The sequence below is a fragment of the Peromyscus maniculatus genome, chromosome 7 (genome assembly GCF_049852395.1).
Source record: "Peromyscus maniculatus bairdii isolate BWxNUB_F1_BW_parent chromosome 7, HU_Pman_BW_mat_3.1, whole genome shotgun sequence".
Classification (NCBI taxonomy): Eukaryota; Metazoa; Chordata; class Mammalia; order Rodentia; family Cricetidae; genus Peromyscus; species Peromyscus maniculatus.
Window position 1 is genome coordinate 103,957,407 of NC_134858.1, and position 144,179 is coordinate 104,101,585.

The 144,179-nt window shown below is 45.3% G+C and overlaps 1 protein-coding gene and 2 long non-coding RNA genes across 3 annotated transcripts; 2 read left to right on the forward strand and 1 right to left on the reverse strand.

Annotated features, from left to right (window-relative positions):
• Positions 1-8,239: 8,239 nt before the first annotated feature.
• On the reverse strand, positions 8,240-113,376 carry LOC102910629 (collagen alpha-4(VI) chain-like). The gene is made up of 37 exons (XM_042281553.2): positions 113,292-113,376; positions 108,698-109,300; positions 105,756-106,343; positions 103,757-104,362; positions 101,112-101,744; positions 98,487-99,032; positions 97,246-97,800; positions 91,259-91,593; positions 90,094-90,172; positions 85,684-85,829; positions 85,432-85,524; positions 82,536-82,589; positions 77,773-77,844; positions 75,505-75,531; positions 74,156-74,200; positions 70,593-70,646; positions 68,292-68,354; positions 67,760-67,825; positions 55,940-55,993; positions 55,776-55,811; positions 52,105-52,167; positions 50,339-50,401; positions 48,347-48,409; positions 47,582-47,644; positions 44,298-44,348; positions 40,689-40,724; positions 40,528-40,590; positions 38,993-39,055; positions 36,925-36,960; positions 35,962-35,998; positions 33,299-33,310; positions 32,720-33,213; positions 22,749-22,839; positions 18,960-19,643; positions 15,366-15,462; positions 14,170-14,381; positions 8,240-8,797 (listed from the first exon to the last, which is right to left on the reverse strand). The coding sequence occupies exons 1-37, from the start codon at positions 113,365-113,367 to the stop codon at positions 8,730-8,732; spliced, it is 6,927 nt and encodes a 2,308-aa protein (XP_042137487.2). The 5' UTR covers positions 113,368-113,376; the 3' UTR covers positions 8,240-8,729.
• On the forward strand, positions 32,878-37,958 carry LOC121830976 (uncharacterized). Its single transcript, XR_006074344.2, has 3 exons — positions 32,878-33,019; positions 33,600-33,701; positions 36,775-37,958. It is a non-coding gene; the product is annotated as an uncharacterized LOC121830976 (long non-coding RNA).
• Positions 98,413-104,094, forward strand: LOC143274323 (uncharacterized). Its single transcript, XR_013052921.1, has 3 exons — positions 98,413-99,083; positions 103,144-103,249; positions 103,962-104,094. It is a non-coding gene; the product is annotated as an uncharacterized LOC143274323 (long non-coding RNA).
• Positions 113,377-144,179: the final 30,803 nt, after the last annotated feature.

The following is a 144,179-nucleotide window of genomic DNA, read 5'->3' on the forward strand; positions in this document are numbered from 1 at the left end:
CCACCTAGCTCTTTCTTACAGCTCATGGAGGTTGATCACAGCCTGGGGTTTTAAAAAACAAGGCTGACATGGATAGGGTGCTGGGGTGTGCTCAGAGGTGTGCTCGTGTCGTGGTGAGTTTCCAGGTTATATGCTTGGGAATGAAATTGCTGGGTGCCCACTAAAGAAACTTGAATTTTCAATTCCACTAAAAAACACCCTAATGCTTTCTGGATTTTGTAGTCCTGTTTGGGAGTCCCTGTGGTTCCCTGTGGGCATCATTGGGGAAAGGTCTGGAAATAGTGTGGTGACAATCCCCTCATCTCAGTGACTCTTGATTTTCTCCTCAGCCCATTGGAGAGCTTGCCAACCATCACAGCCAGCTGCAGCATAATTACCACAGTTCAGGAACCATGGAGCCGACTGTCATCTGCTCCTAAATGCTTTTTCTAACCTCCTCACCTGGATGATTTCTATCCTCATACCCTATTTTCTTTTCAGTTTCTAGAAAGTGACTCTAGACCAAGCAAGTGACCAAACAAACTGCCAGGGGACTGTGAGCACATGAGCGTGCCTAGTCACGACTTTCCTCAAATCGAAGTCACTCCCAACCCGTAGTCACTTTAAAGCCGGTGCTTATTTTGTGCATTATACTGTGATTTGGCAATCTGAGGTTGAGTTCAGTTGGCTGATTCTCCAGATCTCTGGCTTCTTATCTGTCTAAGAGAGGAGCATAAGAAAGACCAATGTCATCTGCAAGCAGAACTTAGAGGATATAAACGGACCGCAACTGGTTCCCTCTGCAGTCTGTTCAGCCAGGAAAATCTAGCCCAGAGAAGTCGCTAGATGCTTATTTCATGTATCTAGTCTCAGTATATCTCATAACTTCATAAAACAATGGCTGCATTTAAAACATACATCTGAACCTGGTGTGGTGGCACACACCTTTAGTCCCAGCACCTGGGAGGCAAAGGCAGACAGATGTCTGTAAGTTCCAGGCCAACCTGGTCTATGTAGTGAGTTCTAAGCCATCAGTGCTATATAAAGAGACCCTGTCTCAGAGAGAGAGAGAGAGAGAGAGAGAGAGAGAGAGAGAGAGAGAGAGAGAGAGAGAGGGGGAGGGAGGGAGGGAGGGAGGGAGGGAGGGAGGGAGGGAGGGAGGGAGGGAGGGAGGGAGGGAGGGAGAGAGACTAAGGCTATTTTAAAAGCAAAGGAATGACCCATTACAGGAGATGACAAAACTCATGCTAAAAGCAGTATCCAAATTATACCAAGGCAATATGGCCTCTACTTAGAAAATGTTAGTATTGATTTTATTTTGAGACAAAGTGTCCTCTAGCCCAGGCTGGCCTTGAACTTACTTTGTAGCTGAGGATGACCTTGAGCTCCTGATCCTTTTGGCTCACAGATATGTGTCACCACAACTCATTTTGTTTTATAGGACAAGATATTACTATGTAGCCAGTCACAGACCTTGAACTCTCTGATCTTCCTGCTTTAACCTAACGTGTGTGCGCAGGCGCTGTGTGCGCACGAGCTTGGGGATCAAACTTAAAAGCACTCCATCCCTGAACTACTTTCTTAGCCTTTTCTGTTTGTTTCATTTTGCTTTTTTGTTGGGGGGGGGGGCGGTGTTTGGTTGGTTGGTTGGTTGGTTGGTTGGTTGGTTGGTTGGTTGGTTGTTGGGTCTCACATAGCCTAAACTGGTCTCACTCACTGTGTTTCAGAGGATGACCTGGGATTATGTTGGGCACCATCACACCTAGATCTCATATTGATTTCTGCACTTTTAAACACAGCTGGGAACCCATTTCTGAACCCTGCAGTCCTAAAGCCTCCAATTTCACTGAATCAATGAAATGTACTATATGTTTAAAAGCACCATGCAATCGATTCACCTAATGACTAAAATGCTTAAGTTTTGCAAAGTGAACCAAACAAATGCCAAGGTAGTTCAAAACTCATTTCATTCTAATTTTAGACCAACTGATTTAGTGCATGAGGTTTGATGTCACTTGACCTTTCTTCAACTTAATTTCATCGTAAGAATTAATGTTCCCAAAGCAATATAAGGTGATAATTAATGAGACGACAAATCCAAAAGAGAACTTCAAAACGCATGAAGCTTTTCCACGGGGCAATAGGGCACACAGAGCCTTGATGTTCAAAGTAAACACAGAATAAAAATAAAGGCAGAGGGACTGAGGAGATGACTCACTGGTTTTGAACAATGGAGGCTCTGACGGAGGACCTAAGTTAGATTCCTATCACCCATGTTGTGACTCACAATCTCCCATAATTCCAGTTCCAGGGCTTCTGATGCCCTCTCCTGACCTCTGCAGGTACAAGACAAGCATGTGGTGCACACACAGACAGACAGACAAAACACTCGTGTGTGTATAAATCTATCTAAAGACAAGCATTCAATAATGCAGAATCTGTATTTTTGGCTGTGAGCCTAGCCTTTTAGTGGCTGTGCCCTCTCTCCAGCCCAATGCAGAATCTATAAAGTGCTCTTTCTAGAGCAAGAGCTACAGAAAGGAAACAAGTGTTGAGGGATCTGGGGACATCCCTAACAGCTTTGAAAGCTGCTAAGCGACTGAACTAAATCAACTTGTAGGAAGAAAAGCTGACTGAGGTGGACTCATGATTTTGAGCTTTCAGTCTGTGGTCCCTCAACCCATTTGTTGTGAGCCTGCAGCCAGGAGGGACGCAGCAGGAACATGAGGCAGAGGAAGGCTGCTCACCCCAGAGCAGCCAGAGAGCAAAGGAGCACAAACCAGACACAAAGGGCCATTCACAGGCCACGCCCCAACGACCTAGCTTCCTTTCGCAGGGTCCCACCCCTTAAAGGTTCCACCACACTCCTGATAGCACCACAGTCCGGCAGCCAAGCCTTGGCCACAGGGGCCACTAGCGGAACACTCCTAGAGAGTTAAATCCTAACTAAAATGAGATGGTGGCTCTGGGCTCGGCAAAGGGTTCTTGGGTACAAGGCTCACGGTGCAGTTAGGATTCTCTAGAGCAGTGGTTCTCAAGCTGTGGGTCACAACCCTCTGGGGGTTGCCTATCTGATATTTACATTGCAATTCATAACAATAGCAAAATTACAGTTATGAAGTAGCAATGAAAATGAGTCTATGGTTTGGCATCACCACAGTATGAGGACCTGTATTAAAGGGTTGTGGCATTAGGAAGGTTGAGAACCACTGTTCTGGAGGAATGGAGCCAATGGGATGAATACACGCTTCATATACAAGTGTGTGTGTGAGAGAGACAGAGACAGAGAAAGAGAATTTATTAAGTGACACCTGAGAAGCTGAGAACCCAGAGTTTGCTCAGTCCTGGAAGCTGATGTCTCAACAGTTCCAATCTGATTCTGGAAACCCGAAAGTTTCCTTGAGAGCCACTGGTCCTCAGGCCATGGTGGAAACCCAGAAATGCTTGTCCTGATAGCAACAAAGGAACCAGCAGCAGGGCAAATCAACCCAGAACGTCAACACCAGAGGTCTTCCTCTATAGCTCTCCACCCACATGTTCTGAGACAGGGTCTCTCACTGCCCATGGAGCTCAGTGATTGGCTAGGCTGGCTGGCCATCGGGAGCCCAGGAGCCTCCTGACTCTGCCTCCCAGTGCTGCTAGTGTAGGCATGTGCCACCATGCCAAGCTTTTAGAGTGGGCACTAGGGATCCAAAGTCAGATGCCCATGCTTGTGTAGAGTCCTTCACCCATTGTGCCACCTCACCAGCCCCTAAGTACTTTTGAAACAAATGAAATTAAGACATTTCCTATGGAAATATCAAGAGCCCAGATGGGATGGAACACGACATTTCCAAGAAACTGCAAAGTTCTCTTTGGTTCTGCTCAAGGGAAGAGTGGGAGGCGCCATTGGTGAGGCTCAGAGATGGACACAAAGACCATATCCTCATGCCTTATGGGATGTACAAACACTGAATGTGCCCTGCTGTATTCAGAAAGGTAGAGGGACCTGAAAACGGAAAGAAAAAAGACATTCCAAGTAGAGAGGTTGACAGAAATAATGTGTCTCCCAGATACCCCCACAAGAAGGACCCCTGACGCCAGCTGTTGGGGGGGGGCCTCAGGGCAGAAAGCCTTCAGCGGGGCCCCTTTCAGTGTCTGCCATGGCTGCAGAGGCGTCTGGACCACAGACATGGTTCCTCAGCTGCCAACACCAGTGGCTGTGGAGGCAGGGGATACTGACCCTGCCTTCTGAGTCTGCCCTGGGCAACACTGAGAAGCCCTCTTTTGTTCCAGAGCTCTTTGGGGGTTGACAAAGCTGCCATCAGGACTGGCTGGCATCACAGTTCAACCACTGTCCATATGATCCCTGTTTCTCTCCAAGCCCAGAACTACAAGGGCAAGCAAGGTCCGAAAGCCAAACCTGTCATCCCCCCCCCCCACCCCATCCCACCCTTATGTCTTCTCTCATGAGAGATAATAAGGAATTCAAAGCCAATGTCTTGTGTTTAGGTCAAACCATTTCCCTGCCCTGAGCTGGTTTCCTCATCCGGGAAATGACATTCAGTACCATCTGAGGGTTAGTGGCGGGAGTGAGTAAACACGTAAGAGAAGGCAGAAAGCCTGTGCATTGGCTCTGTATTCAAGCCGTGTGCACTAAGCGGGACAGCGAGGGTTTGGGACAGCAGATGACTGTTTCTGCTCCTCTGCAGGGTCTGCAGGCACCAGAGAAGCGGAGCGGAAGGGTTCTACTGCCATCTAGGAAGCCCAAGGAGAACTGCAGCTAGACCTCAACTGTCCCGAGGAAGGAAACCAACCTGGCTTTCCCATACCCCTGAATCTTTGTCCCCAGTTCCCGGACTCAAGAAGGGCAGAGTAGGAGTCAGAAGTACGAATGTATCATCACTCAAATACCATCCCCTGGATAGAGAAGCATGCCCCTCTGCCCAGGCAGCTGGGCCTGCGTCTAAAACAGACACCTGCACCATCAGCAGCATTGCCAATGAGCTGGAACATCTGCCGTTTCGTTCCCTTCATTAAAACACCGGATCCCAAATCGGAACGTGATATGTTACCGCAGAAAATAGAAAAAGATAGGGCCTTCGGGTGTTAGGTAAACCTAGAGTATGCACAAATGGTTGGGAGAAAAGATTACATAGGTCTACTGTCACGACTTACGTGTCTTTCTGTCCTGGGCCGGTTTGTTGCAGCAAACACATCGTCATCCCTCTGTGATAAAATAAAAGTGATCATTGTAAAAATAGAATAAAATTTTGTCTCTTTGAGCACTCTCCGTAGAGCTGGTTCCCGGGGCTGGGGAGATGGTTTAGCGGTTAAGAGCACTGGCTGCTCTTCCAGAGGACTTAAATTCGGTCACCAACACCCACACAACAGCTCCCAACATCTGTAACTCCAGTTTCAGGGGACCCGATGCCCTCTTTTGGCCTCCACAGACACCAGCCATACACGTAGTGCACAGACATACACGCAGGCAAAACACCCGTACACATGGGAAACATAGAAGCCAGTTTCAAGGTGTTTTATTTGTAAGCTGATTCCCATTTCCTCCGAAATGTCTTGAGTGTCACCAGACTGCGGAGGAACCAAAACAAATCTAAAAGCCCAGTTTCTGGGGCTGGAGGGATGACTCGGCCATAGAGATCACTTCTTGCTCTTGAGGCAGACCCAACTTGAATCTCGGCACCCACATGGCAACTACAACAGTCTGCAACTCCAGTTCCAGGGCACCTGGCATCCCCTTCTGACCTCTGTGGGCACCAGGCGTGAACGCGATACACAGACATGTATGCAGGCAAAACATATAAAATAAAAACCTTAAAAACGATTAAAATTTTAAACAAAACAGTTTTGTGCCTGAAAGCAAACTCCACTGTCTCTTTGTGGAGGTGGGGGGAGAGTCATGGAACCATCAGCTATTTGTCTGGCAGGTTTGTGTCTCCCCAAATTCATATGACCGTGCTAATCCCAGATCTGACTGCATTGGCATTTAGAGCCTTTTGGTTAAATATTCAGAAGGGTGAGGCTCTAATAAAATATGATTAGTGCTTAGAAGATACCAAAGGGTCTCTTTGCCACCTCATTCCCTCCCTGTCTCCCTCCCTCCCTCCCTCCCTCCCTCCCTCCCTCCCTCCCTCCCTCCCTCCATGAGCACGTGAAAGAAAAGGCCCAAGGAGGCCATGTGAGGACACGAGAAAGTAACCATCTGCACGCCAGGAAGACGGCCCTCACCAAGGAAACCGAGCAGGCTGGCACACCGAGCTTAGCACAGATCTCTGAGAAGTAAACTCCTGTTGCTTAGGGTACCCAGTCTGTGATGTTCCCTTAGGGAAACCCAAGATGAATAATGCATGATTTCACAGAGACCCCAAGGCAGACTCCCTAAGTTTCCCAGAGTTCCCCTCCTTCCCAGTGCGTGATGGATTCTGGGAATGAGCTCAGAGGCCAAGAAAAAAAAAAGCCGTGTGTGTGTGTGTGTGTGTGTGTGTGTGTGTGTGTGTGTGTGTGTGTATCTGTGTGTGTGTATCTGTGTGTGTGTATCTGTGTGTGTGTCTGTGTCTGTCTGTCTGTCTCTTTGTCATCTGTGTGTCTGTGTGTCTCTATGTGTGTCTGTATGTGTCTCTGTGTGTCTGTGTCTGTATGTCTGTCTATCTGTGTGTGTCTGTCTGTGTGTGTGCAGTCACAGGTGGCTGTATGCCGAGGGACATAGGTATGGGGAACTGAACTCCAGTCCTCTGTAAGGGCAGCAAGCGCTGTTAACAGCTGAGCCATCTCACCTACCACCATCCTGCAAAATGTTTCATCCCCTGGGGTTAGGGCATGGGCATGAAGTGTCCCACAGCACGCTCATGGGTGGCATGCTCACTCTCTAGATGGATAGCACCGGAAACTTTAAGGGGGGACCTCAATGGAGGAAGTCATTAGCAGTGTGACTTTACAGGTCTGACCGGGTCCCCAGCCCCAGCTCACCCACTCCCGGTTAGAAGGTAAGCAGCCTCCTGCTCAGCCTCCTACAGCATGCTGCTCTGCCTCGCCCTGGGCCTGCCATCAACAGAGACAAAGGCTCTTGACTAAAACCTCTGAGGCCTGAGTCAGAACAAACCTTCCCCTTCATTTGTCCCCTCGGAGAGTTTTCTCACGGCAAATGCGACAAACACTCACAGGAGCCCAAGCCTGGCATTTCATCTCCTCAGTGACAGCATCGATTTAACTATGCAGTCAGTACCTTCTCAAGAACAGAAGTCTATGATGGGTGCCATCAGTGGCAAAGGGCCGGTGCCATAGAAGTTATTTCTGTCTCTTCTCACAACTGCCATGTCAGAGTGTAGGAGTCATCTGCAATCTTACACCAAAGACTTAATGAAGAATACTTTATTTGTTCATCATTTACATTAGGTAGTAAAGATGAACTTGACATTCCACGTTCCTCTTCTGGGCTCCATCTTTGACTTATATTTCCTTGATCTCTAATAGATAAAAATCTATTTCCAACACATTTCTCAAGTTCTGCTTACTCCTTTTACTGATTTTCCTTATACTTTTTAGCTCCCAACATTTTTAAAACAACGTGATAGATTAAATTCAAGTTGTTTTTCTACTCACTTCCAATCCATTTAATGTTCAGAAAAGGTTTGGTTACTGTTGTTAAAAATCAGAATTTGTTCCTTCCTAAGGACCTCTCCACATTAACTCATCATTCAGCCCTCCTCAGAGAAACACAGAGATCCACAGCTGCTCAAGGTGCAGAGAATGACAGCCTGCAGAATGCTCAGCCCCCGCTGAAGCATGTCCCATGGCCCCTCCTCCCAAGGCTCAGAGATCATGGTGGAAGGGGGTTGGGAAGAGTGGAAGAGCCGGAGGTGATGGGTGACCACAAGGAACAATGTTTTCAGGACACAGCAGGGCAGGTGCACACTGAGCTCACACTTGTTGTGACAACATACACAAGGCTCGTGAAAGATCAAGCCCAATAAAATCCCAGCATGGAGGGAAGGCAGGCACCCAGTCACACGCCAGGCTAAGGAGCTGTTGGTTCCTGATGCCTTCTGGGAGGAACAGAGTCAGTTTTCTTTACATGTAGCTCCTGCTATGATCATGCTTCCATGGAAGGCCACACATATGGACAGCATAAACTGGACTTGGCAAGTTGTTTTGTTGTTTTTTTTATTTAAACTTTTTTCATTTTACATACCAACCACAGTTCCCCCTCCCATCCCTCTTCCTGTCCCCTCCCCTAGCCTCCCACCCACTCATCCACCTCCCATCCACTCCTCCAAAAGGGTAAGGCCTCCCATGGGGAGTCAACAAATTGGCGAGTTTTTTAAAAGAGAGATGGCTCAAAGTTGGATTGGCAGGAGAAGGGGAGTGGATCTTGGAGGAGCTGGAGAATGGGTGAATATGATCAAAACCATTTGTATAAAATTCTCTAAGAAGTGATTTTAAAATGAGGGAAAAATTAGAATTTACAAATTAGCTAGTCTAAGGCTTCACAGGCAGGAAACAATGGAGGGAGTTATAATAAAATATAATATAATATCCAGGGCTGTGGAGTGGACTTTGTCAGTCATGAGCTGAGTAGACTGCTTTAGCAAGAGTAAGGCCGGTCTCGTGGTCTAACTGTTAAAAGAAGGGTACCAGTTACAAGGCTCAGCCTAGCTAGGAGCACACCATGTCTCCCTTTCTTCTCTGGCTTCAAACTGGTTGGCACTGCCCCACAGTTTCCAAACCAGAAGAGTTGGCAAGCTTGCTCTTCCTTATTGTAGTACCATTTTAGGACGATAATCCCGGCACTCGCCTTCCTCAGGAGCCATGGAACAAGGACCTGCAAGCAAACAGATAGGGCGAGAGCTGAGCTCAAATGTGATGGGTCTGATGTCTCAGACACTGAAACCCCACCTCACCAGCAACTGACTATGTGACCACAGCAAGATAATGATCCTGTCTGAGCCTCAACTTCCTCAATCATAGTGACAATATTTTTAAGCCTAATATCACAAGTGTGGTGTAATAAGCCATATGTTACAACATATGCAATGTGCATTATCATTGTGCATATCCATGAGATAAAGATACATTATACACAACATATACATGAGTGACAGAATAAATGAAGTCGTATGAGACTGAGATGCTTGCTTCTTTTCCTTTTGCAAAACATCTCAGTCCTTTGCTCGATTCCAAACTTGCCCAGCCTCCTGATAACCTACACAAATCCAGCTTATCTATCATTTGTAGCATCCTGGTTTTCGATCTACAACTTAAAAACGGAACAACTGAAAAAAGGAACATGGCATGCCTCCAAGATTTTAACAAAGGCAGCAGCAGATGACAGCCAGACAAGGGTTGGGACCTCCTGAATTTTCAGGCAGGGGCTGGTTTCCCAAATGTGTAACACCCCATCCCTCCACATGTTTTTGGAGATACTTTATATCATAGAGCAGTGTGTTTTTCCTGGGCCAGCCCTGAAGCACAGAATGCTGGCTGGCGTCTCTTCATTAGTTCGCTCTGGGACTTCAGAGGACTGCAGATAAAGACATCATACAGAGAGGGGGAGGAGAAGGAGGAGGCAGCGGCGACACAATGCACAGGAGCTGCAGACCAACTGCTCATTAGCACAATCAACACCTGCTGGTTTTCTAGGAGACACACAACACCCAGGGGGGTGGGAACACACTTGGTCCTTGAGGACCTGCTCCTAGGAGTGTGCTGTGCCTGGGGCAGACACATTTGGGTTTGTCATAGTATCACCCTCTTCTGGGGTGATGTCAGGAAAAGGAAGAACAAACCTCCAAAGCCTTGTGGGAGTCAACAGAGAAACACTGCAAAAGGTAAACAGCCAGCTGTTCTGTCTTGACCTGACCAAGAGACTTGGGGCTCAGCAACCAGCTGTCCCTGCCTCTGCCAAAGCCAATCTACTTGGAACCCACAAACCTAGGACTTGTCACATCAGTGCAGGCCCTTTCCAAGGGTCCCTCATCTTTGGAAGCCCCACTTTGCCTGGTCTGAGAGACTAGCAGACGCTGCTTTTCCTAGGTGATGTGTCTAGAGTGGTATCCTCCAGCAGAACTTTCCATAATGACACAAACATCAGAATCAAATGGGAAATCTAGTTGACCAGCACACCCCCGCCCATATGGCTGCTGAACCTTTGAAGTGTGTCAGGGTCAACCAAGAAACTCAAACTTCAATTTTATTGAATTTCAAAATATCTCGACTTAAACAGCCAATGTGGCCGTTGGTTACCATATTGGTCAGAACTATGGGTGAGTCCTCAGAGCTTTCAGCTAATCAGCCCTACGCTACTGCTTGCAGCCTAACACCCAGTGTTCCTCGCAGTCTTGAACCTCCTGTGTTAGAACGATACAACATTGGAGAATAATTAGCTTTTACTCAAGCAATTATTGGAACCCCTAATTTTGTATTAGCCATTGTTTTCCCATAATTATTAACTTTTGCCTTCTTGGCAGACACGGCAGCTGTCTAGGGCTTTACTCAAGTCCGTGGACTCTAGTGATAAAGGGAAATGGGGGGGGTGCTTGGGGGTGTAAGAGCAGCTACAATGAAATCACAATTCCACTGAATTCTAGGCTTGTTCTAGTGCCCAGTATAGATGTTTTACTCAGGGGTGAAGAAAGGAAAAAAAAACCTCTGCATGCTTGGGAGATAACACCAAAACTGGGAATATGTCAAGATCATCTTGGCTTGTGGGAAAGGAGGTAACACTTGTCTAAGTTCTTCACAAGCAGGTGCAATAGCAGGTTGCAGGTGTTATGGCCGAGCCCAGCTACACTATGGGGGCACAGAGGAGGCTATGAAAACTTCATAATGGCACAGAGAGGACCCTGAGGAGGGGTAAACTTGAGCCCAGAAGTAATGGATGAGCAGATATGGTAGATAGAGATAGGCAGGTGAGAATGAGGGGGGACCAGAGAAGCTGAGAACAAATAGCAGGACCCAAGGGCCAAGTGTGACTCATGTAAACATAATATATAGGAACATGGCAGCCACCAAGGCTCCAGAACCTCAGGGCGTGGGTCAACTCTAAGGGCCTATGTTCCTTACCCAGGCCCCTGTTATAAGAAATGACGTGATCCGATCCACATTTTTGACAGGTGTTCAGAATGGAGTTGTACAGATGAAAGCATAAGAAAAAAGGAAGCAGAGAGCAGATGAGGGAGGGATAATAGGAAGATGGGGGTGTGACTTTCCAGGCCTGGCCCCATAATGGTTGTCTACTCCAATGCAAATTGCTGTCCCCAAAGCCAAGGGAAGGGGGAGGTTTGAAAAGGAAAGTGACAGTCAACGATGGCCAAGTCCCCAAGGGACTCAAGGCACTGAGGTCTGAAAATAGCGCTTTGGTCTTCCTCCGCAGTTCAGGACAAGCCGGGGGCCAGCCAGCACCTTTCTCCCATGGGAGAGCACGGGGTGGGTGGGCAAGGTAAAAGAAATTGCAGGCTTGACTCGTTTACCTTTATTTCTTTTGAAAAATGAAAAAAGAGCAACTGTGAAAGGAGAAACAGGAGGAAGGAATTTGAGGTTGCCGTGAAGGCTAAGGATGGCCTCGGAGAGCAGGGTAGAGTGCCAGGCGGAGCCACGTAGCAGGTGGCCAAGGAATAGTTGGAGGCCCATTTTATGGATGGCACTGGGCTAGACAGCCAGTCATCAATCCTCCATCTCCTTGATCTTGGTAAAGGATGCCTCAGAGCAGTGGTTGTCATTGTTGATTGCCCTGGAGAATCACCTGTAAGGACCCCCTCCCCTGCTGTGGGATGGTCTGTATGTCAAATTACTCTGATTGGTCAATAAATAAAACACTGATTGGCCAGTGGCCAGGCAGGAAGTATAGGCGGGACTAACAGAGAGGAGAAAAGAAAGAATAGGAAGGCAGAAGGAGTCAGTGCCAGCCCGCCGCCATGACAAGAAGCATGTGAGGACGCCAGTAAGCCACGAGCCACATGGGAAGGTATAGATTTATGAAAATGGATTAATTTAAGCTATATGAACAGTTAGCAAGAAGCCTGCTATGGCCATACAGTTTGTAAGCAATATAAGTCTCTGTGTTTACTTGGTTGGGTCTGAGCGGCTGTGGGACTGACGGGTGACAAAGATTTGTCCAGACTGTGGGCAAGGCAGGAAAACTCTAGTTACACTCCCCCAAAAGACTGATTGAACTGATCTGGGGAGAATTTTCCAAGATTCCCAGGTGGCAAGTGGTGGCTGAATGCTCAGTCCTAAATAAGATATTTACACCACCTCTTCTAAGGCTCAGGGAACATCCCAGAAAGGGTGGAAAGGGTGTAAGGTCCGAAGATAGAGAGGAGGGCTTCGAATGCCATCTTCTGGATCCAACACAGCCATTGCGATCATGAATGGTGGTACCCACACTGAGTCTTCCCAACACTAACCCTGTCAACAGTCGTTCATAGATGGGGAAGGGGCTCATGAGGGCCTGCCCCTCCTTGCTGAGCTTTTGGCAGCTGAAGGAGTCATCGCACTCCGTTGCATACCCACTGCTGAGCCCACCAGGTTCAAATGGGTAGCTCCAAACCCATAATTCACACGGGTGGCCATGTTCAAGTCGGTGGGTCATAGAATATAAAAAGGGATTTATGGGATGGGTAGGAGGGAATAACAGAGGGTGGGGGTTGAGAATAAACAGAATGCATTATATACATGTATAAAATTGTCCCAGAACAAGTTTGATTAGTAAGAAAGGATTCCAAAGTGTATCCAGGACTACAAATCATCACCTCAGTAAGGATGGCTGAGGATATTCTGTACTGAAAATATAATCTCCGTGCAAGTTCTTCCGGTGTTCATTTTAACCAAAGGAGGGGAAGGAGGGGAGCTGCTATTCCTGTGTTTCCTGGTTCTGTTACTTCTCTTGGATGTGTGTTGCTTTGGAATCTACCAGGTTCTAACTACCCACACACAGCATCCACATCTCAACAGCTAACGGAGCTGTGTGCTTAGTAGGTCCTGAACACAAAAATACAAGCTTTATCCTCAAAACAACCCTAAGAGAAGAGCACTCATCTAATTCCTACTTTATAGATCAGAACAGTGAGCCACAGAAACACCACATCGCTCCCGTGGCCACCTAGCCAGTAGCCCTAAGTGTATGAGCCATGCAGGGACATTCAGCAACTCTCCCTTTATCTAAATAGGACTAACCACTCATTAGAAACTCTTTCCACTTTCTCGGATGACTTTTGTCAGTGTTGAGGTCGGGGTCTGGAGATGTGGTTAAGAGCACTGGCTGTTCTTCTAGAGGACCTGTGTTCAATTTCCACCACCCACATAGTGGGCCACAATTGTCTATAACCCTAATACTAAAGATCTAATGCCTCTTCTGGCCTTCAAGGCCACTGGACCCATGTAGTACACAGGCATACATTCAGGCAAGACACCCATGCACAGAAAATAAAAATAAATAGCTCTTTAGAAAACATTACAGTAAAGTCTCCCCATGTCCCTCAATAACATGTTTATTGTTCAGCTAAGTCTATCAATCACAGATAAGACATAACATTTCTCCTTGTTGTGATCTAAAACCAAGCTATAGTTATTTTAAAATGCTCAGTAAATATGATGAGACTACCACAGTGGACATTCATAGACCAAGAAGTCTGTCTACCAGGGAGTTCAATTCAAGGTTAAAAGAAGTTCACCACATCTGCAAGAGCTGTCCGTTTGGTTGGTGGGTTGTTTGTACTAATTCTCAACCTGTGGGTCGCAATCCCTTTGGGGGTCGAACCATCCTTTCCCAGGGGTCACATATCAGATATCCTGCATATCAGATATTTAAATTATGATTCATAACAGTGTCAAAATTACAGTTATGAAGTAGCAATGAAAATTATTCTATGGTTGGGGGTTATCACAACGTGAGGAGCTATATTACAGGGTTTCAGCAGGAGGAAGGTTGAGAACCACTGTAACAGACCCTTGATTCTTTGTGATCTGGGATCACTTCCTGGAGAGATGGTGGCACACTCTACCCTGAAATGTTTTCTACAGAAGTGAAAGCTCTTTTGATGTCTTCACTTCCACAGCGGTGTGAATAACTTTGTGAGTAAAGGTGTGTTTAAAATGCACATGTTAACACGGTACACAAAAAGTTGTTTTAAAGATAAAGATTTTAAAAAGTGAATCCAACTTAGAGAGCAAGGAAGCCAAGGTTTGGCGTCTCACCGTAGGCAGTGCCCAAACGTCTTTCTTTTGCTGGTGTTTCTTGACCATTTTCTTCAGTGTCCGACTTGTGCATTTCATAATTTCCCACTGCTTCCTGCTGAGCTATAGATGTCATCTTGATTTCTCTCTCTTCTTCTAGAAAACTGCCTGGTGACTTGAGAACCTCCGAGTCATAACCAAAGGCAGATGTGCCAAGCTGGCGCTTGGACAACCTGTAGGAAAGCAATTCTTGTCACATTGTGTGACTTGAGCTGGGGATGTAGTTCAGCGGTGGAACACTTGCCTACGTGGGCAAGGCTCTAGGTTCAACCTCCAGCATCACAGAAGACTCCCCCAAGACCCTGTCACATGACCAAAGTGGTGGATATCGCCACTGCGGCTGTGAGCTGGGGTTTCACACTACTCTCTGGTTGGGCCAGGGGCAGCAATGGGCACTTGACAGCATCAACTTTGACTCTGAAACTTGAGGGTGGAGGATGGGTGCTACAGTGGGGTGGGGTTTTTCAATTGGGGCTTTTATGCAGCCATGTGCTATTTCATTTTTTTTAATATTGGCCCTATATTGCTTTTATTATCTTTATCTTATGTATAAACTATTTGCCTTCTGTGTACTTATGTGTACCATGTACATGCCTGGTGCCCATGGAAGACAAAAGAGGGCATTGGGGACCCCCCGGAACTGGAGTTACAGATGGTGGAAAGCTGATGTGGATGCTGAGAACAAGCATAGCAAATACTCTTAACTGAGCCATCTCTCCCACTCAAGGTCCAGTCTTCTAATATTAAAAAGCATTAGAAGCCGGGCGGTGGTGGCGCACGCCTTTAATCCCAGCACTCGGGAGGCAGAGCCAGGCGGATCTCTGTGAGTTCAGGCCAGCCTAGTCTATAGAGCGAGATCCAGGACAGGCACCAAAACTACACAGAGAAACCCTGAGAAACCCTGTCTTAAAAAAAAAAAAAAAATGAAGAAAAGAGAGCCATGTATGGTACCACACCTGTAATCCCAGCACTCAGGGAACATGGTCAAAGCCGCCTGAGCTACACAGAGACCCTTTCTTTAAAAATTACAAAAGAAACACTAAACATCATCAGAGTTGTCAAATCCAGGAGTTTCCTGAAAGGTCTGGGTCAAGCTGAGGACTGGAACCGCCTGTAGGAAGACAGCACCTCCCTGGTCCACCTCACCACAAGCTCACCTCTTGGTAGGAGCATCTAACTGCAGCAGGGTATCCCCACGGTTCGGGCCTCCACACTCCTCAGTGAGCTCTGGGGGTGGATACCGGTTCATTCCACCTGAATGTGAAACATTTTGTAATCAAATCAAACATAAAACCATATAAAATGTAAAAATAATCTAAGTGAAAAGAATACATGTCCGTGGAGAACTCGGCACCCACGGGACATCCAATCACTGCCACAACTCTGTACCCTGTAAGGCACAGGGACCTTCAAGGAAGAGGAGGAACAAAGATCATAAAAGCCAGAGGTCGGGGATCACCAGGGCAAAACAGAGTCATCTGGACGTGATAGTACTGCTGCTCTCATAAACCCACAGCAGGCATGACTGCTTGTCCCCAGTCTGTCCCCAGTCTGTCTCCAGTCTGTCCCCAGTCTGTCCCCAGTCTGCAGACAATGAGCCAGTCAACATTTTAGCATGGGGGGAGAAGAAGGTCACAAGCCCCCACATCTATCTGAGGAGATACTGACAGCTGATGGCTTCTAGGAGAGGCAAAATCAGTTTTCTTTAAGAGTATGACCCCTGCCAGCCATGTTCCAGTAGACAGCCTCACAGCTATGAATATATAGGCAGCACATAATGGATCAGTGAGCTACTTGAAGTATAAAGAGACTGTGATGTTGAGAAGGGGTCCGGAGGTCAGAGTGGATGTGGGAGGAGTTAGTGGGAGAAGGGGGTGTGACTATGATCATTGTATGAATACATTGTATGAAATTCTCAAAGAGTATATTCTATTTAAAGCCAGGTGGTGATAGTGTACCCCTTTAATCCCAGCACTTGGGAGACAGAGGTAGGCGGATCAGTAAGTTCAAGAAACCAACCTGGTCTACAGAGTTTCCAGGACAACCCAGGCTATGCAGAGAAACCCTGTCTCAGAAAATATATGTACATATATTTAAAAATAATAAAAAATAGAACATAAAAATAAAACAAAATACTGCTAAAATCACCACCAAAATACTACATCAAATTCAAAAGTCATAAAATCAAAACAAAATCTAAAATGAAACAAGATAAAAATAAATGGAAAAATAAAGGCCAAATTGAACAATAAGAACAAAAGAGTCCATGTCTAAAATCAAAGAACCATAAAAGGGATTCAAACAAAGCAGAAAACAAATATAAAAATAAGTGCAAATAAAACAATAAAAAATCAAATCAAAAGCAAGCAAAACAAAAGCATAAAGTGCATTCTGTTAGATAAATAACATCCCAGCATAAAAGAATATAACAAAATACGAGGTGCAATCTAATAAAACCTCAAAAATAAAGCAAAATTACATTAAACAGATGAGAAAAGCGATTGTTTTCGGCCTGCTTCTGCCTCAGAGAATCACTGAGCTATAAGCCATCTCCACTACTGCCTGCAAAGACCAGGATCTAAGGCTCGGGGGAAGCCCTGGGCTTTTCCAACTGTCGCACAGTTCACGAGTAACAGAGCTACAACTAGGAGTAACTCATCCATGCTTCTATCCGACACATGGCAGGGCACAAATACCATGTCGGTACTTCAGATGTCCACCAGAATCCCTTCATCTCCTGAGTGATGAAGGAGCAGATGTCCCTCAAGACCCCCAGTGGGATGTCACACCCACTGAGAAACTCACATGTCCCGGCATTGAGGCTAAGGAGCATCACCCATAGCTCACAGCACACCCTGAGTATGTTGGGTTTTTATTAATTACTCACTGCAAGACAAACACCTGGAGTTGGCCAGGATAATACTCCCCACACCCCATGCTAAGTTCCACTATTATGTCAGGGTACATACACTTCGGTCCTGGCTGCTCACGAACTAGGTTCATCTGGGTGTGATGAGAAGTGAGGCTGCTAGGGCAGGGATGTGGGGGAGAATTCCAGCCAGAATACACTGACACAGCCTCCATCCTTGAATCTTCACTGGCTTTATCTCCCCAGCCTGAAGAGGGAGACCTCAGGCTCTTGACCAGTCACCCTTCCTTTCTGGAAAGACTCTAAGGACTTCTGGCCTCACTCTGCCAATTCAACCTGTACTTCAAAATAATAATACAAAACACTGCCTGCTTTCTCTAATGTACAGAACTTATATCTAAAATTGGGGGGGTGTACGCATGTATAGATCATGTAACTAGAAAGAGGATTGTAAGAGGGGATGGAAGAGAGGGTAATGGAATATGTGTGGCATGGAAACAGAAGGGCTAGCTGGGGGGGAGCCAGCCAGAGGGAGCAGAGATTCCCTAAGAGGGGACAATAGGAAAGGGGGTGATTGAGAACAAAGTGTAATGGCGCATATATATGGAAATGCTATAATTAAACCCTTTGCTCTGAATGCTAACTTAATAAGAAAATAGAAGAAAAATAAAGTTCTCTACCCTTGTTACTTCACATGTGGTCCATGGAGGCTGAGATGGTGGCCTGTCTGTAATCACTTGAGAGGGTGAGGCAGGGGGATTGCGGCCAGTTCGAGGCCATCTTGGGCTGAATAACAAGACTCTGTGTCCAAAAACAAACAAAACCTATGGTCCATGGGCCAACAGCATCATTCTCAAGCTGATGAGAAACCCAGAATCTCAGACCCCAGCCCAGACCTACAGAACTAGATCCACACCTGACTGAGATCCCTGGGGTGAGAGGCAGGGGGTCTGGGGGCTGGAAAGATGGCTCAGTGGTTAAGAGGACCTGGGTTCAATTCCTAGCATCCACATGGCAGCTCACAACTATAACTCAGCCCAGTTCTAGGACTTCTGACACCCTCACACAGGCATACATCCAGGCAAAGCACCAACGCACATAAAATAATAATAATTAAATTATTTTCTTAAAGAAGGATCCTCAGGGGATGGGTGTGTGAGTTAAAGTCTGAGAAGCATGGCCATCTACCACTGGGAAGTAGCAGTAGTGGTGACGGCAAACACACCCACGTATTTGCACAGCAGAGATACTTCTGAGTCCCTCCATGGGCATCCGGCTCCCTGATCAGGGAAGAGACAGATCAAAATGCTCACTTTGGTAACTGAGAAAACTGAGAAGCTACATGGAAGCCTGGGGCCTCGAAGCCACCAGGAGAGGAGAGAGGGGCAAGGTACTTGCAGTGCCTTGCTGGGGATTCAGTCTTAGAAAACAGCCATACAGGTGATGGCTGCGGGGGGAGGGGTGGTCGGCTGTCTTCAGTGGTGTGCCCCACAGTAGGTTGCCCATGTTCCTAAACAGTCCGGAACCAATCGCCAATTTCCACTCGGTGGAAAAGAGGAGTATGAGGAGGGGGCAGAAAGGAGGAGGAGGAGGAGGAGGAAGGTTCAGGAAGAGCTGAAGTGGGAGGAGCAATGTGATCTAAATACATTATTTTCCCATATGAAATTACCAACTGATTTAAATTTTAAAAAAAAAAAAACAAAAAAAAACTTTCAACTATCAAATAAAATAACATTGGGGCGGGGGAAAAAGAAGCCGTTTAAAAAAACATCCAAACATCTGTAAGTTCTTGTGGCCAACACTGCCTAGGGTAATCCAGTCCCTACCCACTCCACCCACCTGCACCCCACCCCCACCCATGCCCACCCCTGTCGCCACTCACTTTTGAGAAGGCTCAGGAAGGCCTGTGTGAATCTGCTGGCATAGGCTACCTCCGCCTCTGAGACGCCCTCCAGGCGTAACAAGTGCTGCTCCAAGGGTGCGCTGGCCACTCCAGCCAGTTCAGCAAGCTCCTGGGCTCCCACTCCCGGGCCCACAGCCAGCACGAACAGTGTGATGCCCTTGCACTTGGCCTCCTGGGACAGGGTCCTTAGCTTCTCTCTGTCCCAGCTGCTTGTCTCACTGGCCACGATGGCGAAGAGGACCTGTGCCCTCCGTGGCAGCACGGCTGCCAGAAGCACTTTCTCCAGCGTCCACTCCAGGGCGTGGCCCAGGGCAGGGGCTCCCTGCAGCGGGCGCCCGGCAGCCTCCCGGACCTGACTTTGCATCTGTGTCCAGTGGCCGTAGGAGGTCAGGTGGAAGTACTCAAGCACAGGGGTGTGACCCGTGCCAGGCCAAAAGCCTGGGGTCGTGTGTGTCACCAGGGCTGCACGTGCCCCTTGCCAGGATGTGCCAGGCTGTGCGGCCACCTCCAGGTCCTTCAGCACCGAATCCACTAGGCGCAAAGCCCCAAGGTATACGTCAGTGCTGACTCCCTGGGAGCTGTCCACCAGGAACACCAAGTCCATGTCCAACTCCCGGGGCCTGGGAGCATCCGGCCCGCATTCTTGGGCTGGTCGGCACTGGTCTAGCAAGGAAATAGAAGAACGGCCAGAATTAAGCCAGGCATCCTTCCTTTCCTTGCAGAACACACTTCCAGCCTCATGGGGGGCACCTGCCCTGAGAGCTGCCCCGGAGGAACTGGGATGACTCGGTGATCTGACAGCCAGTTTCAATATGGGTGCCCATTTCCCAGAAGACAACATTGAAGCTGACTGCGCATTGAATGTTCTCCAGTGCTGCCAGGGGTGTCAAGACTATTGGCATTGCCAAAGCATATCGGGTCTACAAGTGTGTTAGGTCACATCCATAGCTACCCTGGCATGCATGGTGCCCACCGCGCCCAGGTTGGACATGCGTGTTAGGCCTTCTGGCTTCCTAATCTCTGGTTTATTTGTGTCTGTTCCTCTCCATAAAAAAGAACTAGCAAGTACATGAACATCATGCTGATGTTTGAGAAACCACACACACACACACACACACACACACACACATCAATTGCTAGAGCTAACAGCAAACTTAGCAACCAGGTAAGACTGACATTTTATGCTTATTTTCCTATATAAAAGCAAATGTTGGTGGTTTTAAAATGACAGTCTGATCATCAGCTCCTAGTTCTCAAGCTGGTTCAGCCTTACAGACAGATGGAATTTTTTTTCTTTTTTAATGTACTTTTTTTTTAAGATGGGGATTCTAGTTTAATAGAGCTAACACAGAGCTCAGGGTTTTGACATGGATGTGCACTCAGGTGTTCTGCCTATGTTTTAGGAACCCACCCATTAGACAAACTCTTTCATTAAGAGCTGGTGGTCAGCTGGTGTTCTTAACCTCGGGCCATAGTCTTCCAAGGGATCTATAGAGTATGGAAGGGGATGACATCTTTATTTCCACTACCTCTATTGAAATGAAATTTTACATTTCCTTCCATTATGCATAAAGGCAACAAATCGTGTATTATAGTTGAGGCACAAGTTCAGTATTACATGAACTCATCATTGCTGCAGTAATTACACATCATTACACATAGAGCTTAGGCCTTCTGCTAGAGCTTGTTGATACACTCATTTTTTTAAAGCACATGATGAATTGTGATTAGACTAACAAGTGTATTGTATAGACGCAATAGGATAACATTAAACTATCAAAAAGTAGGATGTTCTGTCATTTGTGATGTGAGTCAATCAAGAGTACGCTATGTTAAGGGAAATAAGGGAAGCACAGAGAAGGAAACGCCGTATGACCTCACCGACCTCACCGACCTCACCATTGTAGAGCACAATCCTCTGAGCAGACCACTCAGCATCCCCATCAGAGTGCTTGTGGCTACTTGTAAGAGCCCCTCAGGTTAGGCCTGTTGACTACTGACACTCCCTCCTAGAAGGAAGAGCTGGGGAGGGGCGGCAGACCCTCCCTGAGATCCCAGCCACTCCTTCCTGCTCCTCTCATCTAGGCTATGGGATTCTGTAACTGCACGTGGCCTCCTGGTCTCAGGAAGTGCTATTGTATGTAAGAGGTGGAAGGTCAGCTGAAGCAGGGACTCCATCTGTGCAGCTGTGTGGATGCCGTCCTCCATGCTAGTATGAGACTTTTGATGGTGCAACCGCTTTGGGGTCACTCACTGGAAGTAACCCCTCACCCATGCTTTGCAAGAAAGCCCAATAAACTCACTGGTTCCCCAACTTGGACTTTCATGGAAGTATGCTTTGGTTTGTCATTGGTGCCCTATTTGGGGGAGCAGGCATGTGATTATATCTTCCCAGAGAAAGGTCTGGCAACACTCATTTCTGTATGAGATCTAAAATGAACCCGATTGCTTAGTTTGATCCAGGTTCATTTCTTACTCAGCATGTGACCTTGGGAAAATGAACTTGTCTCCTCCAACCTCCATCTGCCAGAGATAATGAAAATAATAATAGCACCCGCCTTATGGGTTTGTTTTCAGGGGCTGGAGAAATAGCCCAGTGGTTAGGAGCCCACACCACCTTTACACCCAAGTTCTATTCCCAGTGCCTACATGGAGTGACTCAAGCTCTAGGAGAATCTGACACCTCTGGCCTCTAGGACACACCACACACATTTAATTTAAAAATGATGATGCTGTTGTTTTTTATGTTTACTTTTTTTTTTTTTTTTGGTTTTTCAAGACAGAGTTTCTCCGTGTAGTTTTGGTGCGTCCTAGATCTCGCTCTGTAAGCCAGGCTGGCCTCGAACTCACAGAGATCGCCTGGCTCTGCCTCTCGAGTGCTGGGATTAAAGGCATGCACCACTGCCACCCGGCCTTGTGTTTACATTTTTAAAAATGAGTTCATATATGCAGGTGCTCAGAACAAAACCTAATAGACAGTAAGATCTCAAGGAACGCCCATGAGGTTAGGTTTCCACAGAAGACAAACGGGCTGAAAGGGAGACCGTGTGTCACATGAGCTGATGTGTATGAATGCAGCTTCTCAGCCATGGCATGGTCCACACATGCCGTTCCTCAGTCTGCCTTCTCTCTCAGGCATTGCATAATGACATCCTCTTGAGAGTTCAGCCACGCTGGCCTGGGTGAAGTGGGTACAGCTGGGAATGCCTTACAGGTAGGCACGCTTGCGCTTCTGCAGAGAGTTCCCTCAGGCACAAGCTAGTGAGTAGTGTGGGATACAGTGGTGGAGGCTGGAGACCAAAAGAGGGTGGATCTCACTACTGACCAGAAATAGACCCATTATCTAGAACCCAAGACTCTTGACTCTTAGTCCAGTGGTCTGCCCATCACACAGAGGTGCCACTAAAGGGTGACTCTCACCCCCAAACACATATGGGAACCTTGAAGGGGATAAGTGAAACAGAATGTATCAGGGATATGCCAAAGTGGGGAAGGAGGAACTGTGGGACACAGTGGTCACTCGACCCATCAGGAGCCAGGCATCTTCTTGGGTGTGGTTACCCAGGAATGCAGTGTTTGTGCCTCTCAGGATAACTCTGACTTCCTAAGAAAAACTGAAACTCCAGATGCAATAAAATTCCCAGATTCTAAAGCCCTGCACATGCCCAGCAAATGCACATCTGCAGAGCAGACCTAGCCCGTGGCCAGCAGTTTATCCATCCACTCTCAAGCCATCAGTCCTATCAGAAGCAATGTCCTAGCTCTTACCATAGCAGAGAGTGCAGCTGGCCAGGCGTTCCACATCCTGCTGGCGCTCTGTCTCCCATGTAAACAAGTGAAATCCCTTGAGTCCGTCCACCTAATTCAAACATACACACACAAATTCACAATCAGCTGGGTTAAATCCCAGGTCATGGTCTTTGTGGCTTTTTTTTTTCTCCTGAGTCAGTTGAAAAAGACATTAATGTTGTTCTTCAGAAATATATAACTACATAAATAAATACTTACAAATAATTCAACATTACATAACACAATTATAATCACACAGAGCCCTAGCTCTAACAGGACACATACTATATACTAAGGAGGCAGTCCTGTAACATTCAAAGGGATTGAGGTCGATACTATGAAGGAAGCACCTGTAGAGTATCCCTTGTGTTCAGGGCTGGGGCATAGTACAACTAGAAGGTAAGAATGGAGAGGGATGAGGAAAACCTTGGAGAGATGGGAAAATCTGTTTATCTCTTTCATGTACCTCTCTGATCATGATTAATTTAACAACCAACAACAAGGATTAAAAATAAAATGTACCAGGACAGCCAGGGCTGTTACACAGAGAAACCCTGTCTCAAAAAAAAAAACAATAATAAATAAATAAAATGTGAATAATAACAATAAACCCAACAAGGTCCCTGGAACACCTTGAAAGCAGATCAACAATCCCATGCCTTCTTCCTAGAGGCACAGCCAGACTACATTTCCCAGCCTCCTTTGCAATGAGTTCCTAAATATGACTGGGGTTTGGCTAAAGGGATACAGGTAAAAGTAATTCGTGTCAGTCTGGTTCATGCACTGTGGTTTCCTTGCTCCCTCTCCTTCATTGGCCAGCCAGATTTAAAGGATGGAGAAGAAACAGGTTTGATGGCCTACAGTATAATGAGGGCACTGATAGAAAACGCAGAGGTTCTGAAGTGGCTACGGGCAGCAGAGCATGCCCTGCCCCAGGAAGGGCTGCAGTCACTCCACAGAAAGCATCATGGCGTTTGGGTCGGGGGTGAATGGTCCCACAGTTAGCCAGCCCTGACGAATACTGTTCCCGAGACTTCCACCTCATGATGGAAGCTAGAAATGTCCCCCAGTCCTTCCTCCCAGGAGCTGAGGTGAGGGCTGCAAAGCTGCAGGTGTCCAAGCTCAGCCACCTCCATCTTTCTATCCCCTCTCTGTCAAAGCATGTAAAATGGAACCCCACTGAGGGTCTGCTCCTCTCACTTGGTGCACATGGCCAGCAACTCTGAGCCCTCCTCTGGTTGTAGGGGGCCCAGGCCACGAAGACACCATGCTAGCTCTCGGGAAGACAGAAGACAGTCAAGGGTTACTCTGGAAAAGAACTTTCTGTGCCACAGACTCTTCACAGAGCTCTTTCATCTTTCTACTTGATGCTCTAGCAGGCCTGTAACAGCACTGCCTTTCAAAACAAGCTCACTTGAAGGAAACATCTTAACAAGGAAAGAAATGTGGAGAATTTACATATTAATGTAATACACACACCAAAACAAAAGCGGACAAAAGCCTGAGAAGAAAGGAAAAACAAAATCCTCTCTCATTCTTTATGGGGCAAAGCAACAATTAAGTTGTACCCAGGCTGATCAGTAGCTGCTACCAGAAGTCCTTCCTCACAAGCCATGCAGAGGACAAAAAGGTGACATGGCCATGCCTTCATTTGTGGAAAGAGAGACAAAGGATCTTCCAGAAAGAAAGGGCTCCAGTGATGAGCATTAGGAATGTGGGAAGAGGAGAGTCATTTCAAGGGAAGGGGTTGATAAAGACAATGCCATTTGACGTTTTTAGGAGAGTAAGGAAAGAGATTTAACAGGCGAAGCAGTAGTGGTGGCCTTCTAGTGTGAAGGATGACATGCACAAAGGCCCGAAGCTGGACAGTGGTTACTCATCTGAACTCTGCCCCATTTCCTATATATTAACTAATGCCACCTCCAGTGTGCAGCTGCTGAGCACATCTGAGCCGCGAGGCTCCCTGACACGTGGAAGACACTATCACAGGGTCTTCTTGAGTAGAGCATCATGCAGCTCTCCTCCAAATGGCCATCAGATCTGAGCATGGACTAACCAAATGGACCCAATTAATCACTCCAGATGAAACAACGTAGACAGGAATGTGACATGTCATCATTTTACTGGAAATCACAGAAGGAAATTGGGAGGCTTCTGGAACCAGGATCCATGGCAATGAGCCAAGAGAAATAAAAAGCTAGGATAACCCAAGAGCTTTACCCAAGCCTTGAAGGGAGATGCTAAGTTGGTATACAACCATTTTAAATCACAGGAAGTATGGCTGAAGCTATAAGATGCAAACTTTAAATCAAGTTTCAAGGTAATGAAATACTTCAGACAAATGTAGACATTCATCTTACAGCTGTACAAATGCATGTCCTTCTATCTTTAGAGATGGCTCAAGGGGAAAGTTCTAGGCCAAGAGATTAGATGTTGGGAATTTGGGTTGCAGTGCTTGATCTGCCAGATGTGGCTGTGTGGCCAGAGAGAGGCATCTGCCTTCGGTTTCCTTGGGAACAGAGTTTTAAGGAGGAAGTTTCTGCTGCTGGGTTCTCCTGTGCCAGCGCAGCCTGGTCCTAGGCTGCTGTCATTTGTGTCTACTTCTGTTCAGAACAATACGCGAGCTCTTCTGCTCTGGGCGTCTCGGAGCCCATAACTCTTGCATGTTTTATTCGGCTCGTTGGAAAGTTGCCAAATTCAATTGAATTTGTGACTAGAGACACAACTTTAACTTTTAACTTTTCCTAGAAACAGTAATTTTAAGATTCCATTTAACATCTGTACTGTTCTTGCCAAATAATTGTGATAACCAAGACCAAAAACACAGTGGACGTTCACAGGGAAGCTATGACTGAGTACAGATGCATCTGTACAGGGCCTTATTAACAATATTCCATGCTTTTGACTTTGGATTTGTCAGCAGGGTCATTGTGAAGGATAAGGTTGGAGAAAGGTTTCCTGAGCAAACTCAAGCAGAGACAAAGGGGGACGGGCATTGGTGTGGGGAGAGAATACTGGCCCGTTGATTCCTACTAAGGACTGCATCCACATCAAAGTAGGGAATCAAATCTAGAAGACCTCAAACACAAAGTAAAATGCAGCTTTCATTAGAATCTGCACCTCTGACATCTTCCAACCAACTTTATTTTTAAATGTCTGGTCGTGTCTGCAGCAAAGGAAGTCACCACACAACAGAGTCAACAGTAGCCTCCGGAGAGCGAGCCGCCTCAGGGATCTCCACTCAGGTAAAGTAGGATTCTTGACTATGTCACAGAAAAGAATTTCAGGACAAGCTAGAAAGAGGCAAAGTTAGTGACTGGTTAAGTATTTAGACAGAATCTTCCAATGAAAGGGATAGATAGAGTCCCAAGGCATGGATGTGGGCTTCTTAAGAGAGAGAAGAGCTTTGGTGTCTTCACCCTGTAGAGAACTGTCTACATTCCTCTGAGGATATAATCTACAACAAGAATTAAAGATTAAACCAAATGATCCTTTCTCAGACTTCTGGCTAAGACGAAGTGTAAACATTAAGCAAAGCTTAAAATTTAAGTAAGATTTAAAATCTATTTAAGCTGGTGCACTTCTTTTTCTTATCTTGGAGACTTTCCTTTTGTGGTCTGGGAGATAGCTCAGTCACCAAGTGTTTGCCCTGTAAGCATGAAACCTGAGCCTACTCCCCAGAACCCAAAGGAAAAAGAAAAACAAGCTGTGCAGAGTGACACATGCTTATGAGCCCAGCACTGGGGTAGCAGGGACAAGCAGATCCCTGGGCCTCAGTGGCCAGCTGGGCTAGCCTACTCGGCAAGTCCCAAGCCGATGAGAGACCCTGTCTCCTAGGGAAAGGTGAATGACACCCAAGGAAGAGCCAAGGTTGTCATCCTCATACACAGCTCATCCTCATACACGTGAACCTGTGCACACACACACATACACACACACACACACACACACACACACACACACACACACACACACACACACTTAAAAAGATTTAGGGATAAGAGAGAAATGCTGGTAGCGTGAACTCAAGGTTGCAAGCATTCTGGCCCCAAGTAGGCATAGTTTATTTGTTCGTTTTGGTGTTCTTGTTTAAGACACCTTGTTATAGGAAAACACACCGCATTTCTGCAGGCACTTGCAGTGGTGTTGGAGTTTCCTGATGCTCACTCTGCAGGAAAGGCAAACTAGATCCCAGGGTGGGAGGCTTCTCTCCCTTCTCATGTCACCTCCACTGTTTCCTGTCTTTCTATCCTGCCTCGGTGGTACAGTAAAGACTGGGAGAGAATACATACACCGTGGGATCACACAGACATCCTTTTCTGGTTCATAGGCAGAATGACGCAACAGCAATGCTCAAACCTCACCGCATCCTTCCTCCATACTAAAGAACTTCCCATGAATCTTGTCCCAGAGAGGCTCCCAGGCTTTAGCTTGAGGCTTCAGCTGTGGTACTCAGCTGCCAGAGGTCAAGAGAGAATGTCCATTCCTGGGACTGAGCTGGGAAGGCTCTTGGCTAGGAAAAACAAAAGCAGAGAAGGAGGGAGGAGGAATGTACTAGGGAGGAAGGTTTACCTTGGACAGGGTGAGAGCTGACGAGACCCTAGGGAGTTTACAAAGTACCTGGCACTAAGTTGGGGTAATGGCTCAGAAAACAAGGAGAGGAAACCATGTGGGGGTGGGGGGTTAGGAGGACAGAGGAAGGAAGAAAGGACAAAGTCACCACATGACCTGTGCCTGGCCCAGAGAGCTTGATTAGAGTTTTGGCTCCTCTAAACTATCATAGTGCACTAAAGTCATCCAAGCAACCCACTCTCCCTGTATGCCCCAGAAACAATGGGAGTCAGAACCAGGTTAAGAGTGTACCGTGAGAAAGAGGGACTTGGGAACATGCCATATCTGGACACAAATTCCTGGACTATGTGGCTTCGAATGAATCACTTCTCCCTCTTACATTTGCTCACTTCATCTGGGAAGTGAAGGCTATCGTTATTGATGGGTAGGATAGTCATGAGGTTTAGACACTCCTTGCGATGGTTAGGTTTAATTGCCAGCCTTACACAGCCGATAATCACCTGGGGAGACAGTCTCAATGCAGAACTGTCTGCTTTGGGTCAGTCTGCAGGCAAGTCTGTGGAGGAGTATCTTAGGTTAACTGATGTGGTAAGATCCAGCCCACTGGGGGCATGAGTGGCACCATTCCCTACTCAGTGAGCCCTGAAGCGTATTAAAGTAGAGAAGTGGAGCTGAGCATAAGCAAGCAGGCAAGCAGGCAAGCATGTGGTTCTGCTCTTGACTGTGGGATGATGTGACTAGCTGTTCAAGGTTCCTGTCTCGACCTCCTCACAGTGATGGACGATAACCTGGAATTACAAGCTGCAGTCAGCCCCTCTCGGCCTTCAGCTGCTTCTTGTCAGGTGCTTTGGCACAGTAGCAGAAAGGAAATGAGAACACTCCTCAGACCTTGACATCCACACACAGCGTCCAAGGATCTTGACGTATAAATGCAAGTTCAGATGGATCAGCTCAATCCAGGCTTGAAGTTTAGCATTCTGTTCTCCCTGGTGATGTCTTTGTTGCTGGTCCCCAGACTACAATTTGAGTCCTAAGAGGTAAGGATAATGAAGTGTGGCCAGTGTGCAGTGTGGTTGGCCAGTGTGTAGTGTGGTTGGCCAGTGTGTAGTGTGGTTGGCCAGTGTGTAGTGTGGTTGGCCAGTGTGCAGTGTGGTGCCCAGTGTGCAGTGTGGTGGCTAGTGTGTGGTGGCCAGTGTGCAGTGTGGTGGCCAGTGGTGTGCAGTGTGGTGGCTAGAACTGTGTAGATGCTTGTCGAATGGCAGCTATTGGGCCACTCAAGGTGTAACGTATCCAAGCTGATTATCACACAGAGGGTATCAGATGTCCTTATAAGTGATATATATTATAATTTTCACAATAATCCTATGAGCCAAAAATACACTCTAGTTATTTTGAACTGCTCAAAGTGACTCCATTTTATTCTAGTTTTAGCTAACTTCTTGCTCCATCCAACTGCTCCCAGCCCCGACTCCACCCCAACTAACCACGTCTTGCAGAGCAGAACATTCTCTCCTGCAATGTAAGGAGAGCCATTGTTTTACAACATAAAACACGTTGTTTTAATCCACTGAACTGAAACTTTGGAAACTCCTGTTATCTGGCCTGCCCCTGGTGTGATGTGATTGTGGGGTTTGGCTTTAAAAACTCTTCCCTGCCTCACCTCAGGGTTGACTGTCCTTTTAGGCATGAGCTTGCTCTCAATCACCAGCAAATAAGACTTAATCCAACCTTCATTGCATAGCAATCTTCTGTTTCTCAAGTGGATACAATAATTTAAGGGACAAAGTCATGGTTTGAAGTCTAATTTCCTCCCTAAGTTGCTGCTCCTGGCCATAGTACATTACAGAGCCAATGGAGAACAAAGCAGCTCAGGTGTCAGCAGCAGGCCACTCTTTCTTTAAAAAAGTAATACCTTGAGCTAGGGACATCACCCAGTTGATAAAGTACTTGCCACACAAGCTTGAGGATATTTGACCCCAGCCCCCAAAGGCTGGGTATGGTGGTGTTAGTGTGAATGTGAGTCTTGGGGATAGAAAGAACAAGACATGTGAATGCCTCCGGCTCCAGAGCCAGCCAGCCTAGTCTAATAAAGAGCAATAGTTCCCAGCGAGAGAACATGTCTGGGAAAACAAGGTCGACAATTCCCAAGGAACTACAACCAAGATCAACAGCTAGCCTCCAGGTGCATGCACACCCACACACATAAACACACCCACACACACACACAGAGAGAGAGAGAGAAAGAGAGAGAGAGAGAGAGAGAGAGAGAGAGACAGAGAGACAGAGAGACAGAGAGACAGAGAGACAGAGAGAGAGAGAGAATATTGCTCTATGCAGCTTTTATAAATTCCAAAATTATATCAAAACTTAAAAGTCACACACACACACACACACACACACACACACACACACACACACACAGAACCCAATTTCTTTTTCTTCTAAAGCTGATGTTGCATGAAGTGGGGGGTCGTCTGTGACAGACAGCCCTCCATTCCTTGGATTTGCTAAGGAGTGAAAGTGGGACCAGTTTGCAGACATATCTCCTAAGACAAAATATATGAAAAGAGAGGAAAGACGTAGACCTTGGTTTACTGTTTTTGACTTTGGAATTCAAAGCCTCAGAGCTCGTGAGAGCTCCAGACCTTGAACACTCACTTAACTGCTCTGTGTCTCGGTATCATTGTCTGACGAATAGGCTCATCATGCTGCCTATCTCATTGGGTTCTGAGGATTAAGTGAATCAATAAAAGCTTAGAATGGTGGCTGGATCAATAAACATGAGCTATTTTCCTAGGCATTGTTTCAAGGGAATCTGTGTGAGGCTTTTTAGAAAGAAAAATGAAATCCGAAGCCTGGCATGCAAGCTTCATTTTCCCTCCAATGCTTTGCTTCTTTGCTTTAAAAAAATGACCTAATGAAGGCTTATGTTTGTCAGACGTAAGGCAATTCTTAATGATGGGATTAGGCACCAGGAGCCCAAATGTGATAATGCTGTTTTTTTGAGGGCTGCAACAATTCCATATGTGGTGTAAAAAAGCTTCCCGATAGGTGTGGCAGGCTCCAAGATTGTTTAAATGAACCGAGAAGTTAGGGTATCTGTTTGTATAATCCGTTCAATTGGAGCTACCATCATTTGCCCAGAAGAAGTACGTGAGGGCTGTTCTGAAAATTATAGTAAGATAGAAGTGCAAGGCAAAAGCCCCACACAGAGTCAGAGAGTCTTTGGGCAGTGAGTTCAGAAGAGAAAACACACGGTAAACACACTGTCTTCAACGGACGGCCCTCTCGTAGTGAGCAGGGGAGATTAGCAGAAGGCTGCAGTGTGCCCACTGGAGAAGAACAGGGTTTGCTGAGCGGCCCTGAAGATGGGGCTGTCGTGTCGACAGCTTCTCTCCTTGCCAGTGTCACCAGCAGCGAGGTCATTCGTTACATCTGAGCTGACAAGCATCATTTAACATCTTTTCTAAACTGTTAAATTTTCAAAATGCCGAGCTGTCTCCCAGAACCCTGGGGCAAGAACATGCCCACACAATGGAGAGGAGAGCAGCTAAAAATGATAGCATGGAGTGTCAAGTGTATTACAGCCGGCAGCGTCTCCTCCCATAGCATTTCATCCTTTCCCTCTGAACCCCGAGACGAGGAGGGCAAGCAGGCTCTGACTAAGGATGTATCCACAAATCAGAAGCGAACACTGACTGCCCAGCAACCCATCAGGCTGGGGTGCATTCAAGGAGATGCGATTGCACCATGGTGTCACCTTCTAAATGTCAGGGCAGACCTCCACCACCAGCCCACCCTGTCCGGGTGTCCTGCTAGGCAAGAGGGATGCAGTGAGGACAGCAAAGAACTCCCTCTCATCGTTTTCTCTTTGTTTCTCTACCTAAGATGGCTGCCCATCTTCCCAGTGGTTTGCAAACTGTCACAAGCTTATCCGTTGATTCTCAGCCACATGCACTGTGTGTCAACCAAATTTCTCACCTAGCACTTCCAATGCACAACTCACTCTCCAGAGAAAATGAAGTGGTCTAGCACAGCTGAATCCATTAGTTATTGAGTGGAACCACATGACATTTTCATTTTTTCCAGGTCAGAAATGGTCAAATGTTGGTAATGTCGTACGGCTTAATCTAGCATTCACGGGCAGTGGGAGAAAAACGACCTTGATTTTGATAAATCGTCTCAGAAATTCTGTGAGCATGTACTGCATAGGTTTTAGTTAGAAGAGTAAACTTTAGAGACTAGACATGTGAATAACTCCTAGTTTCTACACACATTGAAACCCCACACTGAAATAAAAAGGAACAACTTGCCCATACACACAGCATGGATAAGCAAGACCAGACATGTTGATTGGAATAAGTCAGATACAAAAGACTAGATGGTGAATGATTCCATTTATATCGAGACTCAGAATAAGCTTGTAATCAAAGTTAGAGGAGTAGTTATGCTGGGCTATATGGCTTGGTAAGGAACAGGGAGAGAATTTATAAATGCCAAAGGTGTTCTGATCCTTAATCACAACCTGGTCACAGAGGAGTAAAGTACACAAGAATCCATCTGGAGCTGACGAGCAGGCTCCATCAACGAAGCTACACAAGCATGAGCCCTGGGTTCAGATCCGCAGCAACTAGGTAAAAAGCCTGATATGGTGGCACAAACCTGTAATCCTAGCACTGGAGAGGTGGAGACAGGGGAGTACCCAGGCTTGCCAGCCAGCCAGCCTAGCCTACTTAGCAGGTCCAGGACAGGGAGAGACCCTGTCTCAAAAACACAAGGTAAACAGCCCCTGAGGAATGACAGCCAAGGTTGAGTGAGATCTGGCCTCCACATGCATGCCTCTGTGCACATGCATTTTTGCACATGCGTGCACACGCACGCACACTCCATTCATGTGTGTGCTTTAAAAGCACTGCATTTTTCCATGTTGTTAAATGGGTACACAAGGTTATACGCCAATAAAAGGAAGGAGGAAGAAAGTCACCGTCTCTAATCTCTGCTTTAGAACAGTGCTATGAACATGTGTGACAGCCGATTGCATCTGCCACTGACTCGTTAATTGACCCTCAAGAATATGCTTCCCTTCTCTAAGTCTGTTTTTCTCACCCTCCCGAAGCCTAACTAATAGAGCTTTGGGGATATTACATAAGATAACGTCTGTGAGGCCCTTAGCACCGAACGTGTGCTCCCAAAGAAGCAGTTACTCTCCAGTAACTCTGTCAACTTTGCCCATAATGAGACACCTCACCTCTCCCACATTCAGCAACGTCTGGAGAATTCTTCCCCTAGAGCACACTTAATCGCTCATGCCCTCCCTGGTGGAGGGTGAGAACAAGACCAGCGCCAGTACCTCTTCCCATCCGCCCTTCCTCACGTACCAGCAAGGCATCCGGGAGGTTGTGCTCCTCCGTGAAGGTTACAACTGCTGTGACGATGTCTGCTGCGTGGAGCTCCAGCAAGGCTGTGCCGACAGAGGTCGCGTTGTAGTTCCTGCCGGCCTGGAAGAACACAGCCACCTTCCTTAACAGGAGGCCCGAGCGCACACGTTTGAACACGTGCCTTGCCACAAACCTCATGGTGGCCCCAAGGTTCCGGGACCCGGATGAGCGTTCAAGGGGGATTTTCCTGGCAGCCTGTAGCAGGGCAGCTTTCCGCTGATGGTCCGGGAAGCGCACTAGGTAATCTGTCCTCGTGTTATAGGAAACAATGGCCACTCGGGCACCAGCGGGGCAGTTGCTCTCACTGATGTCCAGCTTCATCAACAGAGACAGTAGAATGCTTCTCATCCTCTCAAAGTCCAACTGGGAGACATCGTTGGACATGTCCAAGGCAAAGACCACTTCTGAAGGGAATGCTGGGCATCTAGAAATCCCTTGACACAGGGACACACAGAGCTTGAGATGTCTATGCTGCCTCTAGGTGGGGGAGGGCTTACCTGAGCAAAGAGCGTTACCTACCTTTTGAACACGCTGGAAGGGAAAAGAAGACACTGTTAGTGTACATGGGCCGTTTGCACTTCAGTGTAAAATACACTCTTTCGATCTGACAGTTTTTCTGTGGCACTCAAGCTAACCTTGGACTTAAAAATCCTCCTGCCTCAGTCTCCCAAGTGCTGGGATTTTTCAAGCCATGTCTGTTTTTAAAAACCCTCTCTACTGAGAAATCCAAATGGCCTTCTAGACACCACCACCCCCAGTTTGGCAAGGGTTGCTGCTATTTGCCCAGCATCCACTCTCTTATTTTTTTCCATTATAATAGGGCATCAGTTTCCACCTGAGTACATGGCTGCCTGAAACACAGGACACACTTTCCCGGAGCTAGCTGGCTTACTACATTCTGGATAATAGAATAAGGAAAACGGTAAGACTTTGCAAATGCATCTTTATACCCTAATGGAGCCCATTACTTGATGGGCTAAAAGACAAGCCAGAGCACCCTTTGTTTGTCCTTTGCCCTTTGCCCTTTGCCCCTGCTCTCCCCCCTCCTTCCAGGCTGGCTGAAATGCAGATAACAATGACTGAAGCTTGATTAACTGCTCAGACATGAGATAATTTGGGAAAAACAGCATCTATACCTACCTACCTACACACACACACACACACACACACACACACACACACACACACACACACACACTGACAGAGAAGCAGATACAAGGAAATTCCATCCTGGAACCCCTGGAACAGGTCCCACCCCCCAGGACTCCATATCATGCCCAAGCTTTGACTCGAGAGACACATTTCCCCACTGTTATGAGGACTTTGGTTACCTTCAACTAAAATTAAATCCAACTAAAACACTAAGCTATTCTGAAGCTGTATTTTACATGTATCTCATATATACATAGTCATAAAATATAAATCATATACAATGTATATGTATATCTTATATAAAAGTATATATGTGCATATATATGAGCAACATATGCTCATAAAAATTAAGATTGTCCTTAGTACACCATCTGTGTATCCATACATAAAAACCTTTTCATCTTATTTGATAAAACTTGGAGCTTAAAGTGTGTTTAACTCTGAATCACGTTCCACTTGGTATGACATTTTTTATCAGTAAGTGCCAAGTGCTGTCATATACTCCACTATGTTTATGTCCCTTGATTTTTTCAGCCAATGTCTCTCAGGAAAAGCATACACGTACAAGTATCTGTGACTATTTGTCCAATTACAGTCTGTGTCTATCACTTTATGCATTTTTATATGGCTGGTCCAATTGCTCTTTAGAAAGCATTTTAGTAGTTCCACAAGTAATGTGTGCTTTCACACATTCTCCAAATTAGGGGTCTGGATTATTTTGATTTTTTTTAAATATTTCCAATTTGAAGCCTAGGCCTGGTGGTACAAGCCTATATTCCTAGCTCTTGGGAGGGGGATTACAAGTTAGTGCATGAGGATTACAAGTTTGGATTAATAATCTGCATTATACATAAGGAGTTCTAGGCCAGATAGGGCTAGTTAGCAAGAACCCACCTCTGAAGAGCAAAACTATATAAATAAATATGCTTTTATATATGTATGAATATATAGCAATTATGTATATGCTTCCAGTTTGAGAACAAAAACGAGCATTATCATTGTTTTAACTGATGGTCTTTAATTTCCACTGAGGGTCACTATCCCCACAGGTGCCTTGTTAAGTTTTTCTTCTCTGACTCCCCCTTTCATGTCCTTTGCCTAGTTACAACTCAAAAGTTTCTTGTTAAATATTTAGATTTAGCTTTCCAAACATGTCTGTGTTTATAGATAAAGATGATTTGCAGCAGCAATTTTTATCTTGACACGACCTAGCACACTGGGCCCTCTCCTGGAGTCTTGCTTCTATCTCAAATGTTTTTCCTTGCTTTTCTATTTGCTTTTGACCCTGTGGAAGTCCTCAATGAAAAGGGGTTTTAACTTTCTGTACAGCTGTTCTTCCTTTCTGTCCAAGGTGATAGTATTACTCTGTGTGACTTCCATGGAAACAGATCCTGCAATCTCCCTGAACAGCAGCAGGGAGTAGGCAGAAGCCAGGAGGCTGAGCAAGAAGGCAGTTGTAGATAAAACCCAAACTTCTAAGTGCTCTCCCTATCACAGTAAGGGAAGGAGCGTGCTCTCTGTAGCTATAAGTACCCACAATGTTTTGTAAAGAGAGTGCATCAATGTCAACTAGTTACGGGACAAAGCAGGACCTGAGACCTAGTGGTTTCTATTTCTGCAAAGGAAGTCCCAATCAAATGGGGCATATTCCTCTCCCAAAACACCATCATGGATCCTGCTTGTTGAAATAAAAAGAACAGCACTTCCCATGCTCTGTTTCACGCACCAGGATTCAGGCACACGGGTGTGTGAGTGTGGTTATATTTTGGGGGACCCAGCCTTATAGGGTGGAGTTTTTCTTCATTATTGAGAGAGTATGCCTTTCAAATACTTCATTGTAGAGCCCATTGAGGAAAAGATGACTTATTCAATTGGAGATTGGGCCCAATCTGTCCATTTAGAAGATCTTTTTATGATGGACAAGTGACTTCTCAAGCCTCAGTCAAATCCTTAGTGGCTCATGCCCTTAGTCCTTGATCCCCGCCCATCCACACCACCTGCTCCATCTGAGTGTCTCCCAAACAACTTACGGCAGCTTTCCCGAATGAAATCAACAATTTCACAAGGCTGTAGAGAGATGGGGAAAGACAGAAAGGAAATAAGCATTTAATGTGAAGCAGACTTCACTGGCGTGACTTGAAATGCCATGTGCACGTTATCAGGACCTATCTGAAGCATTTACATATGTAACAGAAAACCACAAAATTGTTAGAGCTGATGACACCACCTAGCGATTCTATTTCGAGATCCGGTAGCTAATTTAAAACATTTAAAGAATTTTGAATAGTGTGTTGAGGTTGGCCAGGGATAATTCTTTACTTTGTAACCTGCCTCACAAATCGATGGGACCAAACCTGATTTTGAAGTTGAAATCCAGGGACCTCAGCAGAGAATTCTGGGACTGCTGCCCGTGTATGCATTCTTATAGCAGCATTTGCTAGAACACTTCTTTAGAAGGACTGCCAAGACAGGTGTCCCCTACATGCCCCACCCCCATAATTCTACCTCTTTCCTCTTATCCCTTCCTCTCCTCTTCTCTCAACCTCAGACCCCATCACTTCCTGTTCTTCAGATGTTTCCACATCCTCCAATGCCTACCTAGCATAACAGTCTGTGTGTACTTAGAAGAGAAGCACTCGTCATAATTTCTGGGGTTGTTTTTAAGGGGTCCCACAAGTCGCAAAAGCCTATAACTATTCTGTGAACTAGGTTATTGAAAATGTATAGCTTTATAAGCACTATTTTTAACATTATAAAAGAACACACTGCAGGAAGGTGATAGCTTCCAAATGTTTTCTTTTGTGTCACTTAATGTTTAAAATATTATTCTACTATTTTTACAGTGGCATTTCTGGGAAAATTCTGTAAACTTATAGTATCAGCAGAATTCATTAAAAGAAAGAAGCTTCAAGATTAACAAACCTCCCTCTGTGGCTATAGAAAGATTGATGTTGTGAAATGAGTGGATTTCCAAATCAAGAATCTTCACCTACCGTCCTATCTGCCAAACCTTTTGAACCCTTGATGCCCTGGAAAGAACAGAAACAAGGTTCAAAATGCAATAGTCTAATTCCCAGCACTTTCTTCTCCACGACCAACTGGAGACTCTGAGTGTTCAGCACGGCGCATACACTGCCCTTCTCTCCTGGCCCTGGAGTTCTGCCCAGCCCAGTAGGGAGGACAGAGTGCCTGAGCAGTACATCCCAGACCTCAGAGTCCAGGTAGATGGGACACAGACTCTTAGAAGACCAGGTAGTTTTGAGACCAATCCATAGTTCAAGTTCAAAAACTGGTCATTCAAGATCCTACCACAAGCTATTCCAAAGCACATCCTGGTATCTCCCCTATTCCTGCTCTTCAGGCCTCTCATCTCTACCCTGAATCTGCCCTCATAGTAAAGGAACCCTCCCTGAAGCCTTCCAACTCCAGCTGTCTGGCTCCAGCCCCTCTGCGAGTCTAGAAAGTCTTTGTTTAGACTCTACAAGGCAGTAACTTGTAGCCTTAGACAAGTCACTGTACTGAAACCGACTCAATCTGCATTGCACCATCAAATGGCCATGAACTACCTCTGAGATGTTTGGTTTTCTGACTTAATTGTTCTCCAGTAAAAATCCTGAGCTCCGGTGAGCCCAGCATGTCCTTCTCCCACCCCTGACTGATGAATACACTATCCCTCACAGAATGACAGCCCTGTGCACTGGTTACTTTCCATCAACTTGATACAAACCTAGACATACCTTGGAAGAATTAATCTCAACTGAAGAATTGTCTCAGCCTGGCCTACGGACATGCCTATGAGGCATTTTCTTGATTGCCAGCTGATATAAAAGGTCCCAGCTAACTGTGGGTAGTACCACCCCTAAATAGATGGACCACTATCCCAGGTAGGGGACAAACCTGTAAGCAGCTGTCCTCTGTAGTCTGCTTCAGTCCCAGCCATCAAGCTCCTTCCTGCCTTGAGTCCTTGCTTTGACTTACCTCAATGATAGACTGTAACCTGTAAGCTGAATAAACTCATTCCTCCTCAGCTTGCTTTTTGTCAATGTTTTCTCACAGCAACAGAGAAGCAAACTATATTAACCCAGTCTCTAAAACAGGGCTTAGGCCAGAGCCTCAGTGTCTTTCCATGTCCCAGAGAATTCTAAAAATTCTTCTAGTCCTGCAACATTATCAGTTCAGTTAGCGTTGTATGGTTGGGTTGGCAGTGGTGGCACACGCCTGCTGGGGATGCTGTGAATGTGTTGCTCTGACTGATTAATAAATAAAATGCTGATTGGCCAGTAGCTAGGCAGGAAGTATAGTATAGGTGGGATAAGGAGAAAGGAGAATTCTGGGAGGTGGAAGGCTGAGTCAGAAGACACTGCCAGCTACCACAGCCATGAGAAGCAAGATGTAAGGTACCAGTAAGTCACAAGCCATGTGGCAACTTATAGATTAATAGAAATGGATTAATATAAGATATAAGAACTAGATAGCAAGAAGCCTGAGCCATTAGGCCAAACAGTTTAAATAATATAAGCGTCTGTGTGTTTATTTGGGTCTGAGTGGCTGCGGGTCTAAGCAGGACTGGAGAAAACTCCAGCTACATATGCCTTTAATCCCAGTACTCGGGAGGCAGAGGCAGGAGGATCTCTGTGAGTTCAAGGCCAGCATGATCTACAGAGTGAGTTCCAGGACATCCAGGGCTACACAGAGAAGCCCTGTCTAAATAAGGATTGCCGGGCTGGAATATTTCATTAAGATTTCCTTCTGGTTTCTCATGTCGGTCATTGTGTTTGCATTCGTAAGCACATTCTCCCTAAGCTTTACATCTTGGCTCATGTGTTTAAGAAGATCCATAAAGCTCTAGCTACTGAGATCGCCTCTAGATTCAAAGAAAAAAATCTACATATGGAACACTCTGTGTAGGGTTTGAAGTTAGTATTCTCTGAGCCGTTTGCCTGTGCCCTTGACCCTGTTCAACGTCTAAGGTGCTTGTTTCTTCTTCAGTGAGGCTGCTTATCAAACTCTTACTCATCTTGGCACAAGGTTGAAAATTAAAAAAGAAAGGGTACTTGTTACCATTTTTCCTGGTGGGCCTTGGTCACCTGGAGTTCCAGCAAACCCAGGAAAGCCAGAATTACCCTAAAAGTGAAAAATCAAAAAGGAATAAGGTTCCCTGTTGGCTACAAGAACTGACCCTCCTGAAACATCAAACTGCTTCATATCTAAGACCAATCAGACTGTTGTTGACCTCTGTTAATGATGTATTCATGGAGAGAAACAGGGGACCAGACAACTCCCTTCTAGCCCCTATCTTACCCCAGCTTGCCCATGGGCGATAGACACACAAATACATTTCCACGCAGAGCCTTAAAAGATGACTTAACCCTCAGCCAAGTCTAAGGGCGTGTGATAAACATACTCATGAGGTCTGCATTGAGGGTCTGACTCTGGGGAAAGGAAAAATTCCTACAGCACTTTCTGAGCCTCGGTGTCTCAGGAAAGATTTTGGGTGACCAGGAGCTCACTGCTTGTATTCTAGGTATTTGAAGTAACACAGCACACTTATTATCTGGATTTAATCAATGCCTTATCTTTTTTATTTGAAAGTAGAAAGATAAGTTAACAATCAGAGCAACCATAAGCAGCAGCAAGCTGAGCAAGCATGGCTCTGACTATCATCATGACCTTGCCCGTAGACGAAAACACCAGTCACTGAGTCCGAGGAAGACACACGCTCTCTGGCTTTTCCTCCCTTCTGCTCTGAATGCAGGCTCATGTCCCGGTCCCAGAAGGCTTTACTGTAAATATTTTTAAATACATTTATTTATTCATGAGTGGGTGTGTGTGTATGCCATGGTGTACCTGCGGAGACTAAATGACAGCTTATAGGAGCCGTCTCTCTGCTTTCACCACGTGGGTTCTGGGGCTCAAACTCGGGCTGCTGGGCTTGGTGGCCAGTGCCTTTACCCGATGTGCTAGTTAGTTCTTTGTCAACCAGGCACAAGCTCAAGTCACTGGGAAGAGAGATCCTCAACCGAGAAAATGTCCCTAGTAGGTTGGCTCACATCTGTGAGACATTTCCTTTATTAACGACTGGAGTGGGTGTGCCATCCCTGGCTGGGCAGGTGGTCCTGCCTTGTATTCGAAAGCAAACTGAGCACACCGTGAAGGGCAAGCCCCTAAGAGCATTCCTCTACGACTTCTGCTTCAGTCCCTGCCTGACTTCCCTCAATAACGGACTGTGACATGGAAGCGTAAGCCACATAAACCCTCTCCTCCGCAAGCTGCTTTTGGTCGTGGTGTTTATCACAGCAGCAGAAACTGGAACATTCCCTGAGCCACTTCACCAGCCCAAGGCTTGCTTCCTAATGTCTATCAGCTAAACACTATCCAGATCTTAATATCCACGGAGTCACTCTCTTTCAAAATGAGTTGCCATTGACTGTGGCTCTGCAAGATCTAATCTTCATAGCTGGACATGATGGCATGGTTGGGAAGTGCAGGAAGAAATATCAGGGATCTAAGGAAGGTCTTATTTATGTAGCAAATTCAAGGCCAGTATGGGCTATATCCGTGCCTGTGGTGACAACGGGTGACCCTTTGGTTCTTACCCTCTTCCCTTGGACTCCCTTGGCCCCCTTCACTCCTCTGCGGCCTGGGTCGCCATCTTCTCCCTTGTCAAAGACAAAAGCCGAGTTCTGAATGTAAAGAAAGATGTGCAAGCATGTGACAGTGCACAGCAGTTGCCAGGCCCACAGAGAACTCTTCTTACCTGTGCACCAGGAGAGCCAGGGAATCCGGGTTCACCCTACAGTCAGAAATGAGACAAGATAATGATCAGGGCCAGATGACTAAGCTTTTCCTCAACATTCCTGCTTGAAAGAAGAAACTCATCACATGGCCACATTTCACTCCTGCAGGTCAACAATGGGAAATAGTTTTTACAATTTCCCCCCTCTCTGATGCAGGGTCTAGTGAAACTTCGTTCTTGGGCATTTTATTTCAATTTAAAGCCCTTGAGATTTGCACCAGCAGAAAGCAAGGGAGGACATTGACCTGAGTTTGGGGAAGAAGGAGCACGGGCATGCTTCAAAGAGATCATCCATCCCACAGGCATTTCTTCAGCTCTTACTGTTCACCAGGTGGTCCTTTAAGCACTGGGGACTTGGCAGTGAACAAGAGACCCCCCCCCATAAAACTTACATTCTGGAAGAGGCAAGTGAGCAAGAAATAAATAGCGTCTCAGAGCTGAATAGTATTCCAGAGAGAGAATTAAGAAATTAAAGAAATGGGCTAGTGAAATGGTCCAGTAGGGAGAAACACTTGCCACCAAGCCTGAACCTGAGTTCAACCCTTGAGACTCAAGATGATAAAGAGAACCAGCTCTACCAAGCTGTCCTTTGACCTATGCACACAGGTCATGGCACATGTGCTCTTACACACACGGACATACATACATACATACATACATACATACATACATGATAGATAGATAGATAGATAGATGATAGATAGATAGATAGATAGATAGATAGATAGATAGATAGATAGATAGATAGATAGATAGATAGATAGACAGATAGACAGATAGTACAACATGGGATGGGAAGGGACACGAGTCCCCATGCCTAGCTGAGGAGTTATTCACAGTTGATGGCCACTAGAAGGAAAGTTGGGTTTTTTTTAGGTATACAGCCCCTGGTAAGTTGACCATTCTCTAGTAGATGGTCCCATTCCCATGTACATATGGGCAGGAATAATTATACTTAGTAAGTTTAAAAGACTTGAAAGAAAAAGTAGTTAACATTGTCAGGAGATCTGGGAAGAGCTGGAGGGGGGCATGGAGGGGAGTGAATACAATCAGAATATAGTGCATACATATATGGAATTATGAAAGAAAAAAATAAAAACATTATATATTTTTTAAAAGAATTAGAGTTGCCCCTCAATATTTCCAGAAGGTTGATTCCAGTATCCTCCAGAGATGCCGAAATCTGAGTACAGCCAACTCCCTGGTGTGATATGGTGCCTCCCAGTATATACTTATGCACACTTCCCAAAGACTTCAGTCCCTAGATGACACGTGGTGCCTAATACAACACAGACGCTGTGAAATAAACATTACCCTTTATTATTTCAGGGGAATAACAAGAGTCTGTGCAGGTTTAGTACAAACGCAAATTTTTTTCTCAAATGTCTGTCTTCAGTTTGTTGAATAGGAGCCCGTGGGTGTGGAGGGTGTGTATGAGGGGGTAGGGTGGGAGGTCTTCCATGGACAGTGGCCAGACAAAGTCTTTTTACAAAACCATCATTTAAGCAAAGAGCAGCCTGAACCGAAGAAGTGAGTTTAGCAGGGATCTGGGCAAAAAGCATCCAGGCAGATGGGAAAGGTCCTGAAGAGACCTTAACACAAGACGATGACGAGGCAGAACTGGGGGAAGAGGAGGGTAGGAGAAGAAGCCTAGGAGTTCACACACAGGCCGAGAGTGGCAAATCTCACAGGCCATGGATACAAAGGATTTTCTTCTCGGTGCCATGGGGAGCCATGGCAGGCTTTGGGTAGAGCAAGGACATGCTCTCACTAAGCTTTTCAAAGATGGCTCTGGTTGCCTCATGAAGGCCTAACTGTAGGAGGCAGAGGCAGAGCATTTAGGCGGCTTCTGAAGGAATCAAGCAGAAAGCCATGTCGAATCTAGATGAGCCTCGATGACAGCAACAACAAAGAGAAGCGGTGAAATGCTTGGCTGGAGGTGTGACTCAGTGGTAGAGACAGGTGTGGTGGCACACACGTGTGACCCCAGCACAGGGGAGGAGGGGCATAGGCAGACAACTAAGGCCTTCTGGCCAGCCAGCTGAGCCTAACTGATGAGCTCTGAGACAAATAAACAAGGAAGATGGCTCCTAAGGAACAACAGCCAAGGTCGACTGACCTATGGCCTCCATGGTCATGTGCACGCATATGCACATGCACTCAGACAGACACACACACACACACACACACACACACCACAAATAAATCAGCAAACCCTTCAGAGAAACGACAAAATGCTAAATATACTTTACTGGTAGACTTGCATTTCTTTGTTGGATTAAATCTAGAGTGTGATGGAAAGAAGCCTCACAAAGATGGCTCTAAATTCTTGTCCTAAGCAACCAGAGGATGAGATCGGAAGGATGGGCTCTCTGTCCCTGAGCAGGAAAGCCTGGAGGAGGAGACAACTTTGTCCAGGTTATCAGTTCTGACTGATGGGATGTTGGAAGATGTTAAAGGATAATCATTAATTCTTAGGTGTGAAAATGGTATCTGATTAAACTTATAAAGAATATTTTAATGTGCATGTAATATATGGTTTCTGGGATGTTCTTAAAAATAATTTCCATGAGGGGAGAAAAGTGAGTGAGACTTTGGGTAAGATAAAACCTAATTGGTCCTAAGGTTTCCATTGATGAGTCAAGGGGATGGGTACATATGTCAATATTCCAACCTGTACACTCACTCGTATGTTTTCTAAGATAAGAACTTGGGGTCAACAAGATGGCTCAGTGGTTAAATGCACTTGCTGCCAAGCCTAACTACCTGAGTTTGATTCCCAGAAATGAAATAATGGAGGGAGAAAAGGTACTCTCAAAAGTAGTTGTCCTCTGACCTTCATATCATGTGTGTTATGCATATATATATACACACACATACACACATACACACATACACCACACACACACACACACACACACACACACACACACACACACATGAGGGTAGGGGCAACAGAGATAGATGAATTAAAATGTAAAAATAAATAAATAAAATGTTGAAAAATAAAAGAAGAAAGTTATTGTTGGAGGATGTGCTGATCTTAAGCTGTCTGATGGATGATAAGGAAACATCTGTGGAGTCTGGGTATCAGTCTAAACTAGAAGAATAAACTGGAGCTCACAGGGTAGAGGGGGCCTGATGCTTTAAAGGCACTGAGCACAGGACAGCAAACTCTGCCTGGAGAATCCAAAGCTTCTCCAAGAATGAGCTGATGTGTGAGTTCATCTTAGGAAATGAGTTACAGTTGTCCAAGGGAGGGAGAATGAAAAGAACATTCTATATCATTTGCAGAGACCAGGAGTTGAGAAAGGGCTCATGTTTCCAGATCAGAATGGAGTATGAATACCTAGGGAGGCTGGAAGACAAGGCTAGGGGGGTGGTTTCTAAATAAGTAAGGAACTAAATCAGACTTTTACTTCTCCGGGATGGAATGCTGTCAAGCTATGACATGTCGGGGGCGGGGGAGAGAGGGAGAACCACTCCTGAAACACATCTTGAAAAATCACTATATTCTAGTAAAATAAAAACTGCGATTTGATATCCAAATATTCTTTCCATGAGCCTCACCTTCTTGCCTTTTCTTCCTGGATGACCATAACCATCTTGACCATGAAGACCCTAAGAAAAGGACACAGATGAATTAACTGTAGAGCCACCCAGACCAACTCATGGCTGTCAAGAGCCAAACCTTTGCACAAGCCAAGAATGTAAGAAAGTGAGGAAGAGGGTGGGGCTTGGTGGGAGAACACCTTCACAGGATAAACACTCACATCCAAGGAAATGATAGACCATGATAATGTCATCTACATGGTTGTTGGGAAGAGTACGGCAACTTTGCATAGATGTGCTCTGTAGGCAGATTTTTCTTTCCCACCGGCCAGGTCCCAAATAACCACATGGAGACTTCTTATTAATTATGAAAGCTCGGCCAATAGCTTAGGCTTGTTTTTAGCTAGCCAATTCCAGTGACATATCTTCACACTGTGCAAAGGATTATTCCATAACATGCTCACTGTCTGGTGAACATGTTGACATTATGTCCAGTTCTCAGGAGCTGAAGTAAGAGGACTGAGAGTATGAGCCAGCCTGTGCTACACAGTGAGACCCTGTCTCAATGCACACATGCATACACATATGCACACACACACACATGCATGCTCAGGTACATTATTGCTCTGAATACCTGCATGGACAGATAAGAAGTAGCTATCAAAAGGAGTGAACTCAGAAACTTGCATTGGCTTTGGGGTTGGAGGTGAACAGAAACTGTTTCTAGATCAAGTAAATCAACAGAGAGGGTAAATGACGAAGCTGAAGGCCTGAAAACCGTTCCTGGGGCCTAATTAGGAAAAATTCAAAGTACAAAAGAAAGCAAAGTCAGGGAAGGGGGGGAGGACCTGAATTCTCTGTGGGGAGGAGGAAAATGCCCTCGGTTGGTTGTTACTGTCTTCTTCCTCCTAAAGACTCACAGGGCGCCAGGCGGTGGTGGCGCTCACCCTTAATCCCAGCCCTCGGGAGGCAGAGCCAGGTGGATCTCTGTGAGTCTAAGGCCAGCCTGGGCTACAGAGCAAGTTCCAGGACAGACTCCAAAGATACACAGAGAAACCCTGTCTCAAAAAAAAAAAAAAAAAAAAAAAACCTCACAGGGCATCATCGCCTGAAGCTACAGGGAAAGACCAAGGCCTGTGTTTAGAAGCTGTCCACTGTGGGAGTGCTGGAGTTAAAGATGTGTGCTACCACATCTGTCTTCACCTCATTTCTAGGGACTCAAATTTAGGTCCTCAGGCTTACGTGGTCCTGAAATGTCACCCCCAATAATGATATCCTTTCCTAGCTTTCAGAGAGAGAGACATAGAGACAGAGACAGACAGACTGAGAAATAGAGATGGGGGCAGGGGGCATACACTCTGTGCTAATTTCAACCAAGAGAGTTGAACAAAATCAAACAAAATATTAATTTCACTGTCTACCTTTTCAGAGTATAGACATGGGCACTGTTGGCCTCACAGTGCACAGAAGCCCCATTCTGCTCCTTCCCCTTGCACATTTTGATTTAATCTTTCTGGGTCTCCTCAGTTTTCTCTCCTTCCCAACAAACGGGATTTCAGTGCTGAAGTGGTTGGGGGGTACTCTTATAGGCCCTTCCTAACTGGAAGAAATCTCTGGAAGACAGCATTGCTCTTATGGTAAAATAAACTGCAGGAAAGTGGTGAGCTGAAAATAGTTACATAAAATAACTAATTTGCTCCTGTGTTCAGATCCATGGGGAAGGTAAAAACACAGATCCCTGCCTTTGAAAGTGCCATCTGTAGGAGGAAATCGCTCATGGTTGTTGGCCTGCAATGGTATCCCTATACTCTGGATAATTAAACCCATACTCTGAAAAATTAACAATGCTAACTGGGTGTCTTTTTGTGCTATCTAGAAAGGTGTGTCTCGATGCTGGAGGAGACAGCTCTGTGGGTAAAGTACCTGCTGAGCAAGCGTGAGGATCTGAGTTTGAGTCCCTAGAACTCATGTAAAGCTAGATGTGGTAGGACACATCTTCAATCCCGGTGCTCACAGAGGGAAGTGGAACTCAGTGGCTACCTGGGCTGCCTCACACAGGCGTAAAAATCAAAGTGATCCTGCCTCAAACAAGGCTGGGAGTTGGAGAGATGGCTCAGAGGTTAAGAGAGAGCACTAGCTGCTCTTGCAGAGAGGACCTGGATTCAATCTCCAGCTTCACATGGTAGTATGGTGATATTGTGTTCCCCAAAATATTGTGCACCCTAATAAACTTATCTGGGGTCAGAGAACAGAAGAGCCACTAGATATAGAGGCTAGAAAATGGTGGCACACACGCCTTTAGTCCTAGCATTCCAGAGGCAGAGATCTGTCTGGATCTCTGTGAGTTCAAAGCCACACTGGAAACAGCTAGGCGTGGTAACAAGAGCCTTTAATCCCAGGAAGTGATGGCAGAAAGCAGAAAGGTATATAAGACATGAAAACCAGAAACTAGAGCTGGTTAAGCTTTTAGGCTTTTGAGCAGCACAGTTCAGCTGAGAGGAATCCAGTCTGAGGAAACAGAATCAGCTGAGGAATTGGCAAGGTGAGGTGGCTGTGGTTTGTTCTGCTTCTCTGATCTTCCAGCATTCACTCCAATACCTGGCTCCAGATTTGTTTTTATTAATAAGACCTTTTAAGATTCGTGCTACATGGTAGCTCACAGTCATCTGTAATTCCAGTTCCAGCGGATCCAACACTCTTTTCTGGCCTCCTCAGGCAATGGGCAAACATGTGGTACACAGACAAAACACACATACATGTAAAATAAATCTTTTTATAAAGGCCAAAAGTAAAGAACACTACCTAAGGTTAACTCCACACACATGCCATGGAATGAGCATGCTTACACACACATACACCCACATGTACATGTTCTCTCTCTCTCTCTCTCTCTCTCTCTCTCTCTCTCTCTCTCTCTCTCTCTCTCTCTCTCTCTCTCTCTCTCTCTTACTTGCGCGCATGCACACACACAGCTTTTTCAAGTTTCTCTGAGTATCTCATTAGTCCCCAAAGACTCAGATATTTGAGAAACTTCCTTATCGTATAGAAGAGGCTCACAGACATGTCCCTTTTCAACAACAAAAGGGCAAAAGAAATCCCAATATATTTTTGGATTCTTTATTTATGTGGAACTTATGAACCTTTGGCTAAATTGTGAACAGCTCAAGCCATTATGTCATATTGGTAACCCCAAGTTTAAATCATCAAGGTATTTTTTTTATGTGAAAAATAGCAGGAACATATAGCAACCAAGAAAAATACAAGGAATTCAATCAAGAGTTCAAAACAGAAACTAGACTTACAGGCTGCCCTCTTGGTCCTCGCTGACCTGGTGGGCCTCTCTCTCCTGCATGGCCAAGCTCCCCCTTTTAATAGAGAGGAAAGATGAAATTAATTTTCTTCCATGAGTCTATGCATCTTTGTGCCTCTTTCCTTAGATATTGTTTGGTTAGACTTTTCAAGTCCTGTTATCATCACCTCCCAGTTGACAGGCTTGTTAAGGCTTGTCTGGAAATGGGATACAAATGCACAGTGGAAATGGATACAGCTGTAAAGAAAAATCACAATAGCTGCAGGAAAAATGGATGCAGTGTAACTCATTATGTTAAGGGAAATAAGCCACACTTACAAATCCTGCATGATTCCTCTCCAATGCAGAAGCTAGATTTAAAATTATGTGTGTTTCTACGTGTGTGTTAAATAAAGGTAATTATAAATATACCAGTGGTCTTTGTACTGACGATGAGATTAGATGCACATCATAAATTAGAGAGATTTTATTACCATGGCCTTCCCAGGTGTGGGTGTGAAAACATATGCTTGCAGTGAGTCTATGTGTCTCTCTCTGTCAGTGTGCATTTGCCTACTGATAAATATGTGAGCCACTTCTCCATGGATCGGTTTATATAATTTCCTTCTTTTATGCATCTATCCAGCTATAAGGCAGTCAATAGCATCATCAACATCAGAAACATGCTGGAAATGATTACACAGCAAGGAAAGATCTGCCAAAGAAAGCCCGAAGAGCTCCTAAAGTCAGACCCAAGAGTGTGCTCCCTCACACTCACCTTCATTCCTCTGGGTCCAGCTTGTCCTTTTGAGCCATTCGGCCCTGGACCCCCAGGGGTCCCCTGCAATGACACCATGGCCAGAATCATGACTCTCTTACTACAGATGGCCCCTGGCGACAGTCACTTGACTAATAGTTTTTCTTTTTTAATTTATAGTGGAGGAAAATCACATGCATTTAGTCAGACCCATACTTCAAATGTTGAAATTTTGACCTTTTCCTGGGCTAATCATACTTGATACAAGACTGTCTTGTGAGCTGCCACCACGAAGCCACAGGAGTCACAACTGATTCTCTCCGGTGCTGTATTGCTAAACTACAATGTTGGTTGGCCAAGTCCATCAAGTGAGCTTTTACTCCATGACATTCTCGGTTCTGGATGGCTTCATTGGGACATCATCCCACTATGAGTCAAGAGCATGTGGGTCTGGAATTATTGATGTGCTCATGAAGCACCCCCTCAAGACCCAAGACAGAGGCCAATCTGACCACTTTCTGACTGGGTGGCAAGTCATTTAATCTCCCTGAACCTCTGTGACGTTATTTACAGGAACAGAACATTTGCATATATCGTCACAAGGAACAAGGGAATTGGCATGAAGACATAAGCTGTGTTATCTTCCAACATGAAAAATGCATAGCAGACACAGTTCAACTTGAGGCTGGGGAAGTCTGGGAAGAAACACCAAGTCTACTGTGTGAGAATCGAATCTACAAAACACTGAGAACTGGGGGAATTATCTATATACTATCTGGGAAAAGTAACTTGATCAAAAGATCAGGAAAACTAAAGCCTGGGCTTTTACCTACTCCAAACTGGAAATGTGTTCAAATGACACTTGAGATATGAAAATGAGATTTTTTTTAATTTAAATTTATTTTACGTGCATTGGTGTGTAGGTGTCAGATCCTCTGGAACTGGAGCCACAGACAGCTGTGAGCTGCCATGTGGGTACTGGGAATCGAACCTGGGTCCTCTGGAAGAGCAGCCAGTGCTCTTAATTACTGAGCCATTCCTCCACCCCAAAAAATGAGATTTTTTTAAATAACAGTTTAGCCAGGATTTGTGACATGCACCTTTAATGCAGCGCTAAAAAGCAGAGGCAGATAGATCTCTGTGGGTTCCAGACCAGTTAGAACTACATAGTGAGAGACCCTGCCTCAATACATATAGGTAGATGATAGATGCAGATGAGAGAGAGAGAGAGAGAGAGAGAGAGAGAGAGAGAGAGAGAGAGAGAGAGATGATAGATAGATAGATAGATAGATAGATAGATAGATAGATAGATAGATAGATAGATAGATAGACAGACAGATAGACGTGCTTTAAAAGCTTTAAAAACAACAAACTAGACTTGTTTACCCAGGGAGAGGCTGAGGACAGAACTATGGCTTTGACCATCCTAGGGCAGCCATTTTGAGTGGACGGAGACCACAGACCTGACTCAAATCCTGCTGCTCAAGTGTCTAAGGCTGTGGCAATGCTCCTGCCCTCAGGAAGCCACCCTGACCATATGGCTCAGTCTCTCTGACCTTTCCACTAGCCACAGACATTGCAAGGACAGTGGAACAGACCCCATAAAGAGCCGAGCTGCAGGCCTATTTGACCACTTATCAGCTGAACAAGTCACTGGCTTTCCTTCAGGCTCTGTGACCTTGTCTTCAAGATCAAGGATGCCCTTTTATACTCATGATGAATGGACAATTAGAGCATGCCTCCTGTATGGCACTATCATTTGGTCTTGCATTAGGAATAAATATGAGCTGTGATGTATATCCCTGAGATTCAAACCCAGAACTTGTTGGTCACTGTGTGCCCAGAATGAAGGGGATACAGAGTTGATACCAATGCCAACTTCATCAGACTAGATGTCCTGGAAGTCTTTGGTACTCACATATCCCAAGTGGTTTACCCTGTGAATCCTCAGAGGCAAGAATCAGCCACTGCCAACCAGCAGCTATACTGTAGCTATTTGTTTTGCAAACCTACCTGGGCACCCAGACTCCCTTTTTGGCCAAAAAGTCCCGGTGGTCCTTGCCTTCCTCTGGGTCCCTGTTCCAAAAGAGATATTAAAAGTCAACCAATTTTTACAGAGCCATTTATATCCCATGTAAGTTTAGCAAAGTCATCTCAGATGTCTGCTGAACGAAAGTGCCTGGCAGACCCATGACTGTCATCTCTACCAAGCTGAGTCAGGTTGTTTCTACCTGCTGAAGCGCTCATGGACACCTACTCTACACTCGCTCCATCTAGGATGTGGGGCATAGGTCCCTGGCACCTGTGCTCTTAGCCATCTTTCCAGATGGGTCTGCCATGCACTGAAGTTCAAAAGTGTTTTCATCTCTCCATCCACCCAGCTAACTCGAAATCAACAGAGCGGGCTGAGAGTAGCAGCCATGGGCCCCTCTCACTTGGAAATGAACCTTTTATTTGCACAGACCAGGTCACAGCCGTTACTCTCTCAAGAACCAGAGGTACACTGAAGGGAGTCCATCTTTGTTGTTAGGGGCAAGAGGTGCTTATTTCCCCCTGGGTCTATTTTGCTTTACTGATTTCGACACTTTAATTTTTCTCCGGATTTTCTGAGAAATGCTTCCCTAATAGAAGCATTGATCTCGGTTTCTACTCTCCCAGGTGAGGTATCGACAATCGTCTATGCAAACAGACCATCAGCCCACACCCCAGTGGGAAGGTGAGAATGGAGGACAGGCTCCATCGATTATCTCGCTTACGGCTCTCAGCACGATGGGCAGCCCTTTCAAAAGGCAGAATCCTGTGACTAAAGAAGAGAAAGCAAGGACATGGCAGTAGCAGGGGTCCTAATTTGAAATAAGCCAGTGATCAAAGAGCAAATGGGAAAAAATGGGCTTCTTATTATTTCCTCCTGGTGCCATTTTCCCATCCTAAAGCCGACACACTCTAATTACACTGGGATTACTCTTTTCTCCTGAGAGTGTCATCGTCACCTGAATCAGCAGCCAGCCTCCCAAGTGATCATCTGACACTCACGGGATCTTTAATGATGGAGAGAGGAGTCAACACGAGTCAAGTGTGTTGTCAGTTTAAAGTTCTACCATGGCAGGGAACTTGGAAATGACTTGCTTTATGAAAGAAAGAGTTTGAAGGACTAGCAAATGGTAGGTTTGGTTTTGTGCTTTGAGGATCCCGAAAGAGCTGCTTGGAAATTCAAGCTTCCACTTGTCACTCGTAGTTTCCAGTCCCTCACGGTCTGAAGTCCTCAAGGGTAAGACTCTAGTCTTGCTGGTCTAAAGCACCTCAAGGACTATCAGGAGGGAGCCCCCATGATGGCAGACACCCAGTAAGCACTTTGCTGATGGAATACAATTTTAATGAATTAAATTCCACTTTGGAACAACTTGATTCACAGCTCCAGAGGCATTCATTAAGTGCACTGACTTTAAGTATGAATTCCAATTCTGTCACTCACTAGCAGTGTGACTTTGGCCACTGTGCCTACCTTCTTCATCCCCATGAAACGGACTAATAAACCCACTTACCCCCCCCTCCAACGATGGATGGAGTGAACGAGTGTCAAGACCTAGTGTAGTAGCAAAAACGTGGAGTCTGGTCCAGGCCAGCTGTTGCGGTTTGGCTTCCCCGTAAGAGGGGCGATGCAGTCTGCTTTGCTAAGGCCCAGGAAGCTTCCTTAGGGTCATTCTGACTCAAATTTCTATCACACAAACAAAAGATTCCAAACACATATCCTTAAATTAAAACCCAGTTCCCAATACAACCTGTGGGCCTGGATACCCGGGCTCTCCTTGGGAACCCGGCTCACCAGCATATCCACGCACACCCTGCGGAAATGGAAAAAAAAAATAAAAATAGCTCAGCAAGCTCCCAGGCACAGCAGATGTTCTATTGAAGATAGCCTTGCAACACGTCCCTTAAAAGCCCTGAGGATGAGTCACAGAAAATAGATTGGACTGGTTGTGCTCAATCCCCACCCCCCAGAGATGGATCCACGCTGGAGAAGAAATCTGAGGGGCTTCCCTTTTGACTGGGAAAAGGCAGGGGCTGATTGTTACTGTCTTTCCTCCCCAGTCTTCATTCATCTCTTTCCAGAAGCTCGGCCAGTGATGGGACAGAAATCCTTTATTTAAATAACCCAGATTCCTATTTTGCATAAGAACTATCGTGTGTGTGTGTGTGTGTGTGTGTGTGTGTGTGTGTGTGTGTGTGTGTGTGTGTGTAAACCAGAGGTCAATCTTGAGTAATCTGCCTCAAGGGCTGTCAACTGTCAACCTTTTTTTTTTTTTTTTTTTTTTTTTTTTTTTTTTTTGAGCCAGGGTCACTTACTGGGACCTGAGTCTCACCAATTAGGAAAGCCAGCTGACCAGGGAGCCCCCAAAATCTCCCCGTCTCTAGCTCTCTGGTAGTGAGATTACATCACCACCACGACTGGCCTTTTCCCACGGGTTCTAGGGCTGGAACTCAGGCCCCTGCATTTGTGCAGCGAGCCTGTTAGCAACCGCACCATCTCTCCAGCCCCTCTGCCCTCTCTCTAAGGTATAGAGACTCAGGTCTCATGTGCTGGCTAGTTTTATGTCAACTTGACACAAGCTGGAGTCACTTGGGAAGAGGAACCTCAGTTCAGGAAGTGCCCCCACCAGACTGGCCCATGGGGGCATTTTTACAGTTAGTGACTGCTATGGGAGGGCCCAGACCATGGTGGGCAGTGCCAACCCTGGGCAGGTAGTTCTAGGATATATAAGGAAGCAGACTGAACAAGCTAGGGAAAGCAAGCCAGTAAGCGTCATTCTTACCTGGTCTCCACTTCAGTCCCTGCCCCGACTTCCTTCGGTGATGGACTGTTATGTGGAACTATCAGCCAAAGTAAACCTTTTCCTTACGGCTTGCTTTTGGTTGTGGTGTTTATCGCAGCAATAGACACCCTAAGACATCTCTCTAGTATCAAGGGCCTCTATCTTACACACAGAAACTGAATGTTGACCACACACGGCAGTCAGGAACACGGCCTCACTGGAGGTTGGGGAATGTGGTCCTGCTATGCTGGCCAAGCTGTTCTCGAACTTCTAGGCCCAGGTGACACTTTCACCTCACCCCACCCCCATTTTCTTGTTCTCCTTTCTACATGTTATACTGTACCTGTAAGTAGACACAGATGATATGTATGCTAGGATCCACACATTAAGGAAAATTCTCTGATTTCTTTCTTTCTGAGATTATGTGACCTCACTTAATATTATACATTCTAAGTCCCTCCATTATTCTACAAATTTTGTGATTTTGTTTTTCTCTAGAGCTAAATTGCATTCTGTTTATGTACCAAATTTTCATTATCCGTTCATCTATTGAGGAAAAACTGATTGATTAAAAACTTGAATAGAAATACAAGCAAGCCACTATAAGGGTCTATCATGATTATAATCTATGAAAAGAAGAAGCATCAATTACACCCCATAGTTTTCATAAGTGCATCCTACTACAAAATCTGTCCCAACAAAACATTGTGGAAGCCTATAAGGTAAAAAGCCTGGGCTGGAGTAAGAAGATGGAGGGATGAGGAGGAATGAGTGACAGGAAAGTAGTCCTCACATGACTGACTATAGTGAGGGTCCATTGCTTCTATTAGGAAGCTGTGTGGTTAGTTAACAATGGGCTCATATGGCCAGGCGGTGGTGGCGCATGCCTTTAATCCCAGCACTCGGGAGGCAGAGCCAGGTGTATCTCTGTGAGTTCGAGGCCAGCCTGGGCTACCAAGTGAGTTCCAGGAAAGGCGCAAAGCTACACAGAGAAACCCTGGGCTCATAGAACATAGAACAAATAGGAAAAGGGGGGTTCACAGAAAACAAAATCATAAAGCTGTGGATGCTCAATTAATTTGACCAAGAATGGACAAATAAATGCATAACAAGGATGTGGCAGGGAGTAGATGGAGAAGGAGGTAGATGGGCAAGAAATCAATAGCAAACTGAGCCAAGCTGGCCTTATGTCTCTAAAACGTGAGCAGCGTGTGGCCAGACTGCATCTGAGAGAAGCCTACAGGCATTAAGCTGACTTTGTACCACATCTTCAAAGAGCATCGCAGTCTTTGATTCCAGCATTAGATTTGAATCTCAGCTGCGGGGTCTCTGGCAAGTTCCTTCCGTTTACCAAGATGGCCTGCTACACACGAGCTCTAAGGCAGGGCTACACCCCAGGCCAGTTTCTACTTTTCATTTTGAAACACAGTCTCACTAAATTGCCCAGGCCGGCCTTGACCTCACTCTGTAAGAGCTCAGACAAGCCTTAAAGTGACCAGCCTCTGGGGAATGAGGGACTGTAATGTACATTCCATTGGTAAACTGGTATGTTTGAACTCTCTGAGAAGCTGACTCTGAAAGTGGGGCTGGCCCGTTCTCCCATTTCAGACCTAAGCATGTCTGTCTGAAGGTGTCCTCTAAGGCCCCCTTGTCTGAGGATGGGCTGCCAACTCCCACCTCTGTGAGGAGGAAAGAGAAAAGCAAAACAGCCCAAGAGCAAAACCTTTTATCTTGGGAACGGTTAGATGGCAAACCTTCCAACAGAGGTTACTGCTATTTATCCCATGATTAAAAAAAAAAAAAGTAAAAAAATAAATGCCTGCAGTGGGGAAGGGGCAACCAAAAGTCCAGCTATGAGGAAGCTTATCCACGGAGAGAAAGCTTAATTGGGAACTCCACTTCCTCTGTCGGCTTCCGCTGGATGCTGGGAATGCCGGATTTGACGATATCATCCCTATCTGTTGCTATTTGTTCTTTATCTGGACATCTCTCCTGGCAGGGACACTCAGGTTTGGCTAGAACTCTTTCTATCAGGAATTCCAGCTGCCTCCTGAAGGGGCTTCCCTAGTTGATTTCTGCTGGAAGTTCTAAGCACCCGATTTGATGACGGCTTGCTCTCTATGAATCTCCTACTATTTATTCTTTTGCTTTGACTTACTATGTACTTCATAACTCGCTCATTCTAAGCATGGCTATTGTAGATCATTCTCCTGACCCTAAGGAACAGGAGCTATGGGAAGATTTCCACGAGATGATATGAACAAGCATCTAATGCACCATCTGGGTAATAGTCCTCCCAGGAATAGTCCCCAGCCCACTGTCACACTGCACCGACATGGACTCAGACCTTTGACTTCATCTCCACAGTGTGCACTTGCTTGTGCACACAGAGGAAGGCCTCGGCCTTCACCCAGAAATGTCTTTTTATCAGAAATGAGAGCTCTTCTCTACAGTGCTACTTTAAATCCTAATGAAATCTAGTGGGGGGAGGGGTATTTTGAACTTGCCCTTCTTCCTCAGTAACTTCCCAGCGATCCCCATGTCACCTCAACAGCCAACCAGCACTCCCCTTGACCTCAGAGAGAACCATGGAAATAGCCTTACTTGTGAAACAAAGGGAACTTTTCAAAAATACTGACCTTCAACCCTGGCAGGCCATGTCTTTCACGTGACCCCTAAAAGTACAAAGGAAGACAAGATCTCAGAAAAGGAAACAAGCCAATCAGGCGGCAGCCTAGCCCCCTCTTCCACAGCCCAGTTCTCCTGCAAAGGAGTCCCCTTCCCCTCCAGCTTCTCCACCTACCTGAGGTCCTGCAGAGCCTGCTTCCCCCTGAGGTCCATGGAAACCAGAACTTCCCTGAAAAGTAAGAGACAAAGGAAAGATCTGTTTAAATGCCACAGAGTGTTGCGGGATATTCGATCACACTGTGAACGCTGAGTTTGCTTTTTCTAGATGAGAGAGAGCTGCACAGGAAGTAGCAGGAAGGGCCTTTGTGTGGCATGGAGCTGTTTTGGCAGAGTGGAAGGGCACTCTTTTTCTGAGACATTGGCAAGAAGGTCAGCTAGTTGCTACTCAACCTCTCTGAGCTAGCAGGTTTTCACCCCAGCCTTTGAATCCAAGTCTTATTGATAAATAGAATGATAAAGATTTTATTAAAAGCTGTATTTGGCAGCTGCAACATAGCCGGTGCCTACAGGAACAGAATTCCACTGCCCAAGTGCCAGGCCACTGCCAGAGAAGCAGGCCCATCACTGCAGGGCCACAGTTGCTGGCTGAACCAGTAGGAGATCAAAGCACAGCCTTTGTGCTGATGGAAAACAACAACAGAGTCCTGGAAAAACCATAACAGAGTCCTAGTTTCACTTTGTAGACTTGTGTTATCCAATGCCAAAGCTGCTGGCAATATGTGATGATTCAGCTTAACTAAAATGAAATAAAATTAAAAGTTAGCACTGGCTACAAGTGTTCAAAAAGTGCATCAGGCTACTAGCTATCATACCGGGAAGTATGGAGACAGAGTGTCTGTTAGTCAGCGCTGATCAAGAACCAAACTCCAGCTCAGTGGGCAAAGTGCTTACTGTGCAAGCATGAGGAACTAAGTTCAGATCCACAGCACCCACATAAAAGCTGAGCACAGCCCAGCTGGATCAGGCCCTCTGAATAGGTGAGACAGTTGATTGGCTTGATCAGTTTGGGAGGCATTTAGGCAGTGGGACCAAGTCCTGTGCTCATTCCATGAGTTGGCTGTTTGAAACCAGGAACTTATGCAGGGACACTTGGCTCAGTCTGGGAGGAAGGGACTGGACCTCCCTGGACTGAGTCTACCAAGTCGATCACAGTCCTCGGGGGAGGACTTGTCCTGGAGGAGATGGGAATGGAGGGTGGGCTGGGGGTAAGGGGAGGGCGTGGGAGGGGGGAGAATAGGGGAACCCATGGCTGATATGTAGAACTGAATGGTATTGTAAAATAAAAAATATATATCAAAAAAAAAAAAAAAAAAAAAAAAGAAAGTAAAAAAAAAAAAAAAAGGAAAAAAAAATAAAAAAAAAAAAAAAATAAAAAAAAAAAAAAAAAAAAAAAAAAAAAGCTGAGCACAGAATTGTGTATGTGCCTGAAAGCCCAGGACTGGTGGGTAAGAGACAGTGGGTGGCCAGATAGTTTAGCAGAAACAGTGAGTCTTGAGAGACCCTGTTCCAAAAAATAAGGTAGAGAGAACAATTGAGGAAGACACCAACACAGACTTCTGGACACAGACACAGGCACACGGACATACACACATGAGCATGCACATATGTGTGTGCACACATGCACGCACGCGCGTGTGCACACACACACACAAAGAAGTAAATGGCATTCAATTCTCATGTTTCTGAATACTGATATAGTCGCCATCTTTCCCTTTGATAACAGCACAAAGTTGACTATGCTGTGACAGCAAATCAAATATTCTACAACAAGCCATGCTTGGCATCTAAACATATTGGCATTTCCTTTCACACAGGTGCCATGCAGGGTCCTGAGTGGCAGGTAGGAGGAGGAGGTAGGGAGTCGTGTCTCTGAACACGGAGGGACCAAAACACAGTGTATGTATAGGTGGTGACAGAAAGAAAGGGTTCTCAGCTTCACAAGAAGGCACTGGATTTGTCACCTCTGTGGAGTCAGAAGTGGGGAACTGAGTAGAGTCCAATGAATGAGTCATCTTTCAGGACAAATGAAAACACCATAGGATCCCAAGCAGGAATCCCATGGATAATCATTCAGTGAAGTTGCCTGTTACCTCAGTGGGAATGGTGAGGAAGTGAGTGTAATGGAGCAAAAAAAACATCTCTTGTTACTCTTTTATCAAAGACTAAATTCCGGAACAATTTAGCTCACAATACTAGTATATTGTTAGTTAAATATGGTATAAACATTGAAACACTATGCAATAATTTTAATATACTTATCAAAACACAAAATAGGGTGGAAAATTCAAGACAGAGCTACATGAGAAGGGCAGGTTATGTTTCAGTGGACCCATTATTAATAATAATAATCTCTCTCTTTTTTCTCTCTCTCTCTCACTCTCTCTCTCTCTCTCTCTCTCTCTCTCTCTCTTTCTCTCTCTCTCTCTCATGTAGCTCAAGCTGGCTTTGAACTCACTATGTAGCTAAGGATGGCCTTGAACTCCAGATCCTCCTGCCAACTAAGTATTGGGGTTACTAGCATATGCTATCACACCCAGTTTTTATTATTAAGACAAAGACTTATACTAACCCAGACTAACAGGGATCTCACAGTCCTCCTGCCTCAATCTCCTGAGTGTTGGGATTACAGGTGTGAGCCACCATGCCTAGCTCATTCTATCTTTTCAAGGACATTAAATATCTCGATGACTTTAAATATTAATATGTTTTCAATATTTAAATAGTTGCTGATTTTGGTTTAAGACCATATTATACTAAAGCTATACAAGTCAAAGTGGTGTCCACGTGCTTGAGACAGCAGCATTGTGAAAAGAAACCATCCAAAAGATGTGCCAAAGCATTAGCTGTCCACTGGGTCCTCTGTGCGCTTTGGGTTGGAGACCCTGTTCAGTTTGGCTTTTCTATTCTGCATTACATTTCCAGGATGGCCAACTCCTTGTCATTGTAATCTTCAATATTCCCACTTTTATTTTTAAATATTTGGGTTTTTTAAGGAATTAAATGTCATGGTATAAGCAACGCACACTGTGGAACTGGGAGATGACCACATGTGTACAGTGCTTGCCAGGAAAACTTGAGGACAGGAGTCCAGATCACCGGCATCTAAGTAAACGCCAGGTGGGCATGGCGTTCTCCTGTAATTTTAGGGTTCAGAAGCAGAGAGAGGGGATCCCCAGAGAAAGAAAGCTGGCCAGCTAGACTAGTTGCACTGACAAGCTCTGGGTTCTACTGGGAGACGCTGCTGCAATCAATGACTATCCCTGATGTCAGCCTTGGGCCTCCCACACTCATGTGCACATGCATGTGCCCACATACATGGAAACACACATACATGCACACACATAAGCACATGAATAAATAAACACTGCATAAAAATTAAAGAATACAAACTTAGAAAATCTTAAACTCATTCTTCTGTGGTATCATGGTGATTTGAATGAGATTGATCCCCATAGGCTCATTTATTTGAATGCTTAGTCCCCACTTAGTGAACTGTTTGGAGGAATTAGGAGGTATGGCCTTGTTGGAGGAGGAGTAGCCTTCTTGGAGGAGGCATGTCACTAAGAGTGGACTTTGAGAGTTCAAAAGCCCACTCCAAGCCCAGTGTCTCTGCCAGCTCTCTGTGGATCAGGAGGTAGCTCTCAGCTGCTGCTCCAGCACCATGCCTGTCTGCTTCCTGCCATGATGATCATGGTCTGAACTCTGAAACTGCAAGCCCCCAGTTAAATGCTCCCTTTTATAAGTGTTGTCTTGGTCATGGTGTCTCTTCATAGCAATAGAACAGTGACTAAGACAGACAGTCACTGGGAACCAACTGTTTCTTGTAAAATTCCAAAAATTTTTCTGAATGCTCAAGAAAATATAAATGTATGTTTTTATAAACTCAGATGGGAGGTTATAAAACTCCTTGATGGCTAGATTTCATAGTGCCAAAAGGTACTGTGCTGGCCACTGAGAAAGAAAGTCATCAATGGCAATACAAAGCATTGACCTTGGAATTCTGCAAAACCAACTTGCCAAGGAAGATGTGTTCACTGGTGCAATACTGGAATAAAGGTTATGGAAATAACCAACCATTTTCTGATTAGATTTGAAGCCTGCTCCACAGGAGGGAATTCTTGCCTGGTATTGTAAACCAGGTCAAAAGCCATGGCTATGGAGGTCATAGGCCCTAGGGTCAACCTGCTACTCTTGTTTTGCTACATGGAAATGTTGTCAGACTGTATTCTAAGTACTTTTGATTATACCCATACACCTACTGTTGACCATTTCAGAGGAGCTTCTTCTGCAGAGACTCACAACTGGTGAACATGACTGATGAAGGTTCAGTCCTAAGTGGGATATCTAGGTTCAACCCTCTCAAGGCTCAGGTAACATTGCAGAAAAGGGATGGAAAGCGTGTAGAAGATGAGGTTAGAGAGGAATGTTGTGAAATGCTGTCTTCTGGACATGAGAGGGCCATTGCACCCATGACCTCACTGCTGAGGTACACACAAGATCAAGCCAGCAAGACCAGTCAACACTCCAGCAGCAGCACGGACTGGGCCAGTGGGTTCCAGAAATGTAAACGAAGGAAAAGGCATCAAGATGAGAAGAGCGTGCGATGGGAAGTATTCGGGGGCTTGGGAGTGGACATGGTCAGGATACATTACACACAAGTATGAAACAGTCAAAGATAAACAAATTTTTTTACAATTTATGAAGTAGAAAACTGTGGTGGTGTGCTGTTTTTCTAAGGTAAATTGTTTGAAAGGATAATCTCATCCCAAATAAAGAAAAATGGCAATTCCTCGTTTTTGAAAAGAAAAATATTATACTAGGTGTTGGAACACAGTCCAAGAATGGAGCTGTGTGAGGAGAATTCTGAGGGCTTGGGAGAAAACTCCAAGAAAATAAGACAAGAGTCCTGCGACCTCTGTTCCTTCTAAACACAGGTTCGTTCTTGGAATGTGCTTCTGTGCCTCTCCCAGGTGTGGTAAACAGGAGTGGGTTCACTTCGAATTACCCACCATCTTACTATTGTTAGCTGGATAATGTGCCCAGGCAAGACCTGCCTGTGATTATATACAGCTTGAACTCATGAACTTTGCTCATCTGACCTTGCTTAACCTTCAGAACATAAATTGTCTGATGCTCTAAATAAAGTTGGCTGTTGCTGAGACTTTAGTCCGCCTCATTTTTAGACTCCATTCTCATGGGTCCCACCACCTCTAGAGTGGTGACAACCAGGGACTGGGGAGGACTGCTCAGTGGGTAGAGCACCTGTGACAGAAGCTTGAGGACCCCAGCATCCACAGGAAAGCAGAAGCTGAGGACCTGAGGTCAGGACCCCAGCATCCACAGGAAAGCAGAAGCACACATCTGTGCCCCAGTGCTAGGGAGACGGAGACAAAGGGATCCCCAGAGCCAGCCAGCCAGCTTAGTAAGTCAGTAAGCTCTAGGGCCGCCAAAGAGACCCCTGTCTCAAAAATTACTGGAGAGACAGCTCAGCAGGTAAGGGCGCTTGCTGCCAAGCCTGACAACCCGAGTTCAATCCCCAGACCCACATGGCAGACAGAGAGAACCAACTCCCACAAGTTGTGCTCTGTGGCACATGCACATGGCTCTCCCTCTCCTCTCTCTCTCACACACACAGGCGCGCGCGCACACACACACACACACACACACACACACACACGAACATATATATACACATGCATATGCCCCACACAAAAGCATGTTTAACAGTCCCGTGGGGTCTTATCTGACTTCCTCTGGGGAGTGATTGCTATCGAATAGTAGGTAAGTTCTTGGCTACTGGAAATATTGATCATTTTTTCTTCTACACCTTTTCCATATCCTCACATTTTGTAGTACATGCTACTTCTGTGGACTTCTTTTTGAAGTGGGTTGTACGTAGGAGAAGGTTATAGATAAAGCCTCTCACACTAGATCTGGATGTAATGAAGATTCTTTCCTGGAAAATTTATCATCTCTCACTTCAGTAGCAGACAGCGCTTTGCCGCCAGCATAGTGAAGTGGTTCTTGGGACAGATGCTGGAGCCGCTGGGTAAAAGACTGCTCTAGTCCTGAAGCAAGTGTCATTCCTCAAATGACTCATTCATTAGAGAAGAGGGAAAATACACTCACAATAGAGAAAGCTGGTGAGCATGGGCTAACAAAGGGGCCAGGTCTAACATCACCAAAATAGCATCACTAAGTCATCTGTTGAAAAGAGATAATTAGTCTGTCTCTAGATATGGAGAAACCATCAGACAAGTGCTAATTGGGGGATGTTTCACAAGAGAATTGCTCAGGAATGTCCATGTCATATCAGCAAGCAAGCAATACTGCTGTGATTAAAGAAAACTGAAAAAACAAGATGCCCTGACCACAAAAACAGGCTTCAAGAACACTCCAGGAGTGACAGCTCCAATATTGCACTTCCCGTCCATCTTGCACTGGTGAACACATCTTACTTGGCAAGTTGGTATTGCAGAATTCAGGGGTCAGTGCTGTGTAATACCATGGATGACCTTTCTCCTCAGCAGTCTGCACAGTCCCTTCTGTCACTATGAAAGCTAGCCATCCATGTGCTCCCCCTAAAGAGAACATGTTGAAATTTAATCCCCAATCTGAAGGGGTCAGGGCATAGGGCCTCTGGGAGGTGATCTGGGTCCAGAGGGTGGGATTGGTGCACCCCAGCCCTCCGTCCGTGAGGTGACAGTCAAGAAAGCAATGCATGAAGCAGGGATGGACCAGTGTCACACACCAGGTCTCCCAGTGCCCTGGTCTTTGGCTTCCAGACTCCAGAGGTGTGAAAATAAATGTTGTTTAATACAACCTGGCTATTGTATTCTATTACAGTATCGCAAACTAAGACATGGAAAAAGTAGAAAAATGTCAACATGGACTGTGCAGAAAATAATATTGTTTCTATGTGGCACAAACAATAAAATGGACTCTGCAGGTTGTGTGTGTGTTTGTGTGTGTGTGTGTATATATATATATATATATATATGTGTGTGTGTGTACACATATACATGTATATGAATGTAACAAATACAATCCATAGAAAAGGCTATCAACTTGAGAGTGGGAGAGGCATGGAGGGTTTTGAGGGAGGGTAGCTGGGAGGGGCTGGAGGGAGGAAAGGGAGGGGGAAGTGACGTAATTATATTTCAATTTTTAAAACTTTTAAAAAGAAAATAATGTATAAATACTATGTTTCTATAGTATGAGTGTTCTATTGTTCAATATAGAGTAGTTTTCTTTTTCTTAAACTATGGCTAATGTGTTATAATGCTTTTAATTAATCTTCAAGTAGCTCAAAAAATCACTCACACACACCACACACACACACACACACACACACACACACGCGCACACGCACGCACGCACGCACGCACGCACACGCTCACACACACACACACACAGACATAAAGCAAATACGGTAATGGTGGCTATTCATTCCTGTAACTACAAGTTTCTTCCTATAAATCTGGAATTTTTCAAAATAAAGTAAGACGAGCTTTTCAAGGACTTTGTCAGTAACTTGGAATGCAAAGGGAAAGAAATGCATACATTCCGGTAATATAGGTAGGGATTTTTTTTTTTCACCACAAATTTGGTCTCCAGTTGAATACACTCAACTGGAGACCAATACAGTAAACCTGTTTTGTTTTATTTTCCTCTTACTACTATGCCATGGATGTTTTCCATATGGAGAAACAGTTGTCTGGCTAAAGATGCAGCTCACTGGTAGAGTAATTGCCTGACATCACTAGGTCCTAGTTTCAGTTCCCAGAAGAAAGAAGAGAGGAGGGGGAGAGAAGGGGGGGAGAAAAAGGGGCAGGGGAAAGGAAAACATGTAGAAAATTGCTGCTGGCCATGTCAGAGGAGCAGCCGGTAGCAATCGACTTCAGGGATTGGCCCACCAAAATGCAAGGCACAGATGGGTGAATCTCGGATGGGTAAGGTCCTGAGGGCTTTGGCTCCAGAATGTCTCTTGTTACTGCTGTGCCTTTACATGTTTGTCAACGCCATTTTTCTCTGGTATCTGGTATGTCGTGAATGGGTGTGGGGGGAATCCCCACTGCCTTTAATGTAGTGTGATTATCTCCTGGAGATATCCTGTTCTACTGGGCATTTTTATCTGTGGATTATTATGAAGATGATTTCCTCTTAAACTGTACTATTTAACTAAGGTAGTAATTTTATACAGTAATAGTGTTGGTTTAAATAGAATTTTGAGGCCCGGCGGCGGTGGTGGCGCACGCCTTTAATCCCAACACTTGGGAGGCAGAGGCAGGCGGATCTCTGTGAGTTCGAGGCCAGTCTGGTCTACAGAGTGAGATCCAGGAAAGGCACAAAGCTATACAGAAAAACCCTGTCTCAAAAAAAAAAAAAACAGAATTTTGATGATTAAGAGTTTTTAACAAATGTAGTAAAGGATTATGATAGAAGTTAGCTTAGTAGGAAAATTAAAGGTAGGACAAAGTGTTGCCCCTCCCCTGATAAAGCAGGGTCCCCAGAGGATAGAAGATAGGAACAAAGGAATATCATGCAGCTAGGACTTAGGAGTTTTACTTAAGGAACCATACAGCTATGCTTTAGGTTAATGATTAAGGAAAATAATCGAGTCCCAGGAGTTAGCTCAAGTTCTTTTTGATATTGAGAGATATGTTCACGGGTTTTGGTGCATCATAGCTAAACAAAGCTTTAAACAATTGATTTCATGTAACTAGAAAACAACGAATTGGATGTTATTAAGATAATTGAACAGGATTCTGAAATATGAAAAGTGAAACTAGTAACCTGGTTTTCTGGCAACTATAAAAGCTATTGCCTATGTAAATAGTTATGGCTGAAAGGCTTCTGATCTGAGAGAATTTTAAACGATAAATGTTTTAACTGTATGTGGATTCTTGGGGATAATTTGGTTGTAATCATTCACTTAAAAAATAGAATGTGGCCGGGCGGTGGTGGTGCATGCCTTTAATCCCAGCACTCGGGAGGCAGAGCCAGGCGGACCTCTGTGAGTTCGAGGCCAGCCTGGGCTACCAAGTGAGCTCCAGGAAAGGCACAAAGCTACGCAGAGAAACCCTGTCTCGAAAAACCAAAAAAAAAAAAAATAGAATGTAACCACATTGTAATTCTTATATTGCTTGAAAGATTCGGCTGGGGCATATAAGCTGTAAAGGAGAAAATAAAGTAGTTAGAAGGAAACCATCAGGAGGAAGTGAGAAGGCAGTCATCAGGAAAGGGACAGAAGGGAAACATCAGGGTAGAAGAACAGAACAGAAGAAGACAGTAGAACAAGCAACAGAGAGAAGAATAAAAAGAAGCAGCTTTTATCCCTCAGAAGAGAAGTCTGTGCGTTTTTCTCGACAACTTTGCATCTCATTCCTAGTCTCTCTGACCTGCAGAAGCCTGAACCCTCTGCAGAAAACCAGGCATGACAACTCATGCCTATAATTCCAGAACTCAGAAAGCTAAGGCAAGCAGGTAGCTAATGAGTTTGAGGCTAACCTAGGCTATATTGTAAGACTGTCTCAAAAATGAACAACAGCCGGGCAGTGGTGGTGGTGCACGCCTTTAATCCCAGCACTTGGGAGGCAGAGGCAGGCGGATCTCTGTGAGTTCGAGGCCAGCCTGGTCTCCAAAGCGAGTTCCAGGAAAGGTGCAAAGCTACACAGAGAAATCCTGCCTCGAAAAAAACAAAAAAAAAAAATGAGCAACAAAAATAAACATTTATCTTTGTTATGTTTCATTGCCTAATGCTACTGCATCATGTGAAAGCAACATTGTGTATATAAGTGATCACTTACTTGATTGATGATAGATAGATAGATAGATAGATAGATAGATAGATAGATAGATAGATAGATAGATAGACAGACAGACAGATGTTGAATATTTCAATCTTTTACTTTATTTTTTAGACAGGGTCTCATATTATAATCTAGGTGACCTAGCACTTTCACTATGGAGCTGAGGATGAACTTCAACTTCTGATCCTCCTGCCTATAACTCCAGAGTGCTAGGCTTACAGGCATGCATCACCATGTCCAGGTTATGCATATTAGGGTTCAATCATAGGACTGTGTGCATGCTAGGTAAGCACTCTACCAACTGAGCCACATTCCCAGTCTAATTTTTTATTATTTTAAAAATCACTGTAGTAATCATAATTGGAGCTAAGTCTGTCTATTGATCCATGATCAGCTTTGAGAAAGATACCCAATGTCAACCCCTGACCTCTACACTCATAGGAACACACACACACACACACACACACACACACACACACACACACACACACACACTCAGAGAGAGAGAGAGACAGAGAGAGAGAGACAGAGAGAGACACAGAGACAGAGAGAGAGACAGAGAGAGAGACAGAGAGAGACAGAGAGAGAGACAGAGAGAGAGAGAGACAGAGAGACAGAGATTGCTTTCACACTTCTGACCTGCATGAATGATTCTCCACTCCTTCCTCATACTAGGTATGTAATACAATTTCTCTGCTTGGTTGGGAACGTTTCACGGAGGAATTTTCCTGGTCTTAACTGTGACACTGAGCCCAAGGCCCCTCAGAAATAATAGCAAGGAAAGACTGCCCCCAAGAGGTCTATCTTCTAATCGCAGGCAGAATATTGTCAGCAAGCGCCGCTTATGCAAAGGAGTAATTTTCTATCATCTGAGTCTATTAAATGATATTCATTAACACCCTTCACTGAGCCCAGCATAGGAGGAGAAGCCCACAGGAAACACAAAATCCGATCAAGCATGGCACTATCTGAAACAGTTACAATTTCTGTTACACACAATACAAGAATGGAGTTAAAGTCAATAGGCCAAAGTCAGGGATGGAGGCCTGTGGGATCTGTGGTCATGAGGCTCTCACTATGGCTGTGGTACTGTGATGGCCACCATTCTGAATAGTGTGTTCAGAAGCCTGGATTCCTTCCTAGCAGCTAAGCATGAGCATTCCATGGTTATGCTGCATCTATGACGTTTGTTACCATAGCAACCAACAACTCAGAAATTGATGGTTTCTCTACCCTTCCCATCTTCCAGATGAGGCTCCTGAGACCCAGGGATTAAGGGTTGATTTCCCCATGGGTGCTTAGCTCAGTCCCAGTGAGTGGCCATTCACGTCATAACACACTTCTCGCTGACCACAATCTAAAGAGGATAACCAACGCCCTACGGTTTTGTCAAAGGGTCCCAAGTTGGAATCCCAAGGAAATAAATGTCCCCCTCCAATTGTAAATATCTGCTATGCAGACCTTATGGCCAGAAATTAGGAAAGATGAGATATGAGAACTGAGACACTCATTATCTTAGTCATTTTTCAGAATCATGCATTTTAATGTCTGAGACATAAAAATCTAAAGCCGGCTTCTAAGACATTAGCATGTGTCAGGCTGACAAGTCCCTTTTCCCTCTATAATGTGTTCTGTCGTGAGGGTTCCAGTCTTCAGAATGAGACAGGCATCCCATCTTTCCAACTGTCTACTACCCAGTTCACACCAGTCATCTCTGGCTAGGATGGAAAACAGGCCAGCTGCATAATGACATTTAAATCAGCCCAGCCTCCCAGGAGCAGGGAAACTCAAAGCAGAGAAGAGTCTAGACCTCCCTGAGTCGGGTGCTCTCATTTTAGGAAAGAAATTGAAGACTAGAGAGGTTTAAGGTCACCTTTAAGGCGTTGTTAGCAGATAGTGAGGGGCAGGGACGTGTTTAGGGAGAAGACGTGGTGAGACAAGAACTCAAGGACAAGAAAGTTAAGGGAGGTTGGCAGTCAGGGCTCCTGTCTCCTGGAAAACAGGAGTCCTGTGGCTTTGTTCTCTGGTCTCCTATCAGATTCAACCAGAGCCTCCAAGTGTTCTGAAAAAACACGTAGTCATTCCGACATGTCAGCCCCACAAGCAAACTGCATCCATCTTACCTGAGGTCCACGCCTTCCCTTTTCTCCCTTGGGGCCTTGGATGAAATTATCAATTCCAGGATCCCCCTGAGGAAACAAAGGGTAGCCTTCCTCAAATGAACAGCAAAAAAACAAGGAAAAGAGACAACGGGAAGAGTGGTTTTAAGGAGGGGGAGGAAGGACTGGAGATCTTGGCTTAGAGGCGGAGTAACCACAGAGCATGGGCAAGGCTCTGGGTTCTATTTCTATCACTAGGTGAGAAGGGAGAAGGAGGAAGAGGAGGACAAGAGGGAAGACAGGAATCAAGGTGGACCCTTCCGATGTCCAGACCTCAATAGTCCGGATACCAAATCCAAATAAAGCCCCACCCTCCTGACCCAGCCGGATCTTCTCCGAGATGGTTTGCCTCTCAAATCTCTAGCTTGTCACAGTGCAGTAAAGACAGACTGAGCTGACGCCTCCTTAACCAGCACCAGATCCATCAGTCTTAGCCTCTGCACAGTCCTCATGTCTGTGGAATTAACGCAGAAGAAACCCCGCAGCCATCACTCACAGGATCTCCCCTCAGCCCAGGCTCCCCACGATGTCCAGCTTGTCCAGGCAGTCCTGTCAAACCCTTAAATCACAAAGAAAAAAAAGAAATGAATCACATCATAAAATCAGTGAATGCTTACAAGGAAGGTGGTAAGAGGGGAACTAGGAACCAGATCTCAAGGGCAGCTTCGGACTTGAAACTGAGCATATTCACTGTCAACACGGCGCGGTTGAAAGGTAGAAATTAACACACTGTTTCTGGAAATCCTCCCTACGCTGGGCCCTATGGGAGTGTCTACACACCTGACTCTCACATCTCAGGAGTTAATCCTTCTGCATGCACCAGGACCCAGGCCTCCTGCTGTCTCAGTCTGGTCTTTTTACCTCCCCCCCCTCCCCAATGCTCTGTAAAGGATCATACACAGGGGAGGAGGGGGTCTGCTTTCCGTGCCATGCATTTGGGTAGGGTTAGCAGAGTGAGAGCCCGTGAGTGGAAGGAGGAGGCATGATTACTGATATATACCTGGAACTCCAGCACTCAGGTGGGTTAGGCGTGACCTTATAGGGTCATTTTATGGATTTTTTGTTTTGTTTTGTTTTGTTTTTCGAGACAGGGTTTCTCTGTGTAGCTTTGCGCCTTTCCTGGAACTCACTTGGTAGCCCAGGCTGGCCTTGAACTCACAGAGATCCGCCTGGCTCTGCCTCCCGAGTGCTGGGATTAAAGGCGTGCACCACCACCACTGCCCGGCTCATTTTATGGATTTAATAAGAAATTAAAAAGTTCAGTACAGAGTCAGGCCCAGGGGTCCTGCTCTGGTTTATCTTACTTCTTCCTGGGCCCTTTCCAACTCACACATTGCACTTCCAGGGTCACCCCCCATGCCTGTGGCTTCAGTGGCACCTCCCTTACCCAGAAACAGCCAACAGCCCCTAAGGACTCAGTGGGAAGAAAAACAAAAGTCGTGGGGGAGGGACTGGGAGAAGCGGGGGCGGGGGGGGGGGGGGGAACGACTGCAGTCGGGATGTAACATATGAGAGAGAATTAATGAGAATTAATTTTTTTTAGAAGTCAGGGGAAGAGGCATTGAATTGACCTCCGCTTGAGTTAAGGGCATTCCTCCTGCTCTTTATGTCTTTCTGGTTCATCCTCTACTGCAAAACTGAAGTCCTCCTTCCCACCCTGAAGTTTCCCAACTCTATGCTTTTCCTTGTGACTTTCTCCTGACTGAACTACCCTGGTTTGGTCTCTCTCTCTCCCCTCCCCTCTCATTGAGGTCTGAATAAAAATGCCGTGATTACCCGGAGTGTTGGGGTCCCCTCTACCTCCCCCTCGTCTCTGCTCAAATGCCCACTCAGTGCCAATGGTAGCCATCTTGGCCTCTTAGTCATTCACCTTTATACTTCATCCCATCTTCATGGAGGAAGCCTTCCCGAATGCACCAGCCAGGGCCACCCATTCTAAGTTAGGTCTGGATTCCAGTAGATGCTCGGGTGATACTGATGGATGATTTGTTTTCCTCAAGTGTGGTCCAGCAATTCTCATTTGCTCCATTCCACATCCTTAACTGTGGCAGATCTTGTACTACCGTCCGTGTACAAACTGTATTTCCTTCACATGGCAATAGCCCTGTGTTGGCCATAGCCAAAACTTATTTACCTTTGGACCACCCCCTGTGGATAGCAAAACGCCCCACTGGTAGGAGGCACCTGATGGATATTTATTACATTTCTCTCAATTTAACTGAAACTCGAAGCTTTTTGTGTTGTGGAAGCAGAGGACCCTCCACTGTCTCCAAACTCTGACCCGAGCTTGTAGTTTCTCGTTGGAGTTTCTCCTTGGAAAGTAAACCTTGATAAAGAGATGCGTCCTTTGACTCTCTCCCTTCTGCCTCACCTCTGGGAAGCTGGTGCACATCACTGATGACCCAGCAGAAACAAAAGCACTCCTGTAACTCCACAGGGAGTGCAAACAGTGACCGGTGAATAAACTGCTGTGTAAAGCTAGCAGTTTGTGCACTGGTGATGTGACCGAGAGTGAAAACACTGTGTGTGCACTAGTGATGTGACCGAGAGTGAAAACACTGTGTGTACACTAGTGATGTGACCGAGGGTGAAAACACTGTTTGTACACTGGTGATGTGACAGAGAGTGAAAACACTGTATGTGCACTAGTGATGTGACAGAGAGTGAAAACACTGTTTGTGCACTGGTGATGTGACAAGAGAGTGAAAACACTGCACACTGGTGATGTGACCGAGAGTGAAAACACTGTTTGCACACTGGTGATGTGACTGAGAGTGAAAACACACTCATACTTTACCCTGTTGCCTCTGTTCCCTTTCTCTCCAGACGACCCTGCAGCTCCAGGATCACCCTAGAAAAAATAAACGTGCAAGGAATCTTAATCCCATCGGTCACTCTGGAAGCTTCCGTCACGTAGTTTTACGCTCCAGCCAAGAGTGGGAACATGCTTTAGCACTTCTAACGTCAGGACAGCTCAGGGGTTCTGAGGAGCCCTCGCACCAAATCCAACTTCAAATACCAGGTCAATTAAAACAGCTCCTGGTGCATCAATAAGATGATAAATAAAAAGAAATTCTTAGGGGTCTCGTTGAAGAAAAAGCAGGACACAGACCAGGCTATAAAAGACTCCTGGAGAGAGTCTACTTGAACTGAAAAATACAAGTGAATTAAAGTTCAGCTGATGTGTTAAAACAGCAGAGGAACAGAACTGAGTGCAGAAAAAAATAACCAAGGAGAACCCAAAGCTTGATGGCGGCTCTCACTGCCAATCCCAGCACTGGGGAAGCAGAAGCAGGCTGATCTCTGTGAATTCAGGGCCAGCCTGGTCTACATAGCAAGTTGCAGGCCATTCAGGCCTACATAGTGAGACTCTACCAAGGTGTGTGGGGGGTGGGGGGGAATTATATGGAATGCAGCCCAAAAAGAAAAAGAAAAGGTGAGAAGGTGACTGAGAGTCTAGGACAAAATGGGAAGGTCTCACACATTTCTAGTTAGATATCCATAAAGACACAAAAGAGCAGTGGTTCTCAACCTTCCCAATGCTGTGACCCTTTAATACAGCTCCTCAGAACTGTAATTGTGCTACTGTAGTGTAAATATCTGTGTTTTCTGATGCTCTTAGGTGAACCCTGTAAAAGGGTCAGTCAACCCCCAAAGGGGCTGTACCCGCAGTTGAGGCCCATTGTAATAGAGGATCCAGATGCTATGCACTGTCTTGAATGCCCCGCCCCCAAGGTCTATGTATTGAATCTTGGTACCAGTGTGCTAGTGTTGGAAGATGCTGTGGACCTTTAAGAGAGGGACCTGGTGGGACGTGCTCGGGCCACTAGATTGAGCCCTTGAGGGGAACCCTGGGACCCCTATCCTTTCTCCTTTTTCTCCTTCTGGATCATGAAGCGAGCAGATCTCTCCACAACATGCTCCCCACCATTGTCCTGTGACTCCCCCATCAGAAACTTCAGAGGAATGGGTCTACCCCATCGCAGACTTTAATCTTAAAATCATGAAGGAAAATAAGCCTTTTCTCTTTATATGTAAATTATTTTGGGTATTTCATTATCTGATAGGAAGCTGACCACAATACAAAAGCTAAAAGTTTCAACAGGGTAATTTTCTAAGGATTTTCTGAGATTTGTGGAAGGCATAAATATATTCAAAAGCTTAACAAGTTCCAAGTGCACTAAATAAAAAGAAGCATACACCTGGATACAACATATTGAAACTGCCAAAACCAACCGCGATGGGAATTTTTTATGCAGCCTGATATATATTTTTGAAACGTTGCTTGCCAAGAAATAATTATTTTGACAGATAGCTTCTAAACAGTAATAATGAAAGATCTAAGGCAAAGGACGCCTAAAACTAAGAAATGACGTTCTCAAAGTGCTGCCAAGGGCTAACTCTCAAAGCAGACGTCTTTACTCAGTGAGCTATCCTTTGTGGCAAAGGGAAAAGACAGCATGAAACACAGAGAAATGCGAGCCAAAGGGGTTTCCAAGGAGCCCGACCCTCCCTAAAGGAAGGTCCGCAAGATGATTCTGAGGCAAAAGAAACAAGGTGATTTCTTGGGGTTTGTGTTTTGTTGTTTTTTTTTTTTTTTAAGACATCAACTATTTAAAGGAAGATATCTGTGATGCTAATAAGCATGGGAGTAAAGCTAAGAGAGTGTCAGCTGTTTAAAACAATGTTAACAATAGTCTGGGCCTGGTGGTTAAGAGAACTTGCTGCTCTTCCACAGGACCCAGGTTCGGTTCCCAGGACCCACCTGGTGGCTCACAACAGCCTTTAACTCCAGCTATCAGAAATGCAACACCCTCTTCTGGCCTCCACAGGCATCTTCACACAGGGGCATACGTTCACACATACACACAAGTATAAATCTTTAAAAGAAACACCGCGTCTAAATTGCTGGGATTTAACAAACAACAATATATAACAAAACATGGAAATGAAATTCGGGACAATAGGCAGTCTGGGGGCAGGGGGCTGACTGAAGTTACGGGTCCTTGTACGGAGACATGAGGACAGATAGAGCAGTTTAAACCCTGCCGAATGTGCTGTTAAAATGACTGACCAGGAAGAGCCACCCTAGCTATAAGAGTCCATCCATGTGCCACACTAATGTGAGAGCAGAAGAGAGGACTCCATGATGGAGAAAGGGGGAGGGGGAGAGGGGGGAGATTGAACAAGAACAAAGGATACTGGCATTTATGTGTGAAGAAGCCATAATTTCTACATACTAACTTAAAACTTTTAAGGTAGACCATGAACTCTATGAAGTAAAAGATTATTTTTCACTCCAAGGCTCTGGGAACATTGGGAAAGAGAAGGCAAATAGAAGATGGTGAGGAGTGCTGTGTAAAGTGGTCTTCTGGACACTACATGGCTGCTGCACCTCAAACTCACAGCAGCAGCAGCTCTGCGCACAAGGCTGGTCCCATCAACACTCCATCATGGAAGGGGAAGGCCACGCTCTTCCCCAGAAGCTGTATGGTTAATGGTTGCTGTGAGGCAGGAGTCATAGTCCTTAGTGTTACAGCCATTGGTAAGCTGACTCTGCTTGAATAAACCACACACACACACACACACACACACACACACACACACACACACTCATGTTTAGTTAAGACAACTTTAATCCAAAAGCAGTGAGCCACAAACAAAATGATATGAAAATAGGAAGGGGACTTGGAAAGAATCAGGGTTCAGTAGAATGGGGAAGATGAGAGAAGATAATGGGGGTATATGATCAAAGCACATTGTGTGTGTAATAAAATTATGAAAGAATTTTTAAGAGTCAAAAGTTGTTTTTCAGTACAGTCTGACAATAAACAAATCACTCTGGCAAACTTGTATATAATTACTTTAAAATATGGATATGAGATGTTTCCTCAGAAGTGAGAGGGGAAAGTTTAAGGACATGAAGGTGGTCAGTGAAAAGACATGGTTAATCTCCGTGCTAAGGAGGCAAAAGCAGATGGATCTCTGAGTCCATGGCCAGCTTGATCTACATAGAAAATTCCAGACTAGCCAGAACTGCACAGGGAGACCAATAAATAAATAAATAGATAGATAGACAGACGGATAAATAAATAAATAAATAAATAATAGGAACATAGCAAGGTAGCTTGGCAGGTAAAGGCTCTTGTTGCCAAGCCTGACTGTCAGAATTCAATCCCCAGGACCCACAAGGTGAAAGGAGAGAACCACCTTCTACAACCTGACCTCTGGCCTCCACATGTGTATAGTGGTGCCCGCACGTGTTGATACATAGATAGATAGACAGACAGACAGACAGACAGACAGATAAAATAATACCAGAGTAATGGGCAGAAAATACAAAGCAAGACAGTTCCATACCTGTTCTCCATCTAAGCCGACAGTACCTTCGTCACCAGCGCTGCCCTGTGGGAAGGGAGGGCAGAAGTCAGAGACAAGAGATGCACAGGACGGGTGTTTCTCCTGTGTTCCTTTCCTAGGTAGCATTTCTTTTTCAGCTGACAAAAGAGTACAGAGCTTCTGAAACAATGTTAGCACCACACCCAATTATTAAAAAGTAACAATTTGGTCTTCCAGAAACCTTCTTTACTGACTTTCCAGGTGGTTCTGTGCAAAGGCTGGGCAGGGTTAGGAAGGAGGAGAGAAAGAGGAAGAGGAAGACGTGTAAAAAAAAAAAATAACAGAAGGGGGGACACGCGTGTGTTAAGAAAGGGTGAGAAATACTCTTGCAACTCAGCGCTGAAGATGACAAGCCCTCGGCCAAGCTGGACAAAATGTTCCCACCGCTGTCACCTGCCAGCTGCTGTGGCCCACACCTGTAAAGTCTGGAGCAGGAGGATCCAGAGTTCAGCCAGCCTGGGCTATAGAGTAAGACCCTGTCTCAAAACACAAATAACAGAGAGAGAAAGAGACAGGGAGACAGACAGACACAGAGAGACAGAGGAACAGAGACAGAGAGAGACAGAGAGACAGCATCTTTTGAAGAAAAACCATCAGAATTTCACAAACCAAATGAAACCCGTTTCACAGGTGTGAAAGACTGGGTTTATCCCTATTGTCCACCCAAGAAAATCAAGTTTAAAAGAGTTCTTTATTAAACTCAAGTCAAATTTAATTAGCATATGACAATAAACACATCTATCAAGTTCTTGAATTGGAATTGATGTGACACCTTTGCCACAGGAAGTGATGGAAGGTTCTAGAACACACGAGTAAGATCAGCCCAGGAGCCCTTGTCTGTCTTATCATTTTGTAAATGCCCCTCCATGGTAAAGAGGGGAACACAGAGGGTGTGCAATGTGTATTTCTGGGGCAAATAAGTGAACAAATAGATAATTTGATTCTGAATCTGGATGCAAAGTTATTCATTTATTGTGACAAACCCAGTTTATCACCCCCTCCCCCAAATGTACACCCTGACCTCACTCTCCCCACCGCACCTTAGACCAGGCCAATTCTTTTTAGACCATCATGTAATAGATAATGGTGGTTCAGTTATTACAGAATTGAAAACAACACTATTTGTCACAATCTTTGAGCTTAAATATCTATCTTACAGTCACCCATCAGCCAGGCAATCAATTGGGAAGGCCTGCTTCCTTGTCTAAGAACTGGGCATTTCACCCAAGCCATAGAACGGGGCATGGACTCAGTGCTGTGTTTCTCAGGGAAGCTGCCACCCAGGGTAAGAAAAGGGAAGATGGTCCTACCTTCTCTCCTGAAAATCCTCTTGCTCCCTGAAGTTAAGAAGAAATAAAAATAATTAAGCTGTGTACGTAGATTTAAAAGAGTGAAGTTACCATGCCAAAAATATATTCCCTGCCTGCATTTACTACAGCAATATTCACAATAGCCAAGAAATTAGCCTAGGTACCCATCAATGGAGGGATGGATTTTTTTTATGTAATACAATACACAATGGGATGTTATTCAACCATAAAAAAGAAAAGAAAAGAATCATCTGTCATTTGGAACTGGAAGGCACTGTGTTAAATGAAATAAGCTAGACACAAAAAGACTAGTAATACATTTATAGCTTTTAAAGTTAAAAGTAAAAAGTCAACCCAAATGCAGAATACTGATCACTAGACGTTGGGGAGGAAATGGGGTGTAGCAGGCTTTATTTTGGGCCACCAACCAGCTCCCAAATCATGGCACAGAGACTTATTATTAGTCATGAACGCTCAGCCTTAGCTTAGGCACATTTCTTGCTACTTCTTATAACTTAACCTGTTTCTCTTTATCTACGTTTTGCCTCAGGGCTTTTACCTTTCTTTCCTTCTGTATGGCTCACTTTCACTGCTTCTCATGGCTGGCTGGCTGGTGGCTGCCTGGCTTCTGAGCCCAGACATGTCTCTCTCTTTCTCTTCTTCTCAAGCCTAGATTTCTCCTATTTATTGTCTCTGCCCACCAGCCCCACCTATTCCTCTCCTGCCTAGCTATTGGCTATTCATTTTTTTTATTAGACCAATCAGGTGGCCTTAAGCAGGCAAAGTAAAACAAATGCAACACCTCTTTACATAATTGAACAAGTGCAGCACAAACAAATGTAATACATCTTTGCATTGTTTTTTTAAAAAGGGAGTAGAAACAAGTGTAACACACCTTCACATAGTTAAAGTAATAGTCCACAGCACAAACAAATGTAACACATTTTTGCCTTCATTAAAGAAATATTCCACAACAATGGGGCAGAGCAGAAAAGGGAGGAGCTTGGATTCAACTGGTGCATTCTACGTGCAGCTACTGAAATAAGCCACTGAATTCATTCATAGACACAGTTCAGAAGTGTTCGTTAAAACTAAGATAAAAAGGATTGAGGGATGGGGATCTAGCTCAGGGCAGAGTGCTTGTTTAGCTCATGTGAGACCCTAGGTATAGTTCCATGTATTGGAGAGAGAAAGGAGAGAGAGAGAGAGAGAGAGAGAGAGAGAGAGAGAGAGAGAGAGAGAGAGAGAGAGAGAGAGAGAGAGAGGAAAACTTGGGTTTGATGAAAACTTGGGCTTGATGAATTTTTAAACTCTTGATTCACTTACAAAGTCATGTCACTTCACTTTGAAGAAAATGTAATTCTTAGATCAAATGAAGGTGCCTCTCTAGCAAATGTACTGGGTCTCAAAGAGTTACTCTGCCCTCCCCCACTTCCTGTGCCTGGTGAAAACAGCCCCTTGACACTCTTTGCATAGTAGGGGTACTGGGAGCAGCAGTGGCCTGTCACTTATATTTATAATACACTTGGTCACAAGCACGCAGAGGCTTCTGGGAACAACAGGACAGGGTCACTGAAAGACCTCATGGCACGTGAAGGACACAATCAGTGTGACTAGGAAAGCTCTCTTTAGGACTTTTACGTTGGAGATATTTCTTCTGAGCTTATTGAAGGAGATAGTCCAATCCTGGAAGCTTCAGGGCCATTTAAAGCAACCATTTAAAAGGGGGTATTTTGTTCATCTCCCCTTAGCTGCTGAAATTCAGGGTTCCAAGCCTGCCTTCCAACTACCAGCACGCTCAACTCTTGTCTTGAGGGTCTTTTTTCCTCCTGGAGCCAGAGCTGCTCTCCCCAAATGCAGGAGAAGCTAAAGTATTAGGGAATTAATGCTTCTTAGGATCAGCCCCTAACTCCTCCTGATGGGATTCAGGGTAGAACCCCCAGCTCCCTCGTATCTGAATGAATATGGCTCAGGTTCATGTTCAACACGGACCACCAGAGCTCCTGGCTATGGATCTGCTCCTCCACAGAGTGGAATCTGATAGTTGTTCTTTTTAGGTCACTCTGTCTGACATTATTACTTCACTCCTGGGATCTCCTGGGATCTCCTGGGATCCTCTCTGCAAACTCTATAGGTTTTATTTCCCCAACCTTCAGTCTAAGGATTTAAGATTCTATAGCCGTGGTGAAGAATTAAGATTTTTTTTCTCCAACTCAAGGGACAAAACCATGAAAGGCAAAGGATCTCGAAGTTCAAGGACATGCTCACCTTAGGACCTCTCACACCTGGGCATCCTTCCTCACCTCGGAGTCCAGGAAGACCCCGGGGGCCTCTCTGTCCCTGTGAAGAAAATCACGAGAAGATACTCAAGCAACCATCTCCATGCCCACCAAAGCAATTCCAACCATCCCTGATGCCCACCAAAGGGACTGGAACACCAGCGGTCCCTAGAGTTTACATCTTCAAACACCTGACCAGACGTAACCTACAAGGTCATCAGATTATAAATTCATCCTCATCTGGCCAAGCTGAGGCCCCAAATAAGGAAACAACTTTAGAATTCAAACCTCAAATGAGTCTAACATTTTCTCCAGACAGCTCCAACTGTGGTCTCACAGAGAATAAACCACTGTTTAACATTTTCTTGTCAGTGACACCCTCCTGTCCCTAAGGTCACCTCCTCACTTCAGCAACTGTTTCTGTTGCGATCTCCTGATTGTTCCCTTATTGTCCTTACAGTGTTAGGGAAATCAACTTTGCATGTCTCTTAGGTTTTGGGTTGGTTGGTTTGTGTGATTGTTTGAAACAGGGTCTTGCTATGTAGCCCAGGCTAGCACTGAACTTGTGATCCTCCTGCCTCCACCACCCAAGGACTGAGACCATAAGTACATACCATCAGGACTGGTAGATATTTTCTAATTTTTTGCAGTTCATTAATATTGGTGTGTGTGTGTGTGTGTGTGTGTGTGTGTGTGTGTGTGTGTGTGTTATGTGTGAGTGAAGCACATCTGTCCCATTGCAGGGTATGGAAGTCAGAAGACAAATTTGCCTTACACTTTGTTTGACACATGGTTTCATGTTCTTAGGTGCATTTAAGCCCTAGGAGAATGGGTGTGCACACTACTATATGCAGCTTTATGTGAGTCGTGGGATCCAGACTCAGGTCCTCATGGTTACACCATTGAGTTGGAGGGTGGGAGAGGTGTGATGGGTTACTAGCAGAAGACATCTGGAAGGATAAGTTGTCTGTTCCCGAGACATGTTCACTTGAGCCTACAAATGTATGCTGGCACCTCTCATAGCACTCTACCTACAGAAATATCTCTGGCACTGAGCAGGAAAACCTGACCATTTTTAGAAGGAAAAAAAAACATACTAAGAGCTGTTCAGAGAACAGCACACAGTGAAGTCATCTTCTTTTATAAGACATTTCATGAAACATAAAAGAAGGTTGGAGAGATGTCTCTGTGGGCAAGGGAACCTGATATGCAAAGCTGATGCTCTGAGTCCCCAGTGCCTCTGCAAAAAGCCAGAGGCTGTGGTGGGATCCCAGTGTGCAAAACAGAAGGCAGAGATAGAACTGTCTGGAAGCTCCCAAGCCAGTTGGCTGAAGTATGCAGTGCATAAACAAGAGAGATCCTGCCTCAACAGGATGAAAGAAGAGAACCCACTCTTGAAAGGGACCTCCATGTGGCATACACATGCTCACTCACTGACCCACGCTGCATGTATAAAAAATAAGCCAGGTTATTTTAGACATCAAAATATTAGAAGGAATATTTTGCTGTTTCTAAATGAAATAGCAAGAACTCATACTCATGTTCAGTAAGGCTGTGCTTACTGAAGTGGGGGGGAAAAGCAGGAGGGGGCTGAGCAATTCTCCCTAAACTGCATGGTAGATAGGTTTATACACGTCTTGGCAGCTACATTTTTTTCTTTAATTTATGCTTATCTTCTACATTCAGATAGTGTAGGTGTTCAGAATAACAGCTAGAAGGGCAGGATGGATGGCTCAGTGGTTAAAAGCGCTGGCTGCTCTTCCAGAGGACCCAGGTTCAGTTCTCAACGCCCACATGGCTGCTCACAACTGTCTGTAACTCCAGTTCCAGGGGATCTGGCACCCTTTTCTGGCTTCTATGGGTACCAGGCATGTATGTAGTATATAGACACACCTTCAGGCAAAACACTGATACAAATAAAATAAATTTTAAAAAAATAGGTGGAGCAAAGAAAACATCTGTACTTGGATGTAGAATAGTTCACAGAGGTTATTTTTCCCGATTATACTGAAGGGCGCAGGCAAAGCACCTTGGCCTAAGTTCTGCCATTTTGACTTCGCACTCCATTTTACCTGTGGGGTGAAAGAAAGTTCAGGTTCCCAAGTCCTAGGGGAGCTAAGAACTTTCCAGTGGCTGATCCACCTCCTCCCTAAACCATAGAAATAGTCATTATGCAAGCCGGGCAGTGGTGGCGCACGCCTTTAATCCCAGCACTCGGGAGGCAGAGCCAGGCGGATCTCTGTGAGTTCGAGGCCAGCCTGGGCTACCAAGTGAGCTCCAGGAAAGGCGCAAAGCTACACAGAGAAACCCTGTCTCGGAAAACCAAAAAAAAAAAAAAAAAAAAAAAAGAAATAGTCATTATGCATCTTTAGCTCTTAAGAAACATCATGGCTGTTCCTGACCACAGAAGGAACAAATGAATCTGGTTGGTTAGACTAAAAGTTTTGCATAGTATGCTGGTTGACAACGATAGAACACACAAGGGAAGTCCCTAATTGTTGATTCCTGATTGGTGAAAATTGTAATTATACATTAGTAACAAATGTTTGTGATTTTTGCGCTTATAAACCCTGCTTTCTGCCCCTGCTTGGGACTTCCAGGAGAAACGAGGCTCCCGAGTCCTTGTCCTGCAGCCCTGATTGATCAGTGTCCCGCTTACTGGTGATTCAATAAGATCTTTGGAACCCATAAGTGTTGTCTCTCTCCTTCCTCATGGCACACAACGGTTTAGGTGTAACAACACTCCAGTGTTATTTGCTGTTTTTAACTCTCATTCTTCCCAAGGATGAGTGGAGGGAAGAGCCACATAGACAGTGGCACCAGAGCAGGCAAAGACAGAAGCACGTATGTAAATTCAGCTGCCTCCTAAAAGCTAAATATGGAAAACATTGCTCTTTTCATGCTAATGCTTTTTCTTTTGTCAAATACATTCGTTTTTTCATAAAGTAATATACCATGTACATTTACACAAAGTGGGTTTTGTCATTATGAAATAGGTAAATAAAATTCTCTTAGCTTTAGCTTATAAAAAAGTAGATAGCACAAGAACAAAACCCAGAGCTGGGAAAGGATGAGGGGTAGAGTACTTGCCTATGAACACAGCCCTACATTCAATTCCCACACACACACAAACAAACACACACACACACACACACACACACACGTCTTTGAGATCCTCTATAACTGTTAAGAGCATAAAGACTGAAGGATGAGGGAATGGAGAACCATTGGTGAGAAGATGTAAACTCAATTTTAAGTGAGTCTTGGGCATGAACAGCACAGCATTAGCTACTTAAAAGTCTCTAAGGAGATTGATCCTGAATGTTCTTACCACACAGTGCCAGAAAAAGTGCTGGCTGCAATGTGGCCGACCTGCCAATGGCCTCAATTGTATAATGGTCTCACAACATGTACATATATGAAACCATCAAGGTTCACATTTTAGGGAACGCAATTCCGTTTGTCAATTAAATCTCAATGCAGCCAGGGTGACAAAGAGTAGGACAATGTCTTTGTAGTGGAACTCTTGGAAAATCTTTGTATCTAGGGTAAACATCAGAATGAAGCAGTTGTTCTCACTGTACCTCAGGTAAACATCAGAACAAACAGTTGTTTTCTAGAAGTACTTAGATCATGAAGAAATCATTGTGGAAAATGGTGATTGTTCTGTGTCCTACAGAGTTGTTTTTCTGAAGGAGCTTTACAGTCTTTGCATGACTTTGGTCACAAGACTATCCTGGCACACCTGGAGTGTCTTGAATTATTAGGCACTGCAAACAGTACACAATAAGGACTAAGTTGCAGGGATGTGATGTTTTCCTTCAGAGAACACAAAGATTAGATCAGGGGCTTTGGTCTGAGGAACTTGTTTTACCCAAAAAACAACTTTTGTGTGACTATCAATAAATATGCTTCTGCACGGCTCTTTGAGGTACAGTTCCTCAAAACTGTTCCTTCCATGCTGCAGAGAGCCTAAAATTCATCTTGGAGTGGTGACCCTCTTACTTCAACTCACCCTCACAATACAGAACACCCACAGCCTTGAGACTAGAAAGCTAGAGAACCAGTGGTGTACATGCAAATCAACGTTAAAGCAGGCTCGTGGGACAAAGGGCTGATAAAAAAATTCACCTAGCCGGGCGGTGGTGGCGCACGCCTTTAATCCCAGCACTCGGGAGGCAGAGCCAGGTGGATCTCTGTGAGTTCGAGGCCAGCCTGGGCTACCAAGTGAGTTCCAGGAAAGGCGCAAAGCTACACAGAGAAACCCTGTCTCGAAAAAAAAAAAAAAAAAAAAAAAAAAAAAAAAAAAAAAAAAAAAAAAAAAAATTCACCTGAAAACCACGGAATTCTTAAATCCTCCTGGAATTTCTGAGATGAGATGAAGATGGTCTCTACCACAGTCTGCTCTCCTACCTCACAGTTCTCTCTATGATATACATTCATCTTGCTGATAAACAAATGGTGTATACTTCTCACGCAGCACGTCCTGGGGTGGCGTGAGGTATCCAGGGTTTTATGCAAACCTTCAGTGGTTCGCCATAACTCCATACCCTTCACTGCCACCCAAGAAAGCTGAATGATTGCATTATGTGGTAAGAATGGACTTGGTCTCTCTTCAACTCACCTGGTCACACCTGTTATAATCACAGGTGTCTCAATAATCGAAACAAATCACCTCAATGTGGCTGATGATTATCAAGTGGGAGAGGGGAAGAGGAAGGAAGAGGAGAAGGAGAAAGACCCAGTACTCACATAATCACCCTCTTCACCAGGGTGGCCAGGAAGTCCGTCCAAACCCCTCTCTCCCTGAGAAGACAAGAAACTCAAATAAGTAACTTGGACTCTGGATTCTTCATCATTTCTCAAATCTATGCAAAAAGTTTCAGTTGCTACTATGAGGTAGGCTTGTCTCACTAGGTCCATATGTTATTGAAAAATCCATTAGCTAGTGGAGAAGGTACACAGAAATGGAGATTCTCAGCCTGTATTACAGGGAGAATATGAACAATTATTTGTTTGGCTCATCAGATTATTGTTATGATTTCAAAATATTTTTAAGCCATTCTATCATGAAAACTGCAATCCAGACCAGTTTCTAATTTAAAAAAAAATTTTTTTAAAGCGCTGTTCATAAACAGGTCTCTGTCCTTGTTGAACACCATCTGCAAAGGTCCTGCCTCCAATGACTCATGAGGAAGGTTCATTTCTGATTCAACTATTTAGTCTTCTTTTTTTCAGTTTCAAGTTTACAAACCGTATCATCCTAAGGAATGCTGGCTTGCCATTTGAAAGGTAGATTTGTTTATTTAGCCTAAAATCCACTGATAAGATCAGTGAGACATGTTTTATTTGTAAAATTCAATACAACCAAGCACTACACAATTCTAACCGAGCAGCGAAATCAACATTTTCTAACCATGTCATTGCTGGCATTCGAGACATGGCCTCTTAGTTGCCACACACACACAGTAAGGGGTTCCCAAATTCAATCCTCTAGTCTAACATTAAAGAACATGAGCGAGACAAGCCTGTCACTAGGCCTTGGCTTCGATTTCTTTTTCCAAGTCTGTATAGAGACAGGCGTGTAACTCAGTTGGCAGAGTGCTTTCCTGGCATGCATGAAACCCTGATTCGATTCCCAACACTACATAGACTAAACATAGTAGTACATGCCTCTGATCCTACTACTTGGGATTTAAGCCAGAAGGATCAAATCATCATGGTTATATTCAGCTACATAAGAAGTTCAAGGCCAGGCTGGGCCACATATGACCTTATCTCAGAAAACAAAAACAAAAAATAAAAAAGTCATTGCATACTTTGCACTGTTTTAGATTGATAGGACTGACCTGCAAAGCCATTACAGGCCAGGGGTTGGGGAGATGGCTCCACAGTAAAGAGAGCAAGCTACTCTTTTTTTTTTTTTTTTTTTTTTTTGGTTTTTCGAGACAGGGTTTCTCTGTGTAGCTTTGCGCCTTTCCTGGAACTCACTTGGTAGCCCAGGCTGGCCTCAAACTCACAGAGATTCGCCTGCCTCTACCTCCCGAGTGCTGGGATTAAAGGCGTGCGCCCCCACCACCCGGCGCAAGCTACTCTTGATGAAGACTCAAGTTCCCGACACCCACAACAGATGGGATCAGATGCCTTCTCCTCCACAGATACCAGCACCTGTTTGCATATATCCATACATAGGCATGGGTGCATGCAGACAAGTAAAAAGAAAATTAAATCTTCAAATGAAAAAGAACTCCTTCCAGCCAGGTACTGAGCTGGGGATAATTACAGGTGTGTGCCACCATACCTGGGACACATCTGTAATTATCCTCAGCTCAAGGTCGCCTTAGCTGCCTAGAGAGTTCAAGGACAATGTCAGGGTTGTGGGTTTGGCTCAGCCTCACACTTGGATTTGAGGCTATGCACCTGTCACAGAACTTTGCTCCTGGGTGTGCCTTGGAATCTGGCCAGCCCTGAATACCTGAGGAACATGTCTATGAGCTATTCTTCCTTCAAAGTGTTAAGTACTAATTTTTCCTGTCAGTTCAGTCAGAGTTAACAAAGATGAACATCAACTGCCTCATGAAGCCAATGACTGTTATCTTTTCTCAAAGTTTAATGCTGTGAGAAGAATGTTAGGAGGGGCAAAGGTATTTATTGCTAGGGGAAAAAAGAAGAAGAAGATGCTGGCCAGGTAAATGTTTGGTAAGTGAAGACCCTGTGCACAGGCAGGATCTATGACTACATTTGTCAACTAAACATATGGGGGTACTTGGAGAGGGCTCATTAGGTAAAAAGTACTTGTCCCACAGGCCTGAGGCCCTGACTTTGAGCCTCAGCACCCACACAGCTGGGTGTGACAGCATGTGTCTATAATCCCTGCACTGGGAAGATGGAGACAGGAGGACTCTGCAGCTTGCTGGCCAGTTGCCTGGCCTAGCCAAATGAGTAAGCTCCAGGTTCAGCAAAAGACAGTCTCAAAAATTAAAGTGGAAAGCTGCCACTGAGGGAGATTCCAGATGTTGACCGGTGGCCTCCACATACACCCACACATACAAACAAAAAAAGGTAAAACAACTTGGCCGGCAAGATGGCCCAGCCAATAAAAGTACACCCTTTAAGTCCAGCACTTGGGAGGAATAGGCAGGCAGACCTATGAGAGTTCAAGGCCAGCCTGGTGTACAGAGCAAGTTCTAGGCCAGACCCTTTCTCAAAAAAGAAGACAAAACAAACAAAAACTTATAACCTGAATTTGATCCCTGGGACCCACATCGTGGAAAGAGAGAACCGACAGCCAGAGATTGTCCTCTGACTCCATATGAACACCACAGCCTGCACGTGTTCATATGAACATGCACACACCAATAAATGCAACAAAAACTAAAATGAAAAATAATTTTAGATCAACATAAAGAGGCAGCACTATGTGGTAGAAAGAATAGACCATGGTGATGTCAGGTAAACACCAGAGCTCAGCTCTCTCAAATGCCTTTTCACACTGTACACTTCAGGGAGAGTGGCATCCGCTCTCAGAACTTCAAGATCACTATGTAAACCAGCAAGGTCCTCAAAGGTTTGTTACAACTGTGAAATCAGAAAGAAGGCTGTGAGGATGTCAGCCTTGGTGCGCATTCCCTCCACCAGGAAGTCTTACCTCCCTCCCAAGACTCCCAGGATCACCTCGAGGCCCATCATCTCCATGACACTTGGCATACACCTGACAGCATGTCCTCTCCACGATTGTGTCCTGAAACACAGAACCTGTGTCATGTACAGCCTTTTCTTTCTGGATCAGCCTGGATCATACTACACACTAGACAGGCAACATCCCCACCCACCCCCAAAGTTTTTCAAAGTCACTATCATCATTGGGACCAAGGGAAGGACACTTTGGAAGAGGACTCACGAGCTGCTTCAGTAAGACCCTGGGGAGGGACGGCAGATGGACGCTCAGAGGCTGCCGGTACACGAACCCTCTGCCGAACTCCAGCTCCTGTAGCTCTTCTAACTTCTGTACGCCTTCCAGGCCGATGAGCAGGAGTCCGGAGAGTCCTATCAGAGGGTTGGGGGGAGGGTTACTTACCTATCTTCAGAATCATCTGTCTCTGCCTCGGCCCCAGATGGTCACCCATCATCCACCACCACCACACCCTCAGTCCTTCTTGTCTCAAGCGCATTTTGCTCAAATCAAAACCAGTTCCCAGGCCAGGTAGGGAGGCTTACATCTGCAGCCCCGGACCATGCAAGCTGAGGCATGAAGATCAGGAGCTGGAGGCCCGCTTGGGCTGCATGGGCTAACTATCCTTCTTTTTCATTGTTGTTGCTGTTGTTGGCTTATTTGGTTTGGGTTTCTTTCTTTCCTTCCTACAGAATCTACCTGTGTAGCCCAAGCTGGCCCAGTGCTCTCAAGAAAGCCCAGGCTAACCTCAAATTATCAACGGTCATCCTGCCTCTCCCTCGAGTGCCTTTCTTTTTTTAATTTTTGAGATTTTATTTATTTTTATTTCATGTGTGTGAGTGTTTGCCTGAGTCCGTGTCTGTGCACCACATGTAGTACCCACAGAGACCAGAGTCGGTATCAGGTCTCCCAGGACTGGAGTTACAGATGGTTGTGAGCTGCCATGTGGGTACCTGAAATTGAACTTGAGTCCTCTGGAAGAGTAGCCGGCGCTCTTTACCACTGAGCCAGCTCTCAGGCCCTTGGGTACATTTCCTGTATTCTTAGATCCTTCTAAACCTATCCTTGAAGTTGACTCTTGGAAGTTATGTCCAGGGACTGGTAAGATGTAAATAAAGGCACTTGTTGCCAAGTCTAAGAACCCGCGTTCAATCCCCAGACCCACATGGTGGAAGGAGAGAATTGATTCCTGCCTGTGGCCCTCTGCCCTCCACATATGTGCCATGACATGCCTCCACATAAACACATGCATGTGTGTGAGTGAAAATGAGGACATGGCCACTCCAAGGCATGGCTGAGGAGAAAGGTTTTATTGTAGATATGAGAGGGAGAACAGTCAGAGGCTTCTAGGAGGGTCCAGACTGAACTGGGCCATGAGAGGAGAGAGAGGGGGAGAGAGCAAGAGAGGAAGAGGAGAGAGGATGAGGAGAGAGGGCAAGCGGACAAGAGAGGATCCAAGAGCGGAGCCAAGAGCGGAAAGACTGGAGCATGTGGCCACAACGGCTGGATCAGACGGGAATCAGAAGCTGGGGGAAGGGAGCCCAGCCCTGGGCTGGCGAGGTTAGGGTCGGAGGCAGGGTGAGAAGTGCTAGGAGTGCCACGGGTACTGAGTGAGACTTGTCCCAAGTTTCTTGGGACTTGACAATGCCCACACACATGAACATATACAAATAAATAAAAGTTAAAATGGATAAATAATGTCCAGGGATGTGGATGTCACATAATGATGGAGCACTTGCCTAATGTACACATGGCCCTGGTAAGGAAAGGAGGGGAGGGCGGGGGAAATGATGGTAATCGTGTGACTGTTTATGAATATTCTGGTCTCCTTCTTGAGGGTGCATGGTAAGATCGCACTTCTAAATTTGTTTTGGGTTTCTTTTATTTTCTCTGTATGAGTGTTTTGCCTACACATATGTCTGTGCACCAAATACATGCCAGGTACCCTCGGAGGTCAGAAGAGCAAGTTCCAGGATCCCCTGGAACTGGAGTTACAGATAGTTGTGGGCCTCCATGTGGGTGCTGGGAACCAGGTCCAGGTCTTCTGTAAGAGCAACAGTGGTCTTGACCACTGAGCCATCCTCCAGCCCCAGGACTTTACTTCTTAGAGAAGGTTATAAACTTCAGTAAGCCTCAATTCCTTATCTTGAAAACTATTTTCAATTCAGAGTGATAATGTAGTTGTTCCAGCCAAGGAGATGTGAACAGAGTGACAGGTGCCACTCCCAGGAACAAGTCTTCAGAAGAACGTTCAATTCCACCCTGTTTCTCTGGCCACAGCAGTTAACAAGGGCCAGGGGTTTTGAGCTGTGAGCAGGAAGCACTGAGTACATCTATTTGAGCACCTCACACCACTGAGGTTTGGAGGTTATGTAGGTGTAGGCAGAGCCTATCCTGACTAATGAGACAGGCACTCAAATATCAGTCAAAATATCAGTCTGTTCACACAATGAGACCAAATGGACAAGGGTGTTTAAGAAATTCAATCAGTGGGCAGCAGTGCACGCCTTTGATCCCAGCACTCGGGAGGCAGAGGCAGGTGGATCTCTGGATCTCTGAGTTCGAGGCTACCCTGGTTAACCAAGTGAGTTCCAGGACAGCAAGGGCTATGCAGAGAAACCCTGTCGAGAGAGAGAGAGAGAGAGAGAGAGAGAGAGAGAGAGAGAGAGAGAGAGAGAGAGAAAAGAAAGGAAGGAAGGAAGAAGGAAGGAAGGAAGGAAGGAAGGAAGGAAGGAAGGAAGGAAGGAAAGAGAGAGAGAGAAAGAGAGAAAGAAAGAAAGAAAGAAAGAAAGAAAGAAAGAAAGAAAGAAAGAAAGAAAGAAAGAAAGAAAGAAAGAAAGAAAGAAAGAAAGAAAGAAGAGAAAAGGAAAGAAATTCAATCAGGAATTGCCATGTTTGTTTCCATAACAATATTACCATTAATATTTTGATCAGTAAACTCTCAGCATACACGCAGTTGGCTTTTTGCTACTGAACAAGCTGCTGTCTTCTACATATTCCCAATTTACTCCTTAAAAATATGTTCTTGGCAACTAACGCGTTAGACAAGTTTTCAGTCTCTTGTCACACACTCCCAAATTTCTTCCAGGAAAAAGTTGCAACAGTTTAAACTTCCAGGGTAATCAAAGAAGTAAGTTCATCTAGAAGCAAGCTGTCATTTAAAAAAATAATTAAAAAAAAAAATGCTTTCCAACATCAATGGCAAAATCATCCTCAGTAGGATATATTGAATACATTCCATCAAAGGAGAAGGACAAAGGTGTCACCCATGAGGGGACTGACGCATAGCTCCACACTGCCTTCCTCAGCAGCTGGGGACTTCCTCCAAACTTTCAAGGACCTAACCTCAAGCCAAACCAGGGTTCATGTTGTCAACACAGAGAAGAATTGCAGGACTAGCCTGTTTGTGAAGCAGAGTTGGAGATTTTATTAAAGATATTCTAATACAGGCTTAATTGTGAGGATTAAAAGAAAGAGGGGTGCTCAAAAGAAAGATTTGTCCATCCTGGGGTGGGTTCCCCCGAAGAAAGAGTAGCAGGAATTGGAATTAAGATAGACCCAAGTATGCGTCCAGGCTTCTCTGAGAGAGTAAGAATGAATTATCTAAGCCTTAGCATTATATGCATTTTGGTGGTTCTCAAGTTACATCTCAAAAAATTGCTAAGGAACATCTTCTTCTGCCCCTGCTTCTTCTGATAAGTGAGATGGATAACTGAGGTGGTTCTGGAGATGCCATAGATGGAATTAGAATCTGATAAATCCCAGAAAACCAGAACCACTAGGGTTGCCCCAGGGGTTCAGCACACGTCCTTTCCCTGGAAATGGGGTTTCTGGTGAGATTCCTAGAAAACTGTGGGTTTACAGGGTGGAGGGGGGAAGCCTCAAGCAGCTGTCAGTTGTGCTTTTCTCGGGGTGAGAAGCTTCAACCAGATTCCAGAATGAGAGACCTCTCTTCTTGCCTCTCCTCCCCCTCCCTGTCCTGTGTCCCCGGCATTCTCCCTTCCTTTTTATCCCGCCTCAAGGGAGCTTGAACAAGTCATATTGAACAAGGACATTCATCCCGCGTTTGCTCCATGTGACACAAAATGAGAAGAGCCAAAGCCACTTTATGCAAATGAACAAATTGTCCTACGCTAGGACATCCAGCTGAGCAGCAAGTGAGCTCTGAAATGCAGCCAGCAGCCTGCACAGGGCTGCATCCGCTCTGGGCGATGGGCATCTTCTAATTTCACAAGCATGCCACCTGGAGTAGCTCCCCGGCCCTTAAAAGTGGAGGAGGGCAGAGGGAAAGATTGGAGAAAATTGTGGGGCTAAGAGCAAGGCTCGGCTTCCAGCTGACTCCAGTGTTTAAGGAAAAGACACAGAGACTTCTGAGAATCCTAAAATACGAGACGACACTACTGGAGTACAGTGGCATCTGCAAACCGTCCAAACAGCTCTGACATCAGGGATGCTAGGAGGGGGAGATGCCTCCATACCCCTGACTCACACAAGGGAGACTGGGCCTCGGCCTGGTGGAAATGTGCTCTATCATCCACTAGAGCAGGTGGCTTCCTGGAGTCCGTCTCCGGAGCTCAGCCTTGGTGGGAGGGGCCCTGGTGGGAGGGGCCAGGCCAGGCAGGGCACCTGCACACTTACCTCTGCTACGAAGGAATTCTGAGGTTCTCCTCAGCCTCTGTGGGTCCTCGTCAAGTCCATCCGTAAGCACTAAAAGGACCTGGGAGTGGGGTGGGGAAGAGAGCAGGAAAAACAGAGGGAAAAAGAGAAGGAAGAAGAAAAGGGAATGAAGAAGTACACAGAATTTTTTTGGCGGGAGGGGGTTTCAAGACTGGGTTTCTCTGTGTAGGACTGGCTGTCCTAGAACTAGCTCTGTAGACCAGGCTGGCCTCTAACTCCGAGATCTGCCTGCCTCTGCTTCCCATGTGCTGGGATTAAAGGTTTGTGCCACCACCACCCCGACACAATTCTTAAAATTACAAGTGAATTTGTGTGTGTGCCCAGCCATTTAATGTATTCCTTTTGACCTATCCATTTGTTACCAACTTACAACCCTATTTTCATTTCAACTTCTCCCTCACACCCTGATGGGGGGGGGGGGAGAAAGCTGAGACAGTCTAAACCCTTCACTTAAAGATACTTTAAAAATTATCTCCTCCATCTTTATCCATTCAAAACATACCAAAGTACCATTAACAAGAGGAGAGAAGGCAGGCAGGGGACATTGGATTGTGAATGTAGGGAAAACTAAGTGTTAGTTACACCTGAAGTATACCGTTCAAGGGGCATCAGGAAGAGAGAAGCTTCATGGGTGGGCTTGGGCTAGCTCAAGGTGATGATTACAAAAATAATAGTTGAACTCTGAATAGCTATGAGTGAATACAAAAGACTAGGGAGCATCTTACAGCATTCTCTAAATGTCTTAAGAAAGAATTGTGCAGGTAGGGTAGGTGGTGCATTCCTTAATCCCAGCACTGGGAAGGCAGAGAGGCAGGTGGAGTTCTGTGAGTTCAAGGCCAACCTGGGCTTCATAGAGAGACCTTGTCACAAACAAACAAACAAACAAAAGGATGACTTATGTCATGGAAGGATTTGGATCACTCCCCAGTGGGCAGTTGGAAGGCAGGGCTGTATTCTTTGCTTCCTCCTAGTACTGTTCAGCACAGAGCCTCCTGGGCTTAATAAAGACAGACATGTCCGTTGGATGAAAGCCCACCTCTTGTCAGCTCTGTTGGCTTCAGTTACAAAACCTTTTTATTCTACCCTGCCCCAAGGCTCCATAGACTGGGTCCGAGGCATGCATTACCTTCACTTTAGCAAAAGACAGGTGGATGGTAGTCTCTCCCAGGGACTGGAGGAAGTCTGTATCCATACGGTTGTTCACGGAAGCCTGATGTATCAAGAACTTCTGGATGGTCTCATCATTGTATTTCTCAAAGCCTGAGTCAAAGACAAGCTGGCCACTGGAGCCTGGAATCACGTAGCGGAACCTCGGGTCCATCTGGCCAGGAGTGTCACAGCTGATGTTAGAAAGCAAGGCCAGCTGCTGCATCAGCCGGGGCAGCAGCTCTGGAAGAACCCGCTGAGCTCGCTCTGAAGAGGTTGAGATATCAATTCCGACAGACAGATCCACGCCGCATCCTTTGAAAGCGGAAAAGTGGTATCAATCACCTGCAGCTGCAGAGGGTAGTGCCCAAGCCAGAAAGAATGCTCCCCCAGGCAACTCCCACAAGTCCAAGCCCGAACAACGGTGGGTTACATATGGAGGCTGTACTGTGGTAAAAGCCAACTGATACAAAATAGGCGATGCCATGTCTTTGTCACTGCAGATCTTAGTCCCTCGGCCTGGAGTGTCCTTTCCTATGTAGCTGGTTGACATATTCAAGTCCTTTAAGTAGCAGTCCAAAGGCCTGCCTTACCCTCCTCCAAGATTTCCCCAGTTTTTACCTGCACCTCCTCAATCAAGTACTTAATGTCCTGTGTGTCCATTGACTCTTTACTTAGTTCCTTAAGAGTGGGTGCTATGTCAACCTATCATCCCATGACCTAATACAGACAAGCGTTGGATGTCTGACAGGTAAGGGTGGCCTATAAACAAGTCTTGAGTCTCTTTCAGCAGTACTTGTACCTTCCACCCTAGGAGTTTTCTTCCTCACCTACTGTCCATACATCAGCCTTTTTGGGGGGTGTGGCAGACTATTAGAAAAGGTCAGAGCTGAATGGTATTCTCTGTTTTCTGTTTCTTCTGCCTGAAATGTAAGGCCCTCCAGGGAGGCTTAATCTAGAATTTGAAGGTCCACTGGTGTTTCAGCCTATAATTAGTGTATAATAAGCCCATTTACAAAATTCCATCGAGAATGCAAAATTGATGCTCACAGATAACATCTAGGTTGGAATGTAGATGAGTGAATAAGCTAGCAACCATGGAAGAGCTAGCACTATAAATTATAAATTACTTCAGCAGAGGCAATGCATAGCTTAAAACTACTCAAGGCAAGCTGAGTATGTGGGCATTCCTTCCTTAAATCTTCACACATTGTAGGCTGGCAGGATGGCTCAGTGGGTAAAGGTGCTTGCTGTCAAGACAGAGGACCTGAGTTCAAGATCCACATAGTGGAAGAACAAACTGCTGTAAGTTGTACACACACACACACACACACACACACACACACACACACACACACACACACACGCACATTGGAATACTTGACTCTGAATTAGAAAACTTAAAACTGAAGATTAGGTGATACAATTTGGGGAGGAATAAGTATGTAGTTATCCTTCACCAATGAAACATTTCCCTGAGACCCAGGGCTGGGCCATGAGGTTCTGGCGCCCCTGAAGATCATACCCACACTAGCTGGTATGTTCCTGGTAGCACAGTGGAAGTGTCTTCCTCCTGTTTTCATATAAAATAACTGGATTTTGCTTTGTTTTAAAATCTAGTTCTGTTTCACAAAATAGCAATTTCACAGATGTAAATCCCATTTCTACATTAGACCCAATTTCATACAAGAGAACTTTTGCTTTATCAGTGTGATATAGTATTGTGTTGCTAACTTAACATTTCCCCTAGAACCTTCTCAACTGGTTTTATTCAATAATTGACAAACGCAGTTTCCTTCCTGTTGGTGGAGAGAGCTGGATCTTGGCAGGCAGCCTTCAAGGTCTTTTCCAGCTTTGTGACTCTAGAATTCTGTGATTAATTAGTTCCTGGCTGTTATTAAAGTGTCTGGCCCAATTTCATCAAAAAGTTAAAGGCAAAACTGAATGAACAAGAACCTTAATCCACCTGGTACAAAATGTAGGGAAAGAAAAAGTGGGCACCGTCCACCTGCAAAGAAATAAAGTACTGGACTTCAATATCTGGAGAATCTGAACATGCAGGCTGTCCCACGGTCCTTGCTTCTTTTTTGTTTTGTTTTGTGATTTTTTTGTTGTTGTTGTTGTTTTGTCTGGTTTGGTTTGGTTTGTTTTGGGCAAGTGTCCTCTAACACTGAGCTACACCTCAGCCTCCATCTTTGAAATAATTGCATCCATTTGTTTGTTTCAAATGATTTCTAAATTCAAGCAACGGGCACCTTGAGGCAGCATAAGCAGAGACACTAATTTAATACTTCACAAAAATAAATGTTAAAGCTTTGATAGGATGCAGGGAGCCCAGATGAGTCTTCCATAAAAAAGCCGAGCACCTCTTGGACCCTAGTTGCACAAGAAGAGTCTCTGTATGCATACATAATGAGTATTGTGTGGGCTTTTGTTGTTGTTTGTTTGGGGGGGGTTGTGCGTGGGTGCGTGTGTGCGTGTGTGTGTGTGTGTGTGTGTGTGTGTGTGTGTGTGTGTGTATACATATTCGTGTATGTGTGAGAGTATATATATATATATATATATATATATATATATATATATATATATATATATGCATGTGTTTGCGTGCATGGTGAGGGAGGTCCAGAGGTTGACCCTGGGTGTCTCCCTCAAGCATTATCCACCTTATTTTTTTGAGACAAAGGTGTCTGGATGAGCCCAGAGCTCACTGATTCAGCTAGACTCAAAGGTGTCTGGATGAGCCCAGAGCTCACTGATTCAGCTAGACTTGCTGGCCAGCAAACCCCAAGGATCTTCCCGTTCCTGTCTCCCCAGCCCGGGATTACAGTACGGACCACCATGCTTGTCTTCGGGTCTGAACTCAGGTCTGCAGGCTTTCACAGAATCACTCTACTGACTGCGTCAACTCCCCAGCCTCTGTTTGCTTTCCATGTTTGTTTTTGAGACAGTGTCACATGTCCCCAGACTATCCTTGAACCCTCTGTGTAGCTGAGGTTGGCCTAGAAACAAAATGACCCTGACCTGACTTCCTTTTTTCTTTTTTCTTTTTTCTTTTTTCTTTTTTTTTTGGGGGGGGGGGGGGCGGGGGAGTGGCGGGTGGTGGGAAGAGAGGGTTACATCATATAGCCACGGCTGGCCTAGAATTCACAGATCCTGCCCGCACCCTCCACCTCTGCCTCCTTCTCCTGCATGCACCACTATGCCAGGCAGCACTTGGTCTGTCTTTTGACACCAAATGGTTGGGGCAATTCAAACCCTGCCTCCCACTGTTTCCCATTTGCTGACAACCACTCTCCGCCTGTTTTTCTCACCGTGGAATTGAGTATCCTAAGAATGGCATCTACCTCAGGGGAGCCCACGTGACTATTGGAGGCATGGACACCATCTAACACGTTAGAACAGCACTGTACACAGAGTGAGAAATCTGAGAAAGAACGTTGATTGCGCCCCAGAGGAGTCACCCCACCTTACAGCCACGTCACGTGAGACAGGTGTGGCACTGCTCCCGCTGGGAAAAGCATCCTGATTAAAGGATTTTTTTTTTAAAGTACTTGCTTGCTCTCTCAGATTCTGAAGAATCAAGCAAGGCACCAAGAGCTTTGTAAATGTCTAGAGCCCACGCTCTGCCTCCTGCTAAGGCTGACAGGTCACATGACCCTGCTAACAGGTACATAACTAAGAAAAAAACAAGATTTTCTTCCCTTTGTCCCTTCAGCTTCAAAGTGCTCAAGGGCACAAAGCCACGTATGGTGGCTCATGTCCATCATCTCGGCATTCACAAGGCTAAGGCTAGTTACCAAGTCGAGTGCCTGCCAGGCTACACAAGGAGTTCCAGACTAGCCTGGGCTACAGTCAGAGGTCCTGTCTCAAAAAATTAAATGGATAATTCATGTAATCATGTGCATATAAAAACATATACATTTGGAGATAGAAATAACAAAATCATCTCCTATATACATAGTATCTTTTGTAGGAATGTTACAGTTTATGGTTTCATTATACATCCTTCTACATGATTCTATGCCATGGTGTATTATACATTACCCCATACTATAGCATTCTATGACTATATTATGCCTCGCCATATTATATTACACTTCCCTCTATTCAAAGCGTAGTTCACAGACTTGCAGGATTAGTACCACCTGGTAGCTTGTTAGTTTTACAGACTCCTGCCCCTGCCACAGTAAACAACCCCTATTCATGCACAGGCTGTCGGCCCTAATTAAACTCAGTGTGTTTCACACACACACACATGCACACGCACACACATGTACACACATACACACATACACACATATGCACACACACACACATGTACACATATACACACAGAGTTACTTGTTGGGAAGAAGAATGGGTTCATCAAGGTGGAAGGGGAGTGACAGGGGGTGATGGGGGTATAAAAGTGACCGATAAGCATTATGGACATGGATGAAATTTTCAAAGAATAATTAGTCAATTCATTTTTAAAATGCACACTCTGACCTGACCTCAGAGTCTTCATTTTAGCCAGATCCACGATGCTCCAAACGTGTTTACGTTTTTAAGGCCTTGTCATGCTATGTTATACTGCAGCAAATGGCACCACAGTGGCCAGGCATGGTGGTGGCCCATGCCTTTAATCCCAGCACTCAAGAGGCAGAGGCAGGTGGATTTCTGCAGATCAAGGCCAGCCTGGGCTACACAGCAAGTTCAGGGCCAGCCAGGAATACATAAAGAGAACCTGTCTCATAAATAAACAAACAAAATGTACCACAAGACTGTAGAGCCAGCTGCCTAGAGGATGTAGTACAGTGGCAGAGTATTTACTTAGCATTCACAAAGCCTCATTGATGCTGAAGCGGGCAGGCAGTCTGCAGAACAGGAAAGATGGCTCAATGGTTAAGAGCATGGGCTAGTCTTGTAGAAGACATGGGTTCAGTTCCCAGCACTCACAAGGTGGGTCATGACAGTCTGCAACTCCAGTCCTAGGGAGAATCCAACACCCTCTTCTGGCCTCCATGGGCACTGCACACATGTGGTGCACAGACAAACATGCAAGCAAAACATACTCGTAAAATAAAAAAGTACACATTTGAAAAAAACAAAAGTTAGCTATCCTAGGTGTTTGAGATGGAACATAATGGCAGAATACTTTGCCTGGAATGTTCAAGGCCCTGGACTGATTTCTCAAAGCCAGGGTGTGGGGTATATATATGAGTAGAAGTGTGTGTGTGTATATCTATGTGTGTGTGTGTGTGTGTGTGTGTGTGTGTGTGTCTGTGTGTGTGTCTGTGTATATCTATGTGTGTGTGTATATATCTATGTGTGTGTGTGTCCCCTTGTCCATGTGTTAGCTACTGTGATGACTGTGATGATGAAGGTGTTTGTGAGAGTCTCTCACCTACTGAAGGTACCTTTCTATCTCCATCACTCCCTGAAAGTCAAGTCTTAGGGAAAGAAGAGAAGAATAGGTCCAGACTGCCAGGATGGGGTTAGACTGTCTCTGAACCTCCATCTTGGGCAGGGGTGAAGGGAAGTCTACGGAGTAAGGCAGAAAGGAATTAACGACAGCGTTGGTCCTTAGACACAGAATGGAGCAGGCAGCAAGCTTCTGCATAAGGGTTTCACGGAAAAGACTGTGTTCTGCTTCACAAGAGACTGTCTCAGTGACGTGGCTCTCTGCTTGTTCCCTGTCGGTGGTCACAAACCTTCAGGAAGCTGTGCACACACATATTCCCATCTGACTTTGTCTATGCTACGAGGGAAGCATAGTAAGGAATTGTGACGGGTCTGAGAATGTTCAGGTCTCAGGTGGCCAGGGTGGTGACAGGAATAATTAAGAGTCTCCAGAGAAACCTGAGCCACAGCATCAAGAGTTCAGACCCGACAGAGGATCGGAGTTCTACATTGCTGAGACAGCAAACAGGGTCCCTGGCACCTCTGACTGCTTGCAGGCCACGCACCTTCTCTCTCACTCACCTTGGGGACTGCAGACCTCATAGAGAATTTCCTTTTCCAGGTTTTGCAGGGACTCAAAATTTTCTTCATGGTACACTTTGTCCTGGTCATTAGCAATCTCCAAAAGCTGGGTTCTTTGGGCCGCTCCTACCCCAATGGCAAAAATAATTATGTTTCTGTCCCTGAGGGCTTTGGCTGGGGGTGCTACATTATCCTGGGAGACCCCGTCGGTGATCACAATCAAATACTGATAAACACTGGGTCTCCCTCCTCTTAAACTGTCAAAAAAAGGCAGAGTGAAATCCAAGGCTTTCCCAGTGCGGGTACCATCGTTCATCTGTTTGACACTCAAGATGGCTCTGCGCATGTCCACCTTTGAGGAGTATTGGTTGAGCCTGAATTCTTCCCGGGGAGTGGAGCTGAACTGCAGAAGGCCAATCTGAATTTTATCAGGACCAATATGAGATTGGTTCACCATCCTCTCCATGAATTCCTTCATCTTTTCAAAGTCCTTAGGGGCGATGGATTCTGAGCCGTCAATCAAGAAGATGATGTCAGCTTTCTTGCTTTTACAGGCTGAGGGAGGTGGGGACAGCACAAGAGGACATTTGGTCAGACCCTGGAGCCAGTGGATCACAAGTCCCCAACTGACAATCAAGGGTAGCATATACACAGCACAAAAATATTTTTAAAGGGAGTAAAGAGCAGTCAATAAACTTTCAGCAACTCAGCACAAACTAGTCACAAAATAAGACACAGCCGTGGGATAAAGATATAAAATTTGACCAGCTCGGTTTATTCCAGGTCACTGTCACTCTGTGCTCAAAACTCACACACCAGCAAGTGAATTACACACAAAAATAAATAAATAAATAAATAAATAAATAAATAAATAAATAAATAAATAACCATTCAAATAATTAAAGATCCACTAAATAGATTTTAAAAATTCTTAGTCCAGCAGTGGTAAAGCCTCTGATGAGCTGCCCATGTTCCTGTAAACAACCTCTCACCCATGTTCCCATAGCAACTCTAATGAAACTTACCAGGTCACACACAGAGGAAAAGGAAAAAGGGAAAAATGGAGAAAAAACATGAAAGCAGAAGGGGAACAGTTAGGAAGAAAAAGGGGATCAGCAGAAATAGGAGGGAGCAAGGGAGGATACTGGGGTAAGCATGATCAAAATATATACACACGAGGTATCATAATGAAACCCAATCATTACGTATAACTAATACATGATCATTTTCTTAATTCTTACACTCTGAGGAGCAGATGTCCCGAATAACTTCCTGCTGAATGGCTGTCAAGGAGTCAAACTCATAGATGAAAAACATCTTGTTGTTTGCTATTTCCTTAAGCTCGGTTGTATTAGCATCCCTTACTCCAATGGCATAAACGTCGACTCCCATGTCCCTCAAGCCCTGCGCAGCCTCAGCCACCGGGTCTGAAGACTGGCCATCGGTGATGACTATCAGGTACCGGGCAACACTGGTTCTGGCTGTGTCTTCAAAGACCAGGGCCATTCTGCTCAAGGCTTCTCCGGTTGTGGTACCACCTCCTCCCTGCTGGATGTCATCGATGGCTGTCCTCAGCTCTGCCATGCTGGCATATCGGCTGAGGAAAAACTGGCTTATAATTTTGTCTGAGTACTGAACAACTCCAAATCGCACTCTCTCAGGCCCAACGTGGAACATCCTTATCACCGCCTTCATGAATGCCTTCATTTCAATGAAGTCTATTGGTCTGATGCTGCCAGATCCATCAATAAGGAAGTAAATATCCGCCTTCTCCACATGCACGCAATCTGGCCAACGAGAAGAAGCCACAACCCATGAGAACAGAATGTCAGAAGGAGGTGGGTACCCAAAACCACTGATCCCAATCTCCACCCTACTCCCTCGCTCCCATAATCCCCTGAGCATCATAAGCCTTGCCCTGGGCAGACCACAGCGTCAGAAAGGAAACTAGTAGCAGCCACTGTCTCTGTCTATCTGTCTGTCTGTGTGTGTGTATCTGTCTGTGTATATCTTTCTGTCTCTCTGTCTCTGTGTGTGTCTTTCTGTGTCTCTGTCTGCCTCTGTCTCTGTCTCTGTCTCTGTCTCTGTCTCTGTTTCTTTCTCTCTCTCTCTCTCTCTCTCTCTCTCTCTCTCTCTCTCTCTGCCAGTTGCCTGTTGATCAGGATGTAAAAGCTCTCAGCTACTGCTCCAGCACCATGCCTGGAGCATGTATGTGCACCACCCTGCTCCCTGCCATAATGATCCTGGACGAAGCCTCTGAAACTGTAAGCCAGGCCCCAATCAATGCTTTCCTTTATAAGAGTGGCCCTGGCCATGGTGTCTCTTCACAGCAACAGAACAATAACTAAGGCAGTGTGTCATCATTACTCATATTTGACTCCAGAACAGACCACACCACCTTTGAGGTGAGATTTGCAGTTTTGTGTTCACACCTGGTTCACAGGAAGGACAGTCTGTCCCTGTGGGAGCTGACAGGCAGATGGATGCCTGAATTCTAAGAGAAGGATCACTGTGCAGGAAGGAATGTTTGCATCCAGCTCACACAGCAGCAGACCAACACGCTAAGCCACTACCCAGGCTCTTCACGTGATCTTGAGGAGCCCAGGGTTCTGAACACTGCCTAGAATCATACATTCTTGCCAGTCTTGTCAAATTGGGCATTCCTTGCAGTCAGGCTGCTACTGAGCATCCACAGGTATTGCCCACACCAAGTGTTTAAAATGTTCACATACATGTGCATGCATGCATGTGTGCCTGTGTGTGTGTGTGTGTGTGTGTGTGTGTGTGTGTGTGTGTGTGTGTGTGTGTGATGTGTTCACATTGATCAATAACTGGTAGATATTATGATCATTATGATCATCCAGGCAGAATTCTGGTAAAACCATCCAAGCTTCTACTAAAGTCTAAGCTTCCTCTACACTCTAGACTTTGGGATGATTTTCCTGGTTCCGGGTCCCTTCTTAGCCACTGTGCAGCCTGGGACAGATGTCAGCTCTCACACTCTTCAGACCATTTGTAAATTAGCCAGGCTCCTTTTATCCCCTTCTGCCCAACAGGATATAGGCAGAGGATGGACCAGAAAATGAAAGCCATCTTTAATGAAGTTCTCATCCCCAGAACAAAAAGAGAGACTAAAAAGACAGGTCAAGGGGGAAGACTGAGACTCCTTTGTATAATTCATGCTTCTAGACCTCAGGACAAGGAATCAAGAAAATATGAAAGTCATTTAGTTTCATATATATCAGTGATTTTCCCCTGAAGATATAATCACAGGCTTGAATTTCTAAGTCAATTATCTATATTTCAGTGATTTGAATTTAAATCTATTATTTGTAGTTGAATCTAAGAAATACTAGCAGGGGAGAGAAAAATAGAAAAGCAGACACAAAGGCTTTCACAGCTGTCAAACGGGTTAAATTTCCTTGTTAAACAAGGTGTGGTGGTACAGGACTGTAATCCCAGTGCTTGAGAGTGGAGACAAGAGGAAAAGGGTTCAAGGTGAACATCAGCTCGTAGTGAACTTGAGGCCAGCCTGGGCTACAAGAGACCTTTTCTCAAAAAGTAAGACACTTACCAGGAATCACACTTCCTCTGCACTGCTTAGAACCAAGACAAAAATAAAGATTTTTCTAAGGTGAGGTTTCTGTTTTTTAATGAGTTGACCCCACTGTGGGAAAAGAATAGGAAGGACACACACACTCACACACACACACTCACACACTCACACACACACTCACACACATACACTTACACACACATTCACACACACACACTCACACACACCTATACTCACACACACATACACTAACACACACACACACACACACACACACACACACACACACAAATGCATCAAGCCCTCCTACCTTCTTGTGCTCTTTCTAGAGTAAAACTCCTCTGAGGATAGATTCTGCTCACGGTCTCAGGGCAGAGCCTGTTTTTAAGTTTGTTTTCCACAATGACGAGTTGCAGGAAGGACTCTAGGCGGATGGCATGCTTCCAGGGAGGATATGTAGAAATCTTCTCCAGGTCCTTATTCTCAGAGGCAGGCTGGATGCCCACTGCATAGATGGTGACCCCGGCCCTGCGGAGGTGAGAAGCAGGGGTAGACACATTGTCTACAGAGGGACTTTCCATGATGACCACAGCTATCTGCTGCACGCCTTGATTGGACCGGCTACCCTTCTCTGAAATGAAAACTTCATTCCTCAGGAAATCCAAAGCAGAACCGGCCTTCGTCCTTCCTCTTCTTCCGTGGAAGGTCAACTTGTCCAAATGCTGTAAGATTTGGGCAGCGTTTTGATATGTATCCAGGGAAAACTCCAGCTGTGGTTCCTCACTGTAAAAGACCAAGCTGATTCTCACAGCATGAGGATCAATGTTGAGAGATTGGACAGTGGTCTTCAGGAAATGGACAACTTGTTGGAAATTGGATTGCCTGGCCCTGCTAAATTCCTCAACAAGGAACACCAAGTCAGCTGGAACGGCAGTTGGACATGCTGGAAACCAGAAAGACATAACGGGTTTCAGCATGAGAAAAGAGGAATAAAGAAAACACTCGTGTATAAAGGTATCACCATGATGAGGTCTACGTGCCACAATAATGTGTTTAAGGTTTTAAGTTACAATATGTTAACTTCTACTTGTGGGCTTTAGAATTTAGAGAAAGTCTTTTTAACATGATAGTCAAAACGCATCAAGGGGTTCATGCCTATCCCAAAATTCTCTCTCTCTCTCTCTCTCTCTCTCTCTCTCTCTCTCTCTCTCTCACACACACACACACACACACACACACACACACACACACACACACACACACACCACACACACACATGCACAACACATACACACACAGAGTATTTACATCTATTTCAGTTTACAGATGCCCATCATAAAGTCACTCAAGATCACCTTCCAGTTTGTGTAATGATCTTAGAAGCTCTGCATGTTGGCTTGCTTTTTCCTTCATTTTCTACCTTCAACAAGAAGACTCTAGGTCAATATGCCCTTCACAGGTCTAAAACACATTTATTTAATCACTTCTCCCCCCACCGCCCTTGGTGTTATTTCAACAGAGACAACATGAAATTCTGAGAGCTTTGTGAAAATCCTTCTCCCAATATTGGGCTAACTGGACAAGGTGAAGCATGCCTGTAATCCCAGACCTTGGGAAGCTGAGGCAGAGGATCACAAGTTCAAGACCAGCTTGATCTAGTGAGACTGTGTCTCAAAAAAAAGAAATTGAGGAGCTGGAAACATGGCTCAGTGGTTAAGAGCACTTTCTGCTCTTACAGTGGACCTGGACTCAGTTCCAAGCATCTACATGACAGCTCACAACCACCTGTAACTCCAGAACCAGGAGTCTGATGCTCTCTTCTGGCCTCTGGGGACTCCTTCGTGTCTGTGGTGCACACAAACTCACATAGGCACACACACATACACATAAAAATAATAAGCCAGGGGCTGGAAGGATGGCTCAGCAGTCAGGTGCACTGGCTGCTCTTCCAGAGAATCTGAGTTTGATTCCCAGCACCCACAGGTGGCTCTCAGCCATCTGTAGCTCTAGTCCTAGGGGATCCGAAGTCCTCTTTTGGCCTCCACAGGCTTCAAGCATTCACGTGGTACACAGACATACATGCAGGCAAAACACCCACACACACAAAATAACAATAAAAAATGGAAGGATGATGGTCAGCCTAGAAAAAGTATGTAGTAGCTTAGGCTATTCTTTAGAAATATTCGCTCCCTGCTCCTCGCATGCCCATGCAAACGATGTACTTTCTTCCTCCACTGATTCTGACAGTCGTGTGAATTACTTTGACTAATAGTGTATCATAAGGTACTGCAGGGATCTGAGAAGCATTTACACAATTGGATTTTTCTCTTGGGTCTCTGCAGTTTCCACCGGGAGAATTTGCTCAGGGCAGCTGGGTTGACCTCAGAAGCAGAGCCATACTTAGCTAGTCAAGCCCCATCTAAACCTCAGATCTGTGAACAAACGAAGGTAAGATCAGCAAATCTCTGCCATGGGACTTACCCATGGTCAGCTGACCCAGACCTAGGAGGATAAATTATTATTCCAAGCACTGACTGCAGATGCTTAGCAGCGTATTCATGGTAACCGAAGATACTACAAGATGACAACTGAGGTACTCCATGTCCCCTTTCTCTTCCCTATCTACAGGGACAAGTATCCTAACACTGAGGAATGCCCTCAGTAGAAGGCTTTCCCAACACTTTCTTTCTTTTCCCCCTCCTTAAAAAAAGGGGGGTCTCACTATGTAACTAATGAAGCATGACTCTAAACTTCAGACTCCCTGCCTCTCTACCTAGAGTGCTAAGGTAATGGGAATGTAATGTTGTACGCGTGATGTCATGCTGGAAATCAAACTCAAACCTTCATGCACGCTGGGCAAGCACCCCACCAATTGAACTACACCCCCAGACCCCCAGATCTTCTTCATATACTGTGACTTCCTGGTGACTCACATAGCCAAGGATCAAGGCTTACCTCCAGCAGCTCCATCTGCAGCCTCTCTCCTGACCTCAGGCTGTTGGGTCCCCTGGATCACCACATTGACATCCTGCAATAGCTGCCTGACTCTGTCTTCTCCCTGCAGGTCAGCCACAAACACCAGAGACCCTATGCCCTCCAGTTCCGTCCTGTCAGAGTCCTGCACCCCCACAGATATGATGTTCACGCCTCTCTTCCTCAGGATCTGTGCAGCATCCCCGACCTCACCCTCAGATTTGCCTGAGGTAAAGACCACTGCGTACTGGGGAACGCCCTGGAAGATCCGGCTTCCTGCTGCCTCCTGGAAGAAAGTCTGGTGAAGAAACCGAAGGGCTCGGCCTGTCCTCCTGGAGCCACCTCGGAGCACCAAGTGCTCATGGATGTGTGTGATCATCTCATTCCGAGTCTTATAGGTATTAAACAAAAACTCAGCGTAACCTTGATCACCGTACTGAGCCAGCCCAATCCGGTACTTGTCCTTGCCAACCTCCAGCATGCCAATAATTCCAGAGATGAAATTCTGCATCCACTGGAAACTGGCATGTGATGTTTCCTGTGAGGTGTCAATAAGAAAGACCACATCTGCATAGGTCTTGGTAGACTCTAGAAGTAAAAGAAGGAGGTGGGAGGAAAAGATAAATCAAATCAAGTTCTTATGAGAAAAGTGGAATACAAGGATGGTTTGACGTGGGCAATAACAAGGACAAGTAGTATATTGACACTACATTGTACACCCAGGACTTGTCCCTTCTCTGCTTGGGACTCTATCAAAGGCTCTCTCTGTCTCTGTCTCTGTCTCTGTCTCTCTCTCTCTCTCTCTCTCTCTCTTCCTCCACCTCTTCTTCTTCTCCACCTCTTCCTTCTCCTCTCCGGTCTGCTTCTTTACTGCCTACTTCATATTCTTCTTCCACCAACAAGAAGGCAAGAAACAAACCACTACTGCATGGCCTCTGGGAATCACAGGTCCTCATCTACTCTGTCCATCTAACCCTCATGACTCGTTCTTTATGAGATTATTGTCCCCATCATGAAGGTGAAGGCAATGAAGAGAAGTAAAGCTGCTTCAATGCTCAGATAGCTGCCAACATGACCACTGCATGGCATGGTTAAGGGAAAGGGTTTTCAATTGTACTTAAGAGAGATCAAATATCCAGAGGCATCTAGAAGAGCCCAGAGCAGACAGAGGAAGAAGTAGACTGAACATGGCCAGCAGACTGGACATGACCAGGGCTGGGGAAGCAGGAGAGCAGGGGAGAGTGGTGGAGATAGTGAGATAGCAAGAGACAGAGAATAGAAAGAGCATAGTGAGAAGAGCCAGAGCAGAGAGTAACGAGAATAGCAGGGTTATAAGGAGGATGAGTAGCTGTGGAGAGGGAAGCCTGTGAGCTGGAGGGAGTTTGGGGTAGAGGAGGGGGTGAGAAGGGCTGGGATGATAGCATGGACTTTGAAAAGTGTAACATGTACTTGTAATACTGAGGGAGCCTGGAGGCCAGCGTGTGCTTTGATATGCTGCTAGGCGCCACAGTTGGCCATCTGTCCCTTCTGTCAGAAATAAGAGAAATGACTTCTTTTGGCAGGTGGAAATGGGTTTTACAAGTTCCTGGAGAATGCTGGCTTTTATCTAACTGCCAAAAATCCTCCTATAGTCCAGCCTGAACTCATTCTGGATATACGAACTGCTTTTTGTAGTTTGGGGAATTGGAGTTTCCTTTGGACCGGACAGTAACTAAAATGTGGCAGATGCAAGATTTAAAAAGCATGTCTTCTGGACTCCAAACCTCATGCTGTTTCCTCTAAACAACTCAGCAGCGCATCCCCTCACTTCTTTCCTACTCATGAACACTCTAGTCACCATTCAAGCCCAGCTCAACTTCTTTTCCTCTCTGAAGCAGTCGCAGATGCTCCCACGATAGTAGGTCTTTCTTCCCCTTTGGGAGCACATTACTGCATTGCAATTGAGTGGTAGATTTGGAGTGGTAGATTGAACATGGCTTACTTTTCATCTCTCTCTCCACTGTTGAACACAGAGCCTGAAGGAGGCTTCCTGAGAACTCCTCCAAGATGCTGAAGTTTTCTGTGTTGAAGAGAAACTTCTCAAATGGTTCACTGGCTATTTTTTGCAACTCTTGGACATCTTGAACATTGATCCCTACCACATACACAAAGACTCCATCTCTTTTCAGCTGGTCAGCTGCATCCTGGACCTCATCATTTGACTCCCCATCTGTCACCAGGATAACTATCTGAGGAACCCCATCCTTGGCCCGGCTTCCACTCATCTCAGTCAAGTAGTTGGCCCTGATGTACTCTAGGGCACTTCCTGTATTTGTGCCTCCAGTGCTGTAGGAGAGATTCCGGATCCATTCCAGGACCATGCTCTTCAGAGAGGACTGCTTAAGCTGAAAGGCGGGGTGGATGTTGTCACTATACTGGACTAGTCCCACTTGGACCTGATCATTGCTGATGTCAAGCCCCAAGACAACAGAGTGAAGGAAGTTCTTTACTTTCTGGAAGTTCTGGGGTCCAATGCTAGTTGAGCTGTCCAGTAAAAACACAATGTCAGCCAGGGATGCTTCTGGGCAAACTGTAAGAAAGAAGGGAAGGAATGAAGTCTCAGAGGTTTTGTTCTAAACACTTAGAGTCTGTAAAGCAGAATGGTGAACAGAAAGATAGGGCAAGGGCAGTGTGCTGGGGAGTTATGTCCCTTCCCTCCACCCCCTCGTCTTCCAAGGCTTCAGGCTGCTCTGCTGCTACCGCCACCTCCAGCCTTGGAATCCACGGGACAGTGCCTAGACTCACATCAAGAAGCTAACCCTTTTGAAATTTTGACAGCATCCTGCAAGAGGGTGCTCTTCTCTCCTGTCAGGGATGCTCTGTCTCCCCTCTCCTGATGAAAACCTCAGGCATGTGCTGGCACAAACGGGTCAGAGAGCTAGAATATGTCACATCTTCTTTAGCAGGTCACCCTGCCTGTCGACCAGTTAGTGGTCCTGCGATCTGTTTGTCACTCACTTCTTTGAGACCTTTCTTCTCTGCCCCGCTGTAATCTTTACACCAGTCCCTACATGCTCGCAGGTGTTTTGGGTATCATCTACCATAGCAGACATCAATCCTCTTTCCAGGTCCCGCTGGTTCTTTTTGACCATTTCTAAGCATTGCTCTTTGGAAAACTTCCCTCCAACTCCTGCCTTTTTCTCAGTTTTACAAAAGCCAGTTTCTTGCTGGACCTAGATTCAAGGTCAAGACAACCCTGAGATATAACATCTGCTCTTGAGTTCCCACGAAGGGTCAGGACAACACCAGCCTTTGTGGGACTCCCTTCCTTACTTCCCTCTACATCTCTGTCCAGCAGAGCCTTATTGACTGCCCTCCCCCTCCCCGCCCCCAATCTAGCGTACCTCCTGTAGACAATGGGTCTAACAGTCCTAGGAACCAAATCTTTAGCTCTACCACGGACCTGTGGTACCTCTAACCTCAGTTTCCTCATCTGAAAAGTGCAAAAATAATGATGCTAATCATCCTGCTTATTTACAATTTTGAGATAGTAAATCAGCCTGATGAGTAATGTAAACAAGGTTTACAAACTCTATAGAGCAGCAGTTCTCAACCTGTGGGCGGAGACTCCCTTCACAGGGGTCACCTAAGACCATCAGAAAACACAGATATTTACATTATAATTCATGACAGTGGCAAAACTACAGTTATGAAGTAGCAGTGAAAATAATTTTATGGTTGGGGGAATCACCACAACATGAGGAAGTGTATTAAAGTGTCACACCATAGGAAAGTTGAGAACCACTGGTCCAGAACAACAAGCAGATGGTGGTTATGACTACATACAATACATAAAATGTCTTTGTAAACCTTAAGTGATATTTCAAAAGTGTATAATATCTATTTAGCCTTAGGAATGCCACACTGGGGGGGGTCAAGTTTAGGACTTCTTCCAATTCATATACTCTTATAGGAAAATATCAAAATAATGAAATAATGAAGGTCTGTCCTCTTGTGGATTTTTATGGAGACATACAAAATCATCTTTCTCTACTTGAAGTTCTATGCTTTAGGAAATTCAATGCAGGTGTCCACAAATGTAGGGATTTTTTAAAGCAAAGTTGTATGTTTTCTAATAAAGTTAAGTAAAAAACATAAAGAATTTTCATCATTTGGGTCTTATCACTAGCAAAACAAAGTTGAGGACAGGCATGCCCTCTCGTAGGCGCCAATAGGCGAAACAGTAGGAAATGCACATGGGATCCTGGTTTTGCAGCCACTGTGCCAAGCTTTTTATTGTTTGTTTGTTTGTTTTTTGAGACAGGGTTTCTCTGTGTAGTTTTGTGCCTTTCCTGGAACTCACTCTGTAGACCAGGCTGGCCTCGAACTCACAGAGATCCACCTGCCTCTGCCTCCCGAGTGCTGGGATTAAAGGCGTGCACCACCACCGCCCGGCCCAAGCTTTTTAATGATACTCTCTTGTTTAGTGCTTCCAATTCTCTGAGACAGGAACCAAGGTCCTGGGAAGAAAATTCCGATCCAGAGAGGTGAAATGGCTGGTCCAAGATGACACCAAAAGTGAAAAACTAGATCTAAGGCTAGGTCTCTCTTTTCTCTAAATGTGTTCTCTTAACCAACAGGCTGACAGCAGACCAAGCAAACATCTGGGTCCTCCCCGTCCTGTGGCCCCTTAAACCCAGAATGATAATATCACTCTAGGAGCAAACACTCCTTCATCAAAATGGACTTATGCTCCTTCAGTGTATGGCCCCACCACAAGGCCCACGGGATGGGTGAGATGTGGTCAGTGGATGCATCATGTTGGGTGAAATTCTAATCTCTGAGTTAAATACGCCCACAAACAAACAAGAGGGTAGTGAGGGGTACAAGAAAGACAAAGCTTGGGGTTCTTTGACGTCCAGATGAGAAAGAAGGAAAGGGTACCTGGAGACCTGTGCCCAGTGGGTTGAGCTGCCTTTGCTAGGGTACTGCAGAGCTCTTGCCGAAGCTTCTGGGCGAGGCCAGGCAGGCTAGAGAAGTTGGGAACGAAAAAGGTGAATTTATCCTTGGGAATACTCGAGATCTCTCTGAACTCAGCCTGAGCTGCATCTCCAACGCCGACGGCATACAGCAAGATTCCTGCCCTCCTGAGCGCTTCGGCAGGTTCCCGGATGTTGTCCTCCGCTGGGCCACTGCTCATCACCAGGGCCATCTGAGGCACCCCTTTGTTTGCCCGGCTCCCCGCTTCTTCCTGGAAGTGGTGCTCTAGGATGAACTGCAGAGCCTGGCCCATCTTGTTGCCTCCAGGCTTAAACTGAAGTTGCTGGATGTGTCTCAACACGTCACCTTTGCGGTGGTAGGTAGAAAGCAGGAATTCAAAAGCAGGTGTGTCGCTGTACTGGGCCAGACTCACACGGATGGTGTCTTTGCTGACATTGAAGCTGTTTGCCAAGGTATGCAAGAATTTCCGCACACTGCGGGCTTGCTGGGGGTTGATGCTGGTGTGCACCAGAAACACGACATCCCCCTTAGAGGCCTCCCTGCAGACTTCAAAAGAGAATGACCTTAAGTTAAAAAGTACAAGTGGACAGCTACTAGCTAAGAGCCAGGCTCATTCAGTGCCCTGTCCTCCTCGCCACAGGTGTCCAATGGCAGGCAGCCCCGACACACTGTTCCTTCCTTTTCCTGCATCCCATGTGTACCAGCTGCCCTTGCTCACCTGCCACCTTCCCATCTTCTTCTTAGACATTTGACCCTCCAGTTAGGTCCCTCACCCAGGTTCTCCATACCGCCTGCACACTTAATAAGAAACCCACTTTCTACCAGTAGGGGGTGCTGTTAAAAACACTCAGACTCCCAGCACTCGGGAGGCAGAGGCAGGCAGATCTCTGTGAGTTTGGGGCCAGCCTGGTCTACAGAGCGAGATCCAGGACAGGTACCAAAACTACACAGAGAAACCCTGTCTTGAGGAGGAGGAGGAGGAGGAGGAGGAGGAGGAGGAGGAGGAGGAGGAGGAGGAGGAGGAGGAGGAGGAGGAGGAGGAGGAGGAAAAAGAAGAGAAAAGAAAAGAAAAGGAAAGGGAAGGGAAGGGAAGGGAAGGGAAGGGAAGGGAAGGGAAGGGAAGGGAAGGGAAGGGAAGGGAAGGGAAGGGAAGGGAAGGGAAGGGAAGGGAAGGGAAGGGAAAGGAAAGGAAAGGAAAGGAAAGGAAAGGAAAGGAAAGGAAAGGAAAGGAAAGGAAAGGAAAGGAAAGGAAAGGAAAGGAAAATACTCAGACTTCTTTTCCTGGCTGACACACATTTTCTCCCTAGCTGCCATAGTGGGAGGGAAGGGTGAGGGAAGACAGCATTTACAGGAAAGGGGCTCTGTTATTGTTGTTATCATCTCATCAGTGTATGTGTGTGCCACAGCATGCATGTGGACGTCAAAGGACAGCTTCACAGAGTCTGTTCTCTTTCCATCTTCACATGGGTTCAGAGATCAAACTCTGGTCATCAGGCTTACATCACTCAGTGGCAATAGCCTTTACCCAGTGAGCCATCTTGTTGGCCCAAGGATGGAACTCTTTAACAATAATGAAAACAAATGAAGAAATGGAAATTGTAGAGCTAGAAGTCATTGTAACCAGTGGAGTGTAGCCACTAGTCATCCGTGATCATTGGGCTCTTGAGTGCAGCTAGTGTGAAGGAAAAACAAGACTCTATATACTTTACTGCATTTTCATACTCAAATAGTCAAATAGTCACAATAGACTAAAAACAAACTACTTAAATAGTCACAGACAGCTAGGAGCCACTGTATTGGACAACACATGTATAAAATAAGACATCTCATTCACCCAAGGGTGGCACCACCACTTAGAGTGGTCCCACCCACATCAGCCATCAATCAAGAAAATGTACCACAGGCCTGTCTGGTAGGGACATTTTTTCTCAAATGGGATTTCTTCTCCCAAAATGACTGTAGCCTATGTCAAGTTGACATAAAACTGATCAACATAGCACCCCACAGACATTCCTTCAAAGAGCTTGACAGAGCCCAGCTCTTCCAACATCCAACCCATAAAAGTTAATTTTTTTTAATCCCATACTGTAGAAATGAAAGATCCAATACAGGCATAAACAGAGAAGGACTGGGTAAAATTTGGTAAAATCGAGGGACATCAAATCCCTGTCTCCTCTGGAATCCTGGGAGCTGCCTTGCAGAAGTTTGCCTGGTCATAAAACCAAGTGGAGTCCGACTGTAGAAAAGGCAGAAAGGTATCACACAGAATGTGTTGCTCTTGGGCTCTTCCATTGGGAAAAGAGAATTCAGTGACATCCAGAAATGGCTAATTGGCTTCTGCCCTTGTGATGGCTAATCTTGGTTGCCAACCCAACTACATCTGGAATCAACTAAAACCAAGAAGCTGGGCATCCCTGTGAAAGGATTTTCTTGATGGGATCATTTGAGGTGGGAAAACCCACCCCAAATCTGGGCCATGCCTTCTAGTGGCAGCCTATATAAAAAGATGTGGACAGAGGCTCTGGCTTTTTGCCTGCTTGCCCTCACTTTCACGGGCAAGTTCATCTAGCCTACTGCCAAATCGTTCCTCCATCCTACTCCGGAGTCATTGCTCCCTGATATTTAGAATCTACTTCAGAATTCCAACGTAGACCAAAGACCAGGAGCTCTCTAGGAATCTCCAGGAGTCCAGCACCAGACTGGGACTGCTGAGATATCCAGTTTCATGGACTGAACAACTACCATATTCTTGGCCTTTCCATCAGGAGATAGCAATGTTGGACTACTGAGACCACAGCCTGTAAGTCACTCTCACACATTCCCTTTGTGTGTGTGTGTGTGTGTGTGTGTGTGTGTGTGTGTGTGTGTGTGTGTTGTGTGTTATTTATTAATACTATAGTAATATTAATTATATATATTAATATAATACATATATATATTCGTTCTATCAGTCGTTCCTTTAGAGAACACTGACTAATACACATCTCTCACAGGAGCAAACACAGCCATAAAGCTTTCCCTGGTCCTTCCAAACTGAAGGAACCACCCCCAGCTGTAGCCTATTTTTTCCAGCAAGTATTGTTCGCACCACAAGACACCCCAGAGGTACCTCCTGCTTTCATCATACTGTCTCCATTACTTCTTTGTAGTTCTAGAAGGTATTTGAAACATGACAAGACTTACTGTCACAGCTCGGTTCACAGGAAGGGGAGACAGAGTCAAGGGGAAGGGGAAGAGCTTCATTCGGAGTTTTCACCAACAAATGACAGTCTGTGCACCTGCATTTGAGTATTTAAAGCTCAATAGTGTCTCAGTGGGGCTTCAACGGTGTCTCAGTGGAGTTTCAAGCCACTTAAAAATATGTTCCCTTGACAAGACTTCCATTTTGAAAAGTCTATGCAATCATTAAATTGACTGCCAAATGGGCTGGGGAAATGACTCAGTAAAGTGTATGCAACCATGAGGACCTGAGTTCATATCCTCAGCACCCATGTAGAAGCTGGGTACCACAGTACACACCTGGAATCCCAGCACTAGAGAGCTCACTGGCCAGCCAGCCTACCCAAATCAAGCTCTGGGTTCAGTGAAAAATCCTGTCTCAAAAAATAAGGTGGGCCAGGCAGTGGTGGTGCACACCTTTAAACCAGCACTTGGGAGGCAGAGGCAGGCGGATCTCTGTGAGTTTGAGGCCAGCCTAGGCTACAGAGTGAGATCCAGGATAGGCACCAAAACTACACAGAGAAATCCTGTCTCGAAAAACCAAAAAATAATAATAATAATAAGGTGGACTGAAAAGGTAATATCTCTAGTGTCCACATGCACACATATGTGCACAAGCACCTGAAAGCACACATGAACACACCTATATGTATACCATGTGAACATACCCATCTGCACATACACTACACACACACACACACACACACACACACACACACACACACACACACACACACACATATAAAGACTACAAAAAATTGCAGAGGTGTCACTCGCATTGGACAAAAGTACCCACCTCATGATGACAATTCCCCTCAGAACAGCTCTGTCACAGAGACAAAGCAGACCACACAACTCTTACAAAGCCCTGTAACAGGCTTTTTAGAGCCTGGTAATACATTCAAAAACAAAACACAATGCTTTTTTTTTTTTTTCCGAGACAGGGTTTCTCTGTGTAGCTTTGTGCCTTTCCTGGATCTCACTCTGTAGACCAGGCTGGCCTCGAACTCACAAAGATCCTCCTGCCTCTACCTCCCAAGTGCTGGGATTAAAGGCGTGCGCCACCACCGCCCAGCTAGCACAATGCTTTTAATATATCTATATATTTAATATATCTTAACATTTGGGGTTAAGTATTTTTTAAAAATCAAGTACTCATCCCTCACTAAGTGCTTCCAAATTCCAAGGAAATTCTCCTTCAAGGAATCTATTCCGTTTCATTAATTGTGATGCTCCCATCATATTTCCTTTTAAAATTGTCACTACTACCAGGTCCCCGGCAAGCAAGCATTTGGAGTTTAAGAATTCCATATATTACCAATCATTTGTGACTTAATGAGGCCCAGACTAGCTGCAAGGGAGATGATCAACCAAAATGTCTTCCAAGTCCCCATGCTGGCTGTGATCCTAGAGAGAAAAAAGAAAAGAAAGAAACCTTATGATTAAAAATTACGTCTTCATTTAAAATGGGTGTATCACATTGTGTGTAAGTTATACTTTAGTAATGTTGACAGAAATTTGGAAGACAGGTTCTCAAGTAGTTGGGTATGGGCACGTAGCCTGTAACCCCATCCCCGCCACAGGAGAGGAAGTGGGGAAGACAGAATGATGCTGGGGGCTCATTGCCCAGCCAGTCTAGCCAAAATGGCAAGTGCCAGATTCAATGAGAGACCTTGTCTCAAAAAAATAAAAACGTTGAAGGGCCAGCAAGACGGATGGCTCAGTGGGTGGCGTGGCTTTCTCCCAAGGCTGACAACCTGGGTTCAACCCTGAAACCCACATTACAGAAGGAGAAACCAACCCTTGCAGGTTGTCCTCTGACCCCCACAGCTGTGCCATAGCACATGAGTGCACACATACAAATAAATAAGTGCACAGGAAATAAGTAAGTGAAATAATGTGGAACCGTCATTGAGGAAGACATCCTGACATTGACCTCTGGCTTCTACACATGCCTATATAGGTGAGCATACCCACCCATACATATAAGACACATACATGCATCTAAAATAATTAATTATTATGATGATAATAATAATGATGATGATAATTTTAAAAAAAAAACCTTGCTACACTTCTTTAATTGTTTAAGGAAAGTGTCCCACTAGTCTGAATTGGGGAGAATTCTGTAAACACTGGCGTGTACACCTCAGACTTGCTGTTTACAGCTGTGCAGAAGTGGTTTATGGGTGGGGGAAGCATATGGGAGTGGGGGGTAGAACTCCCACTTCACACACTGAATTCATTTGGTGGAACATAAACATTTCTGGGTGATTTTGCTTGTATTTTTATACAAGAGTTAGATGACCCGATAAACATTTGCAACATCCAGAAATAGTCCAATGTCTTGAAACACATCTGCCTGGTAAGATCAGCTTAGCCGGAGCATATTTTATATTCCCCTGGATGGAACATACCATAACCTCTTTCCCCTGACCTTGAAACTTTTTTTTTTTTTTTTTTGCTGTAAGAACAGTGTAGTAATCACATTGAGTGTGAGGCTCCAAGTGGAGCACGTGACACCCTATCTTTATGTTCTTGGCCATCACTCTGAAGCCATAGAACTCTGGAAGATAAGTTGATGAGTCAAAAATCCACTAAATAGTGCATCCTGGGCAAATTGCATCAATTCTCTATGCCTGAGTTTCCCCAACAGCACCTACCTTATAGTGCTGTGATCAAAATTGAATGAGTTCATCTTGGTAAAACATTTTATCCATGAAAATGGCAAGAAAAAGTGAGCCAGAATAAATCCATGCATGACCCTCATATGATAACATATGACATTCCAGCTGGCAGTGGTAGCACACGCCTACAGTCCCAGCACTCAGGAGACCAGGGCAAAGGGAGCAGAGGTCCAGGCCAGTCTGGGCTAACAGCAAGACCTTGTCTCAAAGTAAGTAAATAAATAGCCAGGTGTTGTTAAGGCAGAAATATAGTCATGAGTTCAAGCCTAGACTGGGATATATAGTGAATTCCAAGGCAGCCTGGGCTATGGATTAAGATCCGGCGCAAGGGAAGAAGGAAGGAAGGGAGGGAGGGAGGGAGGGAGGGAGAGAGGAGGGATGGAGGGAGGGAGGGAGGGAGGGAGGGAGGGAGGGAGGGAGGGAGGGAGGGAGGGAGGGAGGGAAATAAAAGGTTGTACTTCAATATTGTTTAATTCGGGGCTAATAATGTTACATATAAAATACAACCTCCCAAGAAGGCATCTATATTTTCATTTCCCATTATGTCCTCTGCATTATAATTAATGCAATTAGTCATAAAAAGAAGCATTTTTAGACAATTGTAAATAAAATCTAGTGGGAAAATCAAACATTTATAAACGTTTGACAGCTGTGCATATATGTGATGAATATACATTAATGACTTGACGTTTACATTATAGATACTATTTCAGGAAGCTGTTTAAGTCTGATAGTTTGCATTTAAACATGCAGTGCCCACCATCAAATCAAGACATAAAACTATTAAAGTGTGCTTAGGTTGGGAAACCAGAGGATATTGAGTCCAGTAACTAATGGTGTTGCAGCAGAGAAAGACTTCTCTCAAAGCATGTTAAACAATTAACTCACATGAACTCACTCCAGTTCTGGGTACCTGCACAAGACTGAGTCCCTTGGGAGTTGGAGACCTAGTTCAGTGGTTAAGAGCACTGGCCCATGTTCAATCCCCAGGTACCACATAGCAGCTCACAACCGTCTGTAACTCCAGTCCCGGGGGATCTGATGCCCTCTTCTGGCCTCCATGGCATCACACACAAACACACATAGTGCACAGGCATATGTAACCAGAAGTTTCTCCGTGCCTGCCCAGCCCTGTGGTCCCATCTCTCAAAATACTATTTATTAACTTATGGCCATGGCCTATGGCTCAAGCTTCTTGCTAGCTAGCTCTTATCTTAAATTAACCCATTTCTATAAATCTATACTTTGCCACATGTCTGTGGCTTACTGGTACTTTTATATCTTGCTTCTCCTGGCAGCGGCTAGCAGTGTCTCTCTGCCTCTCCTTTCTCTTCCTGTCTATCTGCTTGGATTTCCGCCTGCCTCTAAGCTACCTTGCCATAAGCCAATGCAGCCTTATTTGTCAATCAATCAGAGTAACACATATTCACAGCATACAGAAAGACGTCCCACAGCAGGCATGTATGTAGGCAAAACAAAAATTAAAAGTTTGCATATGTAGGAAAAATTAAAAGTTTGAGTATGCCACTTGGGCTGACAATGCTCCCCACAAAAGCCACAGACTACCTAACAAAACCCCAGTGTCATGCGTGAGAAACCTTCTTAAAGTTATTGTTCAAGGTTGTCCAAGTACTCCCAAAACAATATAGGCTACTGCTGTTGTCTGGGGTTGCCTCTCCGAAACTGAAGGTAAGTTCTATTACAAAAGACACCGCACACTTTGGACACAAGACTCAGAAGATTCTAGCTGGATCCAGCCTGAAAGCCTCCTTCCCATTGCCTAGCTCCCATAGTACCAGAAGGTGCTGTGCAAGCTGCCAAAGGGGGCAAACCATCAATAGTCCTACCCAACTGTGAGGCCTATATACCACAACAATGGCATACATGGCTTGTTATCCCTAAAGGTACAGTAGTGGCACTCCTATCTTGGCAGTAACCAACGACTGTCCAGTTGGACTTTAGACCTACTTAACAGGAAGAAAGCCATGCCTGGAACTAGAAATCTAGCCAGCCACTCACGACCAGGGAGGTCGTGGATCTTTAGACTGGGATGCCATTTTCCTGGAGCAGTACAATTCCTAACTGCACTCTGAAACTTGTCCTGATAGACACAGATAAGTGTAGCTGTCGCACCGCACCCAAGAAGCTTCTCTTTACAGCAAATGTAGACCATTACAGAAAACCACAACGGGTCCTCATACCAAAGACGCACTGGTCCTGGGATGCACAGCTCCCACGGACACATCTGCTCCACAACTCCTACACCTACAGCTCAGGGAACATCACAGAAGCGGGGTCAGAAAGAGTCTCAGAGACAGAGAAACAAGTCTACAGTGAGACTGTGTCTCCTAGAAATGGCCGGGAAGCCCCCGTGACACCGCAACAATATGGCTGCCTAAACAAGACCCCAGCAAAGAACTACAGGCACCTAATGACTGCTAAAAGAGGCTGAATCGGTTTCTCCCAGGGATGAGCCTCCTAATTGGCTATCAGTACAAAGTGATCAGCCCGGAAGTCATATATACACAAGCAACACTAAACAGACTTAGTAGGTTGTGTTTATATATTTACACACACTTACATATTTACAGATATATATGTATATATACATATGTATGTGTACGCATATATACATAGATATCACAGTAATAAAAAGAGGCCATTAATTTGAAAGAGAATAAAGGGGGATTTGGAAGGGTTTAGAGGGAGGAAAGGGGAGAAGAGATGTGATGTAATAATATCTGAATTAAAAATGTAGGCCGGGCGGTGGTGGCGCACGCCTTTAATCCCAGCACTCGGGAGGCAGAGGCAGGCGGATCTCTGTGAGTTCGAGGCCAGCCTGGGCTACCAAGTGAGTTCCAGGAAAGGCACAAAGCTACACAGAGAAACCCTGCCTCGAAAAACCAAAAAAAATAAATAAATAAATAAAAATAAAAATGTAAGGAAAGTCCCTCAATATTTCACCACAGTGGGGAGGGGCTTCTGAGGCCCAGCCCTTCTTGAGGGACTATTGGCAGTTAGTGGTTGCTGAGGAGGGTGGATCATCTCCTTCAGCAGTGTAGCCACTGAAAAGCAGCCAGCAGAGAACCTCCCACTCGTGCTCATACAAGCAACCTTAATCAGACTCAGCGGCTCACACACAGAAGACGCAAAAGTAGGAGGTGGGCTTCTTGGGCCGGCTTTTTGGAGCCTGGGGCCTATGCTGGGACACTTTGCTCAGCTTTGGTGTAGGGAGGAGGGGACTGGACCTGCATCGGCTGAGTCTACCAGGTTGGGCTGACTTCCCAGGGGAGACCTTGCCTTGGAGGAGGTGGTAATGGGGGGGTAGATTGAGGGGGAGGGCCGGGGGGGGGGTGGGAGGAGGGAGGATGGGGGAATTCGTGGCTGATATGTGATATTAAGTTAATTATAAAATAAAAATATTTTAAAAAAGAATGATGGAAAGTGTAATGGGGTGAAAATGACTGAAATTCACTATATGTGTGTATAAAACTGTCAACAAATAAATAAAAATGTTAAAGTTAAAACAATCTACTTTTTGTTGTTTTTTTGTTTGGTTGTTTTTTTTGTTTGTTTGTTTGTTTGTTTTTTAAAGCGCAGGGGACTGAACCCAGAGCTTTGCACATTAGGTTAATACTCTGCCATTGAGCTACACCCCAGCCTGGCAGCAACCAATCTTGTGAAAGTGAAAATTAAACCAACTGAATGAATTAAATAAAACAAAATCAATTAAGTTACACAAAATGAAATACTTCTCTATTAATATATAAACAAGCCATTTGTTCCCCTATCCACTGAGCTGCATCCTCAACCCAAGAATCTACTTTTTAAGATTCACTCAATTAAAAAGTTGCTTTGTTAGGCTGGTAGGGACGGCTCAGTGGTTAAGAGTACTTGCTGCTCTTGCAGAGGATCTGGGTTCAATTCTCAGCATCCATATAGCGTGGCTTATAATCACCTGTAACTCCAGCTCTCAGCACCCACATAGTGTGGCTTATAATCACCTGAGTTCAGCTCTCAGCACCCACACAGTGTAGCTTATAATCACCTGTAACTCCTGCTCTGGAGTATCCTTTGATGCCTTTGACCTTAACAGGTACCTGCATTCACAGGTACATACATACCCACACACAGACATACAGATAATCAAACTATTTCTAATTATTTTTCAGCCACCACAGGAACAAGTGATTCCAGAGGACATGTCCAAAGGTGCTAAAACCATTGGATAAAATTTTGTTGCAAAACAAGATAATTACTGCAATGGTTTAAATGAGATGTCCCCATAAGTCTTGCACATTCGAACACTTGGTCCCCAGTTGATGGCTGTATGAGGAAGTCTGGGAGGTGCCCTTGCTGGAGGAAGTGTGTCACTGGGGGCAGGCTTGGAGGACTGCACCATTCCCAGTGTGCTCTGCCTGTTGGTGGATCCACATATGAGCTCCCAGCTGTTGCTGCCACCATGCCTTTGTTCTGCTGTCATGAACTCTAACCCTCTGGAACCGTAAGTTCAACTAAATGCTTTCTTTTATAAGCTGCCTTGACCATGGTGTTTTGTCGCAGCGATAGAAAAGTAACGAAGATAATAACACAGCCTCGAAGGATCTCTTTTAAAAATTATCTACAAGTTACAAAGGACAAAACAAACAACCTTTTTAACAGAGAAAGCTGGCAGGCATGACAACCAAATGGTTGATGAGGCGACATCATGCACCTCCTGGAACTGTGCTTGAGAAACCTCACCATCCCTTGTATTTCATTCCTCCCCCAAATCTCATCAAAGGGAGAGAACCACATAAACACAATTTAAGGGCAGTCTGTAAACTAACGGCCTGTGTCCCTCGAAGATATAGATATTCTGAAAGACTGAAAAAGCTAAGCAAAGAGCCAAAATGTGGTGGGTGGGTGAAAGGCGGGAGGGAGGGTGGGAGGGAGGGAGGGAGGGAGGGAGGGAGGGAGGAAGGGAGGGACTGTAGTGGTAGGATCGTAGGTGAACTATCCAATATAAATGTGCACAATTAATTTAACATATTTTCCCATTTTCTTTCTATCTATTCTTAATTCTCTGATATTGGTGTTCTCTCTTCTCACGTTCACAGGGTTAGAATAAACACTGGATCTGGAACTTTCTTACAGCATAGTCTTTCGGTGTTATACATCTGGACTGTGAGCTCCAGAAAGCAAATGATTGGGAGCTGTGAAGATGATCTTCTGCACACATCACACTGGAACCCAAACGGTACGCTTGGCAGTGAGAATGAACCCTAAGTTCAGCCTAAAGCGGTTACATAAACACTAACATTTGCTTCCTGTGCCCATCCCCAAATCTTGGCTTAGATATAAATACAACTCTGTTGTAAAATATTTGAGGGAAGCTGTGTCAAACATTTCAATGACAATTAATGGCTCCTTAGCCTCCAAAAGCAACAATGTGTAGAGCCTGGAGCTTTCCACCAGCAAGTGTCGAGAGAGAGCCAGACAGTATGGCTCTCTGTGGAGCGGTAAGTACATGCTGATTCCCGCCCTGTGCCAACCCACCAGTGGAAATCCAAAGAGCGGCACACAACTGGTGAAGAGTTTAAACTTCTGGAACGGGATGGAACCTTGGCTGCCGGGCCGTTCTTAATTAACCTAGCTCTTCTCCACAAGCTAACTTGTCTAATTCGTTGTGGTGCCTGGTTCAGACATCAGTACAATGACCAACCAGAGGTGTCTCAGGCTCACCACCACACAGAAAAATGACCAGAACAATGAGCCAACACCTCCGTTTTGGTCAGAGTGCAGCTGTGGTGCTATAAGGGCGTGGCAGAAGCCCTGGAGAACACGGAAGTTCAAAACGGCCACTTAGCGATGGAAGGAAACGCCTCATTTCTACACCCTGTTTCCCAGTCAAGATCAGCTTAAACCAGCACACACCTCTCCCCAAGAGCAAAAGCAAGGAAGCCCACAGTGGCCCTGACATCTGCCCAGACATCTGCAGTCTTTGCTACTGAAAAACACTGCAAGCCACACAGGCCTTCAGCAGCTTGGGAAGCAGCCTAGAGGTCACATGACTACACGGCTCCAGGGAAGGAGCCTACACTGTGTTCTGCTGCTGTGGCCCACGTTGCTCCTGTGTGTGTCACCTTGAAGTTGAAGCTACTTCCAGGATGCATCCTGGCCCAGAGGACCACTGGTTACTGCATCTCTGTCACTGAGATCCTTGTGATCATTGTGATCATCATTGCACCATGCATCATCCCCAAGCTAACCTACTACAGTTCCATGGAGACAAGTTGCTGTATCTCTCCCCACCACTTGGTATTGGCCCCTGCTCTTGACTACTCAAAACCTAGGCCTGTAAGATGGACATGGTGGTACATACCTATTACCCCAGCGCTTGGAGAGAAAAGGCAAGAAGTTCAAGGCCAGCTTTGGCTTCATAACAAATTTGAGGCCAGCCTGGGCTACCTGAGACCAGAAAGGGGTGGAGGGGGAAAAGGGAGAGGACCTAGGTGTAAAAGAGCAGCCACATCCTCCCAGTGCCAGACCAGCCTAGTGTGCTGCTGCTGCTGCTGCTGCTGCTGCTGCTGCTGCTGCTGCTGCTGCTAATGATGATGATGATGATGATGATGATGATGATGATGATATGATGATGATGTACACAGGCAGAGGACCAGCTGAAATCCTAGAACCCAAGTTTCCCCCAGAAACGAAGGAGAGTAAAGTGCAGTAAGAACTGCATAGAGCTAGCCAATAATATCCATTCGAGTGTCAGTCCTGACACATTCCCATTTTACGTCTTCCTGCAGGTCTCTGCAATATTCTACACTTCAGCTCTGTCAGCCATAAAATTGGAGCATGTGCTTGTTTGCCAGCACCATTCAACAGAGTTAGTGTGAAGACAGTGAACCCATGGAAGAGGACAGATTTGTGGAATGCTGTGAAATTAGAGATGTCTGTCACCTTTGAGTGACAATCTACAAAATAGGACCCCCGGGCTGAGTCCTTTCTCATTGGTGAAACAAAGCATCAGTATTTTTTAATCAAAGATAAATGCTTTCTTTGTATCAAAAGCTGACCACATCTTTGACTTGGTAAATCCAGGAGATAGCCATGTTTGATGGACATGAGACTTCTGATTCTAGCAGACTTTCTACGATAGTGGGAGAGAGCCTCCCTACATCAAAATGATGCAGGTGTGGGTGCGACACCACACAGGAGACCATGGTCACCTCAGGGAAATAAGCTCTTCAGAACTAGCTGTCTATGTCTTTTTCAATGACTTTCATTTTTATCTCAAGAATCACAGCTTAAAGGAACTCGGTGACATTGAACTACTTTTCATCACTTTTGACATCTTAAATAACTTTAAATGGAATTGGAGAAGCATGCAATAACACAAACCTATCTGCTGCTGCTGAAAAGGATCAGATATTTCATTTTCTGTCATAAGATTCCCTGGGCTACAAACTCCAGGGAGGTGGTAATTACAAGATAACACATTTGCCAAGTTTGGTTCAGGCTTTACAGATTCATAAAGCTTGTGTATTCCTTCTTCTCCCTAGAATGCTCAGGACTCCTTCATACACACCCATGAGTGTGCACACACCTGGTAGACTCCCACACATTTTCCAGAAGCCAGCTCTCAGGTCACTTCCTAATCCAAGCCTGGTGGAGAGTCACTCACCCTATTACACTTTGTCTCTGAACCTAGTACCCTTATTTCAATGAATAACTGAAACGTGTCAAGTTTTCTTTGTTGTTTATAACAATCAACGTCCACAGCAGTTCTCTCCTGAATCTGCCCCTGCCTTTTTTCCCTCACTAACTTCATGACAACTAAGCCAGGTTGAGTGGCGCACGCCTTTAATTCCAGCCCTGGGGAGTCAGAGGCGGGTGGATCTCTGTGAGTTCGAGGTCAGCCTGATCTATAAAGTGAGTTTCCAGGACAGTGAGGGCTACACAGAGAAACCCTGTCTAAAAAGAAAAAAAAGTCTTATTGACAGCTGAAGTCTTTCACTTGTACAGACCCCAAGGCCCCGGACTTACCCCACACTCCTCTCCCCTACACAGGAAATCTTGCTGTCTCTGCCTTTGAACAGAGCTATCTAGAAATGACCCATCTGTCACCATTTCTACTGCAAATGCCTTGGGGCAAGACATCCTCATCTCTCTTGCCTGATGACGGTAACAACTTCCATGGGTTCCCTGCTCTGCCCTTTCTCCTGAAATACACCCTCAGCACGTCTAAGGAAGGGCTTGTGAAATGTAAGCCATTTCTGCTCAAAACCTCCCAAGGCTCCCTGTTCAACTGAGGGAAAGATGAATTAGGTCGCAGAATGCTAAGTGATGTGACCCTGGCTTTTCTCTCATTTATCTCTCGCTTTCACTTTTAATTAACCTGGTGGAGGAGGAAGGCCCTGCAGGTATGGACCAGTGCACATGTGTGCACGTGATGGCCAGAGATCAACTCTGAGTGTTGTTCCCCAAAAGCCATCCACCTCTGGAGACAGTGTCTCTCCCTAGAACCTGAGGCTTGCCAGTTAAGCGAAGCTAAACCAGCAAGGCCCTGAGACCCGCCTGCCTCTGCCTCCCCAGCGCTGGGCTTACAAGCATCCACCGGGTGTTTTACTCGGGTTCTGGGGACTGGAGTCAGTCCTCACGTTTGCCCAGCAATCACTTTACCTCCCAAGCCATCCCCCCACCCCTCACCTTCACTTTCTGTACTCATCCCTTTGGTCTGCTGTTCTTCAGATCAGCCAGACACTCCCTGCGGAGGGCTCTGCACTTCCTGTTTTCTCTGCTTGGAATGTTCTTCAGCACGGGTCCGGGACCAAGGCTCCCACCTTCACAACCACTCTGTCTGTAATTGCTACCCAGCCCTCCTCCCCTGCTGCACTCTCCCTTTGTCATGGCACTGTGGTTGCTGATAACTGTTTCACACACACACACACACACACACACACACACACACACACACACACACCCGTCTCCCATCTCCCTATAGAACACAATGGAATCCTTTCAATTTCTGTTCTGCACTTTGAATGTGGCTGTGGCTGCATAGATTCATTAGCTTACTGGAAAGGCTCCTCTTTTTTTTTTTTTTTTTTCTTTTCTTTTTTTGGTTTTTTTGAGACAGGGTTTCTCTGTGTAACAGTCCTGGCTATCCTAGAACTCACTTTGTAGATCAGGCTGGCCTCGAACTCACAGAGATCCGCCTGCCTCTGCCTCCCAAGTGCTGGGATTAAAGGTATGCACCACCATCACCCGGCGGCTCCTCTTTTAAGATAGGATGTTCTACAACAATTAAAGGTATCCTTAGGAAGTCTGGTGTGCCCTCGCCCCGCCATTCCAGTAAACAGAAGATGTGAAGCCTATTGTGTCCTCTTTGGTACTTTAATTACAATTAAATTTTTTTTGTTGTTGTTGTTGTTTTTTTGTTTTTCGAGACAGGGTTTCTCTGTGTAGCTTTGCGCCTTTCCTGGGACTCACTTTGTAGCCCAGGCTGGCCTTGAACTCACAGAGATCCACCTGGCTCTGCCTCCCGAGTGCTGGGACTAAAGGCGTGCGCCACCACCGCCCGGCCTACAATTAAATTTTTAAAGTCATTTGCATTAAGAATATAATCACATCAGGTGTGGTGTGGTGGCTCATGCCTTTAACCCCAGCATTCATGGGGGCAGAGGCAGGTGAATCTATGTGAGTTCAAGGCCAGTTTGGTCTACATATCAAGTTCTAGGACCCAGGGCTACATAGAGAGACCCCAAAGTTTATATGTATATATATATACATATAATATATATATATATATTCAGAACCAATAGCACAAAACTAAACACTTGGCAGATCTGTGCGACTAGTGGTGCAGAATGGGCATGTTTTTTGTTTTTTAAGCTAATGTAGTATTTTAAGGGCACTAAGTTTAAGAGCCCAGAGAACACTGAGTCTACCGTTGCAACCTATGGCCAAGGAGGAATCGGGGATGTGATCAGAATAAGGAACCACAAAACTTCAATAAGGTAATGAGCTGTTCCTTACACAGAAGGCACAAGATGACCTAGGGATGTTAGAACAAGACAGAATAGTCAAAATCAAAGCACCAAGGCGACAGTACTCATCATTGCATTTCCTCTGAACTACAACATGCTGTGTTTGCTGCTGCAGCAGCAGAATGCAGACAAGACTCCATTCTTCTTGACCAGTGACAAAATAAGCATTCCCAGAGATCTTTCCAGGAAGCCCATTTCTGAGAATTTGAAAGCACCCGACCATTTCCCCCAGCATGCTCTGGGATGGACAGGCATCTTTCACCTGAGCTTTAGATCTTGACTACACCTGTCCAACCACTAAATTGTCAGTGTTTTCTCCTCCCCTTGGTCCTGCCATTGAACACCAATCTGCAATCTTTAAATCTCCAAAAGCTTTGTACCTGTGACATAATCCCCAGAACACACATCAGACCATAACTAGTTGGGTTCCCCTTTCCACAAGATGGAAAATTCTGCATGTGCTTCATACTACTTCATATCTTCTTGCTCAGTAAAAGTTCAGAGACTTGCAGGTTCCTTCTTATCACAGTGTTTGACTGGAGTTACTTTCTCTATTTCTCTAACAAGTATTATTTCAGATTCTTCTCTGCCTCTATCCCCGCCTCGATTTCTCTCTCCCTCTTTACTGTCTGAAGTTGTTCTCATCTGTCCATGCTCTCACGTGCCTCTTTCCCTCTTGGCCTATGAAGGAAGGAAAAGACTTTTACAGGCCAATCACAGGTGGCATGGTGGTGCCTGGCCTGTAAACCCGGTACTTTGGAGAGAAAGGCAGAAGGATCGGGAGGTGTTCAAGGCTGGCCTCTGTTAACATAGCAAGTTTGAGGCCATCCTGGACTACAATGAGACTCTATCTCAAAAAAAAAATCAAATTAAACAAACAATACAAAGAAAGAGAAAAAAAGAGGAGAGGAGAAGAGAGAGGAGGAGGAGAGAGCATTTGTAAAAACAAAAACAATTATAGCCATATTAATACTTGACAAGACTGGTGTCTGGTGAAACTTAGATTCTGAACAGTATCCAGTTCAAACAGGATAACCTCCTTCAATAACTGTTTGATCTCACAATGGGCAGTTGTAGTCAGCATGTCAGGAAAAAACATGACATAGTGACCAAGTCTGACTAGAAAGCTACTGTAGTCCTGTTTAAAAACAGCACATCTGTAGATCTTACAAGCTACTTATTTAGGGTTTTGTTTTGTGTTAATTCATAATAAAAGAGATTTTGTGTGGGGGAAAAAAATAAAACAAAAAAAAGTCCATAAACCTACCCCCTAGGAAAAGAAAATGACTCTTACCTGACAAACCCTGGAGCCTTTTCAATTTCTCCTTAGCCTCATCACTTAGGATTCTGTTTGAGCCTTAGGGATTCATTCCCTAGCACACAGGAAGCCTGAAGGACTCAATGACGTGGCGCCAGCTTTTCCAGTGTTTAATACTCTCCAGAGACTGGGGGCAGGATGGACAAGAGGCTGAGTGCATGCTGTGGTGCAGAGCCTGCACATTGCATGCTTTGTTGTCATTAACCAAAAATGGTAATTTGCCCTGTAAACACCGGCCTGGAAAATGGATACACAGACATACCAGAGAGAACATTCTCAAAAAAATAGTAATAAGGAAATAACACAAATGAAACCAAGTTTTTTTTCAATTCTTATTAAATTCTGCAGGGAAAAAGTTTTTCATCAGTATCCCTAATTTAATGTTTTTACTTTCTGTGAAGTCTCTAAACTTGAGTTTCTTGAAAGTATTCATTTCTGAGTCATCCATACACCTGCACACCCTATAGCAAAGAGTTCTATACATACTGGGTCTCAACACAATATATATAATGGATGGATAAAGAAAAATGATGAATTGGACAAGGACAAACAGTGCCTACATTTCTAACATTGACGTAGGAAGTGTCAACATTTATCTTGAGTGCTCTAAACAAATGCATGACAATCAGATTAAGGGGCACATGGAGTCAAAAAATAGATGAGTATGTATGCACACGCTCACGAGAGAAAGAGAGAGAGAGAGAGAGAGAGAGAGAGAGAGAGAGAGAGAGAGAGAGAGACTAAGAGACTGTCCCAGTTTGTTTTCTGCTGCTGCTGTGATAAACACTGTGACCAGAAGCGACTTGGGGAAGAGAGCGTTTATTTCAGTTTACAGCTGCTAGTCCATCATCAAGGGAAGATGGAGCAGGAACTTGGGACCTGGAAGCAGGAAGGGAATCAGAGTCCATGGAGGAACACCACCTACTGATTTGCTCAGTTTGTCTTCTTACACAACTCAGGACCACCTGCCAGGGGATGCCAACACCCTCTATGGACCAGGCCCTTCCACATTAACCTTTAATCCAGAAAATTCCCTACAGACTCACCCACAGGCCAATCTGATGAAGACATTTTCTCAGTTGAGGTTCTCTCTGCCCAGATGATGTCACATTGACAAAAAACAGAAAAGAAAAAAAAAAAACTAACCAGCACAGAGTTAAACTGCTCTAATAAAAAGACCTAACAAGCTGGCTTAAAGGAGAAAGATTTGTTTTTCTCACATGCATAGGTGTTACAAGTCAGCAGGTAGCTGGCATAGTCCATACAGTTTTTCAGAGACTGAGGGTAACACAGGTGTGCTGTACTCAGTACCTGGCACCTGAGATTCTTCTAAGCATCACCCAGATAGCCAATGGGAAGGATGGAAGGTCTAAGCCCAGGGACTTCCCCTTGACAAGAAAAGTGGAGGATGCATCATTTCTACTCAAATTCTGTTAGTCACAGCATGGACCATATCCAGCTACAAATGTGAGAATTGGTCTCCAGCTAGAGAGCCATGAACTCAGCTCGATTCTATTATCATGTAAGAGCCTAGGAGGAGAGAGAAGGGATGAGCAAGGAAATCGACTGTCAGCGCCATCACATTTTGGACATGTCGTTATCACCATCATCTTAGGACCCGAGGGCACATGTTTGGCATGAAGTACTATTTAGTTTCTGGCATAAGTGCTTGAGTAAATGGGGTCAAATGACATTTCCTGAAATAAACTGTCCCTAGAAGACAGCCTGTCATTAAGAGAGTTGAATTCTCATTTCTCAGTGAGTGTTTTGGGGTGTGTGTGTGTGTGTGTGTGTGTGTGTGTGTGTGTGTGTGTGTGTGTGTTTCAGACTTGATAAATTTGACAGAAAAACCTAAAGAGCTTCCTACATAGAGGATCAGCCCCAAAGAGCTGGACCAGCTCACCCTTCACTAGCTATTCCTTAATTATCCGTGACATGGGGATAATAGGAGCCGAATGCTGTTCCGCTTGGAAATAGAGTTACTTAGCATGTAGGTGAGAAGCAGCCGTTGTCCATTAAGCGCTTGATTTCCTGAGAGAAGCAAATTACCATGCTTCAAATCCTGCCAATACAGTTAAGCTCAAATACTTAAGGCCAAAACGCCTCCTAAATGTGTGTCTTTCTACCCGAGGACTAGCGTGGCCCTCAGCCCTGGTCTGAGAAGCTTCTTGTTGCAGCAAACAGTGATTGATGCAGACTCGCACCTGGTCACAGTGCTGAGCGTCACTGTGGAGTGTCATCTGTATTACTGGTCCAGGGCTCAGGAAACGTCCTGGAAAGCGGAAAGAACGTAAGAACCAGATGATGTGGAGGCGTGTCATGAAGTCTCTTTGGGGGGCATGATGTGGCCATTGCATTCAAGAACTTAGCAGCGTGGTGGTTATACTGGGCGTACAAAAGACCGGGCCTGTCCACTCAATCTTGGATCTGAGGATGCTCACAGCGCGGCCACCTCACCTGTAGATATCGAGTTCAGTCCTTCTGGGAATCCTCCGAGAAACTATACAGACTGAACCTTGGTGGCCGCACGTTAAGGAACAATTGTTGTCATTGTTCGCTTCCTGGACAAAAGTCATACCCGGCATTGCCAAGCTACCCTATGAGCAGGCTTAGGAAACGCCCTGCACACTGGAGAAAGTTGGGGGGCTGAAAGTTCAGGGAGGGGCGACTGCGCATGTGCCTGTGACTTGTTCCAGCTGCGGGTGAGCCGCTAGAGAGTTCGGGGTTACTCTGAGATCCAGATCTGGACGGTGGGTCGCCAGCATCAGCATGCTCGCCAACGTTTTCAAAACGGATGTTGTCTCAGAACCTCCCCTTTCCACTCGCGCTGTCTAGTCTCACCAGGGATGGGAACAAATTCCCAGGTTAGAGTCCACAAAGCCTTCGCCTTCTGCTGTTTAAAACAAATGTATGCCAGTACCCGTTATTGGCCTCATGGGGGCGTAATGGGCTTGTTCCAGGCTTCAAGTTTTCCCTCAACAGATTGTAAGCTGCTCAAGGAGAGAAACTATCTCATTTACAACGGGTGGCACCCAGTAGGCTCTCAATAAATATTCCCAGAGCAAGTAGGTGAACAGATATTCACCTCAAGAGCACAAACTCCAAAAGTCTTTCTCTGTGTTCTTGTAGCTGTCAAGGCATTTCCACCCCAAGTCACTTCCTGGTATCAGGCTATGGAAGCCAGGCTGCAGTTCCCAGGAGACCCTGGTTGGTACCCGGCATAATCCGATTTCTACGGAGAGGATGTGTCCTCTGTATAGCTGTTTTTTAAAAATCTACTTTTTTTTTTTTTTAATTAACAAAAGGACATGAAGAAACTTGTTTTCAAAAACGATGGTGTCAGAAACTCAACTGTTAAAATTCACAGTGAGAATGAAACACCTCCTTCCTGCCTGGAGCATCGAAGGCATTTTAACGCAGCCTGGATTTGCACCCCAGGTGCACAACACCAGATAAGGGATCAGCACTAGCATTCTACACGTGTCTTCACTTTGTAGTTTCCAAGGAAACAAAGATCGGAAGTTCTTGTCTGAGCCTAAGCCTGATGTCAGCCTCTGTATACACACCCCAGCCTTGCCTTGAGCTACACACATGGCTTTGTTGCGTTTTCCTCCAAACCTCACTCCTCCGAGTGCTGTGAAAAGCTGTACCTCCCTCTATCTGGCCAGGGGCCCCAAGGCCTCTCTGCTCTCTGGTCAGGGGGTCCCCTCTGGCTCAGCAAGTTAACCTGATTTTGTTGGACATCAGCACGGTCTTTATCAGATGAACTTTTTCTTGTTTTGTGGCTGCTTTATTTTGTCCTTTGGTTCTGAGGTAGGCTTAACTGGTGAGCTCTGCCGCGCTCAGCTGACTGTCTCACCTCCAGCTAATTGGTGTACAGCACAGATTATTGGGTCTAGCCTGCCAGTCATTGCCATGAAAATCACAGACAGACAGACAGACAGACAGACAGAAAAAAATGCTGGGCAGGTAAATGTCAATCAGAAGCCAAGTCAGAAATTTTTTTAAAGACTTAGAAACTTTAAGGTACAATGAGCTTTGATTTCATTATCATGGAGCTTTAGGGTTTGTTTATTGTTACTGTTTGGTTTCCTTTGTTTGAAGACTCTGTGTGTGTGTGTGTGTGTGTGTGTGTGTGTGTGTGTGTGTGTGTGTGTGTGTGCGTGCGCGCGCGCGCGCGCGCGCGCGCCACAGAGGTCAGAGGCATCAGATTCCTATGGAGATTGAGTTACAGGCAGCTGTGGATGCCCAGTACAGTGGCACGGTGTCTGGAAATCCTGCTCAGGTCCCTCTGCCAAAGCAGTAGCCATTCTTTTTTTTTTTTTTAAATTCATTTTTTATTGATTTTTTTCCTTTTTTATTAAGAGATTTTCTATTCATTTTACATACTGACCACACACTCTTAACTACTGAGCCATTATCTTTCCAGTCTGTGCTTTATTTTGAGACTAAGTCTCACTCTGTGGGGCAGGCTAGCCTGGAACTCACAGCAGTCCCCCTGCCTTGGCCTCCCAAGTGATGGGCTGACAAACCTGAGCCACGATGCACAACTTGATGGGCTTTTGAAAGAGGCACTCAGGAGGCAAACACAGGCAGATCTCTGAGTTTGAGGCCAGCCTGATCTATATTACAAATATCGGGCCAGCCAGAACTACACAGTGGTAGCCACTCTACCAATGGGAAACTCAATCCTCAGCTACATTGGGAGCTACCAATCACTAAAAAAACAGTCCACACCTTAACCGACCCAAGAATCAGCATGTGACCATGGATGGCCAATACCTATCCTGCCTTAGTCACCACCACACACACACACACACACACACACACACACACCTCTTGCTATGAAATTTTAGAGATGTGTGCTAATGTTTCCTGTTCCTTGTTTGTTTCAGCTTGGTCTCTGACCCTAAAGCACAGAAAAAAAAAAAAAGAGAGAGAGGAGCTGAAATCCTGGACTCTGCCCTTTCCGAGTTCTATATTTCATTTTATGTGATCTGTTTGGTCTTTGCTGAGGAAGGATGTTGTTTATGAGACTGAGCATCTGACCTTGTCTGCTTAAACTGGCTCAGTGTGATGCACCATCGTCATCTGAGTTCTGCATCGATGCAATTAGACTCTCTCTCTCTCCAGGGCCCCACACCATGCTTTCTGGCTTGCCACCCATGCCGTCTCTGAAAATTCAAGATTGTGTTTCTGCTTGTCAAACCACAAACCTCACAAAACAATACGGCTTCATCTTGTCCTTTCCTGCCAGGAATCCTAACACCAAATACAGCACCTAAAGGGGTACATGCATGCCAAATACATTTACAGCCACAGAATTTAGCCCTGGGGTGGATGCATAGATCATGTAGTCAAAACCTTTTACAGGAAAAAAAAATTTTTTAAATAACGATGCTATTTGCCTGAGGGACATCAATGGGCCCTTCACAGACGTGTTCTTTGGTAACTGAGGTCTACTCACTTTGATCCCTCTCTGTCCAATCTGCCCTTTAATCTGGAAACAGCCTTCCATGAGAACATCTCCATTTTCCTTCACTGATGGGAGGATGAGGGATGGTGGAGGCAGGAATGATAACCTCAAGAAAGGCGGGAAGAAAATGAGGAGAGATGATGGGGCACTACCAAGAATGAATACTTCTGAAGTCATTTCAGAGCCTGGAGTTCACGCCAGCAAGGGCTCAATCACTTCAGAAAAGGCAGAGAGTATTCATTAAGGCTACAAGAGAAGACTTGGTACCAAACTCAAGAATCCCCAAGATTTAGTTACAATCACCATGCTCTGAAACATAAAGATCCATGTTTAAAATGACTTACACAATGCTGGTCACAAATGTATACATTGAGTCAGAACTGTGGTGGTGCACATCTTTAATCCCAGCACTCCAGAGGCAAAGGTAGATCTCTATGAGTTCAAGGCCAGACAGTCTACATAGTGAGACCCTGTCTCAAATAATAATAATAATAATTAATAATAATAATAATAATAATAATAATAATACCTTACCTCAAAATAAAAAGCAATAATAAGGCTGGCCTATAACTCAGTAATAAACTACTTGCCTAGCATGCATGAGGCCCTGGGTTCAAGTCCCTAGCAAAACAGAAAAAGTGGTAAGGATTACTCTTCAGGGCTGGTGGTGTGGCTCAGTTGGTAGAGTATTTGCCTAGCATACACAAAGCTCTGGTTTCAGTACCCAGCGCTTCACAAACTAAGCATGATAGTGAATGCCTGTAAGCCCAGCTTCTGGAAGGTTTTGGAAATGAGTATCAGAAGTACAAGACCATCCTCAGATACACAGTAAGTCTGAAGCTAGTTTAATAACGTGATCACCTATAATAAAGAGACTAGCCGGGCAGTGGTGGCGAACGCCTTTAATCCCAGCACTCGGGAGGCAGAGCCAGGCGGATCTCTGTGAGTTCAAGGCCAGCCTGGGCTACCAAGTGAGTTCCAGGAAAGGCGCAAACCTACACAGGGAAACCCTGTCTTGAAAAAAAGAAAAAAAAAAAGAGAGAGAGAGAGACTCACGGATATCGGTCAGTAGTCTCTCTGAGACTAACATTCAGTAAAATTTTACTATCAAAAAAACTACCAAGCAGGGCGGTGGTGGTGCACACCTTTGATCCCAGCACTCAGGAGGCAGAGGCAGGCAGATTTCTGAGTTCTAGGCCAGCCTGGTCTATAGAATGAGTTCCAGGACAGCCAGGGCTACATAGAGAAACACTGTCTCAGGAAAAAAAAAAATCTACCCATGATAGAGCTCTAGAGACATTTTCCATGTCATGTGCATAATGTGCATAAAATCTTTAAAGTGCCCAAAGACAGTACATGTGGGTCTTAGAAGCAAATTGCTTGATCTGAGGGATCAAGTAGTATTTCATCATAAGTCCACGTGGCAAACATTGTCTCAACCAGGATTTCAGCTTCCTCTATCTCCAACTAACTTTGGGTCTCTGAAACAGGGACTTGCAAATTAACTCAGTGGCCACCGGAAATGAATTTTCTTTCATAAAATCAGTGAGGTCATGGATCTGTGGGTTTGATGCCACTACTAAAGATGTTCCCCATCATCACCAACAGAATGGAAGAAGTTGATCGGGGCACACATAGGCCATTAACAGTCGTTGTCCTTCAAGATTACCACCTAAGAGTCACCCAGGTTGCCTTGGGTATGCCTGAGACATCATTGTCAAAAGTTTCTTATCAGCCTCTCATTTGGATGGGACTCTACCCCACTCTACCTCGCGATCAAATCTAGAATGTTGTCACATTGCCCTCTGTTCCTGTAAGATCAAAAGAAAGGATTCCTTCAAGTCTACAGCCTAGTGAACCAAATGGAGTTGCTGACAGGCGCATGGGCAACAGCTTCACCACCAAAGAGTCACCCCCTTCCTGGCAAGTGTTAACTGCTTGTACATTCTCAGGGAGGGGAGGGGCATCTTGAGCCCTCCCTAATCCTATGAGTCAATGTCAGTGGACTCAGTCCTGTGGAGGGGGTCTCACCTGATTTACGATGGCAAGGACCACATCCACCCTCGAGGAAACAGCCATACAACTAAATCCCTTCCTCTGGCTCATACATTGTTTTTCATCCCTCTGTTCTTCAGTGTTCCCTGAGCTTTGGGATGAGGGTGGGGTGGTGAATGGTTATTTTCTCCCATTAGGGGCTGAGCACTGGTCTGCCCTGACACCGTAACTGCCACTTATTCCCAGCAGTCTGACTGGTTATGAGTCCCTGCAGCAGCCACCACCCACTTCGAAAAGTGTCTCCGACCATGGTTGACGTCAGCAATTATCTATAGGCATAAGTATAGATGCTGAGAAGGCAATTTGACAGGCAGGTTACGTCCGTTGAACACAACATCAGTTGCTCAAATTGCCTCAAATTATGCAGTCTTTGCCTCAAGTAATTCTAATACTCATTTTCCTCCCTTCCAAAGCAATCAAATTGATCCCCCTCCCCAAATGTCCCATAGTCTCCCAGGCCAAGATTTGAGAGGCTCTTTCCTTTCTTGTTAAAGTTTCTGGGGACAGGGAGACTAGAGACACAGCTCAGTGGTTATCAGTGCTTGATGTTTTTCCAGGGGACCTGAGTTTGGATCCCAAGTACCCACGTGAGACATCTCACAACCACCTACAACTGTAGCTCCAGGGAATCTGCCCTCTTCTGGTCCCTATGAGCACTGACTGCATTCATGTATACATACATACCACCACCAGACACATAAATACATGTATACACATAGCTAAGAACTGTAGTGGAACAATCCTTTTCTACACTATGAATACGCATTACACTATGAATATGTATTACTCTCATTGGTTAATAAAAAGCTGACAGGCCAGTAGCTGGGCAGAAAGTTACACAGGAAAGCCAAACTGAGAATGATGGGAAGAAGAAGAGCAGAGTCAGGAGAGACATCAGCCAGTCGCCCAGGAAGCAAGACAGGTAAAGCCACAAGCCACATGGCAATACATAGATTAATAGAAACGGGTTAATTTAAGTTGTAAGAGCTAGTTAGTAACAAGCCAGAGCTATCGGTTAAGCATTTATAATTAATATGAGCCTCTGTGTGGCAATTTGGGAAGTGGCTGCCGGGTATTTGGGAACAGGCAGTCTGGACAGTAAATGTCCGTTTGCAAAAAATAAAATCTTTTAAGTCTTGGGCCAGCAAGATAGCACTTGTCACTGAGCCTGCTGACCCAAGTACAATCTTTGGGATCAATATGGTGGGAAAGAGAACCAGTTCCAGCAGGTTATCCTTTAGCTCCACATATGTACTGTGCTTGTGTCCACATAAATACATACATACATGTAAGTTAATTTTTTTTCTTAAAATAATCTCTCCTAATTCAGGCGGTTCAGAGGCAGAATATTCCATGATTGTTAAAATTTCCTGTACTGGCGCACGGAGCCCATAGGCCACTTCCTCTTAGCTGCAGCCACTCATCCAGGACTAGACTCCGCCAGGCCAAATTACCCCAAAAGTGACAAGGAAGTACACTTCACTGATGGAGTCACCTCCCTAGACAGGGACTGGCATCAGCCCTGCCTGAAGTGTGAGAATGTGGAAAGATACTGACCTCTGGGGCCAGGAGGGCAAACAGTCTCACAACCTTCCCTGCTACTCAGCCATGTTCAGGCCCAAAGAGCTTGGCGAGGTGGAGCTGAGAACCACACTTTCAAGCAGCCCTAGGTCAGGGAAACCCTCTCTACTCACCCAGGCACATGCCGGGCCTCACCCCCAGACACCAGGGGCCCTCGGTAGCCCCTCATGCCCTTAATAAACCTGGATCTTGGATGCAATAGGGAATTTCTGTACTAGGCCACTAAGGCCTCTGTTTGCGTACTGAATCGTGGATTATTTTCCCTTACTCGACATGAAAGGCTAGAGAGGGTTCTCTTCTATCAATTCTATCTCGCTTTCCCTTTGTCCACTTTTCCTGCCAACTCCAAGGCCAATGCAGCAGTGGTAACATCCATGTCTTTTTTCCCATTGTGTTTCTGCACAGCAAGTTCTTTCTGGGTAGACAGCTGTCTTAGTTAGGGTTTCCATTTCTGCAAGGAAACACCATGACCAAAAAGCAAGTTGAGGAGGAAAGGGTTGATTCGGCTTGTACTCCCATATCACTGTTCATCATCAGAGGAAGTCAGGATAGAAACTCAAACAGGGCAGGAACCTGGAGGCAGGAGCTGATGCAGGTCATGGAGGCATGCAGTCTGTCCTCTTGACTAGTTCCATTGCCTCAGCTTACCTAAGAACATTCAGGATGCTTCTGGGAAGTATGATTTTTGGTTATTAATAGTCATGATTCTCATATGCACAGTTAATAAGCACACATCAAAGCTTTATTCTTTTTATTAATGCAGGCATGAGCAATTCCATGTGGATCTGAGAGACCTGATTTGGGTATAGTCAGTGGTCAAAAGAATGATGAACTAAGAGTAAATCAGACATAGTATTGATTAATTTCCTATAAGACAACAAGGCCCTAATCTACAGGGTTAGCGTCTCTATGGGACCAAAAAAAAAAAGGTTTCTTTCCAGTTCAATTCAATTTAATTCTTCAGAGCTGTAAAACACATGCGATCTAATCAATTGTGGATGGTAAGTCAAAGAAAATTACATTACCGACAAGTCAGAACACCCTAAAGCAGGCTTGTTAGAAAGCACTTTGGCATGGCATTAAAATGCCAGGCGCTCACCCTATTACTTCATCTCCGAATTTTACATAATTTTACTTAGCAGTTTCCTTTTTTGTTTTTTATTTTTCCAAATCTGCTCTCTCAAGACACTGTTATGGAGATACTCTGTCTCCAGAGTCTGGGGCTATGGCTGAGCTGCTAGTTGTGGTGGTTTGAACGAGAATGGCCTCCATAGGCTCATGTGTCTGAACACTTAGTTTCTAGTTGTTGAAACTATTTGGGAAGGATTAGGAGGTGTGACCTTGTTGGAGGAGATGTGTCACCGGGGGTGGGCTTTGAGATCTCAAAAGCCACACACATTCCCAGGTGGCTCTGCTCCTGCCACCACTCCTTTGCGCAGCCATCATGGACTCTAACCCTCGGGGACCCTAAGCCCAAGTAAATGCTCTCTTCACGTGGTGTTTCATCGCAACAATAGGAAAGTACTAATACAGTGGTACTTACCTAGCATGCACCACACCCTGGGTAAGATTACCAGCACCCCATAAACAGGGCATGGAGTCACATGGCTGTACTCTGAGCACTTTGGAGGTAGAAGAGTTCAAGACCAGCCTAGACAACATTAAGGCTGTCTTAAAAAAAAAATATATATATATATATATATATATATATATATATATATATATATATATAGAGAGAGAGAGAGAGAGAGAGAGAGAGAGAGAGAGAGACTGGAGAGAGATGGCTGTTCTTCTAGGGAACCCAGGTTTGGTTCCCAAATCATGACCAACCATCTGAAACTCTGGTTCTAAGAGATCCCTCTTCTGGCCTCCACAGGTACCAGGCACACATGTAGCACACAGCTTTATTAAAAAAAAAAAAAAAGCTATATACGTAAAGAAATGGATGGCTTGGATGGATGGATGGATGGACGGACGGACAGACGGACGGACGGACAGATGGACAGATAAATCCCACGTACAGACACTTTATTACCACTGGGGTGGATCCATCAGGTTTGCCCTGAGTCTCCTGATAGACTTTATATGTTGCCTGACTTTTCCTGTCAATAGTCAGATGCTAGTTTTGGACATGAAGCACATTTTTGGACTCTACAGACCAAAGGATCTCACATTTGAGTGTTTACCAAATCCTCTGGGGTATTTTGATTCGAAGCCTTAAAGTACAGTTTGGTGTTTTTATAACAATTATATCCCAGTGAGTCTAGGTCTTGCCTTCTCTAATCTCTAGACCAGTGGTTTGCAACCTGTGGATCACATATTAGATCCCTTGTGGTGGTATTATGTTCCCTAAAATATTGTGCACCCTAATAAACTTATCTGGGGTCAGAGAACAGAAAAGCCACTAGATACTTAGGATAGGCAGTGGTAGCACACACCTTTAATCCTAGCATTCCAGAGGCAGAAATCCATGTGTTCAAGGATACAGCCAAGCATAGTGACTCACGCCTTTAATCCCAGGGAGTGGTGGCAGAAAGCAGAAAGTTATATAAGGCGTGAGGACCAGAAACTAGAAGCATTTGGCTGGTTAAGCTTTTAGATTTTGAGCAGCACAGTTCAGCTGAGAGCCATTCAGATATGAGGACATAGAGGCTTCCAATCTGAGGAAACAAGATCAGCTGAGAAGTTGGCCAGGTGAGGTTAGCTGTGGCTTGTTCTGTCTCTCTGATCTTCCAGTGTTCACCCCAATACTTGGCTCCAGGTTTGTTTTATTAATAAGAACTTTTAAGATTCGTGCTACAATCCCTTTCACAGGGGTTGAATATCAGATACCCTTTATATCAGATATTTATATTACAGCTCATAACAGTAGGAAAATTACAGTTATAAAGTAGCAATGAAAATATTTTATTGTTGGGGGTCCCCACAACATGAGGAACTGTATTAAAGGGCCACAGCATTAGGAAGATTGAGAATCACTGATCTAAACCAAATGTTCTCCCATTTCTAATTCTGTCATTCTTGATTCATTTCCTTTCCAGGTTGATTCAGGAGGATTTCCAATGGGATAAAAGATTTACAAACACACACATGTTAATTTTGTCCTTCTTTAACTCCCTCCCTGACAGGAGGGGCCAGAACTAAGACACCTCCTCCTTCTTCCTAGGAATTTTTTTTTTAATCCTCTATCTATACAATTGAGGAGGATTCAGTAAGATGTTCAGAAGTAACAGAGGCCATGACTTGGGGTTGAGAAGGGAGACAGAAGTATCCTGAGACTACATCTGTAGCGTGAACACAGCCCACACGCGGCATGCCATGTGCCTAGGGATGAGGGCTGTGGAGGGCAGGTCTTTGCAACACAGTGCAGCCCGGGGAGTACTTTTCTATTTTGCAGGGCAATGGGGAGAGAACCAGCTCTGAGTGTGGCCACTATTATGGAACCAGGCAGCTGCAGCCCACATGGGAACAACCTGAACTCAGGACCTCCCTCCTTCCTCCAACTGAGCCTGTGGGGATGAGGAGAGAATTTCAATCAGGACTTACAGTTGAATTCCCTACCAGCCCACGGTAAGGAATCTTGGAAGAGACCATGGCACTGAGGGGAAAAGTACAGAAAGGAAATGGAGAGCAAGAACTCGCCCTGCTTCTAGCGCTGTGATTCTGGGCCAACTGGTCTACCTGCTCCTCTTTTTTTTTTTCCTTATCTCCACAGTGAAAGTAATAGTTCTGATCAATTACACAAATTCATCATGAACTTGGAGTGAGAAAATGTGGATAAGGCTTGAGAGCAGAATCATTTAACTCCATCCTCTTAACTGGCTCACCATTCACTGCCTCAAACCGAAAAACCCTCAGGATGCAAGTTTGACATCCTTTGGTTTGCAAAAGACAAAACTTCTTTGCATCATATACAAAGTGGTATCAGTGTTGCCCCATTGGTACAGTGGTTTCAATTGTTTTGTCTTCTGTGTTTGTTTATTCATTCATTTATTTTTTAAGATTTATTTTTATGGAGCTGGAGAGATGGAGCCATGGTTCAGAGCACTGGCTGCTCTTCAAGGGGTTCTGGGTTCAGTTCCCAGCAACCACATGGTAACTCACAACAGTCTATAACTCCAGTCCCAGGAGATCTGATGCCCTCTTCTGACCTCTGCAGACACCAGACACCCACATGGTAAACAAACATACATGCAGGCAAACACTCAAACAAACAGAATAAAAATAAATAAATCTCTTTTGAAAGCTAAATTGAGCTGGGCAGTGGTGGCACATGCCTTTAATCCCAGCACTCGGGGAGGCAGAGGCAGGCGGATCTCTGTGAGTTTGAGGCCAGCCTGGTCTACAGTGAGAGATCCAGGACAGGCACCAAAACTACACAGAGAAAGCCTGTCTCAAAAAAAAAAAAAAAAAAAAAAAAAAAAAAAAAAAAAAGCTAAATTGAAATTCCTTTTTATTATTTTTAAGTATGTTTATGGGTATGTGCATATGAATGCAGAGCCCTTGGAGGCCAGGGTATGGGACTCTCTGGAACTGGAGTTACAGGTGGTTATGAGCTGTCTGATGTGGGTGCTGGCAATGGAACTCAGTCTCTAAACCACTGAGTCAGCTCTCCAGCCCCTGGACTGTGTTGAACTTTGTTCTTTGGCCGAAAATTGAGTCCCTAACATCTAACTATCTATATTCAGCCATTTGATGACTTGCTTACTTAACAAACATTCTGTGCAGTTGAATCTCCCTCTTGACCTCCTACATTGCACAGAACACTATTCCACAGACAAATGTGGTTGTGGCTATCTGTCACCCTAGCACTCAAGAGTCAGAGGCAAGGAGACCATGAATCAAGCCACAATGGGCTACACAGCAAATTTCAGGCCAGCCTGGACTATATAAAACCCTGTCTCAAAAAAAAAAAAAAAATGAAAGAAAGAAAAGGAAGGAAGGAAGGGAGGGAAGGAAGGAAGAGAGAGAGAGAGAGAGAGAGAGAGAGAGAGAGAGAGAGAGAGAGAGAGAGAGAGAGAAGCATTTTAAAAAACACATTCCAGGATATTAATAAAATTTTAAAATCCAGATAACCCTGCTAGCCAGAAGTAATCTCAAGGGCTGTGTTTTACAGGGAGTCTTCCCAGCTTTGCTCTTTAAAAGCTGTTTGCTTCTTCCCGTGATTGAAGATGAGATGGTACTGAGCAGTGGGCTAAGATGAAGGGGTGAGCTGGCCCCGGGGCCTCCGCAGATCCAACCAGCATAGACCACTGGCCGAGCTTTCTGGACAGACCTTTTCTGAGTCCAAAAGATAAAGGCTGATTTCCAGCAAATTCTAGCCTCTTTCCAAGGCTTCTGAGCACAAAAGATGTCAGCCTCTCCACAAATCTTCTTCAAAAGCTGAATGGAAGAACTAGCCACCCCAGGAACAGTGGGAAAGCTCTCTTGATCTGATTTGAGCTTGGAACGGAATTCAGACAGCTGGGCACAGTTGCAAGGACACGGATGCAGACTGCCATCTGCTGGCCATGTTGTGCATAGCAGAGGCCGTGTGCATAGTCATGCCTCAATAGCTGCTTCTCCCCCAAGCACCGCCAATCCCTCCTTTTCCAATTTGAAAAGGCAGGTGTCTCAGTGACATCAAAGCCTTAGATACAAGAAGCTGGAGATGATGCTTTTATCGGGGAAATGATCCTGGGAATATGGGGAGGACAAAACAAGAGGCTGTTACTTCGATGGATTTCAGCTCCCACGACCCGAGAGCAACAGACAGGATGCCTCAGAGAACGGCAAGGAGAGGCTCCTTCAGAGCCTGCCTCTGAAGGCCCCAGGGGAAGTGGTGTCAGGCACCAACTACGTCTGCTTCTGCTCTGTACGAGCTGCCTACAGCCCTGTCTGGTTCCGAATTTCCAGACTCCTTCCCATTTTGCAGACAGGGCAGTGGAGGCTTGGGAAATGTGAGTGTGTTATCTACCACTCTTGCGGCACCAGAAAGAAGGGGGGCGGGCTCAGCTTTAACTCTGAACTCCTCACCTAGTCTCTCTGTGGTTTCTCAGTTGTTAAATGAGATGGCCACAGGACCTGACTCAGTGCGCTGCACAAGGATTAACCACGTCCATGTTTTCAAAGTACTTGAAAGGTCATCCTCGTTTGAAAAGTACTCCAGAAATTTCAGCATCCATTCAACAAATATTCCCTGAGCATCTCTTTTCAGTTCTGAGGATGCGGCGACAAAGGAATAAGGCCCACCTCTCATGCTCTCTGCCAGGGTCTCGCCAACTGAAGTAGCTCAGAAGCTCTTGGAGAACAATCAGAGTTGGTTGTTAAATCTGTGTGTTCTGGGATCGAACCCAGAGCCTCACACATGCTAGGCAGGTGTTCTGCCACTGAGCTACACCCCCAACCTTGTGACCTTATTAAAGCACAGGTGAGCAGGACCCCACTTCCAGGATCTCTAAGACCCAGGAAGCTGCATTGCTATGAAGTTCTCGGGTGCCATGGATGCTGCTGGCCCAGGAGTCACCTAACAAGAATAGTTAGCCAAACTGTATGTGATGGAACAAGCCTGTAATTTCACACTCCAGAGGCAGAGACAGAAGAATCACTGAAGTTCAAGGCTAGCTTTGCCTATAAAATAGAAAGTTCTGGGCCAGCAAAGACTGCATAAATAAGGACCTGTCTCCAAAACCAGCAAAAAAAAAAAAAATTGTATGTACACACAGTGGAATATTTTTCAGCCTTAAAAGGGAATAAATTGGGGGCTGGAGAGATGGCTCAGCAGTTAAGAGCTACAGCTAAAATTCCTTCCCTGAGAAAGACAAATGTCCACCCCTCCTAAGGTCAAATTCCACCAAAGCTTACCCAGAGGAATCAATGAATCAATGAACGTATCAAGCGTACTTACATAGCAGTAGATGCAAGGTTCTGGCCATGCACGTGGGTGACCGTAAAGCAGTGCTGGAGGGTCCGCACCCAGCAGAAATGACTGCACCCCCACAGCTGTACAAGTGGAACCCCTCACCTCGCTCTTCCCCACACACACACCCTCCAGCCCTTCACCCAAGACCACGTGCAAGTACGGGGAATTGCATACACCTGGCTGGGAGGGGCGGTGGGCTGCTCAGATGCGGGTCCCTTGAGCCTCCCTACACCTTCCTTCTATGAGGGATGGTAAATAATCAACGGGCCCAGATGTGATGATCATTTCAAGCAGGCCCAGCACAATTCCTAGAGATGGTGGCTGGCAATTCGGGTCAGAGAACAGTCCTGTCCAACCAGAGTGATTACTGCTCTTGCAAAGGACCCGGGTTCAACACCCAGGACCCACATGGAGGCTCACAACCTCCTGTAACTCCAGTTCCAAGAAACCTGATGTCCCCTTCTGATCTCTGCAGCCTCCTCTTGCACACATGTGGTCCACGCACACATATGTATTAAATAAATGTATAAGTTTTAAAGGTATTTTTAATACTTTATTTTATTTGCATTGGTGTTTTGCCTGCATGTATGTCTGTATGAGGGTGTCAGACCTTAGAGTTATAGACAGTTGTGAGCTGCCATGTGAGTTCTGGGAATGAATCCAGGTCCTCTGGAAGAGCAATCAGTAAGCTCATAACTGCTGAACCATCTCTCCAGCTCCCTCAAGATTGTTTTTAAGTAGAAGAAAACAAGCTGGCAATATGGCTTGGTAGGCAAAGGTGCTTGCCACCAAGCCATGATGACCTGAGTTCAATCCTTAGGACTCAAGTTGTAAAAGGGGAACCAACTCTCAAAATCTGTGCTCTGAGCTCCCACCCTCCCACCCACCCCTCACACCACCCCAACCCCCATGCACACAAGTAGGCAGATGTTAACATTTTTAAAGGAGGAAGTGGGGTGGGAGAATAGTAAGGGGGGGCAGGAGGAGGTAGGTGGTGGAGTAGAAGGAGAGGGAGAGGGGGGAGAAAGGGAAGAGGGAAGGAGGGGGGCAAAGAGGGCAGGAGGAGGCAGAACCGGTCAGGAGGAGGAAATAGTCCTGACATTTGAAGCATGTATGGAACGGGAGACATTTTGCCTGTTGAAATAAACCAGACACACAAAGACAAACGCCACATGTCCTCACTTAGGTGACAATCTAAAGCCTTCAGACTCCCAGAAGCAGAGAGCAGCATGGTGGTTACCTGGGCGGAGAGTGAGGGGAACCGGGAGGTGGTGGTTTTAGTTCTTCTGCGCAGTGTACTGAATATTAGTTGACAAGCGAATAGAATACATTTCAGAACTGTGGAATGTTCCAAATGTTCTCATAACAAAAAGTGTTTAAGGCAGTATTCAATTTAACTAGCTTAATTATTGCACATTGTATTCATACATCCTCACATCACTTTGGGCCCCATCCATTCATACAATTGTAAATTGCCAATTTACAGCTTCAAAAGAACCATTAGCTACACTTCTATTCCAGAGTGGGAGGAGCAAAGGCAGACTCCGCACTCGGCAGACAGCAATTATTGACAGGAAAACAGCAAGCATCGGGGACCCATGGGAGGGGATCCTCTGACTGACAAGGCAGAATTTGAGGAGCAGCATGAAGGGAGTTGATGAGCCAGGAGGGATAAGAGACAGTCTTCCCAAAAGAAAAGTAAGCACAGTCAAGCCTTTCTGTGACCTGGAGACTTCGGGGCTGTTGAGCACGTGGCCTTTCCAGGCTGCAAACCTCAGGCGAGGGACTTCTTTCATAGTGACTGCCTTCTGTGAGTGACATTCTGAAAGAACCAGAAGAACCTTCAGACAACTGTCTATCAATGCCATTGAGAAAACGTCCTCAAATTCCCAAGGAAGGGACATAGATCAAGGCTCTCAATGGGATGTGTAGTGGTTTGAAAGAAAATGACCCCCCGAGGGAGTGGCACTATTAGGAGGTGTGGTCTTGTTGGAGGAGGTGTGGTCTTGTTGGAGGAGGTGTGGTCTTGTTGGAGGAGGTGTGGTCTTGTTGGAGGAAGTGCGTCACTGTGGAGGACTCATATATGCTCAAGCCATGCACAGTAAGTCAGACCACTTCCTGCTGCCTGCCTATCAAGATGTAGGACTCTTAGCT

Bases quoted from the DNA above. Each gene is read 5' to 3' on its own strand.
- LOC102910629 (XM_042281553.2), bottom strand. From the start codon at position 113,367: ATGGGGACTTGGAAGACATTTTGGTTGATCATCTCCCTTGCAGCTAGT. The intron at 40,591-40,688 runs GTAAGAAGAGTT...GTCTTTGACAAG, and splicing joins CTGGCTCTCCTGGTGCACAG to GGAGAAGATGGCGACCCAGG. The intron at 19,644-22,748 runs GTAAGAGCTAGG...TTTCCTTGCTAG, and splicing joins CAGCTGCACTCTCTGCTATG to ACCAGTGCCGACCAGCCCAA.